General features: G+C 40.8%; 2 protein-coding genes and 1 pseudogene across 7 annotated transcripts; 2 read left to right on the plus strand and 1 right to left on the minus strand.

Moving 5' to 3' along the window:
* Positions 1–12,266: 12,266 nt before the first annotated feature.
* Positions 12,267–19,953, minus strand: LOC128103333 (uncharacterized). Of its 3 annotated transcripts, XM_052727603.1 has the most exons (3): positions 18,306–19,861; positions 17,997–18,103; positions 17,069–17,679 (listed from the first exon to the last, which is right to left on the minus strand). In XM_052727603.1, the coding sequence occupies exons 1-2, from the start codon at positions 18,851–18,853 to the stop codon at positions 18,058–18,060; spliced, it is 594 nt and encodes a 197-aa protein (XP_052583563.1). In that variant the 5' UTR covers positions 18,854–19,861; the 3' UTR covers positions 17,069–17,679; positions 17,997–18,057. The 3 variants fall into 3 exon arrangements, 2 of the variants coding, with proteins under 2 accessions (XP_052583563.1, XP_052583564.1); XR_008215672.1 differs by lacking the exon at positions 17,069–17,679 and adding an exon at positions 12,267–16,778 and having other exon boundaries at positions 17,997–19,953; XM_052727604.1 differs by having other exon boundaries at positions 17,997–19,861.
* On the plus strand, positions 18,842–18,957 carry LOC128104853 (uncharacterized; annotated as a pseudogene).
* A 13,231-nt stretch (positions 19,954–33,184) lies between the features above and the next one.
* Positions 33,185–80,721, plus strand: LOC128103335 (zinc finger protein 120-like). Of its 4 annotated transcripts, none has more exons than XR_008215674.1 (5): positions 33,185–33,308; positions 62,961–63,020; positions 63,787–63,913; positions 64,111–64,171; positions 76,712–77,652. XR_008215674.1 is itself a non-coding variant. In XM_052727605.1 (5 exons), exons 1-5 carry the CDS (start codon positions 33,282–33,284, stop codon positions 77,818–77,820), a joined length of 459 nt encoding a protein of 152 aa, XP_052583565.1. In that variant the 5' UTR covers positions 33,185–33,281; the 3' UTR covers positions 77,821–80,721. The 4 variants fall into 4 exon arrangements, 2 of the variants coding, with proteins under 2 accessions (XP_052583565.1, XP_052583566.1); XR_008215673.1 differs by lacking the exon at positions 76,712–77,652 and adding an exon at positions 65,463–69,148; XM_052727605.1 differs by lacking the exons at positions 62,961–63,020; positions 63,787–63,913 and adding exons at positions 65,463–65,546; positions 77,659–80,721 and having other exon boundaries at positions 76,712–76,836.
* The last annotated feature ends 50,189 nt before the right edge of the window (positions 80,722–130,910 follow it).

The raw sequence follows: 130,910 nt of genomic DNA on the forward strand, positions 1-130,910 counted from the left end.
CGTTTGGAGAACGGCCCTCTGACTCCACAGGCAGATGTGCTGGTGATAGCGTTTAAGGTGTACCATGGTACAGATGAAAAAGCCCATAAAAGGAGCTGCCAGATGCTGGCAAGCACTGCCCGACCGGCTCCCCGAAAGCTGTCTGGTCCCTGCTTCAAGTGTGGGAGAGAAGGCCATTGGGCCCAGGCTTGCACCACCGGTCCACGAAGGGCACCCACAAAGCCTTGTCCAAAGTGTTGCCAAAAGGGTCACTGGTCAGCTGACTGTCCTAATGCCCCAAGCGACATAGGAACGCCAGATGAAGACCACCCTCCAGCTGACTTTGTAGGCTTGGCTTACAGCGAGGACTGACGTTGCCCAGTTTCCGCCCCGGCCACTCCCATCTCACACAGGGAACCTAGGGTAATTATAAAGGTCAATGGGCGCCCCATCTCGTTCCTTTTGGACACCGGAGCTACCTACTCTGTCCTGAGAGAGTTTTGGGGGTCCACCTCTCCTGCTCATCTCCCTATTGTCGGGGCTGGGGACAGCCTTATCTACCTCATCAGACACCACCACTCAATTGCATTTTCAGAGGCATCCCTCTCACACACACATTCTTAGTGGTGCCAAGCTGCCCTATACCTTTAATGGGGAGGGATCTTCTAGATAAGGTAGGATCGTCCATTTCTTTCGCTCCACACATTCGCCTCACCCCAGACGCGCCAGCAGCTCCTTTACTTCTCCTCCTAGCCACTCACTCTTCTGACTCTAACAATTCTTTTCCCCTGCCAGTCTCTCAGGTAGACCCAAAAGTCTGGGATACCCAGAACCCTTCTATTGCTAGACACCATCAGCCTGTTATTATCCAGCTACAAGATCCTGCCAGGTATATCACCCAAGCTCAGTATCCTCTCTCACTCCAGAGCCTGAGAGGACTTAAGCCTATCATTTCTGACCTCTTCACCTTTAACACCCCCATACTTGGAGTTAAAAAGTCTAATGGAACCTACTGCCTGGTTCAAGACCTCCAGCTCATTAACTCTGCAGTGGTCCCTTTCCATCCTGTAGTGACTAACCCTTATACTCTCCTATCCACTATCCCTTCGGGAACCTCTCACTCTCAAGCTATCCACTGCCTTGTCACCAATTCCAGAGGAATAAGGTATCACCCCTTCATTTCCCAACCAGGGCCACACAGAGCCGGAGGCAAAAAGGACCATCAAAAATATCCAGGCGGTAAGGAATAATGTAATACAATAATCTATCATTGTTCGATACTCAGCAACTGATCACCTGCATTTCCTAAATGTTAACCTAATAAGGGAAACCGGTGCCTTAAATAAACTACCTCTAATAAGGCTTGTCTCAGATAAAAATTAAGCAGAGTACTAAGGCCAGATCTACCTCAGGTAAATATCACATGTCTCTATCTGGGCAGGCCAGATCTACCTCAGACAAATGCCAACTCCAAAATAAAATAATAATGATTCTTTCTCTCTAAGCCTTTTCTATGTCAACAGTATCTTGTCAAACAGAAGGTTCCTAGCCACAGCACGGAGGGTTCCCAGCCACAGCACGGATGGACAGCCGCAGAACGAGGGGACGGCAGAACTTCATTCCAGGACCTGCCCACCAACATCCCAGGACTTCACAAGATACCCTCTCATCCCCCTGCCCCCCAAGAGCCAACCAACGCCCACTATTCAGCTGGAAGCAGTCTTTGAGAGAAATGTCGCCCCCATACCCAGGCAACCACTATTTTTTTCTTTTTTAAAAAAGGAAGAGTCAAGGATGAAAGGTTTACAACATGCCCCCACGGTCGGGCGTGTTTGCATATGCCCAACAGACACTTCCACCTAGCCAGTTCCAGGTCAGGATAGCCATTTCCGGGTCAGGGCATCTCGCGTGACCAAGATCCGTGACGTTCCATTGGCTACATAGGCGCGCAATGTGGCCATGTGATCTATGCGCTTGCGTGTAATAGTGACGCTGATCTGTCCACGCCCAGCCTTTAAAATCCGGCACCATGTTCCCGGTTCCTTCTTCTTCCTCCTCCTTCTCCACACACGTGTTTCCTGCAGGCCTGTTCACTCTCTGTCCCTTTACCTTTAATAAAACTCTTGTTAGTGGATTCTGTCGTGTTTCGTGGCATTTCCTTGCAGGGTAAGAACACAACGCAGCCGAAAAACTAACAACTGCCACTTTGAGATCTTTGGCAGCAGTTAACTCTGCAACTCACACACGATTGAGCCTGTATAATAATGAGTATTCAGAGATGGGTAATGATGGGGGGGGGCGCGGTGCTTACCAACCTAAGACAGAGCACCTGTGTGGCCTGGGCAGGTGTCTCCATGATGGGTAAGGTGACCTGCTGACGTCCCACGCAACCTAAGTCAGAAGCTCATTTAGTAAAAGGGGGACCTGTAGGTCCCTGGCCCCTGTTTTGGGTAACTGTTGCCTTGCTTGCTGACCTTGACCTTGATATCCTCCCTATGCTAATTCCCTGCTGGGTTCCACCCTCCTGAATGCTTAAGGGAAGATCCTTGTTTGTGTATCCTGCATAATGGGTGTTAACAGCTTAGATGCAAGATTGTAAAACATCGGAGAGCGAACTTCTGCCCTCCGGGGTTTTCCCATTGTGCTGTAAGCCTGTATTTAAGACCTCCTCCCTCCTTCAATAAAGGCATTCGGCATTAAAAAAAAAAAGAAAAAAGATGGCAGAGGTTGCCCCCTAGAACCAGGTGGGTCTGGGAACTAGAGAGTGCACAGGCTGGATATGCATATGTCCTGATTCTGCTAGGACAAGCTCAGCTATACCCCAAGCTCCCAGAACAAAAACTATTCCTAAAGAAGAGAAGGAAGGCTGTGCCTGGGAATGGGCCACCCTATCCCCAAGGCATCTGGAAGTCAGCCTGTTAATATTTAAATTCTTACAACACCCAAGGTCTGAGAATGGAAAGGGAAGTTGGGATTGATGAGCACTGGTTACCCTGCCATGTGGGGACAATGCCAGTACTGTCCACAGCCTGTGAGCCCCTTTTCACAAGAAGGATCCAGAACTGCTGCATGGCCGGTGTGTACCTGCTGTGTGGACAGCCACCCACAGCACAGATTGATTATCTGCATGCTTTAGCCCACACTCATATTGTACTGACTCCATGCTAAAAAACTTCATTACCTGCTTTGAGGTGAGGCAGGCACAGAAGTGGAAGGGACTGCTCTCAAATGGAGCAGCACTGCCTGGAGGTCAGGGAATCTGACAATAAAAAAACAAAAACAAGATTTGGGGCTCTGAGCCAGCATGGGGTTTCACCTGTGTCTTAGAGTTTCTATTCCTATGATAAAATGCCCTGACCAAAAGCAACTTGGGGGAGAAAAGGTTTATTTTAGCTTATGCTTCCAGGTAACAGTCCATCAGGAAGGGAAGTCAGGGCCAAAAATCAAGATGGGAACCTAGAGGCAGGAACTGAATCAGAAGCCATGGGGACACTGCTTACTAGCTTGCTCTTCATGGCTTGCTCGGTATGCTTCTTCCTTCCTTTATTTTTTTACTATTTATGTGTATCAGTATTCTGCCTACATCTATGTCTATACGTCCTATGTATGCAATGCCTTTGGAATCCAGAAGAGGACATCAAATCTCCTGGAATTGGAGTTGTAAACAGTTATAAGCCTGCATATGGGTGCTGGGAATTGAACCCTGGTCCTCTGGAAGAACAGTTAGCACTCTTAACAGCTTAGTCATCTCTCTGCCCTCAGCCTGCTTTGTTATACTACCCAGACCACCTGCCCAGGCATTGGCACTGCCCACAGTGAGCTGGGCCCTCCCACACTAATCAATCAAGACAAAGCCCCACAGACTTACCTACAGGCTGATCTTTTTGTTTTGTTTTTTAAGACCAGGTTTCCTCTGTGTGACAACCCTATCTGTCCTGGAACTGGAATTCACTTTGTAGGCCAGACTGGCCTTGAACTCACAGAGATCCTTCTGCCTCTGCCTCCTGAGTGCTAGGACCCAGTAAGGATGATTTTATAGGGGCATTTTCTCATTAAGATTCTTTCTTCAATGTGGTGCTGCTGTGGGTCTGTGGTCTCTCAGAGATTCACCGTGACCATGAATAAGTTTTAATAAGAAGATGCTTTATTAAATACTGGCGCTGATCCTTATGGCACCAGGACTGCAATCTAAAGCACCCCCAAGATGCAGCATCTAGTCATATCAGTCCAAGGCTTATAAAATCAAAAACCACAAGATTGCTGGGTGGTGGTGGTGCATGCCCTTTAATCACAGCACTCTGTAGGCAGAACCAGGCAGATCTCTGTGAGTTCAAGGCCAGCCTGGTCTACAGAGCAAGATCCAGGACAGGTACCAAAACTACACAGAGAAACCCTGTCTTGAAAAACTAAACAAGGGCTGGAGAGATGGCTCAGAGGTTAAGAGCACTGGCTGCTCTTCCAGAGGCCCTGAGTTCAATTCCCAGCAACCACATGGTGGCTCACAACCATCTATGATGAAATCTGGAGCCCTCTCCTGACCTGCAGTCATACATGAAGGCAGAACACTGTATACATAATAAATAAATAAATCTTAAAAAAAGAAAAACTAAACAAAACAAACAAACAAAAAAACCACAAGATTACATGTAGTCTATGTGTAGGCAGGGTCTAAATTTAATAAATATATCCTAGCCTGGTGGTAGTGGTGCATGCCTTTAATCCTAGCAGAAGAAGAGGCAGAGGCAGGCAAGCCTTTATGAATTCGAGGCCAGCCTGGTCTGCAGAGTGAGTTCTAGGACAGTCATGGCTACACAGAGAAACCCTATCTTGAAAAACAAAGCAACAACAACAACAACAAAATCAACGTAGATGACTTGTAGTTGTCCTAGTCATTGAGCAGAGGAATTGAGCACACTAGCAAAAGCAGAAATAGCAGGTTAGTCTTATCACCTATTATCTTCCTAGAACAGCAAATTTTATAAGATCAGTCAATTTAAGAAGTCTTCAGTGTCTGGGGGGCAGGGAAAGGAAGTGGGCTGCTAGGGCTTACATGTTAGAGGCATTTTTTGCTTTTTGGTCTCTCAAGCATAGTAAGTCTAAACTTTAAATGTAATGTTAACCGTTATAGTGGTTTGAATGAAAATGCCAACCCCCAGGCTCATAGGGAGTGGCACTATTAGGAAGTGTGGCCTTGTTGGAGTAGGTGGGGCCTTTTTGAAGGAAGTATATCTCTGGGGGTGGGCTTTGAGGTTTCTAATGCTCACGCCAGGCCCAGTGTCTCACTCTCTCTTCCTGCTGCCTGTAGATCCAAATGTAGAGAACTCTGGGCTCCTTCTCCAGCACCATGTCTGCCTGCATGCCACCATGTTCCCACCATGATGATAATGGACTAACCCTCTGAACTGTAAACCTGTCCCAATTAAATGTTTTCCTTACAAGAGTTGCTTTGGTCATAGTGTCTCTTCACAATAGAAACCCTAAGACTCCATGTGTGTCTAGGTTTGTGTCAATTTGACAAAAACCAACAAGCCCAGCCTATAATCCTGGGATTTAGAAGACAGAGACAGGAGAATTGAAAGTGTCTGCCTTGCTGCACTTTTATCAAGTTTAAAGCTGGCTTAGGAAGCTTATCATGACCGTGTCTCAAAATAAGAAGTAAGAAGATGGCTGGCGATGTAGCTCAGTGGTAGAGTACTTGCCTGGCACCCAGGGACTGGAGGTTCAATCCTCAGTACAGTACAGTGTTTAAAAAAGAGAGCTAGAGGAAGAAAAGGAAATGCAAACCGAAGAACAAACTAGAGATAAGACGTCAAGAGCGCAGTAAAGGAAGGGAGCGAAGACAGTGAGGTGGGAGTGTGCCGTTGATTCCGTTCACTTTCATGGCCCAGAGGGAATCCAAACAGCTGGTGAGATGTGACTCCCAGGTCTGTCTGTCCAGAGAGGCTCCTGAATTGGTGGACTGAGTGGGGAAGCCTACTCTAGTCAGCACGAGCCATATCTAGTCTCCAGGACCCAGATGAACACAAAGGAGAGAAGAACGGTGAATGCTCACTCTGCCGGAGATGACTCCTTTTCTGCCTGCAAGGCAAGAAGTCAAGGCCTCAGGCCCTCTAACTAGCTGGTACCAGTGCCCTGTACCCCACCTAGCCTTCCAGTTTTCTAGTCCTTGTGAGAGACTAGGAGTTAGACAGACTCCCTTAAAGGCAGATAGGGAGCGGGCCACAACTAGATAATAAAGATAGTGAACTTCCAGCTGTTGGTGGTGGCTCATGCCTTTAATCCCAGCACTCGGGAGGCAGAGGCAGGCGGATCTCTGAGTTCGAGGCCAGCCTGGTCTACAAAGTGAGTTCCAGGAAAGGCGCAAAGCTACACAGTAAAACCCTGTCTCAACGCCCCCCTCCCCCCCCAAAAAAAGCCTGGCAGCTTAAAACAGAGGCCTGGAAGGCTTTTTTCCCTCCCTGCAGTAGGCTAGGCCTCCCCGCCTGTGGGCCTGACAAGCTCAAGACCAGACTAAGACACATTTACCCCTCACTGATCTGTGGACTTAACAGTCTCCATGTCTTTGTTCAGATCAACCAACCCTACATTGGGGGAGGAAGACCTTCCCTCTTAAAGACCCTTAACACCCCTAGCCATCAAGGATTCCTGAATGCCCTCTCTTTGAGCCTTGCTCTGTGTGTTTCCTCACCCCTAATGAAAGCCTTTCCTGATTGCTGATTCTGTCAGTTGCTGGCCGCTGTGTCTAAGAGACTTTTTTCTTGCTTTTTAATTCTTAACTGGCAGAGAAAAAAAATCAGCCCTTGGTCTACAGAGTGAGTTTCAAGACATCCAGGGAGATACAGAGAAACACTTTCTTGAAAAAACAAAACCAAATGAATAAAAACCCTACATGGACAGAGAGTGATAGCACCTGCTTGCCTTCTCTCTGGCCTCAGGATTTAGGCAGACTCATCCAACATGGTTGACAGTTCTCCGGCTTGCAGATGGTGAAAGCATCTTCCCTCAGGCTCCAGGTTTACATGAGCCAATTCTCAATTGAGATTTCCCTCTCACTCTCTCTTGCCACACACACATATCCACATATGCCTCTCTTTCTCAGGAAAAACACAAGCATACAGTCATATTTCCTGTTCCCCTGAGCTCTGGATACAGCGGCCCTACCTCTCATCCCCTCACCCTCCACAGAGAAATGCAGAAACTCGGGACAGGAGGGCCTCACTGAAACTGACCCATGGCTTTCTCTCTGGTGTGACCGGACTCAGACTAGGGCAGATGGAGGAGCCCCAAAGGCTTCTGCAGAGCAGCCAAGGCCTTTCCTAAACTGGATAGAAGTCTGTTAAGAGTGCTTTAAAAATCCCAGCTCAAACTCTAGGAAGGGTGCATGGATCACCCAGCGATGGAGAAATGGATGAGATCTACATGAGCAAACTGGGGGTGTGTGGGGTGGTGGTAATGGAGGGCAAGGGATGAGAGCTTAGAGGAGCGGGAGGTTCGAGCTGGAACAGGAACAGAGTGGGAGAGCAAGCAAAGAGATACCATGATAAATGAAGCCACCATGGGAATAGGGAGAAGCAGAGTGCTAGGGAGGTTCCCAGGAATCCACAAGGAAGACTCCACCATAGACTACTGGCAATAGTCGAGAGGGTGCTTGAGCTGGCCTACTCTGGTGATCGGATGGCTGAATACCCTAACTATCATCATAGAACCCTCATCCAGTGACTGATGGAAGCAGATGCAGAGATCCATGGCCATGTCCCAGGTGGAGGTCCAGGAGTCCAGTCGATGAGAGAGAGGAGGGATTCCATGAGCAAGAGATATCAAGGCCATGACTGGAAAAAGTACAGAGACAACTAGCCAAACTAGTGGAAACACATGAACTGTGGACCAATAGCTGAGGAGCCCCCATGGTACTGGACTAGGCCCTCTGGATAAACAAGACAGTTGTTTAGCTTGAACTGTTTACGGGGCCCCCAGGCAGTGGGACTGGGACCTGTCCCTAGTGCATGAGCCGGCTTTTTGGAGCCTAGTGCCTATGGTGAGACCCTTTGCACAGCCTTGGTGCAGGGAGGAGGGACTTGGACCTGCCTCAACTGAATGTACCAGGCTCTGCTGACTCCCCATGGTAGACCTTGCCTTGGAGGAGGTGGGAATGGGGGGTGGGTTGAGGGGGAAGGTTGGGGGGGTGGGAGGAGGGAGGACAGGGGAATCTATGGTTGGTATGTAAAATGAACAGAAAATCTCTTAATAATAACAATAAAAATCCTAGCTCAAGAAAGTTTCAGGTTCCTCCCAGAAGAACACAGGGGCTTTGGCAAGTTAAAAACCATTATTGTGTTTGATGATGCAACACAATGAAGGAAAAATTACTTTATAAAAAGTAAAGGGTCCCGGAGATACCAGACAACAGGAAGAAATGTCATTGGATAAGAGTTTGCTCACAGTGGGCTGTGTTAGTTACTTTCCTCACTACTGTGACTGAATACCTGACAAGAAGGGTTGTTAGGAGGAGGACTTATTTGGGCTCATGGCTTGATAATGTGGGCGGCTGTAATAGGAAAGGCATGGTGGTGGGCGACTGCTTGCTTACTCTGGGTATATCAGAAGAAAGGGAAAGGGGGTGGGCACAGACTCTCAGTTCATTCCCCACCTTTTAATTTATATTTTAAAACTTTTAATTACATTTATTTACTTACACATGTGTGTACATTCATGTAGGTCCCATGGTGCATTTTTTAGTTCAAATGACTTGTAGAGTTATTTCTCTTCTGTTTCAGGTCCCAAGGACTGAACTCAGGTTGTCAGGCCAAGCAAGCTTCTATGCATTGAACTTGCTGTCTTCCCCCGACCTTTACTTAGTCTGAGACTCCAGCCTGTGGGATGATGCCAATCACATTCAGGGTGAGTGGAAACTGCCTCACAGATATACAACAAATGCCATTACTGACTGTCTTAATCACTTTTCTATTCCAGTGATAAGACACAACAACCAAGGCAACTTACAGAAGAAAGAGTTTGTTGAGGACTTGCTTACAGTTTCAGAGGGTTAGAGTCCTTGACCATCATGTTGCAGGGAATGGTAGCAGGCTGGGAGGCATGGTACTGGAGCAGTAGCTGAGAGCTTACATCCTGATCCACAAGTAGGATGCAGAGAGAGCTAACTGGGAAAAGTGTGGACTTTTGAAACCTCAAAACTTGCCTCCAGTGATACCACCTCCTCCAACAAGGTCACACCTCCTAATCCTTCCCAAACAGTTCTACCAACTGGGGACTAAGAATTCAAATATATAAGTCTACAGGGGACATTCTCACTCAAACTACCACATTGACCTAGCCATTTCTTTCGATTTTTGATTTTTGAGACAGGATCTCCTGTTGCCCAGACTGGCCTCAAACATTCTATGTTGTCAAGGATGACTTTGAATTCCTGACCTTCCTTTCTCACACCTTTAAGTCCTGAAATTAAATAGCCATGTCAAAATACACATTCCCTCAGGACTTCTTCCATTCCCTATAGACACAGGCATCTCAAATAGCAGATTAGTGTGTGTACTTGTGAGCATCCTTCTATCAGTGAACAGGCTAATCCCATGAGCTCTGTGTTTATCTGTGTGGATTGGGGGCTGCAGGGGAGCGTGAGGCTCTTGAGAACACTCACACTGACTTCTGCTTTGGGATAGTCTGTATGTCAAATGTATTTCTCTGATTGGTCAATAAATAAAACACTGATTAGCCAGTGGCCAGGCAGGAAGTATAGGCGGGACTAACGGAGAGGAGAATTGAGAGAACAGGAAGGCGGAGGGAGACACTGCCAGCCGCCATGACAAGCAGCATGTGAAGATGCTGGTAAGCCATGAGCCACGTGGCAAGGTATAGATTTACAGAAATGGATTAATTTAAGTTGTAAGAACTAGATAACTAGAAGCCTGAGCCATTAGGCCAAACAGTTTAAATAATATAAGCATCTGTGTGTTTATTTTATAAGTGGGCTGTCAGACTGCCTGGGCTTGGTGGGACCCGGAGAGAAAACTCTCCAGCTACAGACTTCCCAATGTTTCCACACCTGGAATCACCTGATGACTTTACCAACCCAGATAGCTGGCACTATCCACAGAATTAATGGTGCCTGAGGTCCAGGGCAGATATCCCAAATCTGCAATTCTAGAAATTTCCTAGGGAACAATGACCCACATGTTTTGGTCTACCACCATGATTGACCCCATAAGCAGAGGTCAGGGTCAGTGAAAATTGGACCTGGAGGTAGGGATTCACCTAGTCCTGCCCCTTGCTAAGCATACCTTCATCTCTCCAAACCTTGATTTTCTAACCTGTACAATGGGGACAGTGACAACAACATATAGTGTAAAGATCAGTGTAGTTATTCTTTTTCTGTCCTACCAGCCAGTTTCCAAATAACCACATGGAGACTTCTTACTAATTATGAAAACTTGGTTGATAGCTTAGGCTTATTACTAACCAGCTTTTACAACTTAGATTAACCCATTTTTATCAATCTACTTTTTGTCTCATGGCTTTATTACCTTTACACTGTACTGCTCATGCTGCTTCCTCTTTGTCTGGCTAGTGAGCCCCCCACTCCATTCTTCCCAGCATCCTGTGTGCCTGAAAATCCTGCCTAGCTATTGGCCATTTGACTTTTTATTAAATAAATCAGAATGACACATCTTTATTGTGCACAAAAAGATTATTCCACAGCAGATCAGGGCTGGAAATGTAGCTCAGCTGGCACAGTGCTGATCTAACAAGCCCTAGATTTGGGTTTGATCCCCAGCACAACGTTAGGCAGCCATGGTGGTACACTCTATAATCATGGCACATTGGGAGGTGGAGACAAGAGAATCAGAAGTTCAAGGTCATCTTCAGCCACATAATGAGTCTGAAGTCAGCCTGGAGTAAGTGAGAGCCTGTTTAAATATACAGAGTATTCAGACTTATGGCAAAGACTTTATGCTCTTAGTCTGGACAGTCAGGAGGCTGGAGCTGTTGACCATTCTGAGCTCAGTTCAGAGAGATTGGCTTCCTCATTCGTCCAGTGAGGCTGCAAATCATAAGAGCTTTGGAGCAAGGGGTTCGGGAGTTTCCTAGAGATTAAACAAGCTCCTACACAGCAGCAGCGATCATTCACCAGACACCTATCATATGCTCAAGCTCTTGCTTATGTTGCTGGATGGATAAATGACACATGGGGTAATGCTGCCCCCTCCTGGACTGTCTGACTCATAACTGACAATTTTTTGTCCATCAGACTGATAACCCTTCAATAGGCTTGTTTTCTCTGAGCTAGCTGCTCAATACCTGTGGAGCTATTTGGAAACTTATTTTTATGAAGAAATTTATGACTCTGTGCAGGGAAGCCTTTGATTATTGCTTTGATGACTTGGCCAATTATGAGTCTAAATAGTTTCTATTTCACTGTGCTTGGCAGAGGTTGGGTGTGCAGTTCCCTCAGGTTCTTCGGTGTGTGGATGTTCAGTCACTCTCAGTTGACCCAACCCCTATTCCTGTGGAGTCGCCAGACTTTCATGTCTGATGGCAGCACTCTGAGGCTTCTGTCTCGTCTTAACCAAACTGGCTAAAGGGTTAGCTGTTTCTTTTCATTAATAAGGCTCCAGTTCCTTGGAGGTTCTCTATTTTATTATTCCTGCTCTAATATTTCTTACCCCTCCCTCCTGCTAGCTTTCAGTTCAATTTATGCTTTTTTCTGGTTCCTTAGGTTGTAAAGTTAACTTGTGAATTTCAAATCTTTCCTGTTCTTTTTTTTTTTTTAATAGAAACACTTTGGGACACAAATTTCTGCTTTTACTGTGTCCCATAAATTTTGGATTGTAGTAGTACATTTGGCACATCTCTAAGCATTTTATTATGTTCTTATGATTCTTTGATACTAAATTCTTTGCAGGAGATGGGAAGGTATGTGATTAGTCGGGTTTTCCTTTTCTTTATCCCAAGTTGGCCTTGAACTCATGGTCCTCCATCATCTGCCTCATGATTTATGGTATGTATGAATCTATTTGTTACTTAAGCGTGTCTTGCCAGGGATAGTGGCACATACCTGTAGTCCCAGTACTCATGAGGCTGAGTTGGGACGATTTCAAGTTTAAGATCAATCTTGTCTATATAGCAAAACACTGTCTCCCAAAATAAATAAATAAGCAAACAAACAAAGAAATAAATATAACCAATAAAACAACAACAACAAACCCAGAAACAGCCACCAAGGGTGTCTTGGTTCATTCACCCAGCTGAAACAAAACATGAGACTAAGAAAATTATACACAACACAAATTTATTTATCATGGTTCAAGGGGCTGAAATTTTGGTGTCTGGTGAAGGTCTCTAAGTTTCTTTGTAGTTTCTAAGAGACCTTGCTGCCTTCTCCTGCTGGAAGGAGTACTGTGTCCTTGAGTGGTGGGAGGAGATGATTATGCCTTCTACAGCCTTAATCACCTCCTAAAGTCCCCACCTATTAATACTACCATATTGTGGTAGAGACGGTATAATGGTCTACATAGCTAGTTCTAGACCATCCACTAAATAAGTACACAAAATTCATACTTACAAATGGGGATGTAGCCGGGCGGTGGTGGCGCACGCCTTTAATCCCAGCACTCGGGAGGCAGAGCCAGGCGAATCTCTGTGAGTTCGAGGCCAGCCTGGTCTCCAAAGTGAGTTCCAGGAAAGGCGCAAAGCTACACAGAGAAACCCTGTCTCGAAAAACCAAAAAAACAAAAAACAAAAAAAAAAAACAAACAAACAAACAAAAAAAACAAATGGGGATGTAGCTCAGTTGAAAAGCATGTGCCTGGAGCAGACTAAAAAAAATTCGGGGGAGGGGGGAAAGAAAGAAAAGCATGTCCCTAGCATCACAAGACCCTAGATTCAGTCCCTAGATCAAAAGCAAATAAATATAAAGATTTATGACCCATATACACTTAAGAAAAATGTATTTGTTCAGAAGGGGTTCTTGAAGACTAAACAGATGGCTCAGTGATTAAGCACATTTTTTGTTCTTCAGGAGGACTTGAGTTTGGTTCCCAGCATCCCTTTATAAGTCCAGTTCCAGGGGATCTGATGCTCTCTTCTGACCCCTATGAGCACCAGGCATGTAAGTGGTTTATATACATACATGCAGAGAAAACACTCACACACACACAAAAAGAATAAATCTAAAAGCAAAGAAACAAAAAACATAGCAACCCAAAGCCAGGCATGATGATATACACCTTTAATTCCAGCACTCAGGAGGCAGAGGCAGGCAGATGGCTAAATTTGAGACCAACCTGGTCTATAGAGCAAGTTCCAGGACAGCCAGGACTACCCCCCACACACACACCCCAAAAAACAACCCACCATACTTTTTTTGTTTTGAAAAGTGTTCTTGAAACTTACGGTAGAACAGTTTTGGTTACTTGATATGCGTGTATATATATATATATAAAGTTTAGCTGGTTTCTTCTGTGGTTCACCATCTCTGTCACTTCTCAATCATTACTTAGGGTATCAGGGTCCAGAAAAGACATGACAGCAAACATAGGAAACCTAAAGATCTGAGGGCAAAGGAAAGAATCCGCTCACACATGTCTCCTTATTGTTGTCTTACTTCTAATTCTCTTATCCTAATGGTCTATAATTTCTTAGCTCTAATTCTCTGTTCCTATTCTAGTTCCTAATTTTTCCTAGCTTCTTCATTTGCCTAAATACATTTCTTCTTAGGAGGCTTGAAGCAATAATAAAAAAAATTACAAGAGTTACCTCTCATTGGTCAAAATCACATTCCTAGCATAAGCGATAAGGAGCAGAGCCATTAACCATGGCAACACAAGGTTCCAAGTTTCCAGGAATAAGACTGGCCAGACTGGTAAAAATGAGCCAAACGTGTGCAGTTTGTGTTAGACTGAGGAGAGATTGTTATTTTTGTTAGTCTGAGTAAAAGGCACAAGGCAGGCTTTAAGTGTCTGCAGTCTCGTGGGACAATAGATCTGGCTATGAAGCATGTCCTAGTGTGGTGGTATTGTGTTCCCCAAAATATTGTGCACTCTAATAAACTTATCTGGGGTCAGAGACAGAACAGCCACAATATTAAACATAGAGGTTAGGCAGTGGTAGCACATGCCTTTAATCCTAGCATTCCAGAGGCAGAAATTTGTCTGTATCTCTGTGAGTTCAAGGCCATAAGGATACGACAAGCATGGTGACACATGCCTTTAATCCCAGAAAGTGAGCCTTTAATCCCAGGGAGTGATGGCAGAAAGCAGAAAGATATATAAGGCGTGAAGACCAGAAACTAGAAGCATTTGGCTGGATAAGCTTTTAGGTTTTGAGCAGCACAGTTCAGCTGAGAGCCATTCGGATATGAGGACACAGAGGCTTCCAGTCTGAGGAAACAAGATCAGCTGAGAAGTTGGCCAGGTGAGGTTAGCTGTGGCTTGCTCTACTTCTCTGATCTTCCAGCATTCACCCCAATACCTGGCTTCAGGTTTGTTTTTATTAATAAGATTCTTTAAGATTCCTGCTACATCCTAGTATATTTTCTATATATCAAAATTGTACAGCTAATGAGAAGTCATCTTTCCTGACCATCCATGGATATGTGTGTGCCCAATAAATGATTAATACACTGCTAAGGCTATGGGAATAAACCCCAAAGTTGTAATGGTGGGAAGGAGCTTATGGCTTCACACAAGAAATCTACAGCAAGAAACAGCCAATTCATTCAAAAGGCAGTAATTCCAATATGCCTTGCTCACTCCATCAGAATATCCATGTTTCTGATGGGTTGACCTTTTAAATAACAGCTGAGATCTCACTGTATAATCCTGTGGCATGCAGCAGTAAGGGCACTGGCCAGGTGGTAGTGGTGGTGCTCACCTTTAATTCCAGCACTTGGGAGGCAGAGGCAGGAGGATCTCTGTGAGTTCGAGGCCAGCCTGGTTTACAGAGTTGAGTTCCAGGACAGTCAGTGCTACAGAGAAGCCTTGTCTCAAGAAAGAAAGAAAGAAAAGAAAGAAAGGAAGGAAGGAAGAAAAGAAAGAAAGAATGAATGAATGAAAAAGAAAGGAAAAAAAAAGAACATTGAACAGGCAGGGATGGTGGTTCATGCCTGTGATTCCAGTACTTGGGAGGCTAAGGCAAGAGGATTGACAGCTTGAGGGCTAACTAATGAGATCTTGTCACAAACAAATATACAATAATAAGACAAACTAAGCTAGAGAGCTGGCTCAGTGGTTAAGAGCACTGACTGGGGGCTGGAGAATGGTTCAGTGGTTAAGAGCACTGACTGCTCTTCCAGAGGACCCAAGTTCAATTCCCAGCACCCACATAGCAGCTCACAACTGTGTAACTCCAGTTTCAGAGGATCTGACACCTTCAAACAGAGATACATGCAGGACAACTCCAATGCACACAAAATAAAATAAAAATCTTTAGAGAAGAAGATGGGGCTGGAGAGATGATTCAGGGATTAAGAGCACCGGTTGCTCTACCACAGGACCCTGGTTTGATTCCCAGCACCCACAGGTCAGCTCACAACTGTAACTCAGGGATCTAATGCCTTCTTCTGGATTCTATAGGCACTAATGTACATGCTGCACATACATGCAGGCAAAACACCCACACACATAAAATAAAATAAGTAATTAAAAAAAAAGAGCACTGACTGCTCTTCCAGGGGACCTAGTCAGCACCCACATACCAGTGCACAACTGTCTGTAAATCCAATCCTAGGGGGTCCGATGCCCTGTTCTGGTTGCCTGGGACATTGCACGTATGTGGTGCATAGATATACATACAAGAGAAAAAAAAATAAAGACAGGAACAAGGAAAAGGAAGTCATGGAAGTCTCCAGCAACAAATGCAGAACTGACTGCTAATCCTTTCAGATCAAGTACTTCATTTATGTTTGATGTCCTTCTTTGTCTCAAGTGATCATCTCTGCTCTAAAGTATATGTTTTTATAATGCCAGGATATCTATTCAGCTCTCTTTTGGTCACTGTTTTTGTGGGTATCTTTTTTTATTTTTTTCACCTTAAATTATTAATGTCTCTGAATCTAGAGTGATTTTTTAAAATTTGAGTTCGTATTGTCTTGTGGTTAGAGCGGGTATACAAGTGCAATAGTGTGCATGAGGAAGTCAGAGGGCAGTTTTTCAGAGTCAGTTCTCTTCTTCCATCATGTGGGTCCTTGGTATCCAGTGCAGGCTATCAGGTATGAGGGCAAGTCCCTCTCTGCTCACTGAGCCATCTCTACAACCCCTAAAGCGGTTCTCTTGTGGGCAGTGGACAGTCTGCTTGTGAGACGCCACCCATTCTGCCAGTCATCTGTTTATAACTGAGTAGGAAGAACTCGCTTTTGCATTTGCATTTTTTATTTTAATTTATTTTGTGTATATGAATATTTGCCTGAATGTATGTCTCTGTACCACTTATGTGCCCGATGCCTGTGTAAGTCAGAAAAAGTTACTGGATCACCTGGAACTAGATAGTTAGAGATGGAGGTGAGCTGCTGCATGGTTGCTGGGGATTGCAGCCAGTTCCCTTAACAGCACGGAGACATAAATCACTGGATCCCATTTGTTTTCTTACTATATAACTGATAGCTTCCCCCTCACAACCTGTACTGTGATTTTTCTATTGTGTTTAACTGTATATTTTGTATCTTTTTCCTTTGTGGTTACGTGGGAATGCTTCCTGTTTGTTTGAGATACTTACTCTATAGCCCAGGATGGTCAAAAACTCACATCAACTCTGCCACTACAGCATTCCATCCTTCTTAGGTATACCTACTAAGATTAGAGGTATGAGAAAGTTACCATACCTAGTGGGGATTGCATTTAAACATTAAATTGTCTAACACTTGAAATTAAATTACTGTGAATTTAGCTTCAAAATCAAGAAAATGATATTCTGTAATTTTCGATCTCTATCATGTTTCCATAATTCTAATGAAAACATATTTTTACGTGTAGAGCAGCAAAACATAACTATTGATTTGTACGCATTAGCCTTTTAAATCATGTAAAAAATACACCAGATTTAAAAACCAAAATAACAAAACTACTATTACACTACTATATTACCATAATCATCTATGAGATGTTTAATTCTCAGAGGGCACAAACCTGTAACTACACTAAAAATAGAGGCAAAGTAGAGTACTAGGAATACAAATACAGCATAGACATCACAACAAATTCATAAAATGACATCTGGGCAAACAGTACAAGTCTACTATGCTTCAGGTTTGGTCTGAGATGTTCCCTTGACCACACCAGCGTTTGCCAGATATCAACAACTGGTTGCTTCCATGAGCTCAACCTGAGGGCGGAAGGCCTAGGCACAGGGATGGAGTCAGTGAGATGGTGGCCTAGCACCCAGGTCCAAGATGGGCCCGACCTGGAACCTCGGGGTCCCAGGGCAAGGGGAAGTCAGGGCTCAGGCGCTGTCCCACTAAGCCGGCGGCGGCGGCGGAATTCTCTAAGGCGGAAGCCGGTCCCCCAGAGCGGAGGGGTCCGTGGTGCTGTGCTTTGAGAGGCCATCCGTCCCACGGCACACAGTCCGGTCCGGTCCAGCCGCGAGAAGGTTGGGTGGGTGCGTGGCCCGGTGGCCGGGTGGCACTAAGGATAGCCCAAAGAATTCTGGCCCGGAACCTGTCACCGCCCCCACCGCTTCACACCGAGGCGGCCTCTGCAATGAATGGATGGACGGCAGGCGGTGGGGGTGGGGCGGGGGCGCGGTGGGGGTGGGGACAGAACCCGGAGCCCAGGAGCTGGCGTTCCAAGTTCCAGAGAGAGAACCAAGGTCCATCCTGGCCGCCCACCCACCCACCCACCCATCCACAAGCTCTCTCTAGCCCGATCCCAGCCGTCCCGTCTTCCTGGATTCTCTGGGAGGAGTGGGATGTCCTAGGGAGAGGAGGAGGACAAGATGCCAGCAGTTCCCCAAGGGTGAGAGATGACAGACAGTCGGGGCGACCACCCCATCCGTCCAGGCACCACACCTACCTCGGGGGAGCAGCGTCAGGAGGGTGTCCACCCCGTCTCGGCGGATGGATGACCCGCACGATCACGATCCCGCCGCCTTGCCTGCGCCTACCTGGGCATCTCCCCTCCCCAGGAAGCCAGGAAAGAAAGCATCAGAGCGCAGCAGCCCGGGCAGGGCCACGAACCCCTCCTCCCACCCTCACCCCCACCCCCGGAGGCCACCTCCCCACCCTCCGACCTCCACCTCCCCACCAGGACCCCCACGGGCACGGAAGTGGCCGGCGGGTCAGAGGAGGGCTCTAACCCGCCCCAAAGGCCAGGGGCTGGCTACCTGGCAAGATCCCCGGCTGGGGCGGGCGAGTCGGGGACCCAAGGCAGACCCTGCCCCGGAAGCAAGGTCCCGAGGCGTCAGAGCCCGCAGCCGTGGAAACCCGACCGGGGGAGCGGGAGGTGCGGGCGCGTGCACACCGGAGCCGCCCGCCCGAGGCCCGGGGAGAGGGAGGAGCAGGCTTGCGGGCCAGCCAACCTGCCAGGGGCCCGGGAGGGCCCGGTGAGTGCGGCCGGCCGGCCGGCCGATGAGGAACGGGAGAGGAGAAGGTCCGGGGAGAAAACGCTGGCCACTGCCGGCCCTGGGCCCCTGCTGCGGGCCACGGGCCAGGGGCCAGGGGCCAGGGGCCAGGGACGCGGGCAGAGGGCGGAGGGCTGAGGAGGGCCGAGTTGGCTGTCCCGGTGCGGAGGGGTGTGGCTCGAGCCGGGCTCAGGGGCGGTGGGTGGGGGAGCTGGGCTCGGAGTGTGCGGCAAGCAGGCGAGCCGAGGAGCTGAGCGCAGCGGCCAGGCTCTTGAGGCTCCCGGCGCCGGGCCCCGTCGTCTACGGCCATACCACCCTGAACGCGCCCGATCTCGTCTGATCTCGGAAGCTAAGCAGGGTCGGGCCTGGTTAGTACTTGGATGGGAGACCGCCTGGGAAAACAGCTTTCGGTCCAGGCTAGCTGCCCCACCCCATCCCACCCCTTCTCGGCAAGGTTGGAAATCCCAGGTGCCTAAAAGAGAAACTATGGAACAGTGAGAATTATTTTCAGGAAAAGAATCGAAGTACACCAAGCTCTTAATCCGACTACTTTATTCCTCTGGGATAAAATTCTGTCTACACAGCTTCAGTTCTGTTCTCATGCCTAGCTCCTTTCTTGCCTGATTTCTCACTATATTTATCTACTGTCCCCTCTAAGTCTTATCTTAATTCTCTCATCTTAATTCCACCTCATCTAGGTCCTTCTTATCTCGTTCTTACCCATCTCTTTCTCATCTTCCATCTCATTCTCAAGTTCTCTAGTCAAAATCCTCTCAGTCTCCTTATATCTCTCAGTTCTGTCCAAATCTCTGAGGTATTCAGTTATAATCCCAAGCAATAGCAATCCTCTGGCAGAGCAAGGTCACCAGGCTTGAATTCCTACACGGTCATAAAGGCAGGTAAGAGTTTTCCTCAGGCAGTGACTGTCAGGATTTCTTTCTTTTAGATTTATTTATTTATTATGTATATAGTGTTCTGCCTGCATACCAGAAGAGGGCATCAGATCTCATTATGGATGCTTGTGAGCCACCATGTGGTTGCTGGGAATTGAACTCAGGACCTCTGGAAGAGCAGCCAGTGCTCTTAACCACCGAGCCACCTCTCCAGCCAGGATTTCTTTTACAACCCAAAAGGGAGTGGTTAAAGGATGAGGTCAACTGAGAGCTAATATGGGTTAGTATATCAAAAAGGGAATTTATGTGCTCAATCTACATTCCTAGAAGTGGTTAGGTAAGAAGTTAGGAGTCTATAATATTAGTAAGGCTGTATAAGAAAGAAGGGTCTTGGGCTGGAGAGATGGCTCAGAGGTTAAAAGCACTGACTGCTCTTCCAGAGGTCCTGAATTCAATTCCCAGCAACCACATGGTGGCTCACAACCATCTGTAATGAGATCTGGTGCCCTCTTCTGGACTGCTGTCATACATGCTGTATACATAATAAATAAATAAATCTTTTTAAAAAAAGTTTGTGTTTTTATCTTAAAAAAAAAAGAAAGAAAGGAGGGTCTCAGCTTAAATTGCACAAGAAATAAAGCTATCCGCCTGACCTAGGAGATAGGCATTGTTTTCATAGTTCAGGAGATTGTTTGGCCTTGGATGCTTGATAAGTATTTTAGATAAATACACTGTTAAGAGTACTTGGAAGCATGCATAGCATTACAAGAAAATCACTGCAGGAATCAGCTAATATATACACAAAAGCTAAAATATCACTAAGACTTCTTAAGTCATGGCTGGACCTTTGGAGAAGTCCTTGACTTTTCCAAGTAGTAGCTTTTGTGGTAGTAGCTGAATTTCATTACATTTTCCTGTGGCCTGCAGCAAGAAAAGGGGCAGATTAGATATAATTACACCTAATGAAACCATTACCCACTGTGACTTCAATATGGTTAGAAATCAAACCCAAATGTTCTTTCTTTTAAGCCTAATTCAATTTGGATTTCAAATTAACATTAGCTATTGTATGTGTGGTTGTTTGAATGAAAATGGACCCCAGAGGCTCATAGGAGGAGTGGCTTGGAGTAAGTGTGTCACTGGGGGTGGGCTTTGAGGTTTAAGAAGCTCAAACCAGGCCCAGTGTCTCTTTCTCTTCCTGTTGCCTGCTGTTCCAGATGTAGAAATCTCAGCTACCTCTGCAGTACCATGTCTGCCTGAGTGCTGCCATGCTTCCTGCCATGACAATAATGGACCAAACCTCTGAGCCTCTCAGCCAGCCCCAATGAAATGTTTTCCTTCATAAAATTGCCATGACTATGATGTCTCATCACAGCAATAAATCCCTAACCATATATAATCAAATTCAGTAACTTTTGGTCAAGGGAGGACTTAGCAGGTGTGAAGGGGCCCCAAAATAGCTTGACCACACAGCAGCCATGACAGGCTTAGGGGCCTAGACACAGCTTCTGTGACAGGCTTACTGGCAGGCAACACCCAGATCCAGGAAAAGCCTTAAGCTGATACCACCCAGGGATCTACCCAGGGGTGAGGAAGTACCTGAAATCCCAAACATTCCAACCATTAGATAAGGTGGCCAGATGTCCTTGAGTCTAGTACACACCTATTTTTTGTTTTACAGATACCCCTAGATAATTGTCAGCCAGTCAGGGTCCTGGACCCTGGAAATCCCCTCACCCCAACCTCTGCTTATGATAAAAACTCTGCCCCACCTGAGCTTAGGGCTCTCTGCTCTCACCACTGTGTCTGACAGACAGAGGGACCCAGCTCTGGAGCTTGAAATAAAGGCTCTTTGCTTTTACATGCGGGATTCGGTCTCCGTGGTAGTCTTTTTGGGGGTCCCCATGATCTGGGCATAACAGGGAGATCTCAAGTACTAAGAAAAGAAATCAGAAACACCATCTGAACCAATGATATCTTAGGTAAGACAGAGTGAATGATCTATCTGTTGGCAGGTATGTTATCCTCAATCCCTGATGACTGAAGAAGGAAACATTGGAATGTATGCAGGTTGTTTAAAGCCTCTAATGAAGAGCTGGAGTGATGACTCAGAGGGTCAGAGCCCATACTGCTCTTGTAGAAGAGGACCCAAGTTCTGTTTCCAGCACTCATGGCAGGTGACTCATACCTGCCTGGAATTCCAGGTTCAGAGAATGCAACACCTCAGGCCTCCATAGACACATGTACTCACTTACACATACTCAATCATTTTTAAAAATCAATCTTAAAAATGCCAGTGAATATTTAAGATATTTTTTGTTTTATTTTCATCTTTAAAACCAAATTTGACATTTATCTCAAATTTCCAATAAAGAGTTAAAAAGATTTGTTTTTAATTTTAGGTTAAAAAAAAACCTACAGCATAGAAACGTTTGATAAAAATAAACTATTGTACTTCTGCCTTGCAATTCTAATTGTCTTAAGTGTTTTAAATCAGATTTCAACATTTCAGATAGAGTGGGGTAAAATCTTTTAATGCAAGAAATGCTTTTCCATGTTAAAAATCATCTAATTCATTTTGTCTTGCAAACTTAACATATACTTAGGTGTTTTTATTCTAATTCCACTAAGTTATGTTTGTTGGTTTGTGTCTTGCCCCTTTTCCATGCTAATATAAATTATTCTGACTTCTAAATGAGAGCCTCATGTGAATAGCAAAGCATATGCAGAGATATTTAACTGTTCAACACTAATTTATTTCTATTTTTGCTCTGATTATACCTCATGACTCTGAAGGATTAAGCCATTTTGAAGACAAGTAATCCTAAATAAAAACAACAGAATGTTTGGCAATGAAATCAAGAAAACTGATCATCCACCTTCTCATCTGTAGAATGTATATCCAGACCCAGCAATAAAAACACTTGATAGACTATCTGTATGTCCAGGACTTCCTCCTGAGGACAGGAGTGAGAATATGTTGATAAGACAAAAGTATACACAGAGCGAGAGAGCCCCATAGAAAAAGAAACAACAAAGATTGTGGGCTTCCTGAAAAATCTGAAGTTAATGTTGCTCTTGTGGAAAAGTCACTACCCAGTGCCTCTGAAGGAAAAACACAGTACATGCTGGGCAGTGGTGGCACATGCCTTTGATCCCAGCACTCGGGAGGCAGAGGCAGGTGGATCTCTGTGAGTTTGAGGCCAGCCTGGTCTACAGAATGAGTCCCCAGAACAGCCAAGGTTACACAGAGAAACCCTGCCTCTAAAAAAAACAAAACAAAAAAACAGTACATGGTAATCCCCACGTATTTAAAAAGTACTGTTTTATATGATAGACATAAATATTTAGAAATCAGTTTGAGAACATGTTCATTTAAGACAACACTATTAACTTCCTCCCTAGGGCCTTGACTTCCCAAGCCCAAGCTTTGGGCCTAGTTTACAGTACCAGGCATGAATTCCCACCTATAAAACAGGACTCAGGTCCAATCCAAAACTGGTAGGTTATGTATGCCCTTAACTATAGCAGGAATCTTAAAGAGTCTTATTAATAAAATCAAACCTGTGGCCAGTTATTGGGGTGAATTCTGGAAGATCAGAGAGACAAAACAAACCACAGCCCACCTCACCTCGCCAACTTCTCAGCTGGTCTTATTTCTCCAGACTGGAGGCCTCTGTGTCCTCATCCCAGTGGCTCTCAGCTGAACTGCTGCTCGAAAGCCTAAAAGCTTAACCAGCCAAATGCTTCTAGTTTCTGGTCCTCACACCTTATATACCTTTCTGCTTTCTACCACCGCTCCCTGGGATTAAAGGCTGCTTTCTGGGATTAAAGGTGTGTGTCACCATGCCTGGCCATTTCCAATGTGGCCTTGAACTCACAGAGATCCAGAGGGATTTCTACCTTTGGAGTGCTAGGATTAAAGGTGTGAGTGCCACCATTTTCTAGCCTTTGTATCTAGTTGCTGCTCTGTCTCTGACCCCAGATAAGTTTATTAGGGTACAACAAAATACCACCATATTTCCCCTTTTTTGTCTAAAATTTAAAAAAACTTATAACTAATACAAGAAAAATTATGTCCAATAAGTATATACAATATACACAGTCAAGATTACATTAACGATGTCTAGTCCGTTAACATTTGACAGATTCAGACAAAAAACTCCATTAATATATAACAACGTCCAGTCCAGTAACATTTGACAAATTCATACAAAAAATTTCATTACTTATCTTATTTAAAACAAATAATTCCTTTTTAAAAGTATTTTTTCTTTTCATAATAGATTCAGTAATCTACCTTTTGTCATTTTTTATATCTTCCTCTTTTTCTTTTTAGTGTAGATTCAGTGATCTACCCATTTATCCTATTATTCTTTATCTTTTTTCTCAGAATAGATTCAGTGATCTATCTCATATCTATATTCTTTTCTTGCTGTGGGATGGTCTGTATGTCAAATGTGTTGCTGATTAGTCAATAAATAAAACACTGATTGGCCATTGGCTAGGCAGGAAGTGTAGGCGGGACAAGGAGGAGAATAAAGCTGGGAAGTGGAAGGCTGAGTCAGAGAGACACTGCCAGCCACCACCATGACAAGCCACATGTGAAGATGCCGGTAAACCACGAGCCAAGCCATGTGGCAAGGTATAGATTAATAGAAATGGATTAATTTAAGCTGTAAGAACAGTTAGCAAGAAGCCTGCCACGGCCATACAGTTTGTAACCAATATAAGTCTCTGTGTTTACTTGGTTGGGTCTGAGTGGCTGTGGGACTGGCGGGTGAGAGAGATTTGCCCTGACCATGGGCCAGGCAGGAAAACTCTAGCTACATTTTCTCTTTTTTCTTTCTTTTTTAAACAAAACCTCTGAATCTAATCTCCATGTTCAGCTTTTTTCCTGACCATTAACAATTGACAACTTGTAACCAACCATCATAAACAATGACAATATCCATAACTCATTAAACGACCAAAAACCTCCCATCCCACCTCTTGGGAATGTGGGCGTCATTTTCTTAAAATTACTTCCCCCTTTCTATGGGTGAAGACATCTTTAAGGAATCCTGAAAAGAAAATTTTTGGGTTAATTGTCAAGTTCTGTATCATTTGTCCAGTCGCTGCATAATGAGAAAGTGCAGGGCTTGTTTCAAGTCCTTGTTCAAGTAGTCTGTCAGGCTGGATCATCTCAGCTAGTCATCTCAAAATTGTCCCGAGCCATTTGTAATCCAAAGCTGATCTTTCCTTGGTGTTCATCAGCTTAATGGCTTTACCATATTCATGTGGAATCATTTTTGTGGAGTCCTGTCTTCCTTTTGAAGATTCCAAAGTCGCTGTTAGGTGTGGTCATGGTTGCCTGCAGATTTTTTTTTTTTTTTTTTTGTGCCTTCTCTGTGGTTTGGAGCATAGTCTGATAAATGTCTGTCTCTCGGAACCATGAATGTTCTTCCCTAGAAGAGAAAATCTTCACAGCAATTTCTCCCCACCATTTGTCTTACCAAAATGTTCCAAACTGACCTTTGCCGATGCTTTCTTGTAACATGATGGTCCTGGCAATTCTTCTCTGAACCAGCAGCAGTAAACCTTTTGTCCCAGGTAGCAGCATCACTACAGTCACCAACACGATGAGAAGGAGCCAGCAACTCGGAGCAGCATCCTCTGCCTCCATAGTCCCACCACTGTTTGTGGTTTGGTCCTGGCCAAAGCTTCTCCCAAGCCTCCTAGGCCGGCCTCAAACTTGGAATCCTCCTGCCTCTGCCTTCTTCAGCAAATCCAACCAGTGAGCCACCACAACCGGCTGAGTGCAGCTCGGGCCTGAGCTGGGGCCCACGAGTCCACAGGCAAGAGGCTTTTTCGTGAATTCGTAACACAAACGTTGGGCGCCAGATGTACCAGGAATCTTAAAGAGTCTTATTAATAAAATCAAACCTGTGGCCAGTTATTGGGGTGAATTCTGGAAGATCAGAGAGACAAAACAAACCACAGCCCACCTCACCTCGCCAACTTCTCAGCTGGTCTTGTTTCCTCAGACTGGATGCTTCTGTGTCCTCATCCCAATGGCTCTCAGCTGAACTGCTGCTCAAAAGCCTGAAGCTGCACAATATTTTGGGGAACACAATACCACCATACTTAACTTTTGGACCACTTTTACACCAATGTGTATTTTTCGTGTCTTGGTTGAACAGCATGTGGCTTTAGTTGCATGGCCGAATAACCAGGTTCTCTATTCTATACCCATGATCTCTGGGTTTGCTTCTGGGGCAGGACCATGCTGGTTTTATTACTATAGCTCTGCAGTATAACTTGAAATCAAATATAGTGACACCCCCAGCATTGGTCTTTTTACTTTGGATTATTTTGATTATACAGATTCTTGTGTACTTCTATTGAAAGGACCAAGCAGATGCCATAACAGGCTACTCAGTCTTTTCTCAGAAATCAGGCCTCACTTTCAGTTTCCTGAGACTTGAGCAAGCAGTTTCTGGGAGGGCCATGACATAGTCCTTGCAGTAGCTCCCTTTCTGCACATAGTCTGACTGTTCAAGGTTCAGCCAGTTGTTTACTGTCTGGGACCCCTCACCAACTTAGAGCTACATGCATGGGTCAATGTGAACGTGTGAGGCCAGCCAGCCTCCATGGCAGGTCAAGGACAAAGTCTGGGACTTGTCCAGGCCTGCCCCAAAAATGGTAACTATAATCCCCAACCAGTAAATTCAAAGGTTACATACCCTCACCCAATCATATGACGCAAAGGCTTGTACTACTGTTTGTGGTTTTTTCCTTTAAAAACCCATCATTCTGAGAGCTCAGGGCCATCCTCCTCCATCTGCTGTGTTGGAGTGTTGGACACGGACCAAACCTGGGCTTGCTTGTTATCAATAAAACCCTGTGTGTTTGCATCGGGATCAGCTCTATGGTGGTCTTGCTCCAGGGTCTCGAGACATGGACACAACACTATATGAATATTAAAATTCTTTCCCCTATTTATATGAAGAATGTCACTGGAATTTCAACTGAAATTACATTGACTCTCTAGATTGCTTCTGGTAAAAAAAAAAAAAAAGCCATTTCTCACAATATTGAATTCTTCAAATACACGACCGTGAGAGAGATTGGGAACTTCTAGTGTCCTCAATTTTTTTTCTTTGATTTCTTACCATTTTCATTAACAAGGCCTCTTTGATATCCTTGATTAGGTTTATTCCTAAATATGTTTTTTGAAGCTATTTTGAATAAGAATATTCCCATGATGTCTTTCTCAAAATGCTTGCTATTGGTATATAAAAATGCTACTCCTTTTCTCAGATTATTATTTATTACATTTGTATTATTTCTGTAGTTTTATTTTTTGTTTATCTTTTTCTGGATTTTAGTATTTCAGTAATATTGGCTTTGCAGAAGCAGTTTGAAAGAGCTTCTTCTGTTTCTGGTGTTTGTTTTTTTTAAATAATTAAAGAATGATACTATAAATCCATAGTGAAACTATTTGAAGAAACACTCCCCATCCATTCTGCTATTGCCCCTAATCTACTGATCTAGTGTCTCCTGAGAATTACAAAATAAACCATGGACACAATAAAAACCACAACCCCCAAACTTAGACATCTCCAATTTATAAACATCTCCATCATCAGTCTGAATTCCAAGCATTTCTCACAAAGAAAACCTTGCAGCAAAATCCCCTAGCCTGCTGAACAGATAATAATAGCATCCTGCTCACCTGTATCTGAGCCCCAGAGTCAAAGGCAGTTGGAGTGGGGCTGTGCATAAAGAGTTTTAGTTGTGGCTCTTGGAGCTTTTGGCAAGAAAAGTGCTCTCACCCTAGAAGTCACTGCCAGTTGTACTAAACTGCAGTTACCCTGCTTCCCTTAATGACTTCAGAGGCATTTATTTAATCAGGCTTCAAGACAAAGAACATATACCCTCCATGACAGTCCTCTGTGCACAACTACTTGCCTCTGACAGAATCCAAAGTAGTTGCTCTCAGAAACCCCCACAGTCCTGCTGTGGATCACATCTCTGAGAACACTGCAAACATCTGCACTGCAACCACTGACTCATTGGTAAGTCTGTCCAAGAACTCTTTCTATGGCACTGTCTCTCAAAGCAAAGGCATCTTAAATATCCCAATTCTTTGAGAAAATCCATGCTTTTTCATGGAAACAAACTCTGTAGAGTGACCAGGACAAGAGTACCAGACTGTGCCCTTAAGTTGTCCTGTGTGTTAGAATGATGTTCAAGGTAGAAGAGAACCAATTACCTTTGCTCATCTGGTTTTTCCTGGGGAAAAGAGATGGGAAGAGAATAAGACCAGGGATTCTCAGCTGTGGCCTCATGAGTAAGTTCAACAGGGTCACTGAAGTGCTGAAATTATCTCATCATTCTTGTGAGCATATGATTTCTGAGCTGGGCATGAGAGCTTTTTCAGTTTCTTAAGGTTTCTACTGCTGGTGAAGGTGCAGTCTCTTAGAAGTCTCCGACTTGAGGTTTAGCATCCTGGGAGAGATGCTCTAGACACAGGGCAGATCAAGGTGGCATCTTTCCAGATGTGCAGAGCAGAGCATTTCTCTTGGTCTTTGCTTATAGACTGTCCAGTGGGCGTCATGGGGTCTGCTCGTTTTGAGTGAGTGATGTCACTGGGTTCTGGTTATCAGGTGCAGCCTTGGGTGTAGTGGGGTTCCTGACTAAGCTATTTTTACATGTCTAAAAGTCATTGTACTACGTTAATTACAGGAAGGGTTTTGATTCAGTTGCCTTTCTGTGCAATTGGAGCACAAGGAGCTACCTTGTCATTATTCCCACCTTGGGTTAAATGTAAACTAAATACTTCACGTACTTTATCATGGAGCCTTGGGAAGGCCCCACCAAAAATTTCATGGTCTAATAAATTATGGTGTAGAAACAAAGTTATACTTTTAGCCTTTCTCAATAGTATGGCTTCACTGTTTCCTCACCTAGCTTAAAAAATAGGAGAACATATCATACTTCCTTGTGAACATTAATACTTAGTACCAGATTAGTTACCCTTCAGAGAGGAAATCTACAAGAAACACTCCTCAAATTTTACTTTTGATACTACTATGCACAGACTTGTGTAATTGGTCCTTCTGTGTTGTTAATAGAAAACCAAGGAATCCAGTATATTCATTCATTCAGTATATCATGTAACATAACAATTACTACTATTTAACTCACATTTTTGATAGCACAACAAATAATAATATAATTGTGTTTCAGTGACTTCCTTTTCTTTTTTGGGTCCCAGTAAAATAAGAAAAAGTGTGATCTTCCAAAAACTTCAATCAATACTTGGAAAATTATTTAACAATTTTAGAAAAACATTATTTTTTTATTTATTACTTAAAGTTTTTCATTTAGTTATTATCCCAACTGCAACTTCACCTCCCTGTTCTCTTCCTGTTCCCTCCCACCACCTCCACTAAGCCCCCATTCACTCCTCCCTCTCCATTCAAAGAGGGGCAGGCCTCCCATGGGTGTCAACAAAGCATGTCACATCAAGTTGAGGCAGGACCAAGATCCTCCCCCTGCATCAAAATTGGGAGAGGCAATCTAGCATGGGGAATAGGCTCCCAAAAGCCAGCTCAAGCACCAGGGAGAGGTCCTGATCCCACTGCTAAGAGCCCCACAAACACATCAAGCTACACAGTTGTCACCCACATGCAGAGGGAGTAGGTCGGTCCCATGCAGGCTCCCTAGCTGTGGATCAACAGTCTGTGAGCTCCTAGGAGCAGTGGTCAGCTGTCTCTGTGGGTTTCCCCTTAATGATTCATTGGTTTGGGCTGGAGAGTTGGCTCAGAGGTTAAGAGCACTGGCTGCTCTTCCAGAAGTCCTGAGTTCAATTCCCAGAAACTACATGGTGGCTCACAACCATCTATAATGAGGTCCTGTGCCCTCTTCTGGCTTGTAGGTATCATGGAAGCAGAACACTGTATACATAATAGATTTAAAAAATTCATTGGTTTACTGGTAGCTGGAATATTTACTTCAATAGTCATTGTTTAAGCTTCAAAAGTTGGAATCTTAGCATTAACACAAAATGTGCAATCAGCTCAATTTACACACTAGTTAAAATGTTTCTAAAATAGAAAGAGTTCAAGAAAAGATTGTTATTGATTACACAGAATGATTGGATGAAGAAAAATAACTTATAGGCATGTAAACACTGCAAAATTTCCCCCACTTCCAGTTCTCTTCAAATATAAGTAAATATGAAGTAAAAATTGTTTTGAAACTCCCTCTTGTATAGAAAACTGTCATGCTTTGAATAATGAGCCAATGCTATAGAATGAAATAGCTATCAGAATTTGTTTTATAAGATTCAATGTATATAATGATCATTAAACTATACATAAGGAGTTCCAGGTCAGCTGGAGCTTTCTAATGAGATCCTGTCTGAAACAACAAAGCAAAATTATATTCAAATATGTGTGTGCTTGTGTGTGTGTGTGTGTGTTACTGTGTGTTATTTAGACATGTCTTATTCTCATACTCACTCTGTAGGCTAAGCAGGCGTGAATTCATGGAGATCACCTGGCTCTGCTGATGTGCTCGGATATATTCATTTCTGAGAATGATTTCACAGGGAACAAGAGCTGGCAGCTGAAATGACTTTAAGAGATGTTGTCCCAAACCTTCTGTGCTCTTTATTATTCTTTTTTTTTTTTTTTTACATTGTGTGGATGGTGGATGTGTGTGTTGAAGTTCTCTTTGTAGCTCATGCTTTAAAACTCCAGTTATCTTCCTGCCTCTGTGTCTGGAGTTCTGTATTAAAAGAGTTCACAACCACACACAGTTTGAAAAATAAGTTTTATGATGCAAGTCATCTCTTCTTATGGTTTTTGTTGTTGTGACTTAAAAAAAAAACAAATCTAATTTCAGTCATTATTTTATATGTATGGCTTTTTTTCCTGTGTGCATGTCTTTGTACTCCACTCATGCCTGGTGACTATGGATGCCAGGAGATGTTGTCAGAACCCCTGGAACTGGAGTTATAGATAGTAGTGAGCTTCCATATGTACTGGGAATGGAAGCTGAGTGCTCTGGAAGATTCTTCGGTACTCTCAACTACTAAAGTATTTTCCAATCCATATTTTCTGTTCTTGATTATGTTTCCTATACAAGGCAGCCTAGTCTGGGTCAGACACCTGATGCTGATTAAAAAGTAGGACTCTACTTCAGGTGAGTGAATTATTCTCAGGCAGGGAAGAGCTCCATAAGTACAACATGGTCAGACTTAAACCATATACATACAAATAACAAAAATGGACTGGGCAGTATATATTCATATATTTCAGTGTACTTACTCATACATACTTAACAAGGAGGAGGTAGGAAGGGAAATATATGGAAAGAAATGGAGGGAGGAGGAAAAGGGGAAATTGATGTAATATGTTCTAATAGAAAAAATTTAATAAAAAAAAAGGAGGGACTAGAGAGTTGGCTCAGCAGTTAAGAGCACTGGGTGATGTTACAGAAGATCCAGGTTCCATTCCCAGAACCTACATGGTAGTTAACCATTTGCTGTAGCTCCAAGCTCAGGCATCTCCTGTCTTCTGGTGTCTTAGGTACTGTGCACAGACACATTCAGGAAAAACAGCATATAACTAAACAAATTTTTAAAAGTTAGAAAAAGGAAAGAATGGAATTTTCTATAGTGATGTCACAGCTCTGAGACAGACAGCAGCCAGGGCTAGGTAAAATGAACTCCTCTGGACTTGCATAGAAGCAGCTGTGGCCTGCCTCTGAGCCAGCCTGCTCAGAGGCAAAAGCAGCTTTGTTCTGAGGTTAACAGAGCTCATGATAACCACTGATCTAAGAGCAGAGTATACAGTGCTGCTAGGTGACTTTTCCTTGATGTTTTCTGTACTTGTGTTCTCTGTCTTTTGTATCTGTGAGAACTGCGGCATTGGTACAGCTATCTTTTAGATCAAATATCAAGGCTGACATGTAGCATAGACTCCAAAGCAATCTACATTCATAGTGTCATTTCCTTGATTTTCCGCTAAGACCTTGTGGTACAAGTTGAACATACCAGAAGTCATTTCTTTCCATTATTTTGATAATTTATATATGTTCTGGCATGCCTTTGAGCTAAGAATGTCCCCAAATGTCCCTGCTTTTCCACTGTGATCATGTTCAGAAGTGGATTTGCTAACTGAGCATGCTTAGGAATAGGCAGAACTCTCCATGAATGTGTGCAGACTCCCTAAGTAAGTCCCCATGCTTCCTTTGTTTAGGAAAAGCACTGCTATGGAAATGAGTCCCATGCTCTCCTTCCCTCCTGTAGGTAAGAAATCTTTCTCAGTTCTCTGTCTTGGCTGTTGTGATGGCTATTTTTGGTACCTAAATTGACTATCTATGGAATGAATGAAAACCCCAATGTTGGGTACACCTGTCAGGGAATATTCTTAAAGGTTTTGAACTTAAAAGACCCATCTTAAATCTGCATCATTTGAGGTGATGAGATCCACCTTTGGCATCTTGGTAGCAGTGCACAGCTTTCACACCAGGATTCAGGAGACAGAGGAAGTCAACTTCTCTAAGTTTGAAGCCGCCCTGTTCTACAGAAATGAGTTTCAGGGCTACATAGATAAACCCTGTCTCAAAAACACCAAAGAACAAAACAAAAAAAATAAAATAAAATAAAACGAAACCAACCCCTTCAAACAAAGAATAAGATCCACCTTTAATCTGGATCACATCTTCTTGTTGCAGACTACATATGAAAGGATATTGAAGAAGGAAACTCTCTCTTTGCCTGCTTGCCCCAGCTCTGGCTACTCAGTTTATTCCTTTACTAGCATTGGAGCCTACATCTTGTTAATTTTGGTGTATACTGAAGGCCAGCTGGGACATCCAGCCTCATGGGCTGAACATCTACTGGAGTCTTTAATGTTCCATTGGTAGACAGCCATTGTTGGACTGGCTAGATCACGGCTTGGGAGACATTCGAATAAATTCATTTTTTACACACATGGAGAAATGGTTTTTACTAGTCCTGCTCATGAAGAGAACCTTGAATAATGCAGTCGTGTTTGTTTGTTTTTCACTTGCCCACTGAAGAAGATGTGCTGGCTAACAATAGTTCTCATAAAGACATTCTTCCTAGCTCCATTATTCTCTATTCAACTTACCCTGAATACTACTCTTTTTATTATTATTCATTTGTCAAGACTTTGTCCTGAATTCCGGAAGAAAACTTCGACAGCAATGGGCCACCATTCAGCCTTCTGGTGGGAGACAAATCTATCATCACGTGTTTTTATCTGGTCCCTGCATTTCTCCCCTTGTTCTCTGAAGTGCCTGTGACTAACAGGCAAAAGGACTTTCAGTTCACCTCACCTCAGTGTGAAGCCAGGGAACAAACATCTCCTTTTGTGTCCTTAAATCTCTCTTTAAAATTGTAAGTATTCTGGGCACCCTTCCACCTGTGGGACGGGAATCACTCCACTCCACATTGAGCAAATGGCTGTGCAAATTAGTCACGTTGTGTTCCGGAGGAAGAAGGGGAAGTGCCTATGGCTCCTGTAGGAGCCAGAGCAAGTGCTATTGAAATGAATATCTCTGCAGATCTGGAGAAGGTCTGGGTCTGGGGAGGGAGGCGGAGACAGCAACCATTGTGCTGTGTCTTTAAGCGCACTGTAACCCTAAGGGAGGTGCTCTTGTCACTCAGGCCTCACTAGCCAATCAGGGCCTCGGGGCTGAACTGCCAGTCAAAGCGGTGCAGTGCCCTTCCGGGAGTCGGAGGGCTTGGCTTAGCAGAGGAGCTGGCGCCAGTGTTTTCATGTGCTGTGCTGTGAGTGCTGCTGCTGAGAGCTGTGAGGGGCCATGGACGAGCTGGAAAGCCATGCCATGGTGAGCGATGAGCTCCTGTCCCCAGATGGGGAAGAGCAGATGGGAACGTGCTGGAGCAAGTGTGGAGGGTCCTCCTCAGGACTGGGTGTGAATCTGCAGCCAAATTCCCTGCTCTGTGAGTTCCCACGTGGTCCTTGCACTCCCTGAACGGTGGCACAGGCCTTGGAATAACTTTGCTCTGTGGGCTGCATCTTTGCAGAACATTGGGAACAGGGAGCTGTGTTAGTAGTCAACAATACCATGCTTTTGGCACATCCATGGAAGGCAGGCTTCCAAACTTAGAGAGGCCTACTTTTCCAGTATCTTCTAGATGTTCAGCACTTTGCATTTAACCTTTACCTGTAAGATCATTTACAGTTAATTTTGTGGAGGTTGTGTTGGGTAGCACTCCTCTACTTCGCTGTGAGGGACAGTAGAGTAGAATTGGTGATATGAAGGATTTACCAATGCTTAGTAGGTAGTAAGTCTAAAAAGTAGAATTTAGCTAAGGGAGGACTGCCTCTAAAACACTCCAAATATAAGTCTATGCTAACCAGGCCTGGTAGAGATAACATGCCATAATACACATTTTTTTCCACGAGGATTGTCTAGACATTTGGCTCCAAACCATCACAAAGCAGACAACCCTGACTGACAACCAGCCACTAGATCCATGTCTGTGGATCAAAGAACAGGCCTCTAACAAGCTGCTCAAGGAGACATTACAGGGTCACAACCTCCCTTAAGGCCTGGTGGGCCTTCAAGTTCCACTTTTCTTGAGAAAAGCATAGTTCTGAGAGATGACACCAGGTGACAACTATTGGAAAAGTAAAACACTGTTGTGTTAAGGACTGGCCTGGTCAAGCAAGGCTTTCATTTAGGCCCTCAGGCAGGGAGAAAGAACATTCTTTGGAGAGGGAATAACAGCCTGGGGCCTAGTCCAATGGAGCTTGGCCTAAGGCCTTGATGTATTGAGAATAAAACCGAGCTCCTTCTCTAAAACCAGGAATATAGAGCTGGTAGTGGTCCGGGGCCAGGGCCTTTGTGGAGGGGTTACTCCAGATCCTGAGAACCCAACTCTTCCCACCACATGGAGCTGTGGTTGTCAGTCCCAGGGTCACTGTAGGCTGAGTCAGTAATGTCCTTAAGATACTGTGTCCCCTTGTGCAGTATTATTTGATTAGACTCCTCCTGAATTTGTCCCCTTGTATGACAGTTTCTGCTGACTTCATAGAAGTTCCCCATTTCCTTCCATTTCCCCCTGGAAGTATATACATGATGCTATTGTTCTTAAGTAGCTTACTTGGCATGAGACACAGCTTGTGCAAACCTCCCCACCCCAGCTTTTATCTTTTCTACCTTCTACTTTTCCTGTCTTTCTCATTCCCTGGCACTTTCCCCTCAGGACCCTGTCACTGAAGAATGACCTGCTGTATCAGGTCACTGGTGTACTTCAGAAGTAATTCTGATAATATCTTTGCTGTGTAAGTCTTCCATCTGCCTAAGTGTTCAGACTTGCAGTCTCCCATCCCTATATATGTTGTTCAAAGTGTAGCCTGGGGCATGACCCTAAAAGAACCTTAAGGATGACAGCATAAGTGGAATGCAGAGTCTGTCCAGGCTGACTCCTCTGTGAGCATTAGACAGAGATAGAAGCATGCTGTCATTAAAGAAACTTTTCTTTATTAATCTCCTAAGTGTGTGGAGTGATTTCTTCCTGGGAAGACATAGTATTTCCAGAGCAGCTGCATTTCCAGCCTTTAGCAAAATGTTTCCGAGACAAGCTGTTTTCTATTGACTCAGGGGGCCTTGATTTCAGACTGTTGCACTCCAGGGCAATGATCTTGTTGTCCTATATTATACCTCCAAAATTCTTAAATTAAATGACTACCACCTCAGAATTTTAAAGTTCTCCATTTGAGTCATGTAGTGGACTGTCTATTGCAGTTATAGGAAAAGGATTTGCATGTGGAGCATGGCTTCTGCCTTCAGACCAGATTAGGAGGAATAGTTTATTGTGTACACTGCAGGGGGAAATAGGGTAGGCAGTCAGCTGCTTGAGTCACCATTACAAAAAAGGTCCTGAATGTGGCAGGAGGAGTTAATTCATAATTTCCCAGCATGTATTAATTCATGTCATGTGAATGAAGATAGACCAGATTGGTGGGTGTACAATTTGAGAAAGTAACCTTGAGGTAGTGAATATTGAATTTGCATTAGGAGACTCTCCTGTGCAGATATGTTCAGTCCTGATTCACACAAATAAGTCAGCTTAGAGACTTGAGAAATAGACCATTGTCTGTAACTCTGTGTGTCAGGTTGCAGATCTCAGTAGCTAACATGTACTTGCAGGCAAGATCAATCAGTCTCTTATTAATGGTCTTCCCTCTATTAAGTAAGGACCTACTCTATTTCAGAGTCAATATAGCTATGTCATTTAATCTTGAAAATACATTGTTTTTATCATTTTAAAACGACCTTATAGGTATCATTCTTTAACATTTTCTTAATTATGTGCATTATTCCTCTTATCTCTATTTGTTTCTGTTCCCCAATGTTTCTTGATCATTAAGAATGTCATTCCTTTTTTCCCAAGTGCTACTGATTTATTTACTTCTGTTTAGAACAATATTGTCCTGTAGCCCAGGCTTGCCTGGAGCTGAGTTGAGAATTACTCTGAATACCTAATCCTGCCTCTGCTGTCCCATGCTGGGAAGGCAGTCCTGCAACTTCTTCCAGGCTGGGCCTTGACTGGTCAGTGAGAAGGATAAGAGACCAGGGAATGAGTGTCCTCCAGTCTCTCTGACTTACTGGGGAGTTACAAATGAAGAAGGACCTGTGCAAGAGTTGAGTTCCCTGACCAACTCTGAGGCTGATGTAGTCACAGCACAGAGAAGGAATGCAGGAAGGAGGGTGAGAGCTTTCCTGCTTTGGCAGTAGTTGATTTTAGCGGTATGGAGTCAGGTAATCAAACAGGCCATTTCTTGAGGTTCACAGAGACCAGTCAAGAATCTGGACAAAGGACTGACCTTATCAGGTAATCAAATTCCTGCAGTTACACTAGTTGAACCAAAATAGAGGATCTTTGTAAAACGTTGTGGCCCTGCCTAACAGAACTGTTATTTCCCAGGTTTAAGATGTACAGGGGAATGTGGTGCTATATTGTGTCCACCAATATATTGTGAATCCTAACAAACTTCTCTGGGGTGAGAGGACAGAACAGCCACTAGACAGACACAGAGGGCAGAAAATGGTGGCACACGCGCCTTTAATCCTGTCACTTGAGTTCAAAGCCACAGTGGAAACAGCCAGGCATGGTGACTCATGCCTTTAATCCCAGGAAGTGATGGTAGAAAGCAGAAAGGTGTATAAGGTGTGAAAACCAGGAACTAGGGAGGTTAAGCTGTTAGGCTTTTTTTTTTTTTGCAATACAATTCAGTTCTACATATCAGCCACGGATTCCCTTGTTCTCCCCCCTCCTGTCCCCCTCACCTTCCCCCCAGCGCCCCCACCCCATTCCCATCTCCTCCAGGGCAAAGCCTTCCCCACAGACTGAGGTCAACCTGGTAGACTCAGTCCAGGTAGGTCCAGTCCCCTCCTCCCAGGCCGAGCCAAGCAATCCTGCATAGGCCCCAGGTTTCAAACAGCCAACTCATGCAATGAGCACAGGACCCGGTCCCACTGCCTGGATGCCTCCCAAACAGATCAAGCCGATCAACTCTCTCACCCATTCAGAGGGCCTGATCCAGTGGGGACCCCTCAGCCATTGGTTCATAGTTCATGTGTTTCCATTCATTTGGCTATTTGTTCCTGTGCTTTATCCAACCTTGGTCTCAACAATTCTCGCTCATATAAACCCTCCTCATTCTCGCTAATTGGACTCCCAGAGATCCACCCAGGGCCTAGTCATGGATCTCTGCATCCAGATCCCTCAGTAGTTGGATGAGGTTTCTAGCACAACAATTAGGGTGTTTGGCCATCCCATCACTAGAGTAGGTCAGTTCGGGCTGTCTCTCGACCATTGCCAACAGTCTGTTGTGTGGGTATCTTTGTGGATTTCTGTGGGCCTCTCTAGCACTTTGCTTCTTCCTATTCTCATGTGGTCTTCATTTCCCATGGTCTCCTATTCCTTGTTCTCCCTCTCTGTTGTTGATCCAGCTGGGATCTCCCGCTCCCCCAAGCTCTCTTTCCCTCGACCCTTGCCTTTCACTACCCCCACTCATGTCCAGGCTGTTCATGTAGATCTCATTCCATTTCTCTGTCATTGGGCGATCCCCATGTCTTTCTTGGGGTCCTGTTTTCCAGGTAGCCTCCCTGGTGATGTGAGTAGCAGACAAGTCAGCCTTGTTCCACATCTAGTATCCTGCTATGAGTGAGTACATACCATGTTTGTCTTTCTGAGTCTGGGTTACCTCACTCAAGAAATTAGACATCAAAATGCCCAACAGTCCAATTAAGAAATGGGCTATAGAACTAAACAGAGAATTCTCAACAGAGGAAACTCAAATGGCCGAAAGACATTTAAGGAATTGCTCAACATCCCTAATCATCAGGGAAATGCAAATCAAAACAACTCTGAGATACCACCTTACGCCGGTCAGAATGGCTAAGATCAAAAACACTGAAGACACCTTATGCTGGAGAGGATGTGGAGCTAGGGGAACTCTCCTCCACTGCTGGTGGGAATGCAAGCTTGTACAACCACTTTGGAAATCAATATGGCGCTCTCTTAGAAAATTGGGAATCCATCTCCCCCAAGATCCAGCTATACCACTCTTGGGCATATACCCAAGGAATGCTCAACCACACCATAAGAGCACTTGTTCAGCTATGTTCATATCAGCATTGTTTGTAATAGCCAGAACATGGAAACAACCTAGATGCCCTTCAACTGAAGAATGGATAAACAAAATGTGGTACATATACACAATGGAATACTACTCAGCAGAGAAAAACAATGACATCATGAGGTTTGCAGACAAATGGATGGATCTAGAAAAAGCTGTTAGGCTTTTAGAATCAGTTCCGCTGAGATCCTTTTGGATGAGGACTCAAAGGCTTTCAGTCTGAGGAAACAGGATTAGCTAAGGAATTGGCAAGGTGAGGTGGCTGTGGCTGGTTCTGTCTCTCTGATCATTCAGCATTCACCCCAATACCTGGCGCTGGGTTTGTTTTTATTAATAAGAACTTTTAAGATTCATGCTACAGGGGAGAGAAAAGGTGTGAGTAATCCCTGGAGTGCTCTCATATAAATCCCTAGCCTCTGGAGCACATGACCCTAAAGCCTGTTTCAACTTTTCAAATAATTATTTGAGATAAAAACTACATCACATCCAGAGATTTTGTTGCCTACACGCCCTACCACGACCCCTCATTGTTTTCCAATTTATGGCCCCTTTTTTGTTTTAACAACAGTCACTGTTTGAATGTGACCTATGTTTGGATGCAAGACATCCTAGCTAAGAAGCAAAGAGTTGTTCTCCAGGAGAGTGGAGGAGTGTCTACTAAAACACAAACTTTCCAGACTAGGGCTCTGTTTACTGGGCTGGAAGTGTAGACCTGGGAATACTTGTGGTGCCTGAGTATTTGATCTCTGCTCACCTAGTAGGGGAGCTGCTAATATTCTGAGGCCCAGCTGGGTGGCCATAGCTAATGAGGGACTCTGGCAAGGGTTTGCAATAGCAGTACTAGTTTACAGGTTCTTTCCAGGATTCTTCTCTGCTTCTGCTGTAGGGAGTTGTAAGGAAGATCACAAGCAAGGTCATGGTGAGTGTGGGGTGTTCAGAGCAGGTCTGCTGTGCTGTCATTTCTGCAGGGACTTGAATGGACCATGAGTCAGTCTGTGGTTCTGTTGGTCCATGTGATGACCTGGGCAGTGGTCCTTTTCCTCTGAGCCTCCCTGTGTGGAATTTCCTGGGGATGGCTGGCTGTTTAACTTTGACATTGGAGGATGTGATGCTTGTGATATCACTATCCAGTGTGCACATACAAGCATTGCTTGTGTTGTTTGGTAGGAAAAGAAATTGGAAAAAGTGAAGGTCTGGTTCCTAGAAGTTCTGAATATTGCATTCCACTTCCAGGTTTATCTTCTAAATATTACAAATAGTTTAGGAAGTGGTTGAAAGAGGTAATATGGATCATCCTTCAGCAATACATGATTAGAGTGCTTGTAACTTTCTGCTACCACCAGCCACCATGGTGTGATTCAGTGAAGTTCAGTTCCAGGGGACAAAGGGAGTTTCTGATCTGCAGAGATTTCTCAGGTGTCCATGGTGTTGGGCAAGTGGATAGGGCAGATTCCACATCTTGTGCCATGATCCATGTGTCAGGAAGCAGATTTTAAATTATTTTTCTGTGCTGTTTTGGGATGGGGCATCAGTGGGGCTGTGTTTACCTGAAACCACAAGGAGCCATAAGGGGCTGCAGAGATCACATCCATCTACAGAAAGCATTCGAGCATGGGGCTTCTGTCTTTGGAAGAAATACCAGTAGCTTGAGGGTCAGAAACATAACAGTTTAAGGGTCACTTTGAGTTAATTTTTTGGAAGTTGTGAAATCTGTGTTTATTTAATTTCTATGCAGATAGAATCATAGGTAGCTGGGTAACATTGGTCAAGATCACACTTTTCCAGGCACAGTCTGTCTCCCATCCAGTAGTCTCCCCATTCTCTCTACCTCCATTTCTCCTTGCAGCCTGCTCTCTCCTGTCCCCATCCCCACCCATCCCTAGTCTATCCAGAAAGTCTATTCTGTTTCCTGTTTCCAGGAAGATCCATGTGTCTCCTCATGGACCCCTCCTTGTTAATTAGCCTTTCTGGGTCTGTAGATTGTAGCATGAATATCCTTTACTTTACAGCTAATATCCACTTAGAAGTGAGTTAATAGTATGTTTGTCTTTTTGGGTCTCGGTTAACTCACTGAGAATGAATTTTTTTTCTAGTTCCATCCATTTGTCTCCAAGTTTTGTGATGTCCTTGTTTTAATAACTGAGTAACACTCCATTGTATCAATATACCACATTTTGTTTATCCATTCTTTGGTTGTGGGACATCTATGCTGTTTCCAGTTTCTGAGTATTAGGAATAAAGCTGCAATGAACATAGTTGAGCTTGTGTCCCTGGGGTAGGATGAAGCATCCTTTGGCTATATACCCAATAGTCGTATAGTGGCATCTTGGGGTAGATCTGCTCCCAGTTTTATGAGGAACTGCCATTTTGATTTCCATAGTTGCAGTACAGGTTTGTAAATGTTATTTCCCATACAGGAACCAGAGTGCTGTAGTTAAAATGTTCAACTCATGCCCTTCTGAGGTTGAAGAGTTTTTCAGTGATTTGAAATTCTTAGGCCTTCTCTTACTATCCCAAATGGAATTTTAATTTTGTTGTTTTGTTATCTAGCCCAGGCTGGTCACCAATTCACGGCAGTTTTCCTCCCAACTTCTGAGTGCTGTGGATATATGCCATATAGTCCTCTGGGTAGTTGAATGTTAGTGACATATCTGAAGGACTATGTTCACCTCTTCTTGTAGAATTAGAAAGCAAAGTGTTTCATCCAATGAGAGCTTTATAACCAAGGCTGCAGATACTGAGAGCATTTGTTCACATCCATTGTGCCAACACACATTTGTGGGTGTTGATATGGAGGATTTAAAAACATCTCAACAAGTGTGGAGTAATGGTGACCTCACAGGCATATTGTCTCTGATTGACCTCCTGTCTCTGATTCCCAAGTGCTGGGAACGAAGGCTTACACCAGCATGCCTGACCTTGGTTTTAGGTTCTTTGAAACAGTCTCAATATTTATCCTTGGTGGGCCTGGAGTTGCTGAGTAGAGCAGGCTGGCTACAAGCTCAGAGATCTGCTTGCCTTTGATTCTGGAGCCCTGGGAATAAAGTATGTGCCACCACATATGGCTAAAATCTTTCTTATATGACCACTAAATGCCAGTGTTGGTTTTGCTTTGCAGAAGTTGAATAACATATGTGGCCAAAAATTTCAGGCCAGACTTAATTTGTTTTGCAAAGTGGTCTTTAGTAGTCCAGGGTGGCTTTGAATTCTATATTCATCTGAGGATGGCCTTGTCTTGATGCTCTTACCCCCACACAAGCCACTGTCCAGCCTGATGATTAAACAAGTAAAATGTGAAAATGTTGCTCCTTTGTTCATCCTGCAGGGTTTGTTTCAGAGTGTAGGAATAATCTTGTTTGTCATGCAGACCTGTGTGATTTCTGTTTACTTTTTGCCCATTTTTGGCCCAAGTCCATACAAATTAGTTCTAAATCATGATTATCACTCAGCTTTCCTTCTGAAAAGTTTATTTGCTTTTACAATTATGATTTTTTTGCATATCTTAGATTCTCCATTAGTCTAGATAATTTTCATGTTTTGTGTGAAACCCAGGCAGGCATCATGCCAGGCAGAAGTTCTACCACTGAGCAGCTTCCTTCCTTAGAAATACTTGTCTGAGGTTTGAAAATATTTTTTCTTTGGTGTGATTTCAGTAAATAGATCAATCCCACTGCTTAACTTTTTTTTATATTAATTTTTACTTCTTCTGTGGGTTTTCTTGCAGTAGGATAATTGTGCTGGTAGATGACTTCATTTCTTCATTTTTAAGGCTTTTTTGTTTTATGTATCCTATCTTTGAATAAAGACTCAGGCTTTTCTTGTGGAAAGTATTGAGACTGAGTGTAAGGAAGTGTCTTTTTTTTGTCACAAAGTCTAAAAAATATTTGAGCTAAATTATATTTACCCTGTTTATAAAATATTAATTATTGAATTAATTGATATATTTGAGCTAATTTGCTGGGTAGCTTTTCTGGAATTCATCTATGTAAACCAGGTTGGTTTCACACTTGGGATAATCCTGCTTCGTTCCAAGAGCTGGGATTACAGTGTGTGTCCAGTAAAATATCATTTATCTTGCAGTTATTTTCTCTCCTAATATATGTCTAAATTAATGATTGTGTATTGCAGCAAATGTGAAATCTGCTAACAAATGTAGCTCTTGCTTGCAAGTAGACAATCATTGGGATGGACATTTCCCCTTCTTCAGTTGAAAGTATGGATTTTTTGTATTTTTGAATATGGATTACTTAAATGCAGGATACATCTTCAGTCCTATAGAAGTATGGAGATATGTGGGTTTATGTTAAGGGAAGCTATTATTACTTTTCTGTAGCAGTAACAATGTACCAGGAAGATCCAGACAAATACAAGAAAGGAATAAAGTTTCCTGCAGTCCCAATCTGTGTTCTTTTAGGCCCCTGAGAACAGGTTGTGCTCCTTGTAAGGAAAGCTGTTTAAGAAGCATTCATTTGCTTTATGGGTGCTAGGGTAGTATATCATGTTGCAGTTGCTTTTCTTCTACCTAGGCTCATCACTGACCATAATCATGTTGAGAAATTCAGTGTTATTGACACAGAATATTTTTGTTTGGGGTTGTTAGCCCTACATTGGCCACCCTTCATTATTTGAGGATTTGGTACATGAATAGAATGTGGCTTGATAAAATTCACCCCTTCTTTCCTCCCCTTCTGTCCCCCTGCCTCCTTTTGTTTCCTCTTCTCTACTTCCTGGGCTCATTTTAGACTCACTGAGTTCACTCAGTGCTTGGGGAGGAGAGGGTTTATTTGGCATCCAGGTCCAGTTCACATCCATCATGCAGGCAAGTCAGGCAGGAACTGAAGGCAGAGGCCGAGAGGAGGGACCTGAAATAGAGGACCTGGCCGCACGCTGCTTACTGGCTTGTTCTTCTTGGCTTCTTCAGTTTTCTTTCTTTTTTTCCTTTCCTTTCCTTTCCTTTCCTTTCCTTTTTTAATTGAAAATAGGGTTCCATGCAATATATTTTGATTATGATTACCCTTCCCCAACGCCTGCCTGATCTTCCTCTCTCATCCAAATCCACACCCCTTCTTTCTCCCTCTCATTAGAAAACAAACAGGCATCCAAATATTCTGTTTGCTTTCTCAAGTATTTCAGTACCACCTGCCCAGGAATAGTACAGCTCCACCGTGTGCTGGTCCCTCCCTCATAAATCATTAATAAGAAACCTCCCTAGAGTTGAAGTTCCTCTACCCAAATATCCCTAGCTTATGTCATGTTGAGGAAAATCCAACCAGGACAAGGACCATGAGTTTAGAGCCAGCATGGCCTGTGTAGTGAGACCTTGCCTGAAAATAAAATCAAATAATATAATAAACTACACACAAAAAACAAACAAATAAATATCTGAGTCCTCATAATTACTTTATCTTTTAGCATTACTCTTTTCAAATAATTTGATCCTCTTCCCAGACTTTGGAAGATTTGGTTATGAAAGCATCTAGTATTTTTGTCTTTTCTTAAGTTTGGCTTTTAAGCAATTTGATAATTTTGTTCAAATATATAAAACAGGGAAATTTTGGGTGTGGGTAGGACCTGCTCTAGGGACAAGCTTCCCAAGTGCTGGGATCAATGCCATTAGACTCCTATTGCTATTTAAGGTATTAAAGGTGTGAGCCTCCCAAGAACTGGGATTAAAGGTTTGAGCCTCCCAAGTGCTGGGATTGAAGGTGTGAGCCTCCCAAGTGCTGGGAGTAAAGGTGTGAGGCACCACTGCCTGGCCTCTATGGTTAACTCGTGTCTAGCTCCACCCTCTGATCTCCAGGCAAGCGTTACTTGACAGAACACAAACAAATATCACACAACAGGTGTGACCTGCTCCAGGTATCAAACGCTATGATCTTTATTCTCTCAGGATGACACTTGAGGAAGGACACCCAAAGTTGTCCTCTGGTCCCCTCATGAACATAGTACCCCATACACACATGTGCACCTTTGTATGAATACACACACAAAAGAAAAAGAAAAATTAAAGATCAGGAACAGTGAGAGGGGAAAATGTCTAGGAGTTCATTTAATATGAGAGAATTTTGTTGCTACAAGGCCAAGTTGAATTTTGGAACTTAAGTGGGAACTGATTGAAGTCTTAGAGAGGAATAGTATTCAGAAGAGCCATTTAAGTTAAGAGCATTAGTAGGAATGATTAAGTGTAAATTAGTGGAGCAGAAGTCAGTTAGCAGCAATGTCTATAGGGTACCCCAAAGTGTCCTATCATTAGGGGAATGGAAGAACAAAATCACACCACTTGTGCCATTGATGTAAACACATATGTTGAATGTTCTACTGTTCACATACACACAGATTCCACAGTGCTTTTGTGGAGGCCAGAGGACAAATATAGAGAATTTGTTTCCTTCTGACATTTGAGTCTTGTCGATCAAGTCTTTAACCTTGGTTGCAGTTGCCTTTATTGTCTGAGGCAGCTCCTTAGCTCTCCTATGTTTTTATTACTTTATTTATTTGTGAGGATAATTTGCATATGTGCTAAGGATCTGACTCAGATGGTCTTGCCTGTCTATTTTTTTTTTTTGCCTGTCTATTTTTAATGCATTAAGCATACATAGGTTTGCACTGCCATCCTAGGACTTAATGCAGCCCATCATAACTTTTATTCAGTTCCACAGTATATAACCATGTAGATTGCCTCTGGATTTTATTATTTGTGTACTCATATATAGGTGATCAAGTGTACATACAGATACCCTAAATGTTTTCAGAATCAAGCTGTTTTAAAATAATTATTGATGACATAATTTTTCTGTTTTTGTCCTCTCTGATCACATTGTTCTGTAGGTTATTGTGTTGATACTTAAACATTTTTCAAGAGAATGATTTCAATTTTTACATGTTAATTAAAGCAGCAATGTTTGTTTCTGGTGTGGAGTAACATTAAGTAACATTTGCTTCTCACTTTGCTCATCAAATCTAAGATCTCTTCTTGGATAATATGTATTTTAATGTTTGGCCATTAAATACTTAGACAATTGAAGTACAGGTACATAAAATTTGTAAATAGCAATTTTTATTTTTACCTTATAAGACTCTTGAGCTACTATTTTTAGATATACATTTTGTTGCTATTTTCAACTTTCTTGATAAAATGTAAGCAAATCATAAAACATAGTGATAATGTGGTGATATTAATATCGAAGTATATACCTTTATACTTATATTTATATATTTTAGCGGAGTATATACCTAGGTCATCAGGGTGAAAATGGACTATCATAACTAAGAATAAAATACAATTCTGGATTTTAGTCTGCCTTTGAAGCTATTTAGAAGACTTGGAATGGTGGTAGAATATTTTGATAGATAATAAAATATCTACACCAGCATGCTTCATAGGTCCATTTGCTTGGAATATTTTTTCCCAATCCTTTTCCGGGATGTAAAGTCTGCCCTTTTTGTTGAGGTGTGTTTCCGCTTTTTCCTCTGTTCTTTCTTATTCTTATATTTGTTCTTTTGTAATAGTCTAGACTTCTTGTGTGTTTTGTGTCAGGAATTTCTTCACATTTATCCTTTTCTTTGACCGATGTTCCCATTTCTTCTATCTTGTCTTCAGAGTCTGAGATCCTCTCTTCCATCTCTTGCATTCTGTTGGTGAAGCTTGCCTCTGTAGTTTCTGTTTGCAGTCCTAAACTTTTAACTGCCAGAGTTCCTCAGTTTGTGTTTTCTTTCATGCTTCTTTTTCCATTTTCAGGTCTTGAACTGTTTTATTCATTTCCTTCAAGTGTTTGTTTCCTTTCTCTTGGCTTTATTTAAAGGATTTATTCATTTCCCCAATGGTTGGTTTGTGTTTTCCTGGCTTTCTTTAGGGGATTTATTAATTTCCTCTTTAAGGACCTCTATCATCTTCATATAGCTGGGCTCTAGTGGACACATAATGCCTTGGCTGTTATTGATTATGTTCCTGTGCTGGCCTCTAGGCATGTAGGTTTGGGATGATTATAGGTCTGGGTTTGTCCTTATTGGGTATGTGTATGTTCCTTGGTTTCTGTTTCATCTCTGGATCTTGAGATAGTGTGATAACTGTGTGTCACCTGATTTATTGGCCTGCTCTGCTGGTTTGCTCACAGGCAATGCCTGCTGGTGTTGGTGGCTGGGATGCAGCAATGAGTGTGGGGAGAGAGATTTAGAGAGGATGGTCTGTGGGATCCACAGGATATGTGGACAGGGAGGGGGGTGGGAGGCTTCAGCTGGTGATCTGTTCCAGCACTAGAGACAAGTCTCTGGGGATTGGGTCTGGGAGAAGAGAGCACACCTCTGCCTTTTATGTTCTTCCTACCACATCTTCCACAATGACCCCTGAGACTTAGGAGGGGATTGAGCTATATCTGTTGCTTTAAGACTGAGCATTGCCCAGTTGTTTATTCTCTGCACCTTGACCAGATATGTATCACCATGTCAACCATAGTCTACTTTAACTAGAAGCACTTAAGTTGAGGGATGGGAGGTCCATTCAGCTGTGAATATAATGGCAAGTTATATTTTAAGTCAGTTTAATTCTATGTCCGCTTAGTAGCATAATAGTAATACATTCTTCCCTAAGGCTTGTGACTTGTCTATTTTTAGGTTCTTAGTCTAAAATTGGTGCCAGGTATGTGTTTCATGCTATGGAGAGGGACTCAGATACAGTCAGGAGGTCATTGCTTACTCCCATGATATTCGTGTTACTGTTGCACCAGTGGGCAGGTCTTGCCAGGTCAGTCATTACTGGAGCTTGAAGTGTTTGTAGTTTGGCACCTGTGATGATTACTTGTCTCCTCCAGTAACTTGCATAACACCTTCCAGCACTATGAAAGCAAGTCAGTAGGGATAAAGCTTCTGTTTCTTTACCCCTTTGATTTTGCCATGCTCTATGACTCAAACATATGGTGTCTTTAGCAATAAAGTCTTACCATCAAGTTCTGTAGGATAATCAAGAGCAATTTGGTGTCATGTTGGAGGAGTCTTTGGGACCTAATTGCCAAGAACTCCAAAAGAAGTAACTCATACATGGCACAGAGTTTTTATTTGTCACCCTCTGGGGTCTAGTAGGGGCATGGTTGCTCTGTTTCAGAGTAACTCCACTTTAATTCTCCCTCTCTTTCCTCTCTCTTAACATCCCTTTCTATGTGTGTGTTTGTGTGTCTCTGCATGTGAGTGTATATTAGTTTTATTAAAGTATAGTAAATTTCCATGTGTTTTTTGAGAGGTCTTTTGTTTTCTTTATCTCTTTCCCTTCTCCCTCTGATGACCCAGCTCCACTGCCCCATTCCACTTTAACGCCCCTTGGGCCATTTTAACCTTTTAATTTGTGCATTCTACATCCTCTCTATTCATAGCCATTCCCATGGAATTTTATTGATTTCACGAACGTTATGGGTATTACAATTGAAATATATATCTGAAGATTTAACACCAACCTCCACAGGGACAGAGTTGTAATTTGCATTTACCCAATAGCTGAGTGTGTTTAACACTTTTAATTGTTTGTCATCTATTTGTTTTATTTTCTGAGAATTCTCTTTATCTCTATGCCCCATAATTAATATATAAAATATAAACACATAACAATTCCATTCTCCTTCATCTTTCCAGTCACTTCATGCCCTCTACTTACTCTGTCTCAAATTGGTTGTCTCTCTTTCTTTATTTTTATTGCATATATATTTATATATCTATGCACATAAATATTTAAATATAAGCTGCTCAGTCCATTTGGTATTTCATGTATTTATATGATTTCAGGGAATACCACTTTGTTTTGGATAATGTACTAGGAGGCTCATGCCTAGGAAAGAATAATATTCCCTCTTTCGAAAGTTCTTTGTTTCCTGTAGGACTTTGTCTAGGGATAGGGTTCCATTAGACCCCCCCGCCCCACACACACACCCCTTATGTTAACATGTCTACTATCCATGTTTTCTCCTTCACCTGAGATCTTTCGGGGCTAGGGTCTGCCTACCCTGCCTGCTCTGGCTTTGGGTTTCCAGCTCCTGTAGGATACCTTCTCTGGAGGACTAGGTCTCTACTTCCAGGACCTTGTGGTTTTAGTGAGTGCCTCCTGCTGTCTCCACTGGCCTTGATATTAGAGCAGCTCTCCAGTTTAGCTGCCAAGCACTCTCCATTCTGTCTCATTACTCAGATTCTAGGTCACCACAGGATTCCCAGGTCCTCAGGGTTCAGGCTAAAGGAATGTCTGGAAGGGCATTCCAGGGAGGTGGCATGTCTGTGAGCATGTTGGTTGTGTGGTTGTTTCTGTGAGGGACTTCCCTTGGGGTGCACCTGGAGATTCTTTTGCTTGAGATGATTGGAGGAATTTTGCTGTTTGCCTTAAGGAGAAGGTGTGTTTAGTAGGCCATAGTCAAGCTTGACAAAGGGAGGCCAGAAGGTGGGGATACACAAGCTTACAGGGTCTGCTCAGCTCAGCTCTTTTCTTACCTATCTTTCAATGTCTGTGGAGCTGAGGGAGGTGTTCCTGGAGCTTCACCCTGCCTGATCCCTTGCAGCCCTGGAACTGATCTCTGGAGAATTCCAGGACCTGAGACTTGCTGAGCAAGGAGTCAACCAAGTCTGATGATGGAACCAAGAGGTGGAAGTCATGCTGTGTCACTGTAGCTGTCAGGAGTGGCAGGATGGTGGAAACAGCCCAGGAATAGCTCACCATGGTCATACAGGTGAACCTCTGATGCAGGGAATGTGAGACAGGTGTCAACTTCCCCTTTTTAAGGACCTTACTGCCAGATTGCCTTGTGATTTCTTAGCCTCTAAGTCACTCTCTAGATCCTTTTTTGAGACTAAGGGCCTTCCAAATACTTCCTGGTGCCCAGCTGCTTTACAAAGTTTTTCATGGGGCCACTACTGCCTTCTGAGTCATTAGAAATTGCTGGAGTCAGGTTGGAGAGATGGCTTAACGATTAAAGGCTAGGCTCACAATTAAAAATATAAAAAGTTGCTATATAAAGAGTCTTTGAAGCCGGGCGGTGGTGGCGCACGCCTTTAATCCCAGCACTCGGGAGGCAGAGCCAGGCGGATCTCTGTGAGTTCGAGGTCAGCCTGGGCTACCAAGTGAGTTCCAGGAAAAGGCGCAAAGCTACACAGAGAAACCCTGTCTCGAAAAAAAAAAAAAAAAAAAAAAAAAAGAGTCTTTGAATGTTCCTGGGACAGCCTGGCTAATCCTCATAGGTAAGCTTCTCAGTAAAACTGGAAATATTATGAGGCACACAAACTTACAACTGTTCTCTTAAGACATTTACTATTTTGCATTTTAAAAATTAGTTATATTGGCTATTATCAGAATTATTAAGGTTGTCAATATTATAAATTGTTCCTGTTTGTATAGATTGTGATTTTGGTCTGTTGGTAAAGGATGCCTGAACTGGCCTTCTCCCGTGATCAGATTGGTGAATACCCTAATTGTCATCATTGAACCTTCATCCAGTATCTGATGGAAGCAGATGCAGAGATCCACAGCTAAGCACAGGACTGAGCTCCAGGAGCCCAGTTGAAGAGAGGGAAGAGGGATTTTATGAGCAAGGGGGGGTGGTGTCAAGATCATTATTATGGAGAAACCCCCAGAGATAACTGATCTCTGCCCGTGGGAGCTCATGGACTCTTGACCAACAACTAGGGAGTCTGCATGGGACCAACCTAGGCCCTCTGCATGTGGGTGACAGTTGGGTAGCTTGGTCTGTTTGTGGGTCCCCTAGCATTGGGACCTGAATCTTTCCCTTACACATGTGCTGGCTTTTTGGAACCTCTTCCCTATGATGGGACACCTCACTCAGCCTTGATGCAGTGGGGTGAGATTGATCCTATTTCAACTTGATATGCCATGGCTTTGTTGACTCCCATGGGAGGCCTTCACTTTTCTGAAGAGTAGATGGAGGTATAAAAGGGACATAGGGGGAGGGGGTGGGAGAGAAGGACGGATGAGAAACTGATTGGTATGAAAAATAAAATATTAATAAAAAGTGAATTGTGTTAATGTTAGTCAGAATGGCAAAGACCCAGTAAACAGCTGACAATAAATCCTGGAGAGAAAGTCGGGGGAAAAGAAATGTTTTGAGCAAGAAAGTAGATAAGTGTAGTTAGTATAACAAGGCTATACTGTATTCTGCTGATGGTCATCACACAAAGTTTACACTTTCAATTCCTTTTTTTTTTTTTTTTTCGAGACAGGGTTTCTCTGTGTAGTTTTGCGCCTTTCCTGGAACTTGCTTTGTAGACCAGGCTGGCCTCAAACTCACAGATCCGCCTGGTTCTGCCTCCCGAGTGCTAGGATTAAAGGCATGTGCCATCACCACCCTGCTCCACTTTCAATTCCTAACTCTCATGCTAAACCTATCTCCTCAAGGCTGCTCACCTGTGTGAAGTATCTTGGCTGAAAGTCAAGTCCAGTCTCTAACAGAAGTCTCTGATTCAAGAGCTGTGATTGTGGGAGGGACTCTCCTCCTGTAGGGCAGTTCAAGGTAGCATCTCTCCAGAAGTGCAGAGCAGAGCATTTCTCTTTGCCTCTGCTTATAGACTGTCCAATAGGCAACATGGAATTCTAGGACTGTGTCTGGTTATCTTGAGTGAGTGATGTCACTGGGTTCTGGTTATCAGGTGCATCCTTGGGTGTAGTTGGGTTCATGACTAAGCTATTTTTACATGTCTAAAAGACATTTTTTTTTTACTATGCTCATTACAGGAAGACTACTGATTCACATATATGTTCAGCCATTAGTAACAAATAATACATGAAGATGCTTTGGGATTAATAATGGAATAGCTTTTCATTGGGCAAATGGAAAACATAAAATTTACCCTGTACAATTTATTGGAAACAAAGTTATTAAAACAGGCATCTCCATAAACATAGCTGGTATTAAAGAAGTGCCTCACTAGTCTCCCTGACCTATTGGAAGAGAAGGAGCAACCTTATCATTATGCCTACATTGGGTTAAATGTAAGCCGAATACTTCATGACATTTATCATGGGGACTTGGGTGGGCCCCACTGAAAAGCTCATGGTCTAATAAATGATGGTTTGGAAACAAACTTATACTTTTAGTCTTTCTCAATAGTATGGGTCCATTGTCCTCATACAGGAGGACATGTCATACTTCCTTATGAATATTAATGTTTAGCTGGGAACTCCTCTTCAGCCCTACCCTCTATCCAGACGCCACCCTCAGAAAACCTGCCAAGCAGCAGCTCCTCCCCTGTAGCTACTCGAGACCTCTCCTACAGGGTATTTAAGATCTGGTCCATAGATGTGCCATATGATTTATCTTCTTCCCCTGAGATCACCCAGGGATGCTTTGCTCATTAAACCTGGACTTTTAATTTGGCTTGGTTTGACTTATTGCATCAATCAAGAAACCCATAACTAGGAATTTCAAAATACTTATCAATTAGTACTTAGTACCTGTGGGTGTCTGAATGTAATTGGCCAACATAAGCTCATAGGAGGTGGCACTGTTAGGAGGTATGGCTTTGTTGAAGTAGGTATGACCTCGTTGGAAGAAGTGTGTCACTGTGGGGTTAGGCTTTGAGGTCTCCTATATGTTCAAGCCACACCCATTGTCCCAGACTACTTCCTGTTGCCTGTCAGTCAAGATGTACAATGTCCAGCTCCTTCTCCAGCACCGTGTTTGCCTGCATGCCACCTTGTTGCACCATGATGATAATGGACTAAACCTTTGAAACTGTAAGCCACCCCAATTAAATGTTTTTCCTTTATAAGAGTTCCTATGGTCATGGTGTCTCTTCACAGCAATAGAAACCCAATCCAAGGCAGTACATGATTCTTACCCATTAGAGAGAAAATAATATGAGAAACACTGCTAATTTTACTTTTGATACAATTATATTATGCTTAGGCTTGTGGAGTTGCCCACCACGTGGTATTAATAGAAAACTTAGTAATCCAGTATAGTCATTCTTTATTTCATGTAACATACAATAACAGCTATTTAACTCAATGTGTTGATAGCACAATAAATAATACTATAATTGTGAACCAACAGCCTCCTTTTGTTTTTTGATCTCAGTAAAATTAAAAAAAAAAGTAGCCTTCCAAAAATTCCAATACAATAATTGGAAAATTTCTAACTATTTTAGAAAACATTTTAAAAAATTCATTGAGTTACTGGTAGCTGGAATATTTACTTTAATAAGCACTGTTTCAGCTTCCATAGGTGGAGTCTTATTAGCATTAAAACAAAATGTGCAAATATCTCAATTTACAAATAAACAAGTTAAAATGTTTCTAAATTAGAAAAAGTCCAAGAAAAAAATTGATATTGATTTCATAGAATGATGGGATGGAGAAAAAACAACCTAGGAACATAAAGATTATTAAATTTCTCCCACTTCCAGTTTTCTTGAAATATAAGTAAATATAAAGAAAATTGCTTGGAGTTTCCTCTTGTTTTTTGTTTGTTTGTTTGTTTTGAGACAGGATTTCTCTATGTAGCTTTGTGCCTTTCCTGCAACTCGCTCTGTAGACCAGGCTGGCCTTGAACTCACAGAGATCTGCCTGCCTCTGCCTCCCGAGTGCTGGCATTAAAGGCATGTGCCACCACCACCTGGCAGAAGCTCCCTCTTATATAGAAAACTGCCATGCTTTGAATAATGTGCCAATGGTATAGAATGAAATGTTTACTGGAATTTGACTTAAAATATTCAATATATAATCATCCATTAAAATATACATTGTGAGTTCTAGATCACCTGGAGATGTCTAATGAGATCTTTCTTCAAATGGCAATGCAAAATTATATTCAATGATATTTATGAGAGAGAGAGAGAGAGAGAGAGAGAGAGAGAGAGAGAGAGAGAGTGAGTTACTTAAGACATGTCTTACTATCATACTCACTATGTAGACCAAGCTGGACTGAATTCAAAGAGATTTGCCTGATTCTACTACCATGCTTGGCTATTACATCCATTTCTGAGAATGATATGACAGGGACCAGTGGCTGACACCTGGAATGATATTTAAGAGATATTGTTCTGGACCTGTGCTCTTTGTTATTCCGTTTTGTTCTTCAACATTGTGTGTAGCTGGAGTTTTCTCTCTAGGTCCCGCCAAGCCCTGGCAGTCCAACAGCCTACTTATAAAATAAACACACAGACGCTTATATTGCTTACAAACTGTATGGCTGTAGCAGGTTTCTTGTTAATTGTTCTTATATCTTAAATTAACCCATTTCTATTAATCTGTAAGTTGCCACGTGGCTTGCGGCTTACTGGTACCTTACATCTCCCTGCCTTCCTGTTCCCTCAGTTCTCCTCTCTGTTAGTCCCGCCTATACTTCCTGTCTGGCTACTGGCCAATCAGTGTTTTATTTATACAGAGCAATATCCACAGCAATTGTGTGTGTGTGTGTCTGTGTGTGTCTATATAGAACAAGCTTTCCTTAAACTGACAGTGGACTTCCTGCCTCTGTCTCCATTATGTTATTACTACAGGCTTGCACACTCATTTCTGAGTCCAGTGGGCTCTTCTGGACTATTTAGTGAGGCTTTAAATGGTCAGACAAACATAGCAGTTCTGTGGAAAGGTGAAAGAGTAAGGGACACAGCCTCCTCCCGTGTTGTAGGAAACTTGTTGTTTATAGTGTTGTTAAGCTGCGATTCTTCAATGCACTTTGGAAAAGGATTTCAGGATGAGTCCATATAAGTCAAAGTCAGAATTTTATTTTGAGACAGGGTCTCTCTGTGTATTTCTGGCTGTCCTTTGACTCAGAATGTAGACTAGGATGGCCCTAAATACCCAGAATTCTGCCTGCCTCTATCTCCCAATTATTGGAAAAAAATGTGTGTGCCACATTATCCAACTTGCAATTTTATTACTTACTTACTTGAGGCTGTTTGTATATGTGTGCTCATTTATGTGTGGAAAGGTATGCATGTGTGTCATGGTGTGGGTGTAAAAGTCAGAGTGCAGCTTTAGGTGTTGGTCCTTTCCCTTCATCGTGTTTGAGACAGGGTCTTCAGTATGCTATTACATGTGCATGGGCTTTCAGAATTTCTACTGTCTGCCTTTTATCTTGTCTTAAAAGCATTGGATTATAGGCATTCACTGTCACAACTGGCTTTATAATGCAGAAGTAAGGGGATAGTTGCAAGATGAGTACATTATCTGTTAAACCATTTTCTAAGCCCTAAAGTTTATTAAGTAGAGATTTTTGGAGTGAGTCTGATTTTGAAGTACAGTCTGTCTTTCTAACCCTGTTTGGCCTTGAACTCATTATGTAGTAGATAGGCTAGACCTGGAACTTGCAGAGATCCATCTGCCTCTGGCTCACTGGCCACACCTGACTAAAAAGAGATGTTTATCATAGACTTAGCGCAGATATTAGTAAAAAGAAAGGACTTTGGGGATATGTGGTCTTGTGAGGGAGAGCCACAATTAAGAATTGATAAAAAGCCATGTTACAGTTCTAGGGTCTCTCTCTCTCTCCCCCTCTCTCCCTCTCCCTCTCCTTCTCCTTCCCCCTTCTCTCTTTCTTTCTGTTTCTCTTTCTCCTCTTTGGTAACAAGATTATAGACTAGTTACTGAGGAGGCTTGGATAGGATTCATATATAATACGATAAAATCATGTGTCAGAAGAGTTTGGCACTGTGTCTTACTCTACATGAGGTTCATAATCCCCAGAAAATTGCTGCTTAGATCTGGAAAAGGAATACATCCATACTCAAAAGATTTTATATACTTTGTCCTCAAACATGGATCACTGGAATTGAGATATCACTAAAAAAAGAAATGTTTTCTCTGTTTACACATCAAATTTTATTAATTTTGCATGATGGTTAATACTGATATTCAACTTGATAAGATGTAGAATCAGTGAAGGGATACTTCTTCAGGCATACCTTGAGGGCTTATCTAGAACATATTGTTCTCTGGGGTGTGCTTATGAGAGATTAGCTAGTTTATTAAATTCATTGAGATGAGAAAACTATTCTCACTTCCAGAAGAGATAGCAACATTCCATTCCATGGATTTGGTAGAGGGTTATGTAACAATGACCAATATGTATCACCTCTGTCTCCTGATTATGGATACAGTATGATCCACAAGTGTAACCTGCCACCATGGCTACTTTCTATAATCATTCTTTTACTCACTTTTAAAATTTGACTTTTTGAGTGTCCACATGTTCAAGCAATGACCCTCAGTAAAGTTGAATAAGAAGTCACCAAAGTCGCTGGGCGGTGGTGGCGCACGCCTTTAATCCCAGCACTCGGGAGGCAGAGCCAGGTGGATCTCTGTGAGTTCGAGGCCAGCCTGGGCTACCAAGTGAGTTCCAGGAAAGGCACAAAGCTACACAGAGAAACCCTGTCTAGAAAAACCAAAAAAAAAAAAAAAGAAGTCACCAAAGTCAAACATGATTCCCCAACCCTGTGACCACAAAACTTAGGAGGCAGAGAGAGGAACATCACCAAGGATTGAATGTACAATGATGTATGGAAGCAGCCCCCCAGAAACAGATGTGACTATGGTGGGTCCAGGGAATTGTCCCTTGCTTTGTTCCCCAGAGCAGAGCAAGCCTGTGGGCCTCTGAACTATCTCATACCCTAGGCTTAAGGTGTCTTCTTCCATGAAGCATGTAAATCCCAAGGTCTGAGCTGTGGGAGATGTGAGTCCCAGTTGCCTTTCAGGAGGTCATGGCTAGGTGGCCCAGACAGTAGAGTCTCCAGAAAGCAGATACTGGGATTCAGAGACCTGCCAGCAGCTCCGGTGCTCTGGGGCCACTCATCCTCTTCTGTCTCCTCCTGTCTTTCCCAACTCCTTCAGATCTTCTCCTGTCTGCTGGGTCTCCTCTTTCCCCCTGTGCATCTCCTCAAATTCAGTAATTTGTCAAGGTAATACTAGAATCAACATACAGTAGGCTGAAGGAATAGAAACTGTACTTGCTTGCTATCTGGCTAGAGCCCATACTGGGAATTTGCTGGGATTCTTTTGCCTTGCTGTCTGGACTGCCTATCCAAGATTGAAAGGCTCATGGAGAGGTATTGACCATGTAACAGATTTGAAACACCTGCAGAGAGGCCCTGAGAGGCCACTGCTTTCAGTGGGCATCTGAAGATGTGGTAGAGTCTAGAGCCATAGGACAATAAAGACAACTCCAGGTGTGGAGTAGAGCTGGGATAGTAGGAAAGCTTTGTGTGGTTGGTGTGGTTTTATTTTATGTATGCTCTAACAAATAAAGCTTGCCTGAAGATCAGAGGGCAAAGCCAGTTAGCCATAGAGGCCAGGCAGTGGTGGCACACATGTTTAATCCCAGCACTTGGGATCTCATGCCTTTGCTCTGAGTACTTGGGAGGCACACACATCTCTAACCCTGTTACTAGGGAGATTGTTGTGATAGGAAGTGATATGACTTGGTGGAGTAAGGAATGTAAGGCAGGAGTAGTCCTTTCAGCTGAGGAGTTGGAGAGGTTAGAGGTGACTGTGGCTTGTTCCTTTGGCTCTGTGACCTTTCAAAATTCACCCCAATATGTGGCTCTTGCTTTTATTAAGACCAATTAGGATTTGTGTAACATTTGGCGTCCAACTTTTGGGGCATAAATTCATGTAAAAGCCACTTGCCTGTGGCTTTTCAGCTACCAGCTCAGGCTGGAACTACTGGCTGCTGTAGTCTCTACCGTGCTAGCTAGATTTTCTTTTTCTTCCCCAAGCCCTCTGAGGGAGTCTGGAATTTTCCCTGTTTTAGCTTTTCTGCAGCAGACTCCACAGGGTTTGGGGCTCAAAAAATCACAGGAGTTAGCTGCTTTCACATGTGCCCCTGTGCAGACAGCACTCTCTTTGGATTTCCTCTCCCAGTATATGGTGGGCTTTCCCTGGACCCCCTCCTTGGGCTGCTACCACACCATCATCAAAGTAGTCATCCTCAGTAGATTTGGTGAGACAATTGGTAATCCTTAAAGGGAGAAATCAGTTGAGAGAGTTTTTCCCATTAAAAAATGGGAAACATTATTACAATGAAGGGAGTTAGGTCTCTGTTTGATAATACACGGGACAGTTTGAAAATGGAGCAATTAAATGAGAGAATAATTAATTTAAATGGGATTTATATAATGTCAATTATTAATATTATTTGTTTGATTCTTTTTGTTTTATCATTAAAAAATTTGGTTAATATGAGTGCCAAGATATGTTTTAGAAAAGTTTGTTCAAACAGATCATAGAGATATTCATACCCAGACAGAGTAATTTAAAGGAGAACCAATCTCTGCATTGCATTTTAAAGTTAGAGAGAAACAGTCTGAAGCTTTCAAACAGCTAACCTTAATTTATGCAGTAAACTTACAGGAACTGCCAAATGAATCTACTCTGAAAAAAGATAAAGAAATAATAGGATAAAAAGGTAGATTACTGAATCTACTTTTAAAATGCAACTACTAGTTTTAAATATTTCACATTGATATGAATCTTTGTATATTGATACAAAGTTAAGATTATTTTTGTTAGAACATACTGTACATACATTTCTAATCTTGTTAAAGTTAATGTGCCTATACATCACACTTAACAATGTAATGCAAATTGCTAGTCCTTGAAAATTGTTATTACCAACTAACTAGGATATAAAGAAATGCAAGTTAGTAGTTAGTCATTATAATCAAACTTGTAGTCATATCAAAGTCAGAGATATATTTTAGACAGGTCATCCTCAAACACTTCAGAGATCTACAGAATATGGCATTTAAGATGTTTTAATAACAGGTTCTTTTATGACAGTGAGTCATGTCTGCTCCTGACAGCACCAATCTACTTAAGAGAAGATGATGGGCATCAAAGAAAACTCTATATGGAGTTTACTTTCTTTGTGGCAAATGTTAGCCACTGGGCAAGAAAATGCCCTTGACTCAACTGCTGACAGTATGTTGTCCAAATAGGACAAGCAGGACACAAAATAAAAGACTGCTGAACTTTGCCAAGACAAGGTAGGACAGCCCTCCAGACAATCCTGCTTCACAGATAAGTCTGTCAGATATGCTAGGCCTTTAGGCTGAAGATGGATGCCCCAATACTGCAGATAAACCTTGGATGACTGTTCAGGCAGTCAGCTGTTTTTGTCATTTCTCACATTTTTGAGAAGTCACTTGCTTGTGCTTCCTGCTTATTTAGTTAATATTACTTCCTTCTCTGGTCGCTGATGGAGTTGAAGACTAGATAGTTATAGCTTTCCTTGTTTACAAATTCAGAAAAGAAACTCTCTAAAGAGGTGTAAAGTGTTTAAATTCGAGAGACATCAAAAGCTAGTTTTTGGTTGGTAATAAAAGTTAGGATAGAAACTGAATTAGGTACAACACTTGGATTCACCAAAATAAGATAAATAATGGAGTATTTGCTCTGAGTTTGTCAAATGTTAATAGACTAGACATTATTGATGTAATTATTGCCTATATATTGTATGTAGTTATTATACTTATTGTATATAGTTTTTGAAATGTTGGAATTTTTAAAGACTATGGGATTTAAGAAGTTGAAAGTGTTTCATGTTGTGATTAACATGAGACTTTGGGGAACATGAATGGAAAGGTCTTGTTTGATAGGGATGTGCCATAAAGATATGAGTCAAATGAATATTTTCCCCCCAAAGTTACTTTGACTCAGGTTATTTTATCAGTTTCAAATGAGACTGCTCAAGTGCCCTGTTTGCTGCTCAAAACGAAAAGAACCTGGATATCAAGTCATGGATATCTGCAAGGCATTCTATTGGAAAATACTTTTCATAGTGATCTTTGACATAGATGTTTGAGTCCTCTTCTGTGCCGCTGATGTATTTCTTCTTATGCTCTCTATTACAACATCATCCACCATATATATATACATATATCTCCAACAAAAAACAGACTCAGCAGGTTATCTTCATTTATTTTGTCATACTTATTCATACATACTTAAAAAGGAAGAAGTTGGAAGGGAAGTATTTGAGAAGGGTTGGAAGGATGAGAAAAAAGGGGAAAGTAACATAATATCTTTTAGTTTAAATGTATAGAAATACATTTTAAATAAAAAGAGGGCCTAGAGGGATGGCTCAGCAGTTAAGAACACTGGATGTGCCGGGCGGTGGTGGCGCACGCCTTTAATCCCAGCACTCGGGAGGCAGAGCCAGGCGGATCTCTGTGAGTTCGAGGCCAGCCTGGACTACCAAGTGAGTTCCAGGAGAGGCGCAAAGCTACACAGAGAAACCCTGTCTAGAAAAACCAAAAAAAAAAAAAAAGAAAAAGAACACTGGATGTTTTTCCAGATGTCACTGGTTCCATTTCCAGAATGCACATGGTAGCTAACCCTTTGCTATAACTCCAGTCCCAGACATCTCTTGCCTTCTGGCCTCTGTAGGTACTGTGCACAATCACATGCAGGCAAAACACCCACATAAATAAAACCCAAAACAGGTTAAAAAAGAAAAAAGAAAGAATGGAATTCTCTATAGTGATGTCACGGGCCTGAGACAGACAGCAGCCTGGGCTAATTAAAATGAGCCCCTGCTTGTCCCAAAAGGAAGCAGCTGTGGCCTTCTTCTGAGCCAGGCTGCACAGAGCCAAAGGCATCCTCCTTCTAAGCTCAAAATAGCTCATCAGAGCCATCCAACTAAGAGTGACCACAGTGCTAATAGGTGACTTTTCCTTGATGTTTTCTCGTTTGTGTCCCCTGTGTTTTGTTTTTGTGAGAATTGTGGCACTGATACATCTGTCTTTTAGGTGAAACATCATGTATGACAGGAATCATAGGCTCCAAAGCAATTTAATTTTACAATGCCATTTCCTTGATTTTCAGCTAAGACCTTGTGAACATGCCAGAGGCATTGCTTCACACCATTTTTATAATTTATATATGTTTCTGCACGACTTTTAGGTGAGAATACCCTCCAATTTCTCTGCTTTTCTGTGGTGATCATGTTCAGAAGTGGATTTCCTAACTGAACATGCTTAGGAAGAAGGAGAGCTCTCCATGAACATGTCCAGACTTCCTAAATAAAACCCCCATGCTTCCTTTGTGTAGGAACAACATTGCTTTGGAAATAACTCCCATGCTTTCCTTGACTCCTGCAGGCAAGAAATCTTTCTCATTTCTTCTGTCTTGGTTGTTGGGATGGCTGTGCTTGGTGCCCAAACTGACTACCTCTGGAATTAACTAACACACAAAGAATAGGATATGCCTTTGAGGGGTTTTACTTAATTAAATGTTTTGAAATGGGAAGACCCTTCATTACTCTGGATCTTTTGAGGTAGTAAGATGCTACCTTCCGATGGCAGCCTACATACATAAGGGATATTGAAGAAGGAAGTTCTTTCTCTTTGACAGCTTACCCTTGCTGTGGCTAGGAAGGTCATTCCTTTACTCTCTAGGGCCCAGTTCTTAGAAATTCTAGAATATACTGAAGGCCATCTCAGACATCTGGGCTCATTGATTGAAGCACTATAGAATTCTTCAACTTTCCATTGGTAGACAGCCAATGTTGGACTAGCGGGATTCCAGCCTGCGAGACATTCTAATAAATCCACTTTCTACCATGGAGAGATTTATTCTACCAGTTCCATTCAAAAAGAGAACCTTGACTAATACTGCTGTGGTTTTTTTTCCCACCTGCCCACTGAGGAAGTTGTGTTATCTGCCAATAATGTTCACAAATAAAGGCATTCTTCCTTGCTCCATTTCTCTCTCAGTATTTGACCAATTGTGAAGACTATACTTTTTATCATTGTTAAATTGGCAAGAGGTTGAAATGAATTTCAGAAGAAAACTCCTAAAGCAATGGAGCCATCATCCAGCCTTCTGTTGGCAGAAAGACCTATCATTCATCTTGTTGTGATCTGGTTCCTGTTTTTTTTTTTTCCTGGTTGTCTGAAGTCCCTGTGACAACCAGATAAAAGGTACCTTCAGTTCACCTGAGCTTAGCTTGAAGTCACAGAACAAACATCTCCTTTCCTGTCCTAAAATTTCTCTTTAATTGTCAAATTTTGGGCATCCTTTGACCTGTGGAACTCTACTCCACATTGTGTAATTGCTGTGGATATTGCTCTGTATATTGTGAATGTGTTGCTCTGACTGGTTAATAAATAAAATGCTGATTGGCCAGTAGCCAGGCAGGAAATATAGGTGGGAAAAGCAGAGAAGAGAATTCTGGGAAGAGTCAGTAGTTGCCAGCCAGACACAGAGGAAGCAAGATGTGAAGGCAAAACTGAGAAAAGGTACTAAGCTGTGTGCCTAAACATAAATAAGAATTATGGGTTAATTTAAGTGTAAGAGCTAGTCAATAGTTAGCCTGAGCTAATGGATGAGCAGTTTTAATTAATGTAAGCCTCTGTGTGTTTACGCGGGTCCAAGTGACTGCGGGAGCTGGGCAGGACCAGGAAAACTTCAGCTACTTGTAATGGGGTGTGCTAGCTAGCCACATTGTATACAGGAGGAAGATAGCAGGTCAGCTTCTGAAGCCAGGCACTAGTGCTATTGAAATGCATATCTCTGTAGATGTAGAAAAGCCTGGGTCTGGGGTGGAAAGCATGGACAGGAACCATTGTGCTGTGTCTTTAAGCACACTGTAACCTTAAGGGAGGTGCTCTTGTTACTCAGTCCTCACTAGTCAAGTAGTGCCTCTGTTCTGACCTACCAGTCAAATGTGTTGCAGGGCTCTTCTTGGGGCCAGGATGAAGGCTTGGCTATGTATCAGAGTGGGCTCCTGTGGTTTTGTGTGCTGTTCTGACTGCTGCTGCAGGGAGCTGAGTGGGGAGCATAGACAATCTGCAAAACCTTGACATGGTGAGCAAGGGGTTGTTGTCCCCAGATGGGGAGGAGTGGATGTGAGCCTAGGGAGCCAGTGTGGTGGTCCTCCCTGGTATTTGTTGGGAATCTGCTGCCAGATTCAGTGTCCTGTGAAGTCCCATGTGGTCCTTGACACTCCCTGGCCCCAGATGCCTGCCTCTGAAAAACTTCACTTCTTGAGCTGTCTCTGTGTAGAGCATTGGGAGCAGGGAGCTGTGTGTAGAAATATCTTTTTAGTCTAGGTCAACAAGCTTTGGTATATCCATGGAAGCAAGTCACTAAATTTGGAGAGGCCTAGTTTCTCTAGTATCTTCTAGAAGTTCTGCACTTCATATTTAACATTTAGATGAAATGTGCATTTGTATATAATTTTGTGGATATTGTAAATGGCATCTCTTATGTTGAGTAGCACTCCACTACTTAGCTCTGATTAGAAGAGTAGAATTGTTGATATAAAGGATTTACCAATGCTTCAGAAATAGTAAATCAGGATGTAGAATTTAGCTAAGGGAGGGTTGCTTCTATAATGTTCCAAGTATAAGTATATGCCATCCAGGCCTGTTAATTACTAGGATGCTAGGATACACATTTGTTCACTAGGACTGGCCAGACATTTGCCTTATTCTGTGGCTGCCTATGTGGTTAGGTGGCTGGCCCCTCTTTTCTTGCTCTTTGATTTTGCTCCTTTACTCTCATGCTATTTATTTTCTCTGCCTGCCAGCCCTGCCTATCCTTTCTCCTGTCTTGCTATATTATTGTGTGGTGTGTCTGGACTGTAGGTTTTTGTCCATGGCAAGCATATGCTGTTGTACTGAGCTTCAGTCATATGTGTAATTTTAAAATTTGGCATCAGGTATCATTCTCTTTCCCAGGATGACATGTATTCATGACATTAATATTGCCTGAGGCTTATCAGTCATTGAATTGCAAATACATCACCTTCTTCCTGCCTATCATGTTTTGAAACTGTTATTGAAAATGTATATTTTACCTGTATGCATGGATATGCACCACATGGGTATCGTGTTCTTACAGTGATCAAAAGATGGTCTCCAAAACACTGAACTTGGAATAATGGAGAGTTGGATCCCCCAAGTAAGTACTGGTAATTATCCCACTTATAAGCAAGACCAGCAAGAACTCTTACTACTGAGTTATTTCTTATGCCCTGTGTTGAATATTTATGATCAACATTTATGTTGCTAATGTATTCATCAGTCTATTTGTAACTGTTTAAAAATGCAGTGCCTTTTAGTGAAATCTTATTGATGTTATAGTTTAAATTGGGGTACTTCAGGTTTCTGCAAGATGAATATAGAACTCTTTGTAGAAACATCAGTAAAAACCTCTGAGTCCTATCTTTTTTGTTTGTGTGACTCATTTTTGCATAGGAAACAAGGTCTTAATATGTACTTCAGGCTGTCCTGAAACTGACTGCATGGACTAGGCTGGCATTCAACTCTAAGGCAGATTTATCTGTGTCTGTCTTCTGAGTGTAGAAGTTAAATGTGTGAACCAATACACCCAGCTTGTCCAACTTATTTATCTTTGTTGTAGTTAGTAATTGCTCATACAATTTCATGTGTACTCTGTACTGTGGATCTGTTTATTTGTCTATCTATGGTTTTTAATAGGTATTTCTATTGCAAGGTGATATCCCATTCACAGGGTACAAAATTGATAGAGGTGAACCTGCTATTCAGTTTCCTTCTAAAGTAACTTGGTGATTACATTATAATGTCTATGTCATGGGATCACTGTGGGGAGTACCAGAATATATGAATTTACTGTCAAAGAGGTATACATTTACAATGTTGTCAGTATCATGCTTTCTGTTATACACATGTATCGGATATTTTAGAATGCAGTGACCTATAATGATGTACATGTCAACTTCACTTGGGAAGAGTGGGCTTTGCTGGATCCTTCCCAGAAGAATCTCTACAAAGATGTGATGCTAGAAACCTACAGGAACCTCATTACCATAGGTAAGAGGGAATTTTCCTCAAGTTTTCAAATAAGGAGACAACTGTTCCTTGGTTTTTGATGCTCTTCTGTAATTTGATTGAGAAAAAAGAATGAGATGAATAAATCAGGCATAGTTCTAAGGTTCACTGAAGATAGGAACTTCAGTTTTGCACAATTTTCAATAATATAACCCACATTTTCTGGTACTATATTTTAGGATACAGTTGGGAAGACCATAATATTGAAGAACATTTTCAGAGTTCTAGAAGACATGAAAGGTAATTATCATGTGCCAGCTGATACAAATGTGCACCTGAAGAAATTTTAATGTGTCCTGGAAGTTTTTAACAAAAGCAGCAGTGTAAATAAACACAGCTTCATGTGCATTGATGCTAATTAAATTCTCCCTAAACAATATACCTTAATTTCAGGTAGGTAATTGCATTTGCAAGGCATTCTTTTAAGAAAGAAGACAAGGAAGCAATGCCTTAATAGATATCATTATTTGAATCATTGCTCCATGAGAGCTATGCTGTAGAACTGTCAATCTTTTTATTTCATACCACTCATATTACAAAAGGTATACACATTGAAGAGGTGATAAGTATATCTCTAAAACATTTTAATAAACAAATAGTCCATAGTAAAGCTAGTGTTACTCACATATTTGTTGTGGTTGTGCTAAGTTCAGTGAAATTAGCAGTTAGAGTGAAGTGTCCAGGGGCATTTTTTGTGGAGAAATCTTAATCCCTACACCACAAGTCTATGAGAAACAGAAAGTCAAACTGTTCATTTGATGGGATAATCTTTTATTTGTTATTCTTCCTTTACTAAGTATATCATATGTCACTCCAGATACAAGCCATATGAGCATAGGGATATGGACAGACATAACATACCTCTCTCTCAGAATAATTAGAAGATATGTAGCAGTCACCATGTTGAGTATACTTGTTGAATTTGATTCAAGTATACAAGTAATTCATTTTGCAGCTTCATTGTTAACATATTAACAAACTCACACTGCAGAAAAGCCCTGTGAGTACTACGACTATAGTATGGCTCAAAGTAAAGGAAAATTTATAAATGCAGTAAGCTCTGAGTTTTTCCATTTCTCTTCAAATTATGAGAAATCTCATATAGAAAAAAAAATTCTGTGAATATGGACCATGTAATAAAGGATCTTACCATGACAGGGACATCTTCAAAGATTCAAAACAAAGCCGGGCGGTGGTGGCGCACGCCTTTAATCCCAGCACTCGGGAGGCAGAGCCAGGCAGATCTCTGTGAGTTCGAGGCCAGTCTGGTCTCCAAAGAGAGTTCCAGGAGAGGCGCAAAGCTACACAGAGAAACCCTGTCTCGAAAAACCAAAAAAAAAAAAAAAAAAAAAAGATTCAAAACAACCCTTAATGAAGGGGAATTACATGAGTGTAAACATGGTGATAAAACCTTAAGATCTGTTTCCTCTTTACAAATGGACCAAAGTGAAATATGAATTCATATATACAAAAAGATTCAACAGTGTACTGAATTTGGTAAAGCTTTTACATGTGCCAATTCTCCTTGCAGGCATGAAAGAAGTGATAATGAAGAGAATCCTTCTGTATATACTCAGTGTGTTAAAGCCTTTGCATATGACAGTCATATTCAAAGGTATGAAAGAACACATACTAGAGAGAAACACTATGAATGTAATCAGTGTGGTAAAGCCTTTGCACATCACAGTAATCTTCAAAGCCATACAAGAACACATACTGGAGAGAAACCTTATGAATGTATTCAATGTGGTAAAGCCTTTGCACAACAAAGATATCTTCAACGTCATACAAGAACACATACTGGAGAGAAACCCTATGAATGTATTGAATGTGGTAAAGCCTTTGCAAGTCATAGTGTTCTTCGAAAGCATAAAAGAACACATACTGGAGAGAAACCCTATAAATGTAATCAGTGTGGTAAAGCCTTTACACAACAGGGTAATCTTCAAATTCATAGAAGAACACATACTGGAGAGAAACCCTATGAATGCCGTCAGTGTGGTAAAGCCTTTACACAACAGGGTAATCTTCAAACTCATAAAAGAACACATACTGGAGAGAAACCCTAAAAAAATGTAATTAGTGTGGTGAACCCTTTGCATACATCAGTAATCTTCAAAATCATGAAAAAATGTCATGCTGCAGAGAAACTAAAAATATAAACAATGTGGTAATGTTTTGCACTTTATGCAGTAGTAAAACTTGGTGTGCAATCAATATGCTAAAGGCTTTGCATATTACAATAGTCTTTGAGTACCTTTTAAAACACACAGGGATTATTATTATAAAGTATTTGGTAAGATCTTTATCTAACACACTTGCATTGAGTTACACAAGAGTATTTATTCTATAGAAAAAAATTGACAATGTTAGTCATCTATAGAGCTTTATGATGTCCTTTTTATATTGTTTCCCCCTGAAAACTGATGGAAGAAATCAATTTAAGAATTTATGAAGCCCTATGTGTTGGGTAAAGGGGCCAGCCAAAGGAACACATGGGAGCCTGAAAGCAGAGCCAGTGAAAAACATACATTTTGGCCTGAACCCAGAGCCAAAGAAACACACTGTATGCCTGACCAAATGAGCACAAAACAAGTAAATCCCTGAGCAGGAAAATCAACCAATCCCTGACCACAAAACTAACCAATCACTAAACAGTAATTTCAGCCAATCTCTGAGCTTGGTTGATCTCTGGGATTGAAATCTGATCAATTCCCACCCTTAGAATCTTCTCTCTGTAAACATTCAGCCCCTAAGAAGCCTCATAAATGCCCTGTGCCTGTTCAGTTGGCAGCTGCCCTTTTCTACTCTGCTAGAGGCAGCCACTCTCCTGGATTCCTCCCTCCTAAATAGTTTTGGTTGAAGACCTTTCACCAGAGCAGAGCAGTATCTCTGCTGGGAATCTCCCTAATGGAACAGAGCAGAGAAGCAATGGACATCTCTGATGAGAAACTCCTAGTGTAGTGGAACAGTGAAACAAGGGACACTTCTTCTGGGAAACTAGATTAGGGGAGCAAAGCAGACATGGCAACTTTTCACCAGAGCCAGAGCAGACTGCTGCATTTCTACAAGAGTTCCCCATTAGTTGAGTGAGGCAGAGAAGTAACAATTGGTCCAGGGCTGAGAAGAAATGGAAAACTCTGCTGGGAAACTCCCTAGTGAAGCAGTAGAAACTGTGCTGGTAAACTCCCTTAGGAGAGTGGATCAGAGCAGCAATTGGTATCTCCCCTCGGCATCTCTCTTAGCAGAGTGAAGCAGAGCCCAAGTGTAATGGATCTCTCTCAGAGAACAGCAGTATTAGCATGTCCTGGAGGGAGACCATTCCCCCACCAGAACACAGCTTCTGGTACAGCCTGACTTCCTACCAATCAGTATTCCTTTCTCCTCACAGCTGTAGGTATCCATAATACCTTCCCTTCACAGCTGTAGGTATAGCCTGATTTGTGACATTCTGGGTACCTTTGTCTTCAGAGCTGTAGGTATCCAGGATATCTTCCCTCTACAGCTTCAGGTATAGCCTGACTTCCCAACAGCCAGGATACCTTTCTCCACACAGTTGTAGATATCCAGGATTCCTTTTGTTCACAGCTGTGGGTATAGCCTGACTTCTTAACAGTCAGGATATTTTCCCTCACAGCTGTAGATATCCAGGGTACTTTCCTTTCACAGCTGTAGGTACAGCCAGACTTCCAACAGTCATGGTACCTTTCTCTCCAGAGCTGGAACTCTTGTACTATAAATTTAAATGTTAATGTAACTCTTTTAGATTTTATACTTCCTTTAATTACATGAAATAATTAATGCAGGACTAAAACTATGGATTGGTATGAGTTCCTTTTCTGTTATTGTGATATAATATGTATGTCAACTTATAAGAGAGTTAAATTTGACTCTTGGTTCCAGAGGGATACCAATTGGCATGGCAACAAATGCCAGACATAGCAGCTAAAGCAGGAGGCTAAGAATTTACATCCTTAACCTGCAGCATGAAGTAGAGAGTGGGAACTGGAAATGGTGTATGATGCAAATTCTCAAAGTCTACCCCTACTGACATATTTCCCCCAGCAGGGCAGCATTTCCTAAATCTTCCCAAATGATACCACCAACTTACAAGGGTTGATTTCTCTGACTTCAAGTCCACATGTTTGTTTTCTGTTACATGATCCAATTCATGATTAAGAAAAAACTCTGTAAGTAAACTGTTAGATACCTCAACACCTGTGTTATAGGAATAAATGCTTAGAAGAGAAAAACTTTTATCAGTGAAAAATTGTTTAAAGAGTTGTTTTAATTTTAATTATTTGATATGTTGTGTGTTTGTGTATGTATGTGAATGTGCATACTGGTTCCTGAGAATGTTTAGACCCTTGGATCTCTTTTAGGATGAATTACAGGAAGTTGTCAAAAATTAGTACTTGGTCCCGTGAATGAACTTTCTTAACTGTCCAGCCATGTCTCTAGCCCTGTAAATATTTTAAAGCCTATTTATATAATTTTGAAATTGGGAAATAGGGACAAACTCATACAAGAGAAAAACCCTATTTATGTAAACCATTTGGTAAAAACTTTAGACATCAAATTTGTCTTAAGATTAGGGAAAAATTGTTTTATTTCTTTTTCATTGTATCCTTAAAAGTAGTAAATTACTTACCTTGTCCACTCAAACTGATGGTGGTGATCCCTGCATTGTAGTTTCTAGTTTGAAAAATGTGAGGTAGATACTAAAGTGTGCTATATGTGTGGCAAATCCATTTAGTGAAGTTTATTTTGTGGTCCTTATATTTCTTCTGTGGCTTTTGTTGATCTTCTATTGTGCTTTTATTTAGTGATGGGTATTTTTCTGCTATGATGTATAGAACAGGATCCCCATCATCTAAATGTTCCATTGTTTATTTAAATATCACACAGTGTGTGATCATAATTTTTAAGTAACGGTATCTGTGAAAGGATGGTAGGTTGTTCTTCCTGGTTTTGTTTTTCATATTTTTACAAATTCCCTTGAGATTTTGTTGTTTCTTATTCAGCCTGGCTTGGATATCAATAATGATTCAAGGATAAATTTGAACTCATGATCCTCATGTGTCCGCCTCCTAAGTACAAGTCCAAGAGTAGATGATGTATTCCCAATATTGCTGTTTTGTCAACACTATTGAATAATGTTAATGTTAAAGTGCTTGATAGAGGAGAATATAATAAACATTAAACACCTCATGTGTATATTCAAAGCAGTAATTTCATTTTTCTGATAGTGATGTAATAAAATAGGATAGCTGGGCGGTGGTGGTGCACGCCTTTAATCTCAGCACTCAGGAGGCAGAGCTAGGTGGATCTCTGTGAGTTCAAAGCCAGCCTGGTCTACAGAGTGAGATACAGGACAACCACCAAAACTGCATAGAGAAACCCTGTCTTCAAAAACCAAAAATAATAAATAAAGTAGGATAACCAGCAATCAACTGTGTTGTTCATACCATAGCTTTATATATATATATAAAATTTGACATTCCATGCTTCTCTCTATCCCCAGTAGCTAACCATTTGTCATTTTATCTTGAAGTACTGCCTTCTAAGGGAATTTTCCAGAGATGCCTGATAATGTAATGGCACTAACATTTATTTTGTAACTAACATTTACAGTGCATGTATAATGTAATTGTGGGATTGTAGGCCATGGCAGATATGTGGAGACCAGAAGAAACCTTTGTGCTGTCTACTTTTCATCCTTTTTATATGGTGATCAAGGTCAGGTTTCTAGCCTTGCACACAACAGGCCTTTCCAACTGAGCTGTCTCACTGGTGCTCAAATAAGATTAGTAGAAATATTACATGAGTAAACTATTGTCTTCTTTTCAGATTGTAAACATAATTCATACAAGGATAGAAGAACACAGGACAATTTGAATACTAAATCCACTTTCCATATGAAAATACATATACTACCATTCATTTTTAATTTGTTTATTCTGAAGACTATGCATTTGTTCATAATACTTTCTGAGAACCATAATTGAATGCCAAATAATTGCCTTATTCAGTAAAGTTTGTTGCTGCTAATCCTGATGACCTGAGTTCTATCTCTGGATGACACATATTACTCCTACATTTTTTTCTCCTATTTCTACACTTGGGGGGTAGCATGTGCATATTCCTACATCAGCTCATACATAAATACTTTTTAAAGCCATATAAGTGCCATTGAGGTCACTTGCAGCCAAATGGCTCCCGAGGTTTCATCACTAGAACTCAGATAGGGGAAGTAGATCATAGACACCTAAAATTATTAACCATTTAAATTATAGAATTTGAAGACTCCATTCACAGAGGTATAGAAATCCATTGAATGCTTTGACAACTATCTAGCGTGGACTTTCATCACCTTTAATTGATAGGAGCAGTGGGACATCTTCATCTTTGGTTTTATCATGACATTTTTGGGACATGGAAAGTTGGCTCACTAGTACTGCTTCTCTTGGGTAGCCAAGTTTGGTTCCTAGTACCCACATCAGATTGGTCAGAACTCCCTGTATTAGCAGGTCCTGGATATCTGGTGCATTCTTCTGGCCTCCTAGGGTACCAGATATGAAAATGGTGAAAAGACAGATATGGATGTGATTCCATATTGTAAAAAGGGTTTTCTTCATGAGTCTTAAAGAATGAAATATAATTTAGGTGTATAAGTATTTCCAGTGTACCTGTGGTGACAAGAAGACAGTGTCTGATGCCTGTGACTGGAGGTACAGACAGTTGTGAGCTGTCTTGGGGAACTGGGAATCAAAGTCAGGCCCTGTGGATGAGCAGTCAGTGTTCTAAGTGCTGAGGCTTCTATTCAGCTCCATGAACATGTCATTAATGACACTAAGTTGTGAATGGCTCATCTAAGTTCATCTTTACCTCAGCCCTGATGATCCAGAAGAAATATAAGATTGATAGCATCAGAAAGTAAGTTAGACTTGGTACTTAAAGAATTTTCCAAGCCCAAATCTCCACAAAATGAGGGGAAAGTACAAAAGATGATCAGGACAGAAACTCACAATAAAAGTTTTTGAATGGTGGTTGACCATTTAACCAAAGCCACAAGAGTGGGTTTATCTCCAATTTGGTAAATTGGCAGCAATGGGATTCCAGAAGCTCACATGTCAGGTGTATGCCTGCCTGAGTTAATACCTCCTATAAGAGAGAAAAGGAACTTTCAGACATGAAGTCTGACTTGTCTGAATGGGATCATATTCTACTCTCCTGATGCCTGCAAAACCTTCAGTTAAGAGCTCTGAATGGTGGTGACTCTAGATGACATCCAGGTCGTCAGGAGATCCTGAGACTTAAACTGAAGTCATTCTAAGGCTAAGGCAATCAGGCATTTACAATGATCTGTAGAATTGAAAGAATTGTTAGTGAGGGAGCCTTGGGTGTAAAAGCCCTAGGATCAAATGTCCCTGAGCAGTGCATGGGGTGTAGGTGAGGACAAGCTGGCATGAATGTACTCTATCCACTGAGCTGTGGTGAATCGGCCCCCATCTACATCTTCCACTCTTGGTGTTTATGGCAACTCATTTAGCTGTTAGTGACAATACCCTGCAGCCCCCACTTTGCAGTCCCCACTGAGACCTTAACACACCTCAGTGTCCATCCCATTAATCCCAGGTACCTGCCTGCCTGGCAGAAATAAGGATAGTTGAAGAGACATTTATATCTCTCCCTTTGTCTAAAAAATAGTGAAACAGTAGAAACCATGAAATTCTAATTTCCCTGATAATTTCATTGTGGGAAACATCTGACTTCTGATAAGAATGTCTCTACTGAAAAAAGATTTACTTCTTATCTGACCACCTTGCGGGAGAGATTAGATTTGAGGTTGCAGAAGTGTTTTGTAGATGAGAAAATTTTCATTATATGGCTTAGTTATATTACTTAGTTGTCATCTCTTGCCATCATCTAAACATGTTAGGACTCCCAAGGATGGATTAATTACCTTTATCTTCATTACTGTTCCAAATAAGTCACACTGAAAAAGTGTCACATTTACAATTTTTATTAATGATTTTTCTCTTCTCTTTTCTATTGTTTCTTTTTTATGTTAAATAATAGTCTCAGTATGAATATCTGGCAGGCCTGCAACTGACTGTATATACTAGGCTCTTCTAGAACATCAGAGGGATTTACCCACCTTTTCTCCTACCTGATTTATAGGTGGACCAGGCTGGCTTTGAATCTACAAAGATCTAGTTGTGTCTACATCCCAAGTGTCAGGGTTAAAGTCCTGTATCCCCACCACCTAGTATAATTTGGCTCTTTTAATTGGCTTAATAAGGGTGAGTGCCTGAGCCTGGCTGATTAGAATAGCCAGGACACAGGTTCTGGTTCTAATTGCAGTAACGGAAGGCAGCTTACATCAAATACAGCACTCCTCCCTTAAAGTCCACTGTCTTCCAACAATGAGCAGTATTCTTTTTCTTTATCTTTGAGTCAACTATAATTCACCAAGGGACTAGGGCAGAATATTGTCCTTATTCTACAGATGGTGAAACCCAGGCACACAGAGATAAGTGGTCTTTGACTATACTTAAGTGTAACTGCTCATCTTCCTCATTCCGTCATTATAATGGTTCACTAAATGAAGTGGAAGCTACCTAATCCTGGAATGGTTGCATAGACCTTTAATCATGGTACTTAGAAAGTGGCAGGGGGAATTTCAGGATTTAAAGGTTATCCAAGATGAAAATCATCAATGTGGTATGGTCAGCGGACCGTGGAATCTAGTGAGAATGTGATTGGCTAACATTAGAAATAAGTAGTGAGGTAATCAATTTTAGATGATTGATAAATGTTCTGACTGGCCTTCCCTTACACCCACAGATTAGGTAATCAAGAATCTGGATAAAGAACTGAACTTATCATGAAACCAAATTTGCAGTAGTTACACTAGTTTGACCAAAATAGAACTGGATAAAATGGTTTGACCATCCCCTAAAAGAACTGTTATTTTACAGGTTTAAGATGTATAGCCTGAGAGAAAATGTGTGGCTAATTCTTGGTGTGCTCTAATACAAATTCCCAGTCTCTGGAGCACATGGCCATAAAGCCTGTTGCAAATTTTTAAAATAATTTTGAAGATTATATTCATCATTTCCATTATCTTTTTCCTGCCTGTAAGCCCTTCCATAGATAGACACTTTGTTTTCTTCTAATTCATGGCCTCTTTTTGCTTTAACAACTGTTAGTGTTTGCATCTGACCTATGTTTGGTTGTAGAATTTCCCAGCTATGAAGGAAAGGGTTGGCTGTACTGATAAGTAACTGTGTAATGGAATACACACACACAGTACACTGTATCTTGAAAGAGGAACAGAAAGTACTCTGAGGGATTGGAAGAGTTTCTAATAAAATACAAATTGGGCAGAGCTGGGAAGACCTGTGCTGCCTTAGTCATTTGATCTCTGCTTTTCAGGTAGGGGAACTGATACTGTCCTGAGACCCAGTCAGGTAATACTAGCTATTGAGGGATTGTGGACAAGTCTAGCTATCAGGAGCACCAGTGGGGGGTAGATTTTTTTTTCTAAAGTTCTCCTCTAATGCAGCTATAGAGAGTCGTAAGGGAGACTATAAAGCACACCATGGTGAGTGGGTATTGCCTTCCATGCAGGAGGAGCAGGTTGCCTGAGCTGTCAGATCTGTTGGGAGTTTAATGGACCATGAGACAGATGGGTTCTCTTGGCCCATATGTTGCTCTGGGCAGTGGCCTGTTATGCTCAGATCATGGGGACCCCCAAAGGACCACCTTGGAGACCATATCCCACATGTAAAAGTAAAGAGCCTTTCTTTTCAAGCTCCAGAGCTTGGTCTGTCTGTCCCATACATTAGTGAGAGCAGAGGGCCCTGAGCACAAGCAGGGCAGGGTTTTTTTTTTTTATCATAGCACTTTTCACTTCTACTCATACCCTTCCTCTTCCCAACTAGTCTTTCTATTTCCTTTTCTTGATTTTTTTTCTTTACAACCAATGAATGTCATTGGGGCTGCTTACCATATGAGGATTGAGGAAGAGTGATTTACAGGAACATAGGCACCTTACCAGTGCTTACACCATTGAAGAAAATGTATGTTCCCACCCTCATCAACCACTACTAGCTATACCTATTCAGGGAGGTGTTGGGCTTCTTCACACTAAGGTGTTGACAGAACTGGTCTTGTACACTTTTAGCACATGGTTTCCTTGGCTAGAAGTACCTCCTGGTTCTGGTTTTAGCTCTTTGAGAACAGTATAGGAGAAGCTCTTCCTGTTGTTAAAACTGAGATCCCTAACTCATTGTGGCACAGCGTATGGGTACAATTGAAAGGCTCCATGTCTTTCTTAGGCTCACTGTGAGGCTGCACCGATAATCATCTGTCTTTAGTGGTACCATGAATAGCTGCTTGGCTGGTTTTGTTGATTTTGGCATAAAGATATCTGCTGCTTTGGAATTTCTCGGAGGAGATTGAGACCCTTCTGACCATTTCCTCTGATGCAGGGTAAAATCCTGGTTATTATCAAGTTTTGCTGACCAAAGTGGAAGGTGTGTTGATGCTGTCCTCCTTTGAGAAGATGGCTGACCATCTCTTTGATGCTGCCTAGTTTGGGCAGAAAGACTCCTTTTGTGGTAGTTTTGCAGTGCCAAAGGATTGTTGCTTACAGAAGCAATGGATTATTTGTCTCTAGAGCCTAAGGGTACCCTGCCATCCATATTTACTCACATATTTTTCTGCATTTGCTGTTGACTGGCTATGTATGTCACACTGACTAAATACTTGTTTCTGAGATCTCTGTGCTCCACATTTCCAAGGGTTTAGAAATACTGAGAAGTAGTTGTAACTATAGTACAACCACATGTGATAAAGCTTTTAGTAATTATACAACCAGACAATATGGATTTGTTGATAAATACTAATTACGACATTTGAAATTCAAAAAAATTAAAAACTAAGGTTGAAAACCAAATGTGATTACAGTACAATTTCTTCACATTTTTTCAATGAACTGAGGATGTGATAAAAGTCAGGTTCCAAGTGACACATTGGTTAGCTGTGTCAGGATGGCTGTTTCCTGAATTCAATCATGTTTGCAGAACTGGAGAAAAAGAACATGATCTTTAAAAGCTATGAGCTTTCAGTTAAAACAGTGGTTTTAGACATTGGAAACAAGAGGATGAACATATAAAGCAAACTGAAAAACAAGGAGTACTCCACATAGTTTTCCTTCACTCCTGATGAGTTGACAGCTGTCCCCAGCACTACTCACTTGAGTCTGTTTGAGAAGTCACTGCTGAATGGTCATGATTAAATAATTCGCTTCTGTGAAGAACCTGCAGCAACTGCCACAAATAATATTTTCAAGGAATGTAAGAAAACATAAATTTAGTACAAGCTGAAATGAAATTTGCTAAGTCCCCTCATGGGAAAACACTACATATGGAACACAGAAAAGCTTAATTTGATGTCCCTCTTAATTAGGAGTCTCTATCTATCCCTCAAGAGCAGTGAGTGGTTCTCGACATTTCTAATGGTGTGACTCTTAAGTACAGTTCATGTTGTGGTGACCCCCAACCGTAAAATTATTTCTGTTGCTCCTTTGTATCTGTAATTTTGATACTGTTATGAATCATAATGTAAGTAAGTATCTGATATACGAATCCTGTGATAGGGTCACTTGATCCCAAAGGGGTTGTGACCCACAGGTTGTGAACTGCTGCAGTCTAGGCCAAGATCCTTTCTCTCTAGAACAGGCTCCTTTCCCTCTAGATCAAGCCCCTGGCCTCAATTGAGCTCAGGTGCTCAAAACCTTTGTAATAATGTCTACTTATATTTTTATCCAAGTGGCATAGCAGATCTCCCCAGCTGATGCTTTACTGGAAACTTTATAACTCCATTAATTCTTGAATTTAATATCCAATTATCTTGCTCAAGCACTTTTATCAATCAAAACATTCCTCTGAGCTTCATACTTAATTTCCATTGTTTCTTTCATTTCCTTCAGGTTTTCATTATCCTACTGAGGGCACTGATGCACCTTGATAGTAACCAGCCAGTTCAATCTCCTTGAATGCACTGTTCTTGTTTTAAAAAGCCTTATTTAGTGAAAAGTACAGAACTGCCTAGCCTTTGAAAAATTCTTCCAAATCAATGAGTAAATGTTCTAAAAATAGAGACATATTTTTCTGATACTCTTGGTGCCTCATCTGCATGTACATATACACATATTTATGCATATACACACATATATCTATACATGTTTGTATGTATGTACATGACTCAGCTTGCTGGGTCAATTTTTGTGTAGTTTCAGAGCTGACCACTCTGCACTGGACAACCAGTAAGGGGACTCTTCCCTGGGAGATGTAAAGTCTCCCAGCAATCATTTGTTGCCTCCAGTTCTTTGTCTAGGAGTGGACCCCATGAAATTTTCTCCTTCCATGTTAACACATCCATTATTCTTGCCATTGACTGGTCTTGTGTATGCAGCCAATTCTTGGAGAGACTGTTTCCCACTAGACTTTCTGATTTTCTAGCTCTTACCACGATTTGGCTCCCCTCTTCAGCAATGTTCCTTGAGCCATAGATGCAGGTTCTGTGTAAGCAGATGTAAAATCTAGTCCGAAAGTGGGAATGTATACCTGATATTAGAAATCAAGCCAGTTTCCTGGATCTAGTGGTGTCATGGACCTTAGTACTTAGCCATATACATAACCACACTGCCTCTTCACTTGACCAGGATAATCCCTAACTACATTCTAAATCTTATCCTTATATCCACAGGTAAGTACAGATACCCCCTCTCCTTAAAGAAGCCTCTTTTACAGCAAATGGAAACCATAAGAGACATCACGACTGGAATTAATGAAGGAATCTCACGTGCAGCCCAGCTCCAACACATACACCAGGCAGGTTTTGTTTGTTGTTGTTTTCTTTTTTGACACATGATTTCATGTAATCCAGTCTGGCTTTGACCTCTCTATGTAGCACAGGATGGTCTTAAATAGCTGATCCTCCTGCTTTTGCCTCCCAGTGCTGAGAGTACAAGAACAAGACACCACACCTAGCTGTAATGCATTTTTGACAATATTTCATCATTCCAAATAATCTCATTAACACAACAGATGACTGAGCAGAGTATGCTCTCAATTCCTTCTGTGAATTAGATGTAGATGGGGTCACTGTTGAATATTGTCAGCTAACTGTACCTGTTGAGGGTTAAGGGCAAGTTCTATTTTGAAAGAAAATCACTCAGTGCATTCTTTTCATGTATTGACTGCATTGTGGCCTCAGTACAATATCTATAGATACGTTATCAGTATGTGAGATGTAACTCATAAATGACAAGAGTACTAGACAATAAGTTCCAGAACATCAAAAATATTTATATTGTATATATAGTATTATAATAAAATATTCCAACAAAAATTCCCAAGTGTAAATAATTATTAGCATGGGTGCAACAGAAAGATTTAATAATGATATTATCTGAGTAGAAACACTGGGGAGCTTAATTTTTATTTAAAATATTTATTTACTTATGTATCCTTTATTTATGGTTATTGTTACATGAACTCAGATTTATCCGGTAGAAAAGAAATTATTTTAAAATATTAAACTAGATTTTCTTATGTAGATCTTAAAATTGATTAAAGCACACAGACTCCACCAGCTCTGATTGGATCAAGAGGTGATTCTTTGTTCTCCTATCCAATCACTCTGACCTCTAGACTTTAGGCCCAGGAGTACAACCCTGCAGACCCAGTTGCAGGCCAGAAGCAGGACTCCTGAAGGCAGGCCTGACTACCACCACCCCACTGGATCCTGTAACCTACAAGCCCCACCCTACCCCCCAAACCCACCAATCCTCTGAGACCACAACTACTCCCTGAGACTCATACTCTGCCAGCTTACCAGCTCCTATTGGACCAAGAGGTGAGTCTTTGTTCTCCTAGACTGTCACACCAGCCTCTAGAATTTTGACCCAGGGCACAAACCATGCCCTCATACTCCTACCCATTGCAGCCTCAGTTGCAGGCCAGCCGGCAGGACTCCTACAGGTAGGTCTGACTACAACCATCTCCTGCCATACTCTGTAAACTACAAGTCCCACTCCACCCCCCAAACCCACCCATCTTCTGACACTGCAGCTGCTCCCTGAGATACAGACTGCCAGCTCTGATCAGACCAAGAATTCTGATTGGAACAAGAGCTCCCACTGGACCAAGAGTGCCAATGGGATCAAAAGAGGCTCCCTCAGACATGGACACCATTTGCACCAATTGGAGGGAGAAATGGGTAGACACCAGTGCAAAAATACATCCAACAACATAAAGAGCAATATGACACCACCAGAACCTAGTGGTTCCACATCAGCAAGACCTGAAAATTGCAATGCAGAAGAAGCAAAAGAAATCAACCTCAAAAATGACTTTAAAGAGGAAATGAAATTTTCCCTTAAGGAAATCAAGGAAAAGACAAACAAAAAATTGGAATAAATCAATAAATCCCTTTTTTAAAAAGCCAAGAAAACCAAGAAAAAGTCATTAAACAGGTGAAGGAAATAGTTCAAGACTTGAAAACTGAAATAGAGGCAATAAAGAAGATACAAACTGATGTAATGATGGAAATGGAGAATCTGAATAAATGAACAGGAACAACAGATGCGAGCATAACCAACAGAATGCAAGAGATGGAAGAGAGAATCTCTGGCATTGAAGATACAATAGAGGAAATAGATTCACTAGTCAAAGAAAACATTAAAGCCAACAAAGTCGTAACACGAAATTTCCAGGAAATCTGGGGCACCATGAAAAGACCAGACCTAAGAATAATAGGGATAGGAGTAGGAGAAGAGTACCAGCTCAAAGGCCCAGAGAATATATTCAACAAAATCATAGAAGAAAACTTTCCCAACCTAAAGAAAGACATGCGTATGAATATACAAGAAGCCTACAGAACACCAAATAGACTGGACCCCCCCCAAAAAAAAATTCCCTCACCACATAATAATCAAACCACTAAACATACAGAATAAAGAAAAAATATTAAGAGCTACAAAAGAATAAGGCCAAGTACTATATAAAGACAGACCCATCCACAATAAAATCTGACTTTACAATGGAGACTCTAAAAGCCAGGAAGTCTTGGACAGATGTTATGCAGACACTAAGAGACCATGGATGCCAACCCAGACTATTATACCCAGCAAAACTCCCAATCAACATAGATGGAATAAACAAAATATTTCATGATAAAACCAGATTTAAACTATACCTATCCACAAATTCAGTCCTACAGAAACCACTAGCAGAAAAAAATCTTACCTAAGGAAGCTAGATGCACCCAAGAAAACACACGCAATAGATAATCCCACACCAACAAATAACAAAGAAGGGAAGCACACAACACTATACCACCAAAAAATAACAGGAATTAACAAAGACTGGTCATTAATATCCCTTAATATCAATGGACTTGATTCATCTATAAAAAGACACAGGCTAACAGAATGGTTACAAAAATAGGATCCATCCTTTTGCTCCATACAAGAAACACACCCCAACCTCAAAGACAGATACAACCTCAGAGTAAAAGGCTGGGTCCATTGATTTTCAATCAAATGGACTCAAGAGACAAACTGGTGTAGCAATCCTAATATCTAACAAAATAGACTTCAAACTAAAATCAATTAAGAGAGATTGGGAAGGACATTACATATTCATCAAATAAAATCCAATAAGATGAAGTCTCAATTCTGAACAATTATGCCACAAATAAAATGCACCCACATTTTTAAAACATATTACTGAAGCTTAAATTGCACATCCAGCCCCACACACTAGTAGTTGGAGACTATAATACCCCACTCTTACCAATGGACAGGTCCGCCAGACAGAAAATTAACAGAAATAAGAAAAATAACAGATGTTATGACTCAAATGTACTTAATAGATATGTACAGAACATTCCACCCTAACACAAAAGAATATAACTTCTCAGCACCCCATGGAACTGTCTCTAAATCAACCACATTCTTGGTCACAAAGCAAACCTCAACAGATACCAAAAAATTGGAATAACCTTCTGTATTGTATCATACCACCATTGTTTAAAGTTAGATTTCAACAACAAAAATTACAGAAAGCCTACAATCTCATGGAAACTGAGTAATGCTCAACTGACTCACCAATGGGTCAAGGAAGAAATAAAAAAATAAAGTTTTCCTAGAATTCAATGAAAATGAATGTACAACATACCCAAACTTATGGAACACTATGAAAGCAGTGCTAAGAGGAAAATTCATAGCACTAAATGCCCATATAAAGAAGTTGGAGAATAGCACACCTGAAAGCTCTAGAATAAAAAGAAGCAAACTCATCCAGGAGGAATAGATGCCAGGAAATAATCAAATTGAGGGCTGAAATCAATAAAATAGAAACAGAGAACAATACAAAGAGTCAGTGAAACAAAGAGTTGGTTCTTGAGAAAATCAACAAGAGACAACCCCTTACCAAAACTAACACAAAGGCAGAGGGAGAGCATCCAAATTAACAAAATAAAAAAATAAAAAAGGAGACATAAAAACAGACAATGAGGAAATTCAGAGAATCATCAGGTCATACTTCAAAAACCTGTACTCTACAAATTTGGAAAATCTAAAAGAATTGGACAATTTTCTGGATAGGTAAACATACCAAAGTTAAATCACGACCAGATAAACAATTTAAATAGACCTCCAACCCCTAAGGAAATAGAAACAATCATTAAAAGTCTCCCAATCAAAAAAAAAAAAAAAACAACAACAACAACCCCAGGACCAGATAATTTCAGCACAGAATTCTACCAGAATTTCAAAAAGAGTTAATACCAATACTCTTCAAATTGTTCCACATGATAGAAACAGAAGAAGCATTACCAAACTTTTTATGAGGCTACAATCACCCTGATACATAAACCACACAAAGATGCAAAAAGGAAAGAGAACTACAGACCAATCTCCCTCATGAACATTGATGCAAAAATACTCAATAAAATACTGGCAAACAGAATCTAAGAACACATCAAAAAAATTATCCACCATGACCAAGTAGACTTTATCCCAGAGATGCAAGGATGGTTCAACATATGAAAATCTCTAAATGTAATACACCATATAAACAAACTGAAAGAAAAAAACACATGATCATCTCATTAGATGCTGAAAAAGCCTTTATTTATTTATTTATTTGCTGGGTTTTTTTTTTTCAACACAGGGTTTTCCTGTTTAGTTTTTGTGCCTGTCCTGGATCTCACTCTGTTGAAAAAGTGTTTGACAAAACCCACCACACCTTCATGATAAAGGTCTTGGAGAGATCCGGATTATAAGGAACATACCTAAACTTAATAAAGGCAATTTACAGCAAGCTGACACCCAACATTAAATTAAATAGAGAGAAACTCAAAGTGATTCCACTTAAATCAGGAACAAGACAAGGCTGTTCGTTCTCCCCATATTTATTCAATATAGTACTTGAAGTTCTAGTTAGAGCAATAAGACAACAGGAGATCAAGGGGTTACAAATTGGAAAGGAAGCACTCAAACTGTCACTATTTGTTGATAATATGATAGTCTACATAAGTGACCCCAAAAGTTCTACCAGGGAACTCCTATAGCTGATAAACAACTTTAGTAATGTGGCAAGATACAAGATTAACTAAAAAAATCAGTAGCCCTCCTATATACAAATGATAAAAGGGCTGAGAAAGAAATCAGGGAAACATCACCCTTTACAATAGCCACAAATAATATGAAATACCCTGGGATAACTCTAACCAAACAAGTGAAAGACCTGTATGACAAGAACTTTAAGTCCTTGAAGAAAGATATTGAAGAAGATATCAGAAAATGGGAAGATCTTCCATGCTCATGGATAGGTAGGATTAACAAGCTAAAAATGGCAATCTTACCAAAAGCAATCTACAGATTCAGTGCAATCCCCATTAAAAGCCCAACCAATTCTTCACAGACCTTGACAGAACAATGCTCAACTTCATATGGAAAAACAGAAAACCTAGGATTTCTAAAACAATCCTTTGCAATACAGCAACCTCTGGAGGCATCACCATCCCTGTTCTCAACCTCTACTATAAAGCTGTAGTAATAAAAACAGCTTGGTATTGGCATAAAAACTGACATGTTGACCAGTAGAATCAAATTGAAGATGCTGACATTAATCCACACACCTGATTTTTGACAAAGAAGCCAAAACTGTACAGTGGAAAAAAGAAAGCATTGTCAACAAATGGTGCTGGCATAAATGGATGTCAACATGTAGAAGATTGCAAATAGACACACATCTATTGCCATGCACAAAACTCAAGTCCAAGTGGATCAAAGACCTCAACATAAATCCAGTTACACTGAAGAGAAGAGAAAGTAGGAAGTAGTCTTGTATACATTGGCACAGGAGACCACTTTCTAAATATAATACCAGTAGCACAAACATTGAGGGCAACAATTAGTAAATGGGACCTCCTGAAACTGAGAAGCTTTTGTTAGGCAAAGGACATGGTCAATAAGACACAAATGACAGCCTATAGAATGGGAAAAGATCTTCACCAATGCCACATCTGACAGAGAGCTGATCTTCAAAATATATAAAGAATTCAAGAAATTAGACATCAAAATCCCGAATAATCTCATTAAAAAATGGGCTACAGAGCTAAACAGAATTCTCAACAGAAGAATCTCAAATGGCCAAAAGACATTTATGGAATTGCTCAACATCTTTAGTCATCAGGAAATGCAAATCAAAATGACTCTGAGATACCATCTTATACCTGTCAAAATGGCTATGATTAAAAACACTGATGACAGCTTATGTTGGAGAGGATGTGGAGCATCCTCCACTGTTGGTGGGAATGCAAACTTGTACAGCCACTTTGGAAATCAGTATGGTGGTTTCTCAGAAAATTGGGAATCAATCTAACTCAACACCCAGCTATAATTCTCCTGGGCATATACCCAAGGAATGCTCAATCATACCCCAAGATCACATGCTCAACTATTTCAGAGCAGCATTATTCATAATAACCAGAACCTGGAAACAACCTAGATGCCCCTCAACCAAAGAATGTATAATGAAAATGGGGTACATATTTACAATGGAGTACTACTCAGCAGTAGAAAACAATGACATCATGAAATTGGCAGGCAAATGGATGAGATTAGAAAATATCATCCTCAGTGAGGTAACCCATACTCAGAAAGCAAACATGGTATGTACTCACTTATAAGTAGATAACCAGACTACAACCCACAACTCCAGAGGATGACAAGGAGAACCCTAAGAGGGATGCATGGATTGCCCTGGGAAGCAGAAATAAATGAGATCTCTATGCATATATTGGGGTGGGGGGAGTAATGGAGGGTAGGGAATGGGGGATGAGAATATAAGGGAATGGGATGTTCAAGCTGGAACAGGGAAAGAATGGGAGAGCAATGAAAGAGATACTGTGATAGAGTGGGACTTTATGGGGATATTGAAAAACCAGGTGCTAGAGAAGTTCCCAGGAATCCACAAAGATGACACCACCTTAGACTACTAGCAATAGTCGAGAGGGTGCCTGAACTGGCCTACCCCAGTTATCAGATCGGTGAATATTCTAACTGTCATCATAGAGCCTTCAGTAACTGAAGGAAGCAGATGCAGAGATCCACAGCCAAGCACTAGGCTGACTTCCAGGAGTCTAGGCAAAGAGAAGAGGGATTCTATGATCAAAGGGGATAAAGATCATCATGGGGAAATGTACAGAGACAACCAAACCAAGCTGATGGAAACTCATGAACTTTAGACCAACAGCTATGGAGCTTCCATGGGACTGGACTAGACCATCTGCATACGCAATTGTGTAGCTTGATCTGCTTAAGGGTTCCCCTGGCAGTGGGATCAGGATCCATCCCTGGTGCATGAGCAGGCTTTTTGGAGCCCCGTGCCTATGGTGGGACACCTTACACAGTCTTGGTGCAGGGAGAGGAGCTTGGACCTGCCTCAAATGAATGTAACAGGCTCTGCTGACTTCTCATGGGAGGCCTTGCCTTGAAGGAGGTGGGAATGGTGGGTGGATTGGGGGGAGGCTATGCAGTGGTGGGAGGGAGTAGAGAAGGATCTGTGGTTGGTATGTGAAATGAGTAGAAAATTTCTTAATAATAAAAAAAGAAAAAGAAAAAAACGATTAAAGACTTTTGCAAATATAATCCTAAGTATATAGCTTCACCTTAAATTCTATTAGAATATATGTATTTCCTAAACAGCATACCCAGCCCTTATTAGTTATAATTAATTCAAGAGTCTGGACATATTTGTTAAGAACAGGAACACTGGTTTTTTGTTTCATTTTATTACATGCCTGATTATTTGAAAGAGGGCCTTCTCAGAATATTTTATAATTTTGCTTTTCTAAATAGTAATGTTTACACATTATGAAGATCCTATGCTGTTTGCAGTACCATTTTAGCAAGCCAGTTAAACCTTAAAGTTATGCTGTGTGACTGAGCATCCATTCAGATGGCCTGCTATATAGATGTTTCCTCTAAGATGAAGCATCCTCTCCTGGAGAGAAGAGGGACGCTCTTCTGTCAGAAATCTTAAAAATCTTACTGGTCTCTGAAAGTTGCAAGAGTCACAGGCATCCCTACAAGGTTAAATAAGTAGTAACATTGCTGGGAGATGAGGCTACCTGGACTAGCTGCCTCCAAATGGGGCAGGGAATTCCAAGGATACCAGCTACATGAGTAATCATGAAGAGTATATGGACCTTTCTGTAGGGGACCCTGTGAGTCACTGCTCACTTATGTTATTGTAAGTAATGTCAATATAATCAGTGGCTCACTAAATGAGGCTTAGGTGGGCTTGTTCTGATGAAGGCTTCCCTGTTCTGTCTTCAGTGCCCTAGCTTAGGTGAATACATATATTTGTTTATGTTTCCCAGTGAACACTCAACATAGAATGACCCTTAGAATATTTTTGCTAGCATCAAAAGCAGCACAAATAATAGGATCTTTCATCCAGAGAAGTCATGTAAAATAGTCACAAGCAATATTATTAGGAATCTGTATCTATCTATCTATCATCTACCTATCTATCTATCTATCTATCTATCTATCTATCTATCTATCTATCTATTCATCTATCTATCATATATATGTATATATATATATACTCATAACTTAGAGTCAATTGACATTCATGTCATCTGTTCACAAGTTTGTGATACACACACACACACACACATATATATATATATATATATATATACATATACATACATATATATATGAATGATAGGGAAACAAGGTGCAAGAGACGATAAATACATGTAATATGTAAAGTTTGGGCAGTTCTAATCTGTATAGTTGATAATATAAATTTAGCAATGACTCGTGTTATGTAGATTAATGCCAGCCTCTATAAAAATGAGTTTATTGCTTCAATATCAAATGACAACTGAATGGCTGTTAATGTTATTTTTAAATAAAAAAATGTTTTCTAGACCAGTTCCTGAATTACAGAGAAATTGAGCCCACAGTACTGAAAGTACTGAAATACTCCTGCCTCTTACAGACTTGTCCCCAAGGTAATGTTTTGATCTACTGTTATGCTGTCTTAACTAACAATAAACCTGTATTGACAGTGGTTACAGATTATTAACACAATCCCGCTATATAAGTTGGGGTTTAGTCTTAGTGCCTTGCAGGCTTGTGTTTGGGCAGTACAGGATGCTCTCTCTACACCACTGCTGTATTACAAGGTAGTTTCACCTTCATTTCTCCCTCTGAATTCTTAGAGACCATATCTGCACTGACCTGATTACTGTCCTGATAGTTTTACTCACCTTCTCTGTAAATGAAAATCTCCTGCAAAGTGACAGCTTTAATCATCTATAGGTATTAGATGTTGTTGCTTTTTTCCCTACAATTAGTCATGATAACTTGTGCTTGAAGTTTCAACACTTGGGAGATGGAGTGAGAAGGTTGAGGATTCCAGGTCACCCATAGTGATATAACTATTTCAAGTGATATATTATCACCTTGAGATAAATGAGACCTTCTCTATGAAAAGCAGAAAATATTTTTTCTTCACATAATGATATTTTCTCTTGCACTTTCTCCTTAACGAGTACTTCAAAACATTTAGTGTAAGCAGAATGCATAGTGAACACTACTGCTTCATTTCTTATACTTAAAATGTTGTTCCTTGACCATTTTATATGCACTCTGCAATTAAATGTCTTTTTCCTCAGATTTGTTTTAGACTCAGCATCTGGACAGGTAAGAAATTCTTCTTTGAGCTATAGTCACTTTGAGGAGGTGGCTCATCAAAGATATGCTCCATTTCAGTGATTTTCACATCCAGTTTTTGAGTTTTGATTCATTCTCAAATTTTCCATATAGCTACGTACATTATACTTTGTTTAAGATAGATACAAACTGTTTCAAATATTTTGTAAACAAATATAAATTATATATTTTATATAAATATATTGATGTAATTTATATAAGTTTATCTAAATAAATGTATTCATAGAATTTATATAAATCCTATAGAATATTATTTTAAGGTGTATTAGTTTTGTTTATGTTGCATTTGTTTAACTCTGTGAAGCTGTGTTACTTTACCTGTCTAAAACATCTGATGGTATATAAAGAACTGAACAGCAAATAGCAAGGCAGATGGGGCTGGGAGGCAGAGTGAATGTACAGAAGGAGAAATCTGGGAGGAGAAGAAGAAAGAGCAAGAGAATAAGTGGAGGAGGATGCTAGGGGCCAGCTAGTCAGCCACAAAGTAAAAGTGAAAGTAAGATTTCATAAGTAAGAAAAGAAAAAAGCTCAGAGGCAAAAGATAGAAGTGATAATTTGAAGTTAGAAAAATCTGGCTAGAAAAAAGCTAAGCTAAGGTTGGACATTAAATAATTAAGAATAAGCCTCAGGCTGGAGAGATGGCTCAGAGGTTAAGAGCACTGACTGTTCTTCCAGAGGTCCTGAGTTCAATTCCCAGCAACCACATGGTGGCTCACAACCATGAGATCTGGTGCCCTCTTCTGGCTTGCAGGAATACATGCAAGCAGAACACTGTAAACATAATAAATAAACAACATAATAAACAAATAAATATTAAAAAGAATAAGCCTCATGTGTGATTTGTTTGGAAGCTGGGTGGCAGGCCACCAAAAGAGCACAGAGTAAAAAACAACAAAACATTTTGGTGTACCATCATATTCCCATGTAGGGCCTGAGAAAACTTTAAAAAATGAAAAGAAAAAGATATACTCCTTTAAGAAACTCTGCTAACAGCAGAGCACTTAAACAGCCCTTTTCAAGTTAAATAGAACAACAACAACAAAAAAACCCTCAGTATAAAATGCCTGCTACAGTCCAGAGCACAGGCATTGCAGAGCTGGGGGTTGAAAGTAGCAGTTGGTCACAAACCTCTGACTGGGCTGTGAGCTTTAGGCTTGGCTTTCACAACCTGAGAATTAGGTGGAGCCTGGGTCCAAAGCCATAGGCAGAGGTCCCAAGCTCCTCTGCTTAGCAATTTTTTTGATCACGAAGAAAACAAAGCCTAAATGTTACCCAGTAAAAGATATACAGATGGAAACAACCTCTAAACAGGTTCCAGTGTGTTTTACAATGTGCGTGGGCTTAAGAAAGAAAACAAAATGGGTGGACAGATAGTCATAGAAAGAAAGAAATAGTTTAAAAAATAATAAAGTAAAGTAAAGAGAGAGGAAAAGTAATATAAATGAAAAAAAGCCATGTAAAATGGGAAATACACAGTCTGGATCCTATATAGTATTGTGTTTATTTTTAATTTTTTGAATGTTGATGAGAAAAGACAACTGCTAGATGTAGTCGGTAGCTCTTCCAGCTTTGATCTTGAAGTACTGCCTCAATGAGGCAGCTGGTAACTGCCATAACTACCTATGACTTGCCCTTGGGGCGTGGCCAAGATGGGAACCCTTAAGGCCCAAGATCTGTCTGTGCCAGGCCTCTTGGCTCCTGGACATCCTGGATGCTGGATGGGAGACAGAGTCAGAGTTCTCCAGAGAACCCCACTGGAGTTGGCTTGTTAAATGCCCACATTATCTGGCACTCAATGTGGGGCAAACTCCAAACGCCTGGGTGGCCTTCTCTGTGGCTGCTGTGGCACACTCTCCACACTTCCCATGATTCCCTGTCTCTTCTAAAATTCCCACCTCTCCTGGGGACCAAGCACTTACCCGTTCAGCCCATAACCACCTGGTACTGTTCCTTCTCTTCCTTCTTCCTCCCTGGCTCACAGGCATATGTACCCACCTGCCGAATTCTGTATAGCTGACCACTCACTGTGCAGGCAACAGGAAGCACCTCTGCAGTGAGTCTAGTTCCATTCCTGATGCAAAGGAACAGCTGAGTCTGTTCCAGGGTCCGCCAACAAGCTTAGCCCCCAGACGGGCAAGAGCCACCATGAATAATGCCCCCCTGTGCTGGCTCCCATCCAAGCCCATGGCTTCCACCATCTCACCATCTCTCTCTGAAGCCACTCAGAGGCTGCTTGGTTAAAGCAGACACCACCACCACCACCCAGCTGGCTCCCTGACGGTGCTGTCCCCATGGCTGCTCATGGACGATGAGCGGAGTTCTGGGCCATGGCTCCCAACTGTGATCCTTGCCACCTGGAGCTCTCCCCACTCTGAGTTCTGGCCACTCAAACCCACACGCCAGCCTTTTGCATGAGGGAAGAGCACTGGGGGGCCAAGGAGGCCACAAAAGCCAAGCTCTGCCACCACCTCACTGTTGCTGCCGCTCCTCCACATGTGCAGCAGGACACTTTGCTCCCACCTGCAGCTGCTGCCAGCCAAAGTTTTCAGTGGGACCTGCGTTAGCACTGCACCAGCAACACCTGCTCGCCAAAAAGCACTACTATACCCAGAAAACCATCAGAAGGATGGTAAGACAAGCAAGTCAGTGTTTCATTTCAGGTAAAAGTACTTGATAATTTTACGCCTTGAAACTGATTAACAATTTTTGACTATTTCTTATAATATGGCTGAAAATATTACTTCACAAGAATTTAAAGACTTTTTTGCCTATATGATAAATGACATTTTACTGGAAATATACGATCTTCCAAGGGTGTATCTGGCATGCACCATTTTGGCATTTACCATAATAATTTACACAGCATTCAAATACTGCTTTATTAATAATAACAAAGATGAGTCATTATTGGGAGTGATATAGGCTTTACAAGGTAGCAATGAAAGTTTACATAAAAGGATTCTTTCTCTGGAATCTTCTAACCAGGATTTACAAGGTAGTAATAAAGATTTACATAACCCTCTTCTTAGTTTGGTATCTGCTAACTTATTACAGGAAATTCAGTCCATTAATAATAAATGTATATCCAGATTTGATTCTATTAATAATAAATATGAATACTTAATGGGTAGAACAATAACTCTTCAAGGTGAAGTCGATACTCAGACACTTTATAAGGAAGAAAGATTATCATTAACTGATAAAATAAGGTCTATGGAATCATGTGTTTCAGAAGAACATAAAAGGTTGCATGATTCCATGAGAAATCTGGAATCCCTTGCAAGAGAAGAGGTTCACTCCCTGGTGCTCATTTGCAAGCCCTCAGAGAAACACTCAGTAAAGATTGCAAGGGACCTAGTAAGCAGAAGGGCAAGACCATACAGGTCGTAACATCTCCAGATGGCTCTCATACAATGACTTATCCTGTCATCATCCATGATAGGCCAGCAGATGACAGATACCTTGAGACATATGTAGAATATCGATTACAACCTATTCTGATGAGAGATTTTTTATTTTTATTTATTTTTATTTATTTATTTATTTAATTTTTTTTTTTTGGTTTTTCAAGACAGGGTTTCTCTGTGTAGCTTTGCGCCTTTCCTGGAACTCACTTGGTAGCCCAGGCTGGCCTTGAACTCACAGAGATCTGCCTGCCTCTGCCTCCCGAGTGCTGGGATTAAAGGCATGCACCACCACCGCCTGGCGAGAGATTTTTTAAACATATGAAGGAAGCCATAGTCATGTATGGCATACACTCAACATTTGTAAGACAGATGTTAAATTCATCGTCTACCTCTAATAGATGACTGGAATCAGTTAATTTCAGCTGTTCTAGAATATAACCAGCAGTTGTGATGGAAATGCTAGCTGAGAGAGGAGGCTAGGAACCTGGTACATCAGGGTAAGATCAGAGGTTTAAAGATCTCACAAGATCAAAATCTTGGTAAGAGACATTTTGCTGATAAGAATGTACAAGCCACATATAATGAGCATACAATATACCTATGCCATACAGCAGCTCTAAATGCTTGGGAAAAAATTCCAGAACCAGGAAAACCTGCTGAGATATACACAAAGATCTTCCAGGGACTGCAAGAACCTTTCACTGATTTTTTTTACAAAGGCTGACCACAGCTATAATGAAAGCTGTGTCAGATAAGGAATTAAGACAAATATTAACTAAGTCCTTGGTTTTTAACAATGCTAATACAGAATGCAAAAGAATACTTAATGCCATTAAAGGTCAGATCAGCTCCTTTGGAAGAATGGATTCAGTTTACTAATGGTGTTGAGTCTCTTAATTATAGTAATGAGGCTTGGATAGGAGAGTCAATTCCCAGAGGTGGAAGAAGGCCCCAGGGTACCAAATGCTTTAAATGTGGTACACTACGTCATATAAGTAAAAAACTGTTCAAGGGTGCTCCTAAAATTAATACTCTTTCTAGAAATAACCCAAATGGGAGACCCCAAACTTCTGGATTATGGAGAAGATGCAGCAAAGGCTGACATTGGACCGATGAGTGCAGATCCATAATAGATATACAAGGCAACCCTTTACCATCAGAAAATGCCTCAAGGGGCCTTTTGCTGACCCCAAAATCAAAGTGGTCCAAACATTTCCAGCCACTGTGGAGGAAATTCCTCTCCAGGACAATTAAATAACCCAGTGTCTAAAGTAAAGAGTGATACTACACTAGATGATAGAACAGCTCTAATAGATGAATCAAAAGTTCCAAAGAACACAATAAAATGAATATTTTGGCAGACTTCCATAAATGAACAAAGACCAAAGCTTAGAATTTAAATTAATGTCATTGTTCTGGAGGGCCTGGAGACACAGGTGCAGATGTGACTATAATTACACCAAAATCATGGCATCTGAATTGGACTCTTCAATAGATAGATGTCCAGTTTCTAGGAATTGGAACCCTATTTCTGATAAAAACAGAGTTTGAGATGGGTTGAATGCATGGGGCCAGAAGGACAGAGAGGAAGGCTGAGACCAGATGTGGCAAATGTAGCAGTGAATCTTTGGGGCCAAGATCTGTTACAACAGTGAAATACCTAGAGTAAAATTCCTACAATCTCAGAAAGGGAATACAGACTAATGCATGTTTCTAGGAATAATATCATAACATGCTATAAAAAAAACAGTCACCAACTGTTCAGGCTGTATATAAACAGAGCACAACTGCTGTTGAACTCTCTAAAGTACCAACAGCCTTACCTTTAAAGTGGCTAAGTAATTAATCTGTCTGGGTTGACAATGTCCTGTGACAAAAAAGAAGCTACAAGCTTTAGAACAGCTGGTTCAAGAGCAGTTAAATGTTCAACACATTGAAGAATCTACCAGCCCTTGGAATTCTCCTGTATTTGTTATTTTTTAAAAAGTCTGGTAATTGGAGAATTCTGACAGATCTGAGAGCTATTAATAAAGTAATTCAGCCTATGGGCTCCCTACAGACTGGGATGCCCTTGCCCTCTCTGCTACCCAAAAAATGGCCTATAATAGTGATTGACTTAAAAGACTGTTTCTTTACTGTACCTTTACAAGAAAATGATAGAGAAAAATTTGCCTTCACAGTACCTAATTATAACAATTCCTACCCAGTCAAGAGCTATCAATGAAAAGTCCTACCACAGGGAATGTTAAACAGCCCTACCCTGTGCCAATGTTTTGTGCAAAAACCATTGGAGATAATTCATGTGAAGTTTCCACAATCAGTAATTTATCATTATATGGATGATATCTTATTAGCTGATCCAAAGATAGGTACATTAGAAAGCATATTTGAAGAAATAGAAAAGGTTTTGCCTCTCTGGGGACTGCAAATTGCTCCTGAAAAAATACAAAGAGGAGATTCTATTATAATTACTTAGGATATAAGATAGAGGTACAAAAAAATTAGACCCCAAAAGGTACAACTAGGGAGAGATTGATTGCAGACTCTTAATGATTTTCAAAAATTGTTAGGAAGCATTTCCAACTTACTGGGTATCATGGGAATACCTAAACATGGACTACAAAATTTGGCTAACACTCTAAAAGGGGACAAAGAATTAAATAGTTCAAGCCAAAGATAAAAAGGAATTGACTCTAGTAGAAAAGACAATAGGAGAAGCACATGTGGATTGTGTCAATCTAGAACTTAAATGCATTCTCTTCATACTCCCCTCCAGACATTCCCTTACAGGTATTTTGATACAGAGGAAAGATATATTGGAATGGATATTTCTACCATGTGTAAGTTAAAGACTTATATAGAAAAGATCTCTGATTTGATTCAAAAAGGGAAATTAAGACTTTGCCACCTGACAGGGATGGACCCAGCAGAAATTGTACTACCTTTAACTAATGAGAAAATTTTCTCACTATGGAAAGATAATGAATACTGGCAGAGAGCCTGCAATGACTTTTTGGGAGAGATTAACAACTGTTATCCCAAAAGCAAGAGACTAGAATTCATAAAGATGACTGAATGGGTCCTTCCTCATATTGTATGACAAAAGCCAATTTCTGGAGTCCTCACATTCTATTCTGATGAAAATAAATCAAGGAAAGCAGGATACAAATCAGGAGACTTAAGTAAAGTGGTTCAAAGTCCATACAACTCTGTACCAAAAGCAGAACTGTATGCCATTCTTATAGTACTGATGGACTTCACAGAACCCCTCAATATAGTCACTGACTCTCAATACGCAGACAGAGTTGTTTTACCTATTGAAACTGTTGAATTTATTCCTGATAATACAGAATTAACTTCATTATTCATACAATTGCAGGAAATCATCAGTGTAGGGAAAAGGGGTTGGCTAAAGAAACCCACCCTGACCCTGGAGCCCAGAATTAGGGAAGGATGGCTCAGATAAGGCCAGTGAGAAAAACACAGTTTAGCTCAGATCAGAGCCACCTCTGGCCCTGTCCAACGGACTTATGAAACCAACCAATCACAGAGCAGGACAGCAGAATCCTGGCCTAGGGCCCAGGACCAAGGAAAGAAACACAGCCTGTATTTGGGACCTGAGCCAGAGAAATGAACCAAGGAAACATGCCCTGACTCTGAAACCAGTAACAAAGAAACACTCTTGGTCCCTAGAATCAGAGTCAGTGAATGAAATGTGCCCTGACCTTAGAGGTAGTGTCAAAAAGCTAAGTAAGGCCAGTGAGAGAAACACAGTTTAGCTCAGATCAGAGCCATCTCTGCCCCTGTCCAACTGACTTGTGAAACCAACCAAACCAATCACAGAGCAGGACAGCAGAATCCTGGTCCTAGGGCCCAGGACCAGGGAAAGAAACACAGCCTGTGTTTGGGACCTGAGCCAGAGAAATGAACACTTTATCTCCAATCCCAGAACCCAGGAAATATGCCCTGACTCTGAAACTAGTACCAAAATAATACTCTTGGCCCCTAGAATCAAAGTCAGTGAAAGAAATGTGCCCTGGCCTTAGAGGCAGTGTCAAAAAGCCAAGAAAGACCAGTGAAAGAAACACAGTTTGGCCCTGAAATCAGGGCCATCTCTGCCCCTTGCCCACAAAACTGACCAATCCCTGGGCAGAAAAAAAAAAAACTAACCAATTCTGCCCCCTAGACATCCCATATAAACCGCCCTGCTAGGTCAGTTGTGAGCTGTTCTCTCCACCCTGGTAGAGGCAGCTACTCTCCTGGCCTCCTCCTTCCCAAATAAACCTCTTTCTCAAAAGAGTTTGGGTGAAGACCTTCATTCACTGGTGCACTGGCAAACCTTGCTGGGACATCCCATAATGGATTGAGCAAAGGGGAGCTGAACAGAAGAACCTTGCTAAGACGTCCCATAGTGGACTGAGCGTGGGGGAGCTGAACAGAAGAACCTTACTAAGATGTCCCATAGTGGACTGAGCAAGAGAGAGCTGGTAACACTGAGCCAGAGATTGTGAGGAGAGGAGCAGGATTGCTGTGTCCTGTGGGGAGAACATCCCCCATCACACAAGGTATATTCTGAATTTCCCAAAGAGCCAGGATTCACTGGCTTTCCCAAAGAGTCAGGACACCCTTCCTTCCTGAAGCAGTTACAGGCCTGACTCTGCCAAGAAGTCAGAAAATTTTCCTTTCCAAGGTTGGGCATTTCTGCAGTCTCAGCCATCAGAGCTGTGCTAAACAGCTCCAGGTGTCTGGGACACCTTCAGGGCAGAGCTCTCATTCTGAGTAGCTTGAGGTGTCTGGGATACCTCACCCTCCAGAGCTGAACTGTCTCCTTGGAGTCTCAAACATCAATTTACTAACATTTTGGTGCCGAAACCTGGGGCACCAAACCCATTGAGTTGCAAAACATGCAATTTACTAACATTTTGGTGCTGAAACTTGGGACACCAAACCCAGAGTTTTTGCAACTTAGTAACAATCAGAAATAGGAAACATCCTATATATATATATATATATATATATATATATATATATATATATATATATATATATAAAACACATATCAGATCCCATAAATGTCTTTCAGGACCTCTAGCACAAGGTAATGTTACTAATTAGGTAATGTGCTAGAAGCCTCAGAAATTCGTAAGAAACACCATGTAAATAGCAAAGGTTTGAAGAAGGATTTCTCCATCACTTGGCAACAAGTCAAGGATACTGTAAAAAAAAAAGTCCTACTTGTTCCTTCTATAACCAAACTCCATTACCTGCAGGGAGCAATCCAAAAGGTATACAAAGAAATGAAATTTGGCAGATGGATATGTTTTATTTTGCAGAATTTGGAAGATTAAAGTATGTACACCATACCAATGACACCATGGGAATATCTGTACAAATTAAGACAGACAATACCCCAGTATATGTCTCCAATAAAATGAGATAGTTTTTTGCTTATTACAATATAAAGCATGTTACAGGTATACCACACAATCCCACAGGCCAAGAAGTCATAGAAAGATCCAATCAAACTTTAAAGGATATGCTAAATAAACAGCAACAGATAACAATGACTCCTAGAAATAGATTGCATAATGCTTTATTAACCTTGAATCTTCTCAATGCTGATAAGTAAGGAACAACAGCAGTGGAGAGACATTGAATGACAGACAAAACTTCTGAACTAAATCAACCAATTTATTTCAAAGATTTGTTGACCTCAGAATGGAAACTAGGATACATCTTATGTTGGGGAAGGGATTTTGATTTTGTTTCTGCAGGAGAAGAAAAGCTATGAATACCAACAAAATTAATAAAAATTTGATTTGAACAGGAGAAACCCGTGGATGAGGAGAAAAGCTCATCTACCAATGTGACATCTCTACAAGTAGTAAGAAAAATTTAACAAACAAGGGTTGGGGTAGGATTCTGTTTTTGTCTTTACAGAATAATAGAATTACCCATCTTCCAGAAATCATAAAGCCTTGGATATCCAGATACCTACAGCATAAAGAAAGACTCTATTGGTAGCAATCTACACAGGGTAATATCTCACTGCCTAACATGTATATCTCTTTAACTGTAGAAAAGTTGTGGTTCTGATTCAATTATTTACCAAGCTGGCTTTGGAGTTGGAATTTGGCTCCCTCCTTCTCTAAACCCAAACATATTGCTAAAAGAAAAGGTTGAGAGATTCTGTCTCATATCAGAAGAGCCATCTGGTGTGGGACAGAAGAAAACCAATAAAAAGGGACCATTGTCTTCAAGATTCTAATTCTCTCCATGCTTATTCTTGATTTCTCAGAATCCTTTCTTACATGTCATGTCATCTTTAAATCCAAACTTGCCATTTTGATATTAATAATGTTAAAGTTTTCCACAGTAAAAGATAAGTCTTTTTCCAATAGCAATCTCTGAAGTCTCCAGAAGGAAGATGGGGTGCCACAACAACTCTACCCAGTCTAGAATGCTGCCATGGTACTCACAAACATTACTCAATGATCAACCTTGGACTGAAAACTCTCCAAGATAATTCCACAATAAGATGGTTCATCACACTACACTTCTAGTCAGAATCTCAGACAACCTTACCCATTACTCTGAGACTGGCTGCAGAATCTACAGTTAGTCCAACTGAGACTTAACTATCTGAGATTTCTTACAAGACCTCACAGAGATACCATCACCCCCTGAACAGCAGGAAGCAATTCTAAGAAAATGACACCCCTTTTTCCCAAAGGTTTTGTGTTTCTCAGGGTTATGGATAATGGTTATAGGGTTGGGGGTGGAAGACAACAATGGACTCAGTATTCCCCTTAAGAAAAGTAAAAAAGGGGAATGGATAGGTATAGGATATTAAGATAGATTATTGTATATACTAGTAAACTAATTTAGTAAAATATCAGCCTTAGATAAATTGCACTGTTATGGATTTCTGTATATTGATGCAAATGTAAACTATTTTTATATTCTTATTCCAAATAATTTGTATATTAATACAAATACAGAATCATATTTGTTGTAATGTACAAATATTTCTACCCTTATTTGAAATGTTTGTATATTGATACAAATGTAAAATTATATTTGTCATACTGTATGTATGTTCTACTTCTGTTTAAGATATTTGGCATATTGAAACATATTTAGGATTATTGTCATATTGCATATTGCACTATACATTCCTACCTCTGCTTTAGCTATTTTGTGTATTGTCACAATTTTGAGGTCATTGTCCTTTTACTGTACATTTGCTTACAGACTGTTTACCCTGTTTACATGAAGCCTTAGTACTTAGGTTAGCTAGGTAGATAAGACTTATAGATTTACCTTGTCATCTCTATAGTTATATTAGTTAGGTTCTCCAGACTTACAGAAACATATGTCAGATGGATAGGTAGTCTTCAAACACTTCATAGACCTAGATAATATAGCATTTAAATGTTTTGATAACTTGGAATTCTGTTGATATGAGACACGATTGCTCCTGGTAGCACCAATCTGATCCCAAGAGAATGTTGGGCTTCTGAGACATTTCCATTTGGAAGTTTGTCTTCTTCTTGGCACAAAATGGCCTGTTGGGCAAAGAACTGCCCTTGCCTTGACAGCTGACAGTAAAATGGTCTGTCAGATACTGTAGGCCTGTAGCCAATTTGAATGCACCAATGATGCTAAGAAACTTTAGGTGACTGTCCAGGCTGCCAGGTGTCTCTGTCTACTCTTGCAAGACTCCTGAAAGTTGCTTGCATCCTTCTCCCATTTCTCAGGTATTATTATATTCCTTCTCAGGTCTTTGATGGGATTGAAGACTAACAGTTATAGTTACAATCTTCCTGTATCTTAGCTAGAACATATTAAGTATTAGATTCAGGTTCTTTAGGATAGACACCTTTTGGAATGATCTCTGTAATGTGCCATTTACCTATGCTCTAGACTTCTCTGGATTTTAATATTTTAGTATGTGTCTCTTGTTTGATGTTGTCCTTGTTGGTTGTAGTTCCATCTTGTCTAGGTCCTTATCCTTTATTCCCCCTGGACAATATTTGATAATCATTCCTATTGTATATAGTTTTGTATTAGGTTAGAACTTTCTTATTTAGACAAAAGGGGGAGATGTAGTGGGTAGCTGTTCCAGCTTTGACCTTGAAGCAACTGCTCAGTGAGGCGGCTGGTAACTGCCACACTTACCTATGACCTGCCCCTGGGGCATGGCTGAGATGGGAACCCTTAAGACCCAAGATTCATCTGTGCTGTGTGGTGGTATTGTGTTCCCCAAAATATTGTGTACCCTAATAAATTTATCTGGGGTCAGAGAACAGACAGCCACTAGATACAAAGGCTAGAAAATGGTGGCACTCACACCTTTAATCCTAGCATTCCAGAGGGAGAAATCCATCTGGGATCTCTGTGAGTTCAAGGCCACATTGGAAAGAGCCAGGCATGGTAACACATGCCTTTAATCCCAGGGAGTGAGTCTTTAATCTCAGGGAGTGATGGTAGAAAACAGAAAGGTATATAAGGCGTGAGGTCCAGAAACTAGAAGCATTTGGCCAGTTTAAGCATTTGGCTGGTTAAGCTTTCAGGCATTGGAGCAACACAGTTCAGCTGAGATTCATTCTGGATGAGGACTCAGAGGCTTCCAGTCTGAGGAAACAGGACCAGCTGAGGAATTGGCAAGGTGAGATAGCTGTGGCTTGTTCTGTCTCTCTGACCTTCCAGCATTTCACCCCAATAACTGGCCCCTGGTTTGAGTTTATTAATAAGACTCTCTAAGATTCCTGCTACTGTGCTGGCCCTCTTGGCTCCTGGTGATCCTGGATGCTGGATGGCAGACTGAGTCAGAGCTCTACAGAGAATGCCGCTGAACTGCACCCCACCCCTCCCAGATCCTGTAACCAACCTCTTTACTGGCTGTAAGATACCCCCAAATAAGCCTCTTTTTGACTACATGGAATTGCCTTGTTAAATCCCCATGTTAGCTAGGAGACATGGGTTTCTGAACAGGACTGTGAAACTGAACCAACCTAGATATGTTAGGGTTATCTTAACTTTGAAAAAGAAGACAAAAAATGTATTTTTCATGTGGAAATCAAAATGCTTTGGAGCTTTGTTCCCATAAGAGATGAGAGGTCGAGGATTCTTTCAGGAATGAAATGAATCAGTTTGATTAGGGGAGACCTCTTGAAACTTGACAGGTGATAACTATCAACAAAGGTTATTGCTGGTCTTCCCAGGACTTGGTCATTATCTCAATTTTTCACTCTGGGACCCTAAAGATACTTTGTCTACCAACAGCAGGAAGCAGTCTACAGAAAACTATGACTATATTCCTAAGAGTTGGAGGTATAGGTGGTTTTTGGTTTTTGGTGGGTTGTGGATTCTTGTTATCACTTATGGGAATATAGAATATTGATACAAAATTTAAAGTTATTTTCTTACATTGTGTATATGTTTCTACTTTTGTTTAAGGTATTGTACCATGTAGTTTGTTTTAAAATGTAAGGTAAAATTCTAGTTTTTGAAAGCTATTATTGTGAACTACTTAGGATAATCAAGAACCAGAGGTCAGTAGTTAGTCATCTATAGCAATCACATTTGCAGATATATTAGGTATGCTTTCCAGATCATATATAGAGAGATTTTAGATATATGGTCTTCAAGCACTTCAAATACCTATAGAATATGGCATTTAAAATGTTTTGTTAACTTAAAGTTTTTCATGACAATGAGAAACATCTGCTCCTGGAAGTGCAAATTTATTTCAGCGGTGATGGGCATTGAAGAAACTCCTTATGGAGTTTGCTTTCATTGTGGCAAGATTAGCCACTGGGCAAAGAAACTGCACTTACCTTTGACTGCTGACAATATACTGTGCAGACTGGATATGTAGGACACACAGGAAAAAGACTGATGGATTTTGCCAAAACAAGGCAGGACAGTCCTTCAAAATTCCTGCTTCAGAGAAGAGCCTGGCAGTATTCTGCAGGACACACAGGAGAGTGAATGATGAACTTTACCAATACAAGGTGGAGCAGTCCTTCAAATTCCCTGCTTTACTAAAAAGTTTGCCAGATATTCTGGGCCTGTGGGCTGAAGATGGATGCCCAAACATTGCAGAGGAACTTTGGGTGACTGTCCAGGCAGTCAAATGTCTCTGTTGTTAGATAATATTACATCTTCCTGGGTCTTTGATGAAGCTGAAGACTAGATAATTATAGTTGGATTTTTCCTTAGTCACGATAGAAAGTAAATCACATATAAATTTTGGATTCACTAAGATATCAGGGACTATGAGGGTCCAGCCCCTGATAGTCCCCTCGCAGGGTCCAGGAAGAATCTACAACCAGCTGATAATCTTTGATGAAATGAAATGAATCTTTGTACACAAAATTCCTTAGTCAATACATTTTATTATTCTGTCAGTTCTCTCTCTACAAGCTTATACTCTGCTCTCATTTTTTAGCTCCTTTCTTGCCCAGTTTCTCTTTACATTTATCTGTTGTCCCCTCCAGGTTCTATCTTAATTCTTTCATCTAGTTCTGTCCCTTCTAGGTTCTCATCCACCTAGTTCTTTCCCATATCATCTCCTCTCCCATCTCCTTCTCTCTCATCTTATTCTTCCTCAGCTTGTTCTTCCCCATCTGGTTCTTGCTCATCTTCCATCTTGTTCCTCTAGTACTCTCTTCTAGCCCTTTAATCTAGTTCTTCCCCATCTCAGTTTGTTCCTCTCAAGTTCTTACCCATCTAATTCTTCCATTCTCTTTTCTCTTCTCCGTCCTCCATTCTCCACATTCTACCTAAGTCTCCCCAGAATCCAGTTATATCAAGCCCCTGGTTAAGCAAGGTCACCATACTTGAATTCTACAGGGTCATAAAGGCAGGTAAGAATTTTTCCTCAGGCAGTGAACACCAGGCTTTCTTTTACAATCCAAAATGGGAGTGGTAAAAGAGAAGGTCAACTGAGTACTAATGACCGGTTAGCATATTAAAAAAGGGATCTATTTGCTCAGTCTACATTCCTATAAGTGGTTAGGAAAGAAGCTAGGGGTCTATTAGAGGTTGTATAAGAAAGGAGGGTCCAAGCTAAACTGTGTAAAGCTATTATTTAACATCCACCTGACCTAGGTGGTATCTCCTTATGGAATTTATCTTAAAACAGGAGACTTGCATGTGGGCTGTTATCACTGTTAGGCCTTGAAAGTGGCCAAGGGAGATATCTGATTCCAGAGAAAGCCTTTCCTGAGGCTGTTCTCCAAATACCTGGAATGTGTATGTCCAGAGAGTAATCAGTCCACATTGTTAGCCCTTCTTAGGGAAAAGTCAATTGAGAAAACTATGAAGGCACACATGATTTTCATAACAGAATACAGCTGATATATAACAAGCCAAGTAACACCAAAAAGTCCTTGGAATTTGGCTTCCTCTGGAGGAATTCCCTGATCCCTCCAGGTAGTGACTCTGCCATAACCAGCTGAGTTCTTACGATATATTCCTGCGGCCTGCAGCACTAAGATAGGATAGATTATGGAGTATTTTCTTTAAATTTGCCAGACACAAATGAACTGAAATTCATTACATTGTGACTATAACCCTTACCTGATAATTGTTCTTACTGTATACAGTGTTACTATGCTAAAGTTAAAACCTTTCACTTTGTTTAGACAAAAAGGAGGAAATGTTGTAGAAAATAGGATCAGATGACAGAGCCAGACCTAGATTAGACATAGAGGGCAGGCAGTGGTGGCACATACCTAGCACACAGGAGGCAGAGATCAATCTGGATCTCTGTGAGTTCAAAGCCACGCTGAACTATAAGAGAGAAAACAGAACCAGGCAGTGGTGACACACACCTTTAATCCCAGTACTGGGAAGCACACACGCCTTCAATCCCAGGAAGTGACATAACTGGGTGGAAAATGGGATATAAGGTTGAAGACACAGGAACTAATGGCATTTCAGCTGAGACCCTTTTGGGTGAGGACTCAGAGGATTTCAGTCAGAGGATTTATGGAGTTGGCAAAGTGAGATGTGGCTGTGGCTTGCTCTGCTTCTCTGATCTTCATTCAGGTAAGCTTTACTAGGGTACATAATATATCACCACAAATATTGTTTTAAGGTATGTTACTTTTGTTTATGTTGCATTGTTTAACTCTGTTAAGCTGTGTTATTTTGCCTGTCTAAAATACCTGATGGTCTAATAAAGAGCAAAATGGCCAGTGGCGAGGCAGGAGAAAGGATAGGTAGGGCTGGCAGGTAGAGAGAAGTTATTGAAGGAGGAAATTGGGAGAAGAGAGAGGAGCCAGAGAAAGGGTAGACATCAGGGGCCAGCCACCCAACTACACAACCAGCAAGCCATGGGGTAAGAGTAAGATTTACAGAAGAAAGAGAATGAGAAAAGCCCAGAGGCAAAAGGTAGAAGGGATAATTTAAAGTTAAGAAAACCTGGCTAGAAATAAGCTGGACATTTATGATTAAGAATAAGCTTCTGTGTGTTTTTATTTGAAAGCTGGGTGGCAGGCCCCTCAAAAGAATACAAACCCACAACAACACTTCTAAGAGTACTAGGGCAATAAATATATCAGCAAAGGGGCTTGAGAGATGGCTCATTGGGTAAGCACTTGCTATGCAAATGTGAGGACCAGAATGAAGTTCAGCTTCCCAGCCTTCTGGAGGCTCAGGCAGTAAATCCCTGGAACAAGCTGGCCAGACAGACGAGCAGGAATGTCAGGCTCTGGATTCAGTTAGAGACCCTGCCTCATGTATAAGATGGAAAACAATTGAAGATGATTCCAGCCATCAATTCTGGGTCTCTGAATACATGATTTATTTCTATAAATCTTACTCTCACTCCATAGCTGAATGGGTGGCTGGGTAGCTGGCCTCTGATGTCCTCCTCCCTCTCTCACTCCTTCTTCTCTTTTCTCCCAGATTTCTCATATATATATATATATATATATATATATATATATATATATATATATTCTCTCTGCCTGCCAGCCCTGCCTATCCTTTCTACTGCCAGCTCCACCAGCCTTGCTAGTGGCTGCTCAGTTCTTTATGAGACCATCAGGTGTTTTAGTCAGGCACACTAACACAGCTTCACAGAGTTAAACAAATGCAACATAAACAAAAGTACCACACCTTTTTTCTACAACATTTGGGAGCTGGCTGGCAGGCCACCCAAAAGAGCAAAGAGCCAAGGAAGTAAAGAGAGTAAAACAAAATAAAACAAAAAAAACTGCAAATAAATTTATGTAAATAAATATATTTATAAAAATTTACATAATATATAGATTTGTTTATACGTGTCTTATATTTGGTTTACTTTTCAAATCTGGTGCCAGAAACTGAGATCAACAGGTATGTTGCCAAGGCACGTTGAGTTCTTTGAATAGAAGGAAATTGAGGTGTCCCACAAACCAAAACTCTGTTTTCCTGTGTCCATTTTCTCCATTATCACAATCAATACAAATTAAGAATTCTTCCTTAAAGTCCACCAGAGAAATCAGAGGCTCTGTTTCCTAAAGCCTGACATAAAATCTAAAATCTTTCTTATTTCTCTGTGAAGCAGCAGTTAATGAGAAAATTGTCTGAGCTATCTTTACAAATAGATTAACAAAAGTCTCCTTCCAAAAGCAGGCCATACTCAAGAGGAAATGCTATAGACACATACCAGGAATAATCAGAGCAGGAAAACCCCAGCTGATTCCCTGGAGCCGAATAATGTATGCCCTTTGTTTTTCAATCCTAACTCCACACATTGTCCAGCTGCTTCAAACCTTAGCACAAAAGTGGACGATTCTACCAAGGGGCTTTGTGTCTTGATTTATACTGACTCTGTTATAACATAAATTTTGACTAAATAAACCTATTTCTCTTTTCTACTGTCAACCTACCTTTGGCTATGGAAGTGTCAGTGGTGACCCTTGTGATATGGAGGGGGAGGTTACATATTTGTCTACCCTTTTATGTTGTTTATCACAAATGTTGAAATATCCATGTCATCTCTGAGTTTGATACAATGTATACTCTGTTTCTTGAGACTTCTTTTTTTTGCTTTCTATTATGCCTATAATTTATTAGTTTTTGAAAGTTAAACAAGATATATCTGTAATGAAGTCTAAAGTATCGGAGGTTTATAGTAAATTTTTAGGCTACCTTGTCTAAGACTTGTACTGTTAATATTTTCTATAGCTTAGCTGCTAAATGGTACAGTTTTGTGGTTTTTTTCTTTTTGTTTTATTTTGAGGGTTTCCCAAAGAACTTTCAGATGACCCCTGTTGGCTGCAGATGTCTGTTGTAGCCAATGTTTGGAGCTCTGTTAAAGTCCTGGGGAGCAGGAATTTGTCTATGCCCAAGATTAAATCTCAGTTTTCTTAGCAGGCATATGTTCCCTATGGTATTTTGGTATTAGCTCATTTTCCCACTAGGCATTGCTAGAAGCAGGAGGCAGAAGCTGACTAACAACACTTTTTCTAGGCCAGATAAAGTTCCTGGAAGGAGCATCCTTTGAGGATAATCCCTTGTTACTGGGAAAACTTTGTGACATTCTCAAGTTGCTTCTTTCCTGATTTTTCTGCTGGAGTGCAGGGCTTTTTGTCTCTGCTCTCATCAGTAAGAACCTCATGAAGTTCTAGTAAAACCCATGCAGTTTAAAGACTTTATAGAAAAACAGCCCCACTATCTCAAGATAACAGGCACTCAGCCTCCAGCAACTGTTCACTCCTGCTTTAATTCAGATGTTTTTGCCAGCTATGGCCCCTGTGATTTTTACTGCTGCTGGCCAAATCTCAGTGATGATGTTGTTTTTGCTCACCTTTCAATTTTCTGACTGGGGGATTTTTCCTATGACCTTAACTGTCTGGTTAAATTAAGGAGGGTGGACACAAGCTGAACATTTTTGTTTGTTTGTTTTAATATGAAGTCAATAGCAATGAATTCCGTCTTATAAATATTTTTGAGTAGAAAATTATACTATTTTTTATAGTATATTAACAATATTATACAGAATGTAATTTCCCTTGGTATAGAATTTAAGCAATAGTTTAAAAGCTTGGATGATCACCTTCCTTTAAAATTTCCTGTTGTTCAGTTTGTTTACCCACTAAGCTCTTTACTCAATTATGTGCAGGAGATATTTCATTTATGCAATTTCCATGAAGTTTAAGTTGCATATATTTATAACACCTAATAAATTATATATTATATAAACCACAGTATTATTTTTCATGGCTTTTTCTCTTCATTGTTACTACAATTTTGATTAGTTCTCTCTGGAAATATGTCTATAGAAGACCTTAATATATACTTATTTATATTCACTGGCTGTAATTTATTAAGCAAATAGTCTTATGCATATAATTGATAACAGTTTATATATTTCATTTTAGTTTTACAAGACAGGGTTTATTTGTACAGCCCAGGAACTAGCTCGGTAGACCAGGATGTTCTTCAACTCAGAGATCCACCTGTCTCTGCCTCCTAAGTGCTAGGATTACAGGTATGCATCACAACCACGTGGCAAAATTTTGTATTTTTAAGTATAATAACTTTACTTTTTTTGAGTACTATTAGTCATAATGCTGAAGATACTTGTTATTTTCCATAAGCTAAAAATAATGACTGATTTTATATCACTTGACTTCCTATATTCCACTAAAGGCACGTAATTCATTGTGCTTCAGACATACTGCTTTTTAACTAGCTCCTACATTGGTTACATTTTGGAGGATGCTAAGCAGTTTCACACAATATGCTAAGGTACTCTGACCTAATATAAAGGAGATTTAAAAATTAAGTACATTAAGTTGAAATAAGTCAAACATGGCAGTTTATTTGTAATTCTGAAACAAGTTAGAATACTGTTTTAAATAGCTGACATGATTGTTTCAATATTAAATGCTATAGCATTTCAGGGACAATAAATTGATCCTAGATGATTGTCAAAAGTGCTCCTATATTTATCAACGTTCACAGAGGTGTATCCATTCTTACATCACTGCCAAAACCCTTCTTCACCACAGATAGGCTACACTGTTTCTCTATATCTCTTAGTCTGTCCCTTCTCCTTCCAAACTGACTCTAAAAAGCTGCTAATCATGTCACAGCTTACTTAAGACTGCAACATGTCTCACCCTACATTATTCAAAGCTTAAATATGTAAAAAGTGACTTGCTAGGAATGGTGTGAAAGCTTAGGTTTTTCTTAATTGTCAGACTCATTGTCCTTTGGTAATAATCTAACTGGAGTATTATTCATATTTTCATCTGCTTATCCCTCATGATAATGTTACACTATGTATTAGATTTTTTTATGAATATAAAAAATATCAGTGGAACAATTTAACAGAAAGAAAAACATATTTTGGCTCATGGTTTTAGAGGGCTTAGACTATGGTTACTTGGCCCAGTGCACTTGGGCAGAACATCCTGCTGGCAGAATATATGAAAAATGAGAGCTGTTCACTTCATGGTATATGGGGAAGTAGAGTGAGAGGTGACAGACAGGGGAATATTATAGTGATCAAGGTCCTCCAGTTATGTCCCATTTTCTAAATAAGATTTTACAACTTCCCAAAGCAGTGCACCAGTAGGGGACCAGGCACTGAAAGCAGTAGGTCTGAAGGAAGAATGGTCTTCAGTCAATAACACAATGACTTCACTACACAGGGCATTAGTTATCTGATTACCATTCAATAATTAGTCTAACATGTAGTGATACAAAACTACTAGGCTTACTGTTTCTTACAAGTCTCTAGATTTACTAAGAGGTCCCTTAAATCTCTATTATCTTAAGAAGACCTCAGTGATTTCCCATGGACTCAGTCACACATCTCTGTTCTGTACCAACACAATGAGCATATCTGTAACCCCTGTTCTGTTTCTGGGAGATCTTTTATCCTTCATGGGATAAACTAGACTTTTCCATATAGTGAACTACAGGTATACCAGCACATAGTGTTCACTTTTTAGTATGTGGTCATTTGTGCTATTGTCAATTAAAATGTTATCATATTCCCTTGGTATATATAAACCACATAGAAATCTAACACACAGGAAAAAATGGAAATAAACCCAATTCTTCAGAAAAAGTAGTGGAAAAACCACAACACCATGCTTGGATCACACTTGCATCAGAATCTGTATGAAGTTGCTTTCTAGATATAGGAATCACTTTGCCTACACTTTCCATTAATTGAAGACTTAACAGGATGGAGTGTGTTACACTTATAGAGTACCACAGTACTTATAGGCTTCCAGTGTAGAACAAGGGCTTTCTCTTTAGTGGTGATAATCTTGAACGTTCCTGCCTGTGTTTCAGTACTTGATTGCCATCTGAAACTACCTAGTGCTGTATTTCTCTACAAACCACAGACTTTGGATTTCATTTTATCCCACTTGGTGCTTTTTTTCACTATAGACCTGAATGATTCATTGGTAATAACCATCCAATAGAATCAATATTTTGTCTAAGAAATCAGCCCATTTCTTTTTCATTTTGCCTCATTCAATAAGAAAGATTTGGGGCCTAAATACCACTCAAATTACCTCTAGATTAATTTTTAGAGACTTTTTATGAAGGAAATCCTATAAATTTGACCTTAACTGTATGCATTACCATTGACCATCTCATCTTCCAGATCCTACAAGAATAGCTGACTAAGCTCTGTATATAGCTTTCTATGGATTTTGCCATCCAAAGTCCTGATATCTTCCACATTCTTCCAAAAGAAAACATTCCCAAGGCCATTGCAGCAAAAAAAAAAAAAATCACTTTTGAGGTACAATTTTTTTTTATTCTTACTTGCTTCTCTCTTGCTGTAATTAAATTCTCTAGCCAGAAGCAACTCAGGTAATGAACAGGTTGGTTTGGTTGACACCCCTAGGACACACTCCATCATTGTGGGGGCTTAGGATACAAGCTTAAGCTAATAACTGAAGGCAAAACCACGTGGAAACATGGTTTCCCAGCTTTCTCTCTTGCTTTGTCACTACCTCATGCTCAGCTAGGTCTTATACATCAGAGTCCAACTTGCTTAGGGATATTGTCACCCTCAGTGGAGGAACCTTCTCACATCCATCATCAATCAACACAATCTCTCACAGTCATTGCAACCAACCAGTATGATCTGGTCCAGCCATTCATTGAGGCTCCCTCAGATGACTCTAGCCTATTGTCTTGCTGATAGTTGAAGAAAACTAGGACACATAGACACATATTTTAAAATCCAATACCAAGGTATTAACCATATAAACCACTGAGATGTAACAAAATCTTAACAATGATGACAGAGAAAACATAGGTATGCCAAGCAATAAGGAGAGGGAAGGCTCTAAGATTAAGAGGAGAAATCTAAACTTCTTTCTCCACAGAAAGTTTGTTTGGGGAAACCAACAAAAACTCAAGGAACTCATAACAATACAGTAAATTTTCAAAATACAAAAGTAGGCGAAGGTCCATCATTTTCAGAGAAACTATAATATAATTAGATTATAATTAATAAAACCACACAACAATGATGGCACCACTGATAAAAGGAGACAACTAAAAGACCTATAAATATAACACTGTCCTTTAAACAAGAACTATAAGATTATAATTATAATCAAAATCAAAATCAAAGAAATCATTGGCCAGCACTCACCATATGTATTCCAGTTCTCTCCTTTACCTATAAGAGAAAGTGGGTTGGCAATGGAGTGCTGTGTCACCAAAATGGGAAGGCTTTGTTTAAAGCATTCTGATGTGTCAACATTGTAGAAACTAGTTTTGACTGCTAAATGTATTTCATTCCCTTATGATAAAGAAAATGATTTCTGAGAGGATCACTTATAAACCATTTTGTTTTCTATGATTGATAATTGAAAGTAAGTCTGTATTAGAATGAGAAAATAAAAACTTTTAAAAACAGATGCAAGGTAGCAGATTTTTAAAGAATCATTGAATGATTTGTATTATATAGCATGTAAAGCAACTAGTTTTGCTCTAATTGCTTTATAAGTCACAAGAATTTTTGAAAACAAGTTTACTCCCAGTTTTATATGTCTATTTGGGTGTGTGAGAGAATGTCTTCCACGAGTTATAGGTGACACACCAGCAAAGAGGGTGTCAGACACCCTGGATCTGGAAGATCAGGCTGTTATGAGCCTCCCAATTTGGACGTTGGTATCTGAATTCAGGTCATCCCCAGCAAGAATACTTTCTAAGTGACCTGCTCAGCCTTCATAGTACTTTTTATCCAATAAGCTAAAAGTCTTTTACAGATTAACCATGATGAAAACAACAACAATAATAATAACAACAAAACAACAACAAAAACAACCCAAATAAATAGAGTAAATGAACGATCCCTGGGAAATGGATACATTAGTATTAAGATGTTGGGTATGGAGGCAAGACACTGCCCACTGCCCAATAAAAAACTTTAAGCCTGCCCAAATATGCCAGACTGCATACACTACACCCCTACCCAACCCCACATCCCTGGCTCCATAACCTGGTCTACAACTTTTAAAGAAGACTTCCCCATCCCCACCTCTGGCTACTTATCCTGGTCAACATCTTTCAAAAAAGTCTCTCACTGTGCAGAGACCAGGCCTGATCTAAGGAACCCAGTTAAGACACTGCCCACTACCCATAACATTCCTTAAAGCCTGACTAGTAACCCCAGACTGTACTCCCTACCTTGGGCTCCAAACTAGGATCCACAGTCACCAGCAGATGTACCAAAGGCCAGAGCAGTCCCCAGGACCCCAGGGAATACACTACCAACCACACTATAAAACCCTTTAAACCTGTCCAACAATTCCAGACTTTATCCCCACCCCTGGACCCTATATCCCAGTCTACTACTTTGGAAGATGTCTTTGGTTTTGCCAGAGACCATGAAGGTTCAATGAAGCCCAGGTAAGACAGTGCACAGCCAACTAACACTCCTCAAAGCCCGCTCCACAATGCCAGACAGCACACCCTTCCTTGGGCTCCAAACCAGGGCCCACAGCCCTTACAGGAAGTGAGGATGCTCCTAGGAACCCCAGGTAAGACACTGCCCACTGCCCACTAAACCTGTTTAAGACTGCACACAATGCCCCACTCCCCACCTCTGGCTCCATTTCCTGGTCTACAACTTTGGAAGACTTCTGTTTTACCAGAGGTCAGGAAAGATCTAGGAATACCAGGTTTAAAACTTGAAAAGAATTCAGCCTTACTGGAGCACAGGCTGGATCTGAGTTCCCCAGCAATGGCAGCTGTACTAGAAGCCAGGCTGGTCCTAGGGACCCCAGATGCCAGACCAGATCTAGGGACCCAAGTCTGCAACTCCCTCTTTTGGGCTCCATGTCCTGGTCTACAACTTCGGAAGAGGACTTTGGCCTTAGCAAAGGCCAAGCCAGATCTAGGGATCTCTATCCCAAAGAAACTCAGAGGGGACACCCTAATGAACTCAAAGACACACTTGTCACCAGAACACTTGGCTATTTAGACCAGAAGACCAAAGAGGCAAGAGAAACAAAGGAACAAAACACCCACCTAGCAAAGACAAATGCAGGAATAGACACCGAGACCTAAAATCACCCCAAATCCAGATGGCTAAATGCCAGTTTTAAGAACAAAATCAATAATAGAAAATTCAATATGGCATCAGCAGAGCCTACCTTTTCTATAGCAGCAAGATCTGAACAATTCAACACAGCTGAAGCATAAGAAAATGACCTTAAAATTACTTTATGAAGATGATAGAGGTTCTTAAAGAAGATATGAACAAATTCCTTAAAGAAATTGAGGAAAGGACAAACAAAAAATTGGAAGAAATCAATAAATCCCTAACAGGAAACCAAGAAAAAAGCAAATATTTCAAGACATAAAAATGAAAATGAAAGCAATAAAGAAAAAATGGAGGGAATCCTGGAAATGGAAAATCTGGGTAAGTGAACAGGAACTACAGGCTCAATCATCACCAACAGAATACAAGAGATGGAAGAGAGAATCTCAGGCATTGAAGACACAATAGTGGAAATAGATTCTTCAGTCAAAGAAAATGGTAAATCTAAAAAATTTCTACCAGAATATATCCAGGAAATCTGGGACACTGTGAAAAGACCAAACATGAGAATAATATGAATATTAGGATAAGAGACTCAGGTAAAAACTGCAGAGAATATATTTAAATAAAATCATAGAAGAAAAATTTTCCAACCTAAATAAGGATATGCCTATAAAGGTATAAGAAGCTTACAGAACATCTAATAGATTGCATCACAAAAGAAAATCCCCTCACCACATAATAATCAAACACTGAGCATTCAAGACAAAGAAAGAATATTAAAAGCAGCAAGGGAAAAGGCTAAGTGACATATAAAGGCAAACCTATTAGAATCACACTGACCTCTCAATGGACACCCTTAATTCCAGAGGGACCTGGACTGATGACTTGCAGACTACAAGAGACCATGGATGTCAGTCAAGACTACTATATCCAGCAAAAACTGTCAAACACTGTAGGTGGAAAAAGTAATATATTTCATAACAAAATCAAATTTAAACAATATCTATCCACAAACCAAGCCCTATAGAAGGTACTAGAAGGAAAATTCCAACTCCAGGAGGTTAACTACACCCATAAAAACATAGGCAATAGATAATCTCACACCAGCAAAACCCAAAGAAGGGAAGCACACAGACATACACAGATGCACAAGCACATACACACACACACACACATACACACACACTACAACTACCAACAAAATAACAGGAATTAACAATCATTGGTCATTAATATCTGTCAATATCAATGGACTCAATTCACCAATAAAACAGCATCCAACATTCTGCTGCATACAAGAAGCACACTTCAACATCAAAGATAGATATTACCTCTGAGTAAAGGGTTGGGGTTGGAAAAAGATTTTCCAATCAAATGGACCCAAGAAGAAAGCTGGTGTAGCTATCCTAATATCTAATAAAATAGACTTTCAACCAAAATTAATTGAAAGAGATAGAGAATGGCATTACATATCATCAAAGAAAAAATCCACCAAGATGATGTCTCAATTCTGAACAACTATGTCCCAAATGTAAAGGCACCCATATTTGTAAAACAAACAATACTAAAGCATTAAATCACTCATAGAGCCTCACAGAATAATAGTGGGAGACTTCAACACCCCACCTTCACCAATGGACTGATTATCCAGACAGAAACTAAGCAGACAAATAATGGAAATAACAGACATTATAATTTAAATGTACCAAACAGATATCTACATGTTGAGCCCCATAAGGCCCAGGCTTGAGGCCCAGTGTAACTTCCTTAGCCTAGCTCAACTCTGGCGAGCTGTCCTCAGACATGACTTCCACATACAAGTCGCTCAGCACTGCTGGACCTAGAATCACCTCTGCCTAGTAACTGCTGAGATGGCATCATCTCATTGGCCTGCTATCCTTACCCAATCCCCCCATCACCCCAACCTATATAAGTCCACTCCTGATACAATAAAGCGAGTTCCTGCTTTGACCAGACTCCCGGCCCAGTGTGCTTCTCTCTGATGGAATGGGGAGGTCTGGGCCGTGGATACTCATCATCCTGTTCAGCCCCAGGGAGAGATCAGCTGGATCAGTCCTGCCTTCGCCTTACCTATCTGTCGGTCAGACTGACACCTACAGAACATTTCACCCAAACTCTGAACAACTCTGTACTGAGTTACCACAGGGTCAAGGAAGAAATAAAGAAGTTAAAGACTACCTAGAAGTCAATGAAAATTATGCACAACATACCCAACCTTATAGGACTTAATGAAAGCTGTGCTAAGAGGAAAGTTCATAGCACTAAGTGCCTTCATGAAAAATGTGGACAGATCCCATACTAATGACTTAACAGCATACCTGAAAGCTCTAGAACAAAAAGAAGCAGACACACCTAAGAGAAGCAACCAAACTGAGAGCTGAAAAGAATAAAATAGAAACAATGCTATCACAGAGCAGGGGAGGCCAGCTCCCAGATCTGCTCCAGGGCTAAGAAAAAGAAAGCCTCAGAGTACCGAGGGTTTAAGAAAAATTCCTATCTGAAGGTTAGACCGTTTCTATTGGAGGGGGAAACTAAAGAAACACAGATGCTTTCTGATGGTAAACTTCTCTTTACTTCATCTTAAAAATTTCTCTCTAAAGAATCTCTCATCACAGTTTCCTAATTGGCTCTTCACCCCTTCTCATTGCCTACTCAGCAGCTTCACTACTTCCCTTTCCACTCCCTCCACATCTATCCATTTACACCTTCCCTTGGGGCTCTCTCTCTCTCTGTACTGCCACTGCCCTGCTCATCGCTGCTCCTCTCCTTCGCTCCTCCCTCAGCCAAACGCGGGGCATTGATAAGGTACATTTTTGAGGGCTCAATCCATTCTCATAACACAAGTAAAGTCCCATAGATCCTCTTAGGGTAGGAATGTCACATAAACCAGGCAGTGAGCAAGTACATGTCGCTCTAGTTGGTGAGGGTTCTCAGACAGTAAGTAATTGACTGAACCTTGAATTACTAAGAAAGTTGTGTCTAATAAGGTTGCTTCAGTTTTGACCTTGAATTATCAATCAACAACACCTGGGAAAATGACCTCATGTGTATGTCCTAGGGGCAATCAGATATTCATCTCCAGAGGCAACCAGCCTGCTTTGAATCTGCCCTGAAGTCCAAAGTTAGCTGTCTGTGTAAAAGACTGTCTTTGTGACTGAGAATGCTGTTACTTTCCTGTGTCAGTTAAGAAAAATATTCTGGTATTATTTCTATCATCAGACTCATACAGCTTGAGCAGAAACAATCTTCTTGATTATCCACAACTATAAATATGACCAAAGATGTAAAACACACTACCAATGGCAGTGGAAGGAACCCCACAGCTGTTCTTTTTAGGGAGTTAAGGTAGTGGCACATGAGAGAGTTACAGACAAAAAACAACTGGTATTCATAGCCAGTCACCCCATGGACTTTGCCAAGTGGGGCCACCCCAAAGACTTCCCCATGGACTGTGCATAGTGGGACTGGATGTTGTTTAGTGGGGCTGCTACATGGATTTTGCTAGTGGGGCTCTCCAACAAAGAGTTATACATCTGGTGGGTCAGCTTGTCAAACACTAGCTGTCACCTGCTACATATTCCCACAGTCTCCTTCACAACAAGAACAATACAAAGAAGCAATAAAGCAAAGAGTTGGTTCTTTGAGAAAAATCAACAAAATAGATAAAATCTTATCCAAGCTAACTAAAAGGCAGAGAGAGAATAGCCAATTCAACAAAATCAGAAATGAAAAGGGGTACGTAACAACAGACTCCAGGGAAATACAGAGAAAATTACCACATTTGCATCTCATCTCTATAACAACTCTTACTACAGAAAGCTTGGTATTTAATTATTCTCCTTCACATACTAAAAAATGAACATTAGAAAAATCCTCTGATTGAGGCCCACCTGGGATACAAAGTGAGTTCCAGGAAAGGCGCAAAGCTACACAGAGAAACTCTGTCTCAAAAAACCAATCAATCAATCAATAAATAAATAAATAAACAAAAATCCTCTGAAGGTGATTGCTTTCACTAGATTCTGTGCTCTTTTTCCCTCCATTTTCTATTGCTACTTGTAGTGTAGACAAGATGCTGGAGCTCTCATGTCCATCTGACAAATGAGAGTGCAGCAAGGGTTAAAATCAGAAAATTAGATGGGAGAAAGAAGTGAATGGACATAACCTCGGCCTGTAATTACATGCTGTTTCAGACCCATACAACACTGACGGTAAGAGTCCTTTATAAATGTATAATCCTTTAATCACTGCTATTGTACTCATTCACTTAGCACTATGTCCTCTTGAGGCCCTAGGTCTGTCCTCAAAAAGTAAAAATTTAGGGCATTTTCATATTTAGGCCCAACCTGTCACTGTCAGAAATTATTTTGCATGCTGCCACAAAATACCACATCACATTCAGATTCATTGTTAAATTCTGGAAGATGTTTTATTTTCCCTCTTTTTGTTTCCTCAATTAAACAGTACTTAGTAGATCGTTGATGTGAACTTAACAATGTATTCTGTGTCATTAAACTATACTACAATCCTCTTTCTATGTTTTTGTACATTATTTCAAATCAATTTCAGTTTTACACATTTACCATAGTTTGTAAAACAAAGATTATATAGTATAGTATTTTTTACCCTTTTATGCTTGGACAAACACCACTATTAAAATTAAATATTTTCAACAACAACAAGAAGATATTGGGTTTGTTTAATTAACAGCATAAATTCAATATAATCCACAGAAAATTCCCAACAAATTATAAGAAAGCTGATTCCAAAGCTATGTCCCATGTTAAAAAAAACAGAATTCACAATAGGATTAAGAAAGAATGGTACACACATTGATATAATGTGACTTTTGTACTTAACACAATTCTACAATGAAGAATGTGGACAATATTTGTGAAAGAATAAGGGGATAGTGAGAAAAAGATAAGAAAGTACAAAAATATAATCAATCTTTCATCAAAAGACCTAAGAAAACTCAACCAGGAAAAATGTGAACTTGAAATATGTTACCTGTCACTAGAGTTTTCCTGCCTGGCCCACAATCAGGACAAATCTCTGTCACCCGCCAGTCCCACAGCTGCTCAGACCCAACCAAGTAAACACAGAGACTTATATTGCTTACAAACTGTATGGCCGTGGCAGGCTTCTTGCTAACTGTTCTTATAGCTTAAATTAATCCATTTCTATAAATCTATACCTTGCCACGTGGCTTGTGGCTTACCGGCATCTTCACATGTTGCTTGTCATGGCAGCGGTTGGCAGTGACTCCTTCTGCCTTCCTGTTCTTTCTTTTCTCCTCTCTGTTAGTCCCGCCTATACTTCCTGCCTAGCCACTGGCCAATCAGTGTTTTATTTATCAACCAATCAGAGTAATTTGACATACAGACCATCCCACAGCAGTTACCTATGATTATACATGTATAGAAACTAAATAAACACAGACTTCTTTACAACTCCCACAAAAATAATTCAAAGTGACCCCTAAACAGCTATATTTCTGACCCTCCAGCTACTAGTGATCTGTCTTCCAAACATAGAGACACCATGCTCTAGAGCTCTCTCTCTGGAAATGGAGATGATCAGAAATGTTGGTTATGGCTATGCATCCCCTGATTCCCCCTTGTGGTTTCAGGCAAACCCAGTCTGACTGATGCCCCTACACACAAAACAATGTTGAAGAATAATGTCTGCTTCCTGCCACATTGATTATAGCACAAGATGTGGAATCTGCCCTATCTACCTGCACAATACCATGAACACCCAAGGAACCTCTGCAGCTCAGAAATTCCTTTTGTTCCCTGTAATTGGATTTCCCTAAATCATGCTATTGTAACTGGTGGTAGAGGAAAGTTAAAAGCATTCTAATTAAGGATTTCTGAATGATGACCCTGATTACCTCATTTCTATCAGTTTCTAAACGACTTGTAAAACTTATCACACAAAACTGGATGTGGAATGCAATGTTGAGAATTTCTACAATTCAGACATTGAGTTTTCCAGGCTGTCTTCCCACTGCACACCAAAAGCAATGGCTTTGTGTGCACAGAGGACAGTAATATTCTAAATACTAAATCTCCCATAGCCAGGTCTGCAAAGTCCCCCTGTCCCTAAGGAATGAACACTCAGGGAGGCTTAGAGAACAGGGGCCACTGCCCAGGTCAACACATGGACCAACAGAACCAGTCTGTCTCATGGTCCATTCAACTCCCAGCAGATCTGACAGTTCAGCCAACCTCCTCCTCCTGCATGGAAAGTAAATGCACCCTCATTCACTATGGCATGGCTTATGGTCTCCCTCATGACTCCCTGTAGCTGTATTAGAGAAGAACACTAGGGAAAAAAATAACAATCTACCTCCCACTGGTGCTCCTGATAGCAAGGCTTGCCCACAATCCCTTAATAGCTAGTATTACCTGACTGGGTCTCAGGACAGTATCAGTTCCCCTACCTGAAGAGCAGAGATCAAATGACTAAGGCAGCACAGGCCTTCCCAGCTCTGCCCTTCCACCCTAGGGGCAGATAGGGCTCTACTCTGGGAAATTTGTATTTTATTAGAAACTCTTCCAATCTCTCAGAGTATTTCCTGTTCCTCTTCCAAGATACAGTGTCCTGTGTATGTATTCCATTACAAAGTCACTGACCAGTGCAGCCAACCTTTTCCTTCATAGCTGGGAACCTGAAGCCAAACATAGGTCAGATGCAAACAGTAACAGTTGTTAAAGCAAAAAGAGGCCATGAATTAGAAAACAAACTGTCTATGAAAGGGCTTACAGGCAGGAAAAAGATGATGGAAATGATGTAATATAATTCCCAAAAAATTATTTTAAAAATTTGAAACAGGCTTTATGGCCATGTGCTCTAGAGACTAGGGATTTGTATTAGAGCACACCAAGTTTTAGCCACACATTTTCTCTCAGGCTGTACATCTTAATCCTGTAATATAACAGTTCTTTTAGGCAGGGCCACACCATTTTATCCAGTCCTATTTTGGTCTAACTAGTTTGATTACTGCAATATGGTTTCATGGTAAGTTAAGTTCTTTATCCAGATTCTTAATTCCCTGATCTGTGGATGTAAGGAAAAGCTAGTCAGAACATTTATCAATCATCTAAAATTGATTACTTCACTACTTATTTCTAATATGAGCTATGGTCAGAGGAAAGCTTTCATGCTCCTTCTTGCTCCTCCCTTTCCATGCTGGGACTACACCTGCTTTAAAGTTGGTCAGTGAACTCAATTCCTACCCAGTCTGTCTTCATTTTTAAGTTTGTAATAAAATCCAGAGAAGTTAGAGGATACCTGTAGCTGAAGGTTTTCTCCAGTCCTGCCCAGCCCCACAGAACCCACAGCCGCTTATAAAATAATCACTCAGAAGCTTATATTAATTAAAACTGCTCAGTCATTAGCTCAGGCCTACCACTGACTAGCTCTTACATTTAAACTCTGCTGTGGGATGTTCTGTATGTCAAATGTGTTGCTCTGATTGGTTAATAAATAAAACACTGATTGGCCAGTAGCCAGGCAGGAAGTATAGACGGGACAAGCAGAGTGGAGAATTGAGAGAACAGGAAGGTAGAGGGAGACACTGTGAGCCTCCGCCAGCACAAGGAAGATGTAAGGAACCAGTAAGCCACGAGCCATGTGGCAAAGTATAGATTAATGGAAATGGGTTGATTTAAGATAGAAGAATTAGATAGCAAGAAGCCTGCCACGGCCATACAGTTTGTAAGTAATATAAGTCTCTATGTGTTTACTTGATTGGGTTTGAACAGCTGCGGGCCTGGCAGGTGAGAGAGATTTGTCCTGACTGTGGGCCAAGCAGGACTGGGGAAAACTCTAGCAACAAAACTCAGCCCATTTCAGTTAGTCTATATGTTGCCACATGTTCCATGGCTTTATCTGTGTGTCATTACATGCTGTTCCCTGGATGGCGGGCTGGAGTCTGCTGACTCAGCCTTCCAGCCTTGCCACAATTTTCCTTGTTTGTTTATCCCACCTATACTTTCTGTCTGGCTACTGGCCAATCAACATTTTATTTATCAACCAATCAGAGCAACACATTCACAGTATACAGAACATCCCACAGCACCTCCCCTTTTCTGTCTAATCAAAAAGGAAGGGGTTTAACTTTAACATAGTAAAATTACATATAACAAACCAGTAATCAAGCAAGAATTACAGTGATAATATCTAGTCTATTTATATTTGGCAAAATTAAAGAAAATATTCTATATATCCTATATTTGTGAGTCTAAAGTTTTATATCGAATTTATCTTTTATTATAACCAAGCATAATTATAACTATCTAGTCTTCAACTACATCGAAGACCTCAGAAGGATATAATATTACCTAAGAAAACAGGAAGAGCATTGGAAGCACTTCCAAAATTCTAGAATAACAGAGACAGCTGGCTCCCTGGACAGTCACCCAAAGTTCCTCTGTAATGTTGGGGCATCCATCTTCAGCCTATAGGCCTAGAGTCTCTCAGTCGCTTCTCTGTGTTCTGTAGAATGTCTGGCAGCTTCTGCGAAGCAGGAACCTGAAGGACCATCTAGCCTTGCAAAGTTCAGTGGTCACCTTCCCATGGGTACTCCATGTCCAGTCGACATAGCTATTTGTCAAGCAGTCCAGGCAAGAACAGTTTCTCTCTCAAATGGCTGTCTTTTTCAAGAAGATAAACTCGGGGCTGGAGAGATGGCTCAGCGGTTAAGAGCACTGACAGCTCTTCCAGAGGTCCTGAGTTCAATTCCCAGCAACCACATGGTGGCTCACAACCACCTAATGAGATCTGGCGCCCTCTTCTGGTCATACATGCTGTATACATAAAAAATAAATCTTTAAAAAAAAATCTTAAAAAAAATTTAAAAAAAGAATGTAAAAAACAAAAAAAAAAGAAGAAGAAGAAGATAAACTCCACATGGAATATCCTCAATGCCCATCCTCTTCTCTAAAGTAAATCGGTTCTGCCAGGAGCAGATGTGTCTCACTGTCCAGAAAGTCTTAAGTTTTTAAAACATTTTAAATGCCATATTCTATAGGTCTTTGAAGTGTTTGAAGATTACCTATCTATCTGAAATATATCTGTGTATACCTAGAAAACTTAACTAACATGACTACAAGTTTGATTATCATAGATGATTAGCTATTAATCTGTATTTCCTAATTATACATTATAATTTAAATGAGTTACATAAACATACCTTAAACAAGAGTAGAAATATATATATATATATATATATATATATAAAATAACAAAATTAACTTTAAATTTGTATCAATAAACTAAAATCCATAGCAGTGAAAAGTGAAAACATTTTTAAACAAGTTGTTGCTCTTTAAAAGTAGGTTCATTAATCTACCCTCTCATCCTATCATATCTAGAGATACCCATTTACTGGTCTCTTTTTCCTTCCTACTGACTAGTTAAGGCCTAGCCTTGAAGAAGTTGCAGGACTTTCTTCCCAGCACAGGACAGCAGAAGCAGGATTAGGTGTGAAAGCAATTCTCAACTCCATAGTGTGAGGCAAGCCTAAACTACAGGAGACTTTGCTCTAAGAAATGATCAAAAGCACTTGAGAAAAATGGAAAGAAATTCTTTTTATTAAGAAAATTTTTTTCATTCATTTTACACACCAATCAAAGATCCCCCTCTTCCCTCTTCCTATGCCCCAACCTCCCCCTCCCAACCCTCCCAACCCACCACCCACTCTCCCCAACAAGAAGGCTAGGCCTCCCATGGGGAGGCACACCAAGCTCTTCCCCCTGCCTCAAAGCTGCATGAGGTGTCCCATCATAGGTAGTGGATTCTGAAAAGCCCGCTCATGTACCAGGGATGGATTTTGATCCTGCAGGCAGGAGGCCCACCAAGCAGATCAAGTTATACAATTGTCTCACCATGCAGAGGGCCTAGTCCAGTCTCATGCAAGATCCACAGCAATTGATCCAACTTTCATGAGTTCCTACTAGTTTGGTTTGGTCATCTCTGCAGGTTTCCCCATCATGATCCTGATGCACTTGCTCATAGAATCCCTCTTCTCTCTCTTTGAATGGACTCCTGAAGCTCTGCCTCATGTTTGGCTGTGGATCTCTTCATCTGCTTCCATCAGTCATTGGAGAAAAGCTCTGTGATGACAGGGTATTCACTGGTCTGATCACTGGGTTAAGTCAGTTCAGTTCAGGCACCCTCTACACTATTTCTAGTAGTCCAAGTTGGGGTCATCCTTGGAGATTCCTGGCAACTTCTCTAGCACCGGGTTTCTCTCTATCTCCATGATACCTTTCTCTATCATGGTATCTCTTTCACTGCTTTCCCCCTTTCTCTCTGTTGCAGCTCAACCATCCCATTCCCTTATGTTCTCATCCCCTATCCTGCATTGCCCACCTTTCATACCCAGTTAACTCATGGAAATCTCATCTGTTTCCCTTTCCCAGGGCAATCCATGCAACCCTCTTTGGGTCTTCCTTGTTAGCTAGCTTCTCTGGAGTTGTGGGTTGTTGTGTGGTTATCCTTTGCTTTACGTCTAGTATCCACTTATGAATTGGTACATACCATGTTTGTCTTTCTGAGTCTGGGTTACCTCACTCAGGATGATATGTTCTAGTTCCATCCATTTGCCTGAAAATTTCATGATGTAATTGTTTTTTGTCTGCTGAGTAGTACTCCTTTGTGTATATGTACCACATTTTTGTTATCCATTCTTCAGTTGAGGGGCATCTAGGTTGTTTCCAGGTTCTGGCTATTATGAATAATGCTGCTATGAACAAAGTTGAGCATGTGTCCCTGTGGTATGATTGAGCATTCCTTAGGTATATGCCCAAGAATGATATAGCTGAGTCTTGAGGAAGATTAGTTTCCAGTTTTCTGAGAAACTGCCATACTGATTTCCAAAGTGGTTGTACAAGCTTGCATTCCCACCAACAGTGGAGGAATGTTCCCTTACTCTACATCCTCTCCAACATAAGCTGTCTGCCGTGCTTTTGATCTTAGCTATTCTGACAGGTGTAAGATGGTATCTCAGAGTCATTTTGATTTGCATCTCCCTGATGACTAAGGATGCTGAGCAATTCCTTAAATGTCCTTTGCCCACTTGAAATTCTTCCTTTGAGAATTCTGTTTAGCTCTATAGCCCATTTATTAATTGGATTGTTCGTTATTTTGATATCTAGTTTCTTGAGTTCTCTATATATTTTGGAGATCAGCCCTCTGTCAGCTGTGGGGTTGGTGAAAATCTTTACCCATTCTGTAGGCTGTTGTTTTGTCTTATTGACCATGTCCTTTGCCTCACAGAAGCTTCTCAGTTTCAGGAGGACCCATTTATTAATTGTTGCTCTCAATGTCTGAGCTACTGGTGTTATAGTTAGGAAATGGTCTCCTGTGCCAATGCGTTCAAATGTAACTGGTTTTATATTGAGGTCTTTGATCCACTTGGACTTGAATTTTGTGCATGACAATAGATATGGATCTATTTGCAATCTTCTACATGTTGACATCCAGTTATGCCAGCACCATTTGTTGAAGATGCTTTCTTTTTTCCATTGTACAGTTTTGGCTTCTTTGTCAAAAACTAGGTGTTCATAAGTGTGTGTTGATTAATGTCAGGGTCTTCAATTCAATCCCATTGGTCCACATGTTGGTTTTTATGCCAATACTAAGCTGTTTTTATTACTATAGCTCAATAGTAGAGCTTGATGTCAGGGATCATGATGCCTCCAGAGGTGGCTTTGTTGTACAGGATTCTTTTAGCTATCCTGGGTTTTCTGTTTTTCAAAATGAAGTTGTGCAGACACTAAGAGATTCTTAACAACCTGGAAACAATGGGAAATAGAAACAAATAAAAGACTAGAGTAATGATGCATTTAAAGAAATTCAAATTTAAAAAGTGAAACAAGTAATTGTCTTTTTAAAAAGATAAATATAATTGAAAAAACTTTAGCTATACTGACTTTGAAAAACAGAAAACCATTCCATGGTAGAGGGAATGGCATTAATAAGATATTATTTCACCATGCCCCTATTAGCTGCTAAGGGGCAATGTTAGCTGCTAAGCCCAATGACCTGGCACACACAGCTACAGCTAATTGATATAATTCATTACAAGCAGGATTGAACATATCTGCATAGAATTTCCCTTGTTGGAAATTCAATATTCATTGCCTCAAGCTAACCTTCCCAAATTGTACACCCCCAATCTGGCCTGCCTTCTTTCACATGACATAAATCAGTACATGCTGGGAAATTACAAAATCTCTGATCCTGCCACAATCAGGTCCTATTTCATGATGGCGACTCCAGCAGCTGTCTGCCTACCCTGCTTCTCCCTACAGTGTACACAATAAACTATTTCTCCTATTCTGGTCTGAAGGCAGAAGCCATGCTCCACACACACAAATCCTTTTCCTGTTATTAAGCTGCACAGTTGGCTACATGACTCAAAATTGTAATTTTAAAACTCAGTGGTAGTTGAGTTCTTTAATCTAAGAATTTTATTGGTATAATCACAAACACAACAAGGGACTTATTGGGAAGCAATAGGGGAGCAATAAAGTGGGATCAAGACTACCTGATTCAACATTGAAAGAAGTTTGTCTCAAAAACATTTTTCTACAAGGCTAAAGATCCTGCTGTTCTAGAATTAATATGTCTTCCCAGGGAGAAATCATCCCCCACACTTAAAAGTTTAATAAACAAAAATCTCTTTAATAACAGCATGTTTCCAGAAGTGGCTAATGTTAAAAGAGGAGCCAGCCTGGCACAGATTTTGCATGAAACATATACTGTCATCCCTAAGACTCTTTTGGGCTTAGGCCCAAGGTTATACTTTGAACAATTTAAATAGGAGAAGGTAAGTTTAGGAGAAGGTAAGACTAGACACTTAGGCAGATGGAGATTTACAGAGCAAAACTATCTTTTAAGTATGCATTATGATCTAAATATAAATACATCACAATGTATGATTTAAAAGATAAGTAGATCATTATGTATGATCTAAAAGATACAATTAAAAGAAATATCAATGCCACAATCTTCACACATATAAAGGACATAGAACACAAATACAAAAAAATGGAAAAGTAACCTATCCACACTGTGAATGATGTTCTTAAATAAACACATATTCTGACCTATTCTAACCTCAAAATAATGCTTCTTTTTCTTCTGAGCAAGCTGGCTCAGAGGAACAACACAGCTGCTTCTATGAAGGACCAAAAATAGTTCATTTTAACTAGCCATGACTGCTATTTGTCTCAAGGCTGTGACATTACTGTACAGAATGTCATTTTTAAGCTTTATTTTATGTATGTGGGTGTATGCCAGCATATGTCTGTGTGCAGTACCTGCAGAGGCCAGAAGAGGGATTCAGATCCCCTGCAAATGGAATTACAGGAGATGGTTAGCAACCATGGTTTCTGGAAATGTAACCTGTGTCTTCTGCAAGAACATCCAGTACTCTTAATTGCTAAGCTATCTCTCAAGCCACTTATTTTATTTAAAATTTATTTTGATACATTTTAATTAAAGTATATTACATCAATTTCTCCCTTCCTTGTCCTCTTGCCACCCTTCCCAAATCTTTTCTTCCAATTTCTTCCTTGTGAATAAATAAGTAGGTACAAATATATGGATAAAACCTGCTGGGTTCATTTCTGTTGGTTGTGGTTTATGCTTTCAGGATTGAACAGGCTGTTTTGGATACACAAATCAGAAACTCATCCCCACCTTAGGCTAATTCACCCAATTACAGGAGAATTTTACTCTTTATAGAGCAACATGAGTCTGATCCTAAAGTGACCTAGGCTATCTTGCAAGAAAATATTACCAACAATAGAAAACTTGGAATGATAAATACCTCATATAACACTTGCTGTTGCCATGGCCCTGATGTTCTAGAGCTGCAGGGAAGATTGTGGACACTGGCCTGAGCCAATCACAGTCCCCCTAGTTTTTGTGGTCCTGTGACCATAGCGCATTGACCATTCTTACCTTGGATGACTTTTAAATCCTGAAATTCCTCCCTCCACTTTGGAAGTACCATGATTAAAGGTCTATGTCACCATACCAGGATTAGGTAGGTTCCACTTCGTTTAGTGAATCATTACAATGACAGGAAGAGTAAGATGAGCAGTTACACTTAAGTATATTCAAAGACCACTTATCTCTGTGTGCCTGGGTTTCACCATCTGTAGAATAAGGACAGTATTCTGCCCTTGATGAATTATAGTTGACTCAGGATAAAGAAAAAGAATATTGCTCATAGTTGGAAGACAGTGGATTTTAAGTGAGAAAGGCTGTATTTGATGTGAGCTACCTTCTGTTACTGCAATTAGAACCAGAGCCTGTGTCCTGGCTATCCTAACCAACCAGGGTCAGGCACTCACCCTTATTAAGCCAATGAAAAGAACCAAATTTTACTAGGTGGTGGGGATACAGGACTTTAATCCTGACACTTGGGAGGCAGAAACAACTGGATCTCTGTAAATTCAAGGCCAGTCTGCTCTACAGAGCTAGTTCCAGGACAGCCAAGGTTACAGACAGAATCCCTGTATTAAAAGCCTACCCCCCAGAAGAACCAAGTTAGTTGTCTCTGATGTGTCCACCTATAATTCAGGTACACTAGAATCCCTCTGATGTTCTAGAAAAGCCTAGTCTATATAGTGAGTTGCAGGCCAGCCAGAGATTCATATTGAGACTATTATTTAAAATAAAAAGAAACAATAGAAAAGAGAAGAGAAAATCATTAATAAAAATTGTAAACAGACATATTTTCAGGGTGACTAATTTGCAACAGTAATGAAGATATAAGATAACTAATCTATCCTTGGGGTCCCAACAGGTTTAGATGATGGCAAGTAATACGGACAACTAAGTAATATAACTAAGCCATATAATGAAATTTTTCTCATCTACAAAACACTTCTGCAACCTCAACTGAAGTCTCTCCTGCAAGATGGTCAGATAAGGAGTAAATCTTTTTTCAGTAGAGACATTCCCAACAGGAGGAGTCAGACTTTTCCCAGGGAAATTAGAATTTCATGGTGTCTACTGTTTCACTATCTGTTAGACAAAGGGAGAGATACAGATGTCTTTTCAAATATCCTTATTTTTGTGAGACAGGCAGATATGAAGGATTGATGGGATACACATAGAAGTATGTTAAGGTCTCAGTGGGGACTGCAAAGTGGGCGCTGCAGGGTACTGTCCCTAACACCTACATGAGTTGCCATAAATGCTAAGAGAGGAAGACCTGGAGGGGGGCTGATTCACCACAGCTCAATGGAAACAGAGTGTAGTTCATGCCAGCTTGTCCTCAGCTACACCCCATGCACTGCTCAGGGACATTTGATCCTAGGGCTTTTACACCCAAGGCTCCCTCACTAACAATTCTTTCAATTCTACAGATCATTGTAAATGCCTGATTGCCTTAGCCTTAGAGTGACTTCAGTTCAAGTCTCAGGATCTCCTGACGACCTGGATGTCATCTAGAGTCACCACCATTCAGAGTTCTTAACTGAAGGTTTTGCAGGCATCAGGAGAGTAGAATATGATCCCATTCAGACAAGTCAGACTTCATGTCTGAAAGTTCCTTTTCTCTCTTATAGGAGGTATTAACTCGGGCAGGCATACACCTGACATGTGAGCTTCTGGAATCCCATTGCTGCCAATTTACCAAATTGGAGATAAACCCACTCTTGTGGCTTTGGTTAAACGGTCAACCAACATTCAAAAACTTTTATTGTGAGTTCCTGTCCTGATCATCTTTTGTACTTTCCCCTCATTTTGTGGAGATTTGGGCTTGGAAAATTCTTTAAGTACCAAGTCTAACTTGCTTTCTGATGCTATCAATCTTATATCTCTTCTGGATCATCAGGGCTGAGGTAAAGATGAACTTAGATGAGCCATTCACAACTTAGTGTCATTAATGACATGTTCATGGAGCTGAATAGAAGCCTCAGCACTTAGAACACTGGCTGCTCATCCACAGGGCCTGACTTTGATTCCCAGTTCCCCAAGACAGCTCACAACTGTCTGTACCTCCAGTCACAGGGATCAGACACTGTCTTCTTGTCACCACAGGTACACTGGAAATACTTATACACCTAAATTATATTTCATTCTTTAAGACTCATGAAGAAAACCCTTTTTACAATATGGAATCACATCCATATCTGTCTTTTCACCATTTTCATATCTGGTGCCCTAGGAGGCCAGAAGAATGCACCAGATATCCAGGACCTGCTGATACCGGGAGTTCTGACCAATCTGATATGGGTACTAGGAACCAAACTTGGGTACCCAAGAAAAGCAGTACTAGTGATCCAATTTTCCGTGTCCCAAAAATGTCACTATAAAGCAAAAGATGAAGATGTCCCACTGCTCCTATCACTGGAAGGTGATGAAAGTCCCCTCTAGATAGTTGTCAAAGCATTCAATGGATTTCTATATCTCTGTGAATGGACTCTCTATAGTGCTTATTTTCAATGTTAACACATTTCTCTTGATGTGAGTAAAGATAACAAAAAGTTTTGTGGAACCCAGTCAGAGTCCAGCCAGATAATATTAGGAAAAGTTCCATAATTTGAGATGTGTCTTTATTTTTGGAATATGCATGAGACAGGATATATCCACACGGCTGCCCTGGAATTTACTATGGGGACCAAGCTGGCACAAAACTCAGAAAGATTAGCCCAACATAGTCTCCAAGTGCTGGGATTAAAGTTCTGCTCCTTGAAGTGCAGCTGAGAAGTGTATTTTTAAATCACCTATCTTTGAATTTGAGAATGAAAGGACAAAAGAAGATTAAAAAGGGACCATCGTTGTTTAGATGAACAGTCCTAATTCTTCAAATTCTATAATTTAGATGGGCAAATAACTTTAGAAGTTCTCAATAATTGGGTTATTCTCTTCACTTTTTAAATTTCATCCTTTTAAAAATGTTTGAATTGGCCGGGCGGTGGTGGCGCACGCCTTTAATCCCAGCACTCGGGAGGCAGAGCCAGGCGGATCTCTGTGAGTTCGAGGCCAGCCTGGGCTACCAAGTGAGTTCCAGGAGAGGCGCAAAGCTACACAGAGAAACCCTGTCTCGAAAAACCAAAAAAAAAAAAAAAATGTTTGAATTGCATTTGTGTGCACACCTGTGCCATGGTGTGTATGCAGCACTGAGAGGACAGATTACAGGTGTCTATGATCTACTTTCCCTATGTGAGTTCTAAATGAAACCTAGGGAGCCATTTGGCTGCAAGTGACCTCAATGGCACTTATATGGCTTTTAAAATTATTTATGTATTTGCTTATGTGGGAATGTGCATATGCCACTGCCCAAGTGTAGAAATAAGAGAAAATTTGTAGAAGTAATATGCATCACCCAGAGATAAAACTCAGGTCATCAGGATTAGCAGCAATGAACTTTACTGAATGAGGCAATTATCTGGCATTCAATTATGGTTCTGAAAGAGGATTATGAACAAATGTATGATCTTCAGAATAAACACATTTAAAATGAATGGTTTTATATATATATATATACATATATATGTATATATATATTCCTATGCAAAGAGGATTTAGTATTCAAATTGTCCTATGTTCTTCTACCCTTATATGAAATTATGTTTATAATCTGAAAAGAAGGCAATAGTTTACTCATGTAATATTTCTATTAATCTTATTTGAGCACCAGTGAGACAGCTCAGTTGGAAAGGTCTGTGGTGTGCAAGGCTAGAAACCTGACCTTGATCACCATATAAAAAGGATGAAAAGTAGACAGCACAAAGCTTTCTTCTGGTCTCCACATATCTGCCATGGACTACAAACCCATAACCACATTATACATGCACCATAAATATTTGTTACAAAGTAAATTTTATTGCCATGACTAGGGTTTTTCTTTTATGAGTTTGTCCCTGATTTCCCCTATTTCCTGATTTCAAAATTATATTAATAGGCTTTAAAATATTTACATAGCTAGAGACAAGGCTGAACAGTTAAGAAAAGTTCATTCACAGGACCAAGTTCTGATTTTTGACAACTTCGTGTAATTCATCCTAAAAGAGATCCAAGGGTCTAACATTCTCAGGAACCAGCATGCATATTCACATAACAACACAAACACACAATCATATCACATAATTAAAATTAAAATAACTCTTTAAACAATTTTTCACTGATAAAAGTTTTTCTCTTCTAAGCATTCACTCCTGTAAAACAGGTGTTGAGGCATTTAATAGATGACTTATAGAATTTTTTTGACATCATGAATTGGATCATGTAACAGAAAACAAACATGTAAACTTGAAGTCAGAGAAATCAACCCTTCTAAGTTGGTGGTATCATTTGGGAAGATTTCAGATACGCTGCCCTGCTGAGGGAAATATGTCACTGAGCATAGGCTTTGAGAATTTAGGTCCACACACCATTTCCAGTTCCCCCTCTCTGCTTTGTGCTGAAGGTTAAAAAATGTGAGTTCTTAGACTCCTGTTTTAGCTGTCATGTCTGACATCTGTTGCCATGCCACTTTCATGGTCATCCTGTAATCCTCTGGAACCAAGAGACAAATTTAATTCTTTTATAAGTTGACAGAGACATTATATCACAACAGAAAAAGTAACTGATCCAAATTCACATATCTGGATCAATTATTTCATGTAATTAGTGAAAGTATAAACTCTAAAAGGGTTACATTATCACTTAAATTTATAGGACAAGAGCTAAAGCTCTGGAGAGAAAGGTACCATGACTGTTGGAAGTCAGGCTGTCCCTACAACTGTGAATAATAACAACCCTGGATATCTACAACTGTGTGGAGAGAGGTATCCTGAGTGTTGGGAAGTCAGGCTACACCTGAAGCTGTAGCGGGAAAATATCCTGGATACAGCTCTGAAGACAAGGATACCCTGACTGTCACAAGTCAGGCTATACCTACAACTGTGAAGGGGAGGTGTTATAGATATCTACAGCTGTGAGGAAAAAGAAATACTGATTGGTGGGAAGTCAGCCTGTAACTGTAGTGTGTTCTGGTGGGGGATGATCTCCCTACATGATGCGGCAATACTGCTCTTCTTTGAGAAAGATCCATTACACTTGTGCTCTGCTTCACTCTGCTAAGAGAGATGCCCAGGAGACATGCCAATTGCTGCTCTGCTCCACTACCCTAAGGGAGTTTCTCAACACAGGTGTCTACTGCTTCACTGCTCTGCTCCACTAGGGAGTTTGACAGCAGAGTTGTCCATTTCTTGTCAGCCCTCAACTTCTCTGCCTCACTCAACTAATGGGGGAACTCTTGCAGAAATATAGCAGTCTGCTCTGGGTCTGGTGAAAAGTTGCCATGTCTGCTCTGCTCCCCTAATCTAGTTTCCCAGAAGAAGTGTCCCTTGTTTCACTGTTCCACTACACTAGGAGTTTCTCATCAGAGATGTCCATTGCTTCTCTGCTCTGTTCCATTAGGGAGATTCCCAGCAGAGATACTGCTCAGCTCTGGTGAAAGGTCTTCACTCAAAACTATTTAGGAGGGAGGAACCCAGGAGGGTGACTGCCTCTGGCAGAGTAGAAAAGGGCAGCTGCCAAATGAACAGGAACAGGGCATTTATGAGGCTTCTTAGGGGCTGAATTTTTACAGAGAGAAGATTCTAAGGGTGGGAATTGATCAGATTTCAATCCCTGAGATTGGCTAAGCTCAGAGATTGGCTGGATTTTGTGCTCATTTGGTCAGACATACAGTGTGTTTCTTTGGCTTGGGGTTCAGGCCAAAGTGTATGTTTTCACTGGCTCTGCTTTCAGGCTCACATGGTTATCTTTGGCTGGCCTGTTTACCCAACACATAGGGCTTCATAAATTACTAAATTGACTTTTTTTTCTAGGAGTTTGCAGGGGAAACAATATAAAAAAGGACATCATAAAGCTCTAATAGATTGCTAACACTGTCAAATTTTTCCTACAGAATAAAGACTCATGTGTAACTGAGTGCAAGTGTGCTGGATAAAGATCTTACCGAATACTTTGTAATAATAAGCCCTCAGTATTTTTAAAGGTACTCAAGGACTATTGTAATACACAAAGGCTTTAAAATATTGATTGCACACAAAGTTTTACTCCTGCATAAAGTGTAGAACATTACCACACTGTCTATATTTTTAGGGTTTCTCTGCAGTGTGACTTTTTTTCATGATTTTGAAGATTGTTGATATATTCAAAGGCTTTACCGCATTGATTACATTCATAGGGTTTCTCTCCAGAATGTGTTCTTTTATGTATTTGAAGAACACTGTTACGAGCAAAGGCTTTATCACACTGATTACACTTATAAGGTTTCTCTCCAGTATGTGTTCTTTTGTGTAGTTGAAGGTTACTGTTACAAGCAAAGGCTTTACCACACTGATTACATTCATAGGGTTTCTCTCCAGTATGTGTTCTTTTATGCATTTGAAGAGCATCTTGTTTTGCAAAGGCTTTACCACATTCAATACATTCATAGGGTTTCTCTCCAGTATGTGTTCTTTTGTGCACTTGAAGATGAGTGCGTCGTGTAAAGGCTTTACCACATTGATTACATTCATAGGGTTTCTCTCCAGAATGTGTTCTTTTATGTAGTTGAAGAACATTGTTACGAGCAAAGGCTTTACCACACTGATTACACTCATAGGGTTTCTCTCCAGTATGTGTTCTTTTATGTAGTTGAAGGTT

Source organism: Peromyscus californicus, unplaced genomic scaffold (assembly GCF_007827085.1).
Source record: "Peromyscus californicus insignis strain IS unplaced genomic scaffold, ASM782708v3 Scaffold_8__1_contigs__length_139910024, whole genome shotgun sequence".
Taxonomy (NCBI): domain Eukaryota; kingdom Metazoa; phylum Chordata; class Mammalia; order Rodentia; family Cricetidae; genus Peromyscus; species Peromyscus californicus.

Excerpts from the sequence above, each read along its gene's own strand:
- LOC128103335 (XM_052727605.1), top strand. The coding sequence starts at position 33,282 with ATGGACGAGCTGGAAAGCCATGCCATG. Across the intron at positions 33,309-64,110 it reads AGCTGGAAAGCCATGCCATG|GATACAGTTGGGAAGACCAT; the intron begins GTGAGCGATGAG and ends ACTATATTTTAG. Across the intron at positions 65,547-76,711 it reads TATGACAGTCATATTCAAAG|GTAAGTACAGATACCCCCTC; the intron begins GTATGAAAGAAC and ends TTATATCCACAG.
- LOC128103333 (XM_052727603.1), bottom strand. The coding sequence starts at position 18,853 with ATGGCCGTAGACGACGGGGCCCGGCGCCGGGAGCCTCAAGAGCCTGGC. Across the intron at positions 18,104-18,305 it reads CAGCCGGGGATCTTGCCAGG|GAGGGGAGATGCCCAGGTAG; the intron begins TAGCCAGCCCCT and ends TGGCTTCCTGGG.